This window comes from Palaemon carinicauda, chromosome 33, assembly GCF_036898095.1.
Source record: "Palaemon carinicauda isolate YSFRI2023 chromosome 33, ASM3689809v2, whole genome shotgun sequence".
In the NCBI taxonomy this organism is placed as follows: domain Eukaryota; kingdom Metazoa; phylum Arthropoda; class Malacostraca; order Decapoda; family Palaemonidae; genus Palaemon; species Palaemon carinicauda.
Genome location: NC_090757.1, coordinates 8,324,243 through 8,441,742, shown reverse-complemented (window position 1 = coordinate 8,441,742; position 117,500 = coordinate 8,324,243). Strand labels below are relative to the sequence as shown.

General features: G+C 43.6%; 1 long non-coding RNA gene across 1 annotated transcript; it reads right to left on the bottom strand.

The window, feature by feature from the left end:
- Window positions 1–1,113: 1,113 nt before the first annotated feature.
- On the bottom strand, window positions 1,114–67,603 carry LOC137626060 (uncharacterized). Its single transcript, XR_011040971.1, has 3 exons — window positions 66,847–67,603; window positions 11,450–11,516; window positions 1,114–2,607 (listed from the first exon to the last, which is right to left on the bottom strand). It is a non-coding gene; the product is annotated as an uncharacterized lncRNA (long non-coding RNA).
- Between the last annotated feature and the right edge of the window lie 49,897 nt (window positions 67,604–117,500).

The following is a 117,500-nucleotide window of genomic DNA, read 5'->3' as shown; positions in this document are numbered from 1 at the left end:
TTCAAAGGCCGGCCACTCATGAATGGCATAGGCAAGGGACAGTGAAAATGCTAATCAGCGCCCGAGCTCCTGCTACACTCAAGGTAGGACCAGGGAGGGTCAAGCAATGGCTGCTCATAGCTCTGCAAGTAGACCTATAGGCTCCCACAAACCCCCATCCTTAGCTTACATGGATCGTAAGGTTGGAGACACTACAAGAAACTATCGTGCTTGAGCGGGGCTTGCAAATAAAGTCTGGCAGATCGCCAGGCAAGGCGATGCAATATGCCGCCACGTGACAACTCTCTTTCATTACTTATTATGGCTTTTAAATTGCTTAATCTTGCAAAGATTAAATCATTTACAAAAAAAAAAAAAAAAAAAAAAAATTGCCAAAATGTCGGAAAACAAAATTGAAAAATTTGGCAAATATATACCAAACATGCTCACAAAGTTCATTAGCCTTAAGGAACAACATTTTACGGGAGAGGAAAATTCATGCACACCTATTCACGAAACCATTATGAGGATCATTCCTTCACCATGCATTGAAATCTCAGCTACCGTGCAGAGTTCTGGTAACATGAAAATGTATAATTTCTTCATACCCAGTTTTGTTAACATATAGGGAATAATCTATAAAATTTACCATAGAGTTAGGGTAGCATATTAAGAGTAAAATCTCCAATTTTATCTTAAAGTTCGTGTGATAGACTGGGGTAAAGCATTTAAGTTGACCAGACCTATTTAGTGATACATAATTAATCTATAAGATTCCTTTGATTACTTCTTGTGCTTTATTTGATCATGAAACTACCCTGAAATCGAAGAAATCGAATCTCTTAAAAGATATTATGAAGAGCAAAATTTCCTTATATACTTTTCCCTTTATAAACATTGCCAACGGTAAAATAACTATAACATAAAAAGAAGTTGCAAATTAGACAAGGTAATAGAACGTACCTAAATCTCATTTACTCAGAGATACCGCCGGGGTTAATTCAAAATTATTTTCTTTTTTTAACATTGAATTGTTATTAGGATCTTACTAACATTAATTTGAAAACATATATGGCTAACTGCTGTTGACAAAAACTTGACCAGACAAGAATTCAAAGTTTTAAACACGTAATTTTGTTGAATCGTGTGAATCGAACACACAAAACTGTCATTTTATAAAAAGTTTATAAACATTTAGAAAGCTGAAATTTCAATAAGATTAATAACTAACATTATATCTGAAAGAAAAATAGTTACGAAGTACTGGTTTGGAAAAGATAAACAGCTTTAAAAAATTAACAATTGTAAAAACCAGAACACAAGAAATAGTCTATAAAATTGGAGGCAGCAATATTATGAATGCACACTATCAATCAAAGGAGCCGAAAATGAGATCATTATTTTTATAATTAAATAGAGGGCCCATTGTCCAATAAGGAAACCCAGATTCTCCTGGGAAATAATCTACCATATGGGAAAATATTCTCATTTCTATAGGTAGAAATATACAGTACACTCAAAAAGTTGAAAACCCTAAGAGTATGTACTACATGATTTCAGGTAAGACCGAAAATCAAGTTTGTCTTGTTACCCATAAAGAGATGATTACTGATTGATTAACTGCTTACTGAAAACTATAGTTGCAACAACCATGGTCACCCACGATGAAAATAAATCATGTGGACCGAAAAAATATTCATATAGCAAACCATACAATTTACGTGACGCATCAATATAAGTGTAAATAAAAACAAAGTGGAAAAATTACTATGAAAAAGACAACGAAGGGGGTCTTGCAAGTAAAATGGTACCGTACAACAAACTACAGTACTGTATTATACTCTATTTGAAAATAAAATTCCGTGTAACTTCTACATGTCACCAAGAGGTAACTCTCAATATTATTATGATACAAAATTTTAACTAAAATGTAAATAACTAACTAGCTTGAAACAAGACGGTATAATGTCATTAATATTTTCATCATTCACAGACATTGCTAGCCCATACTGATGTACTGTAAGCTGTCGACTGCTTAATAAGACTTATCGCTAAAGCTCAGTGGAATAGCTATAATATAATAACTAAACTTCTATTATTACAGGCAAATCCTAATCACGATCTTTTAGAATAACTCTTCACCACTGAGGTAACACTTCTAATCGATACTGTTCACACATAACTATTAAATCATTGCCTCTATATAAAATTATTGCCTATGCAACCTACATCAAAACATGACTGAATCATGACCTTTATGAAAATTCTTCGATGCTAAGGTGATCTGTTTATCTATTTTCCCCATACCTAATCAAATTGTTGCCTATACAACCTACGTACATTAAAACTTCAATGAAAATTCTTCCCTGCTAAGATCTGGTTACCGATTCTTCCACACATATATAACAAAATTACTCCCTTTACAACCTACACCAAAACATCACTGAATCATAACCTTTATGAAAATTATTCCCTAATGTGATCTGTTTACCTATTCTTCCACACATATGTAATAAAATCCATTGCCAATAAAATATTCAACAAACACCAATGAACTTTTGACATGTACTTACCCCACAGGGGATCTGGATTTGGGCTTGGATCTCAGTTCCTTTATCCAAAACTTACCTGGAGAGAGAAAAAAAGAAATCTTAAGGCGAGATAAGTTACAATTCAGGTATAATTTTTTATGAAGTAAAAACTTAACATTTTTACCTTAATCCCTTCTCACTCGGACTGAAATAAATAAAGTACTGGGTTCTCGTATCGTCTTGTGAGATGGTAATACTAATACCTTAATTTAAGTGCGGAAATTATTAAGAACAGTCAATGTAAAGATATTAGGGTAAATCTAAACGGAAACTGGTATAATACGAACTGCAAGACATAGAAAATAAATGTTGCGACAACTGCAAGGTAATTGAAGATTTCAAACAATTCTGACAAAACATAAAGGCAAGAAAACTTGGGTTAATTTACGTATATGGCACTGTTCAATTCTTGGGTAAACGGTATCTGCTCTTACTGTCATTCAAGAATTTTCTTGATATTTCCATAGAAATCCCACAATAGTACATGGTGCTTGATTAGTATTGAAACATATTTTACAGATTTTGTATCGTTACTCTAACAACTAAAACCGGTGGGAAACTACAATAGGAAAACTGAATACTTATAAATATAATTTTCTAAAAGTAATAATTCCCATGCAAAACCTTTAGTGACAGCAAGCATATTAATAATTTTCGATAGCTTATAGGATATTCAGCGCATTATGTCATTACTTCCGATAAAAGTACTGTCCTAAGCCTTGTATAAAAAATATGTAGAAGTATGTGTTTTTATATAGTGAGATTAATTATCTTTTTAAGAGTACTATAAATGTCATAAATTGTTGTGCGCGATCACTGAACCCAGTTATAAGTGATGTGTGTTAAGCCTGATAGGTGACGTGTTGTAAGCCTAATGGTGAGAGTATATTTCCATCACAGTGAAGATTTTCACAAAACTAACAATTCACCGTATTGACAGAACAACAATGTATGATTTGCTCAGAAGGAGTGGTAGTACCAATCGAAAGATCACAAGAACAAGAAGGTACTCGTCTGAAGAGTATCGGGCTGTGTGAAGTGTATTCACGAATCTTTTTTATAATAAAGTGAAAAAAAAAAACCATGTTCCGATGTCTCATTATCCGTGGACATGTGACGGTAATGTTTAATGGTTTCTCTGATCTACCTTGCCTTGTTTATATGCTTTCTTGCTCATCATACCTAGAGATGAAATTCGAGAAAACGTTCGAAATTGCAACTAGAGTGGCACTCAGTAGAGCGCAAACCCCCGCCGCGACAGCTTATTTCTCGACCTTTTGTTCGACCTTGACCTTGACATGTATCTATTGGTGTGGATTTTCATACACTCAGTTATGAACCAAGTTTGAAGTCTGTGACAACAATGTCCAAACTTATGGCTCATTACTGCCTTCATTGCTTCATTTATTCTGTAAATTGCTACAACTCAAGTCAATAGACTATTTTACACAGCTGAATTAAGGGGATAAATGGGGGATATATCTGATTTAAAAGGGAAAAAAGAGGAGTATATCTGATTCAAAGGGGATAAAAGAGGAGCATACGTGATTTAAAGGGGTACAAAAGAGGACCATATCTGATTATTAGGGGGTTAAAAGAGGAGCATCTTTGATTTAAAGGGGATAAAAAGGAGCATATCTGATTTAAGGGGGATAAAAGAGGTGCAAATCTGATTTATATGGGATAAAAAAAGGAGCATATCTGGTTTAAAGGGGATAAAAGGAGCATATCAGATTTAAAGGAGATAAAATAGGCGCATATCTGATTTGAAGGGGATAAAAGAGAAGCATATCTCATTTAAAAGGCGTAAAAGAGGAGCATATCTGACTTACAGGGGATAAAAGAGGAGCATATCTTATTCATACAGAAAGGAAAAATTATTGAAAACTGAGAACGTTTAAGGGGGTGACAACTGGGGCTGTAAGGATGAGAGTCCAAGTGACTATAATCAAGTAGCAGATCATGGTATGACTGAGAGAATGCTTTCAAACAAATTGTTTTTTTTTTAATCATCATCATTATCTCCTACTGCGCATATTTACGCAGAGGGGCTCGGTTAGATTTCGCCAGTCGTCTCTATCTTGAGCTTTTAATTCAATACTTGTTTATTCATCATCTCCCACTTGTACCAACCGTGTGTCACACGATCGTACATAAATTATTTTGTATATATTATGCTTGTATCTGCGCTCTTCCCTCACACTAAAAAGAACCAGAATAGACATGTTGGCGTGTCGCCTATGTAACATTGTCATTTTCTCGAACATGTATTTTCCTGTTGCCTTGAGGTTTTGTATATAAAGGAGAGTGTTCAGTTGATTGCATCCTGCCTTTGAGTTCACAACCCTCTCTCGGCTCGTCACACACTTCTTGCTTCATGGTCCTGTCAAGTAGGTCTAGGTCTTCCAACTCTTCTAGTGCCTTGTGGAACACAGTGGAACGTTTGGCCAACTAATCTCTCTTGGGGAGTGCGAAGAGCATGCCCAAACCATCTCCATCTACCCCTCACCATGATCTCATCCACGTATGGCACTCGAGTAATCTCTCTTATAGTTTCATTTCTAACCCTGTCCGGCCATTTACCTAACAATATCCTTCTGAGGACTTTGTTCTCAAATCTACAAAAACTATTGGAGATTGTTTCATTGCCATACCATGACTCATGGAAGAATTTGTGAGGATAATTTTAGAATTATGGGGGATATAACATCACAAAGCACCACTGGAAAAGTGTACGGCTAGGATTTTGATTGAAAATGTAAGACAAGTCTCAGAAAGATTAATGGGGAAAGAGCAAAGTAGCTTTAGACTATGGAAACGATTTACATATGTTTTTCTATTATGAACAACAACTAAAGAATTTAGAGAAGAATCAGAAATCTCGTAATATACATGGAACTAAAAGGTTTATAATAAAACTGAGAGAAATATAATACAGATGATGCTGATTATGAATGAAGTTAATTTATTTGTGTTACTAGAAATTTCTAGTGTTAAAATATATTGATGGAAGTGACTAGTTTGGTATAAATGTACGTCTCAGAACTATATACATTTTACTTCCTTAAAAAAAAAAATTGAAGTTGCAGGATTGTTTAGACAAAGAAAAATTGTAGGTAATTGAATGTGGAATGGTTGATGTTTGCATATATTACAGTATCACAGAGTGATAATGAGGGGAACCTGCAAAGACTGGTAAAAAGGGTTAAAGGTAGCGATTCAGGGCTAAATTTTAGCAAGAAAACTAATGGGAGGATAAATGGTGGCCAAAAAGATTGAACAAAGTACAGCTGAAGAAACAAAGGAAGTTACCAATTCCTACAGGAATCAGTAAAGGATGTGGATGGGATGACAGGCGACCTGGCAAGACAGCAGGATCTTTAAAACTGTTTATTTTCTTTTAAGAAGAGGTGGTCAGACTCTATAGGGTTGTGGTAGCCTATGTGGTAACGTACTTGACTGGTGAACGCCAGATTGGGGTTCGAGTCCCGCTCAAACTCGTTAGTTCCTTAAGTCGCTGCAACCTCACCATCCTTGTGAGCTAAGGATTGGGGGGCGGGTTTGAGGGAGCCTATATGTCTATTTGCTGAGTCATCAGCAGTCATTGCCTGGCCCTCCTTGGTCCTAGCTTGTGTGGAGAGGGCCTTGGGCGCTGATCATAAGTATATATAGTCTGTCTCTAAGGCATTGTCCTGCTTGATGGGGCAATGTCACTGTCCCTTGCAATCTTTAAGCCTTTAATATCAGGTTTGTATGAAGACTAGAGGTAATTGTCTTTCAAGTATTTGTGAAATATATTTTAAGGGTAAATTTATTGGAAGCGAGTTGCAAAATGAGGCGACAAGGCTAACATCCATGGAAAAATTAAATCTGATTTTGATGTTTGATTTCGACGATTCGATTAAAGGAATTGCCTGAATAATAAGGACTATAGTAAGATATGCTGAAAAGACCGAGAAAGGACTAACTAGATAAGTTTACAAGGAAAGACCTTACCCACAAACCAAGAGAATAGATTTAAAATGATATCAATACGTGAATACACCTAGAGGCCAACAAATTTTGAATAAGCTTTTTTTTTGGGTGTATAAAACAGCTGAATATATGGAAATTTTACGATTTTGGATTATTAGTAAATGAACAAAAGTGGAAATAACTGCAGTCTTGTCTTACTCTGGAATCTACACCCACCACTTTAATCATGAATGCCAAGGGGTCAACCAATTGCTTATAGGTTTCTTGTGAGTGTACAAAGCACCTGAAGAAGTTTTAAAAGTTTTATAAGCCGCTCATGAATGGCAGAGGCAAGGGACAGTGGCATTTCTTTATCAAGCAGAACGATGCCCTAGAGACTGACCATATATACATATGATTAGCGCCCAAGCTCCCTCCCCAACCAAGCTAGGGCAGAGAAGGGCCACGCAATGGCTGCTGATGACTCACCAGATAAACCTATAGGGTCCCCAAAAGCCCCCATCTAAAGCTCACAAGGATGATGAGGTTCCAGCAACCGAAGGAACTAACGAGTTTGAGCGGGACTCGATCCACAGTCTAACGATCACCATGGATGGATGTTACCAACAGCCCACCACAAGCCAAACTATGTGAAAGCCTATTTGGGTTCATCAGCAAATGAATAGAAGTAGCAGCGACTGTTGTCTTGTCTTTCTCTAGATCCACCTCTATAATCATGAATTAACAAATAAAGGAAAAACGTAGCCGGTCAGTTATACCTTCTGGAACGATTACTTATCAATGAATACACACACACACACACACACACACACACACACACACACACACACACACACACACACACACACACACACACACACACATATATATATATATATATATATATATATATATATATATATATATATATATATACATACAGTATATATAGAGTATATGCCATAAAACTGTTAGCATAAACTAGTGAATATGCACACAAATATGTGTGTATATGTATACATATATATATATATATATATATATATATATATATATATATATATATATATATATATATATATATATATATATATATATATATACTGTATAGTACATATCACAAAATCTCAATAGCACGATACAAAAATAGTGGTGCAATAGCTGACTTAGTCCTGGGTTTGTTTGACCGAACAAAAAACTTTGTTGTTGACCACCCGTGCGTCCATGATTTCGGTCTCGCTATGAAAGCCATCCACGGAACGCATTTCTAGCTTCCGTTCATGTATTTATTGTATCGGGCGTATGCGTACGCAATACACAAAAACGTAAATGAACGAATGCGTATATGCAACAAATAGCATGACAGGTAACACGTACAGATTATATACCATGTGTATGGTTATTTTGCAATCTTTGATCCAAACCATTTTTAATAATAAAATAAAACTAGAGAAACTAAATCCATGTGTTATATATATATATATATATATATATATATATATATATATATATATATATATATATATATATATATATATATATATATGGATATATATATACACACACACACACACACACACACATATATATATATATATATATATATATATATATATATATATATATATATATATATATATATATGGGTGGACGAGGTAAACGAAGCATAAAACAGAACCAGAAAGGAAGCAGAGTTATAATTAACAAATTACAATTGTTTTTAAACACATTTAGAAATGACTGAAGGGAGTTATGAGCGCAGAATAAAAAGAATACACAATTAGTTGGTAGGATAACAAGTAATTTGATATACACTACATTGGTGATAGTGGTTAGCAAGGTCTTTTAGGGAAGTGTGGATGCATGAATGGCCTCGAAAGAATACATGAGGAGAATGATTGTTCTATTGCAGAACGGAATGTGATAACGACGACTGCAAGATATATAGGAATATTACTTATGTCACAAAACTGCACGTAACAAATACTTAAGTGTAAAATCCACAGGAAACAGGAAAGTGAAAGACCAGGTACCAAGCGCTTTCATGTATTACGTACACAAAGGAGCGTGGTACCAGGAAATTCACTTTCCTGTTTCCTGTGGATTTTACATTTATGTATAGGAATATATTATTACTTAGTATAGTATAATAGGAAAGTAAAACAAATGAAGGACTGATAACAGGAGAAAATGGTGGGCTTAGATAACAAAGAGCAAGCATTCATCAATTGCTTGTAATGAGAAATTCGGGAGAGAAGTCTGACAGTAAAGGAAAAAAATCTATAAGTGGCATATATGGTTATCATTTTTACCCAAGCTACAATCCTAGCTGGAAAAGCAGAATTTTATAATACCTAGGGCTCCAACAAGAATAAATAGCATAGTGAGTAAATGAAATAAGGAAACAAATAAATTACATAAAAAGCAACAACTAATGAATATATAACATCTTGAGATCCATAACATCGTTAAAATAGATGTCATATATAAACTATGAAGAGAGACGTATACCAGCCTCTTCAACATATAAACATTCGCGGCAAGTTTGAACTTCTGACGTTTGCTATGAAACATGTGTACTTCGAAAGAGGAAATAAAGGGATATGTGGCATACATGGACTTACATAAAGCCTCAAATAGAATAAACAGAGAGTCAATGAAGAGGCTATTGCGAATGCATGATACGTAAGATCAGTTGATGAAAGATTTTATGAAGAAAGTAAAGCTTGTGTTAACCGGTAGGAGGGTGCCTAGTTTCATGTGATAGTTGAATAAGAAAATGAACGGTAAATGGGGTGATAAAAGGTTGATATTTATAGAAGATACTTTAATTGGGGTCAGTGAAAGGTTTAGAAATGTTTGCAAAAGGAGAATTTTGAGAACACATGTAGGAAAGAGTAAGGTAATGGTAAATGGAAAATTGAAAGATGGAGTAACGTATGTCAGTATAGAAGAAGGAAAAGTGGAAGTGGTTGATTCATATGGACATATAGGAGTTAATATACTATGGGTGACGACACTATGAAAACAGAAGTGAGTCACCGAAAATAAACAAGAAAGGAGCAGGGTATGTGCAATGATATAGAGAAGAGATTTAAAGAGTTAACTGGAGATACAAGGTGGAAAGTATAAAGATTGTTGTAATACGTCTCCTTTCTAGAAGTACAATATTGATGTTAAATGTCTATAAAGTAATATACATATATACATATATATATATATATATATATATATATATATATATATATATATATATATATATATATATATATATATATATATTCTATTACGTGTATCCAACACGTATATTTAATTTGTTACTTTATAATAAAATAAATTCAACTCAAACTTAACTTGTTTTGACCTGAATTATTGTACTTCCTGAAATAACTATACAGTTCATCAGTTCAACTGTTTCTTCAACAGTTCTGCTGCCCAATACTTAGTTATAAATTATAAGTATATGCAAGGTATTTCACATTTTCCCTGAGGTTGATCGTCTATTTGAGGAACGATCTCTCATATTATAAAAAAAAATTAAGTGGATATCTTGGTTATATTTAATCTTGAGAGATCGTTCCTCAAACATCACGATTCAAAATGCAATGATGTTACCGGACTACTTTGCTATTTTTCTAAACCGGTGACTTCATAGAGTTTAGCGGCATATCAAAGTGGCCCTGAATGTCCCTTTCTGAATATTGTTTCATCAAACCTGTCATTTGTACTTGGAGTCGTCAACAGTTACTTAATTTCAGATATCTTCAACTATTTCCAAACGTTCTACTCTTCCAACCACTTTAAAGGAAAAGTTTTCGAAATGATAATCAGGTTGAATTTGATCTCTAACATGAAAACAAATTCACAATATTCAGGTTGAATTTGAGCTCAAATTGCTAAACCAATTTATGAAAAAGTTGAATTCAAGCTCAAATTGGAAAACAGATTTACGAGGATCAAGTTAAATTTTACCTCAAATTGGAAAACAGATTTACGTTGAGTTCAATTTTACCTCAAATTGGAACACAAAATTATAATAATCTGGTTGAATCTTTACATAAAATTGGAAAGCAAATTTATGATAATCAGGTTAGATTTGACCTTAAATTCAATTTTTTTTATGATAGTCAGGTTAAATTAGACCTCAAATTGGAAAAAGAATTATGATAATCAGGTTAAATTTGACCTCAAACTAGATAACAAATTTATGATAATCAGGTTAAATTTGACCTCAAATTGGAAAACAAATTTATGATAAGGTTAAATTTGACCTCAAATTGAAAAGCAAAGATATGATAATCAGGTTGAATTTGGCCTCAAATTTGGAAAACAAATTTATGACAAACAGGTTAAATTTGCCCTCAAATTGGAAGCAAATTTATGATAATCCGATTGAATTTGACCTCAAATTGAAAAAAAAAAAATTAAGAGAATCAAGTTGAATTTTACCTCAAACTGGAAAACAAATTTTTTGATAATCAGGTTGAATTTGACCCCAAAAAGGGAAAAAAATTATGATAATCAGGTTGAATTTGAGCTCAATTTGGAAAACAAATTTATGATAATCTGGTTGAATTTAAACTCAAATTGGAAAACAAACTTATAATAAAGTTGAATTTGACCTTAAATTGCGAAAAAAGAATGATTATAATCAGGGTGAATTTGACCTCAAATTGGAAAACAAATGCATAATAATCAGGTTGCATTTAGCAATTTTTTTTTATGAAATTTATGACAACTATAATTATTTCAAATAAAAATCTATTGCGATTGTATATTTTACTCAATAAACAAACAGCTGGTTCTATACTTCATGGACATGAACCAGGTACTAACTCATCTTTACTCATTTCAAAGGACGTCTGTTGCTATACCATGTTTATCCTCATTAATGAATTAAGCAAAGTAGTTGATAACTTACCTACCTTAATTTGATTGTTCATTGTCACAGAAGGATTTGAGAAATGCCCGGATTCATAAAACCATCAGCGCCTGGAAGTATAAAAAATGATAACAACAACAACAACAACACCAATAATAATAACAATAATTCTAAATCCCACAAAAAAGCAGGGCGTTAAAGATTGGGAAGCAAATTAATATGTATACATTTCTCCATAAACATTAAGGTAGAATTACTTCCCCATAATAACATAAAATAATGGAAATAATCATAATTTAACCTGAGAATCAAGATCATACGACCACAACTCCTACTTCAATAAAATAAATTCCTGATACACAATTACAGCGATCATACAAATTAGGAAATTTTCCTACCCTCATTATTGTACGCTATTTAGGAATGTAAATATAGTAAATAAATTAGCTTAGTTCAAAAGGCATATCCATGTTCTGAGAAGATTTGGTCACCTGGAGAAGGTTAAGTCAGATGTGGAAATGGTGCAAGATTTGGGGGTTTTGGGAAGAAAGTAGGGAGGGCAAATGAGAGGGTACTTCAGTTGAATAAGGTGAGAAAAGAGAAAGGTAAGATGAGTAAGTACTTGTTCTATGAGATAAGGAGGAGAAGGGAGACGTAAGATGAGCAAGAACTTGTTCTTTGAAATAAGGGAAGAAAGGGAAGCGGTAAGATGAGAAAGTATCTATAAAATATGGGAAAAAGAAGAGAGAAGTAAAATGAGTAAGTACTTGTTCTATGAGATAAGGGGGAAAAGGGAGACGTAAGATGAGCAAGAACTAGATCTATGAGATAAGGAAAGAAAGGAGAGAAGTAAGAAAACTAAGTATTTGTTCTATGAGATAGGGAGGAAAATGTAGACCTAAGAAGAGCAAGAGTTAGATCTACGACATATGGAAAGATTGGAAAGAAGTAAGATAAGTAAGCACTTGCTCTATGAGATAAGGGGGAGAAGGGAGACGTAAGCTGAGCAAGAACTAGCTCTATGAGATAAGGAAAGAAAAAAGAAAAATAAGATGAGTAAGTACTTGCTCTATGAGAGAAAGGGGAGAAGAGAGCATAAGATGAGCAAGAACTAGATCTATAGGATAAGGAAAGAAAGGAGATACGTAAGATAAGTAAGTACATACTCTATGAGATAAGGAGGAGAAAAGAAACATAAGGTGAACAAGATCTTGCTTTATGAGATAAGGCAAGAAATGAGAAAAGTAAGATGGGTAAGCACCTGTTCTATGAGAGAAGGGGGAGAGAGGAGCATAAGATGAGCAAGAACTAGCTCTTTGAGATAAGGAAAAAAAGAAAGAATTAATATGAGTATGTACATGTTCTATGAGATAAGTGGGAGAAGGGGGACGTAAAATGAGCAAGACCTAGCTCTATGAGGTAAGGAAAGAAAGAAGAGAAGTAAAATAAGTAAGAACTTGCTCTATGAGATAAGGAGGAGAAGGGAGACTTAAGATGAGCAAGAACTTGCTCTTTGAAATACGAGGAGAAAAGATAAATAAATATTTGCTCTATGAGATAAGGGGGAGAAGGGAGAAGTAAGATGAGAGAGAACTTGATCTATGAGATAAGGAAAGAAAGGGGAAAAGTAAAATGTGTAAGTACTTGCTCTATGAGATAAGGGGGAGAAGAGAGACGTAGGATGAGCAAGAATTTGCCCTATGAAATAAGGGAAGAAAGGAGAGAAGTAAGATAAGTAAGTACTTGCTCTATGAGATAAGGAGAAGGGAGACGTAATATGGGCAAGAACTAGCTCTATGAGATAAGGAGAGAAGTAAGATAAGTATTTGTTCTATGAGATAAGGGGAGATGTAAGATGAGCAGGAACTTGCTCTTTGAAATAAGACAAGAAAGTAGAAAAGTAAGATAAGTAAGTATTTTCTCTATGAGATAAGGAGAACAAGGGAGACGTAAGATGAGCAAGAACTACCTCATTAAGATAAGGAAGGAAAGGAGAAAAGTAGGATGAGTAATTACCTGCTCTATGAGATAAGGGGGAGAAGAGAGACGTAAGATGAGCAAAAAATTGCTCTATGAAATAAGGGAAGAAAGGAGAGAAGTTAAGATAAGTAAGTACTTGCTATATGAGATAAGGAGGAGTAGGGAGACTTGAGATTAGCAAGAACTAGCTCTAAGAGATAAGGAAAGAAAGGAAAGAAGTAACATGAGTGAGTACTTGTTTTATGAGATAAGGGGGAGGAGGGAGACGTAAGATGAACAAGAACTTAATCTAAGAAATAAGGGAAGAAAGGAGAAAATTAAGATGAGAAAGTACTTGCTCTATGAGATAAGGGGGAGAAGGGAGACGTAAGGTGAGCAAGAACTAGCTCTATGTGATAAGGAAAGAAAGGAGAAAAAGAAAATGAGTAAGTACTTACTCAATGAGATAAGGAGGAGTAGGGAGACGTAAGATGAGCTAGAATTTGCTCTTTCAAAAAAGGGAAGAAAGGAGAGCTATAAGATGAGTAATTACTTATTCTATGAGATAAGGAGGAGAAGGGATATGTAAGATGAGCAAAAAAGTACTCTATGAGATAAGAAAAGAAAGGAGAAAAGTAAGATGAGTAAGTACTTGTTCTATGAGATAAAGAGAAGGGAGACGTAAGATGTGGGAGAACTAGATCTATGAGATATGGAAAGAAATGAGAGGAGTACTTGTTCTATGATGTAATGAGGAAAAGGGAGTGTGAGATGAATAAAAAAAAGCTCTATGAGATAAGAAAAGTAAGGAGAGAAGTAAGATGAGTAACTACTTGTTCTATGAGATAAGGAAAAGGGACACTTAAGATGAGCAAAAACTAGCTCTGGGAGATAAGAAAAGAAAGATGAGAAAATAGGTAAGTACTTACTTTATGAGATAAGGGGGAAAGGGAGACGTACGATGAGCAGGAACTAGCTCTCTGAGATAAGGGAAAAAGAGAGAAGTAGGATGAGTAAGTACTTGCTCTGTGAGATAAGGGGGAGAAGGCAGATGTAAGATGAGCATGAACTAGCTCTATGAGATAAGAAAAAAAGGAAAAGTAAGATGAGAAAGTACTTGCTCTGTGAGATAAGGGGGAGAAGGCAGACGTAAGATGAGCAGGAGCAAGCTCTAAGAGATAAGGAAACAAAGGAGAAAAGTAAGATAAGTAAGTACTCTCTAGGAGATAAGGGGGAGAATGGTCACGTAAGATAAGCAAGATCTAGCTCTATGAGATTAGGAAAGAAATGAGAGAAGATGAGTAAATACTTGCTCTATGAGATAAGGGGGAGAAGGGAGACATAACATAAGCAGGAACTAACTCTATGAGATGAGGAAACAAAGGAAAGAAGTGAGATAAGTAAGTATTTACTCTATGAGGTAAGGGGGAAAGGGACACGTAAGATAAGCAAGAACTAGCTCTATGAGATTAGCAAGGAAGGGAGAGAAGATGAATAAGTAATTGCTCTATAAGATAACGGGAAGAAGGGAGACATAAGATGAACAAGAACTAGCTCTATGAGATAATGAGAGAAGTAAGATAAGTAAGTATTTGCTCTATGATATAAGAAGGAAAAGGGAGACGTAAGATGAGCAACAACTAGCTCTATGAGATAAGGAAAAAAGGAAAGAAGTAAGAAGAGTAAGTACTTGTTCTATGAGATATGGAGGAGAATGGACACGTAAGAAGAGCAAGAACTTGCTCTATGAAATAAGGGAAGAAACGGGAGAGGTAAGATGAGAAAGTAATTGCTCTATGAGATAAGGGGGAAAGGGAGACATTAGATGAGAAAGAACTAGCTCTATGAGATAAGAAAAGAAAGGAAAAAGTAAGATAAGAAAGTACTTGCTCTATGAGATAAGGGTAGAAGGGACACGTAAGGTGAGCAAGAACTTGCTCTATGAAATGAGCGAAGAAAAGAGAGAAGTAAGGAGAGTAAGTACTTGCTCTATGAGATAAGGAGGAGAAGGGATACGTAAGATGAGCAAGATCTATCTCTACGAGGTAAGGAAAGAAAGGAGAAAATTAAGATGAGTAAGTACTTGTTCTATGAGATAAGGAGAAGAGAGACGTAAGATGAGCAAGAACTTGCTCTATGAGATAAGGAAAGAAAGGAGAAAATTAAGATGAGTAAGTACTTGTTCTATGAGATTAGGAGAAGGGAGACGTAAGATAAGCAAGAACTTGCTCTATGAGATAAGGAAAGAAAGGAGAAAAGTAAAATGAGTAAGTACTTGTTTTATGAGATAAGGAGGAGAAGGGAAAAGTAAGATGAGCAAGATCTATCTCTACGAGATGAGGAAAGAAAGGAGAAAATTAAGATGAGTAAGTACTTGTTCTATGAGATCAGGAGAAGAGAGACGTAAGATGAGCTAAACCTAGCTCTACGAGATAAGAAAAGAAAGGAGAGAAGTAAGATAAGTACTAGCTCTATGAGATAAGGGGGAGAAGGGAGACGTAAGATGAGCAAGATCTACCTCTATGAGATAAGGAAAGAAAGGAAAAAAGTAAAACGAGTAAGTACTTGCTTTATGAGATAAGGAGGAGAAGGGACACGTAAGATGAGCAAGATCTAGCTCTATGAGATTAGGAAAGAAGGTAGAGAAGATAAGTAAGTACTTGCTCTATGAAATAAGGGGGAGAAGGGAGACATAAGATGAGCAGGAACTAGCTCTATGAGACAAGGAAAGAAAAGAAAGAAGTAAGATAAGTAAATATTTGCTCAATGAGATAAGGGTGAGAAGGGAGATGTAAGATAAGCAAGAACTAGCTCTAAGAGACAAGGAAAGAAAGGACTGAAATAAGATAAGTATTTGTTCTATAAGATAAAGGGAGAAGGGACACGTAAGATGAGCAAGATCTAGCTCTATGAGATTAGGGAAGAAAAGAGAGAAGATAAGTAAGTACTTGCTCTATGAGATAAGGGGGAGAAGGGAGACATAAGATGAACAAGAACTAGTTCTATGAGATAAGGAAAGGAAGGAAAGTAAGATAAGTAAGTATTTACTCTTAGGCTATAAGGGGGAGAAGGGAGACGTAAGATGAGCTAGAACTAGATCTAGGAGATAAGGAATAGAAAAAAGTAAGATAAGTAAGTACTTGTTCTATGAGATATGGAGGAGAAGGGACATATAAGATAAGCAAGAACTTGCTCTATGAAATGAGCGAAGAAAAGAGAGAAGTAAGGAGAGTAAGTACTCGCTCTATGAGATAAGGAGGAGAAGGGAGACGTAAGATGAGCAAGAACAGGATCTTTGAAATAAAGGAAGAAAGGAGAGAGGTAAGATAAGAAAGAATCTCTATTGAATAAGGGAAAAAAGGAGAGAAGTAACATGATAAAGTCATTGTTCTATGAGATAAGGGGGAGAACAGAGACGTAAAATGAGCAAGTAAGATGAGCAAGAACTAGGTCTATGATATAAGGAAAAAAAGAGAAGTAACATAAGTAAGTACTTATTCTATGAGATAAGGGGGAGGAGAGGGATGTAAGATGAGCAAGAACTAGCTCTATGAAATAAGCGAAGAAAGGAGAGAAGTAAGATAAGTAAGTACTCGTTCATTCAGATAAGGGGGAGGAGGGGGAGATGTAAGATGAGCAAAAACTAGCTCTATGAAATAAGGAAAGGAGAAAAGATGGGTAAGTACTCGCTCGATGAGATAAGGGGGAGAAGGGACACTTAAGATGAGCAAGAACTAGCTCTATGAGATAAGGAGAAGGGATACGTAAGATGAGCAAGAACTAGCTCTATGAGATAAGGAAAGAAATGAGAAAAGTAAGATAAGTAAGTACTTGCTATATGAGATAAGGGAGATAAGTAAGTACTTGCTCTAAGAGATAAAGGGGAGAAGGGAGACGTAAGATGAGAAAGAACTTGCTCAGGTCAGGTAAGAAAGGACAGAGGTAAGATGAGAAAGTATTTGCTCTATGAAATAAGAAAAGTAAAGGGATAGTTATGATGAGAAAAAAAAAATTTATCCATGAAATAATGGAAAAATGAAAGACGTAAGCTGAGAAAGTATTTGCTCTATAGAATCAACGTCCAAAAAAAGGTAGATGATAAAGTACTTGCTCTATGAAACAAAGGGAAAAGGGAGAAAGGAAAGGGGAGAAAGTACTTACTCTATGGATTAAAAGATATAGCAAAAGGGCAGGGTAGAACAACACAAAAATGAGTAGCATAGTGAGAACAAGAAGGGTCGACAAGCTAATGACAATCTCCCTCTGGAGGTTTTGAGCCTTTGGAAGTTTTCTGTAAGTTTCGCTCATGTTTGGTTCACAAGTTCAAGTGTGAAAAGGACGGACGAGGCAAGAACTTTTTATTTCTATTAAAAATAATATATATATATATATATATATATATATATATATATATATATATATATATATATATATATATATATATATATATATATATGTATGTGTATATATATTAACACACACACACACATATATATATATATATATATATATATATATATATATATATATATATATATATATATATATATAGGCCTATATACACATCTATAAATATATATATATATATATATATATATATATATATATATATATATATACTTATATATACAGTATAATATATATATATATATATATATATATATACACTGTATATATGCTTGTATGAATATACAGTATATGTATATATATGTATATATGTGTATGTATATATATATATACATATATATATATATATATATATATATATATATATATATATATATATATATATATATATATATATATATATGTATATATGTGTATGTATATATATATATATATATATATATATATATATATATAGGCCTATATACACATCTATAAATATATATATATATATATATATATATATATATATATATATATATATATATATATATATATATATATATATAGTATATATATATATATATATATATATATATATATATATATATATATATATATATATATATCTATATAAGCAAAATCACTATTAACACCCCCAAAAGACATTTGAAGCTCTTTATGTTACCGCAACTCTTAAAACAAGCGGTAAACAGGTCGGGCGAGTAATCAAGATTTAATTCGAGGTCGTAACTACCAGGGACAATGGAAAAGACGAGAAGAGCTGCAAGAACTTTTCGGTCTAAAAATCTGATCTCTATTGTACTTCTTCATTTCATAAAGAGAGAAAAACGGAGGGGGAATAGATTCCTTTGGGTATTGGTGTCGATCGTAAAGCTTTGATAATGTGAACTAACTTTTTTAAACCATAAAGTATGTATAAAGAGTTTACGCCTTTACTCCCCAACGGGAAAAAGAAAATGTCCTGAAGAGCTCAGTAGCCTCTACATCAATATATTTGCTAATTTATTTTGGGGATTATACTGAGATGTAACTTTTAAAAATAAGTAAAAACCCTGATTATATTCAGCCTATAGAACTTCATTATATGGACAAAAAATAAATTCTAGTGATTTTCACGTAGTTATGCCCATAAAACCTGAGGTGGTATGAATAAGTTCAAGATATGAAACTTTCAATGAGGCTTTTTGTGGCTTTTTTTGGTGGCAATTGCCAACCACATCTGCGCACATATATACACAAGCAAACAGTACATTATATACACACACTTATATGTGTATGTATATATATATATATATATATATATATATATATATATATATATATATATATATATATATATATATATATATATATACTGTATGTATATATATATATATATATATATATATATATATATATATATATATATATATATATATATAAATTGTATAAATACAAAATACATATACTATATAAAGTTTCTTATATATATATATATACTAGCTAAACCACTACCCTAGTTGGAAAAGCAGGATGCTATGGGCACAAGGGCTCCAACAAAGAAAAATAGCCCAGTGAAGAAAGGAAATAAGAAAATATACAAATAAATAGGGAGGCCACCTTTATCCATACAAATCCCGTCCTTTAACAAACCTATGATACTGCATTATTTAGAAAACTTTGAATAAAACATCACTGTATTGCACAATATTGCATGTTATGTAATGTAAATAAATCTCAAATTCTTGAATTAATTTTCTTTTTTTTCTAGCTATATAAACCTGAGTCCTTAAATTAGGGCATGATTTCATCAAAGCCTGAAACGACAGTTAAAATTAAATAAAGAGTTGGTGGTAGTAACTGGCAAGTGGTGGTCACTCTACTTTAATTTTGACGGCTGTTTTTCTGGTCCTATAGAGTAGGGGAACCCTACTCTCTACAGGTCCTCCACTTTCATTTTATTTTGTTCGTTCAGAGAATTCACCATTTCATATCACGTATTGCTCATTTATTGTTAAATCGTCACTGTCAAAGGACTCACAGAATAAGAAAGTCTTCAGTTTCCTCTTGAAAGCCATAATATCTTCAATCATTCAGATGTCTCGTGGGAGCTTATTGTATAGTTCGGGGCCGCATATTGAAAGGCTCTAGAGTCTAGAGCCTACATTATGACTGTTGTATCTCAAGAAAGGAGAAAGAAAAAAGGAAAAGGCCAGACATTATTACCTATCCTAAACTTAGGTCACAACTGCAACCTTTAGCGAGATGCCTTACATCACGTGAGAGAGATAGGGTTACTACAAAACCTACTGAACAGAAACCAATGAACTAACGGTAAAGTTATCCGCAGACCTGTGGTCAATGTTATACTCTTGAAAATAGTGGGCAGTAAAGGTCGTCTGGCATTACCAAATAGTGGGGAGTGAAGGTCGTCTGGCATTACCAAACTTTGCCTTCAAAACTTGTATCACTGACAAATTCCTCCTGAAGACTAGGATAGATCCAAATCCATCAAAATAAGTGAGCACAAGCTTGTGAAGTTCCTTCTGCTCCGCCGCTGGTTGCAAGGTATGCCCGTCTGATGGTTTCCCAAAGCAAGAAAGAAGCTATTCCTGGATATCTTCTTTACCCTGCCAGTGTTGAGAGAGAGTTTCTGATGTTGCCATCTGAGCCCCTGAGTGCTCTTCAGGTAGTGCTGTAATACCCTCATGGGGGAGAGAAATAAGTTGCCCTGATCTCAGATCGCTTCCTTTTGGAAGGAGATAGAGAAGGACTTGAGCTAGGGTTGTAAATGGCTGGATTCTGATTTTCTTGCTAAAAACTCTGTAACAAGAGACCTTCCATTACTCTGAGTGATAAGTGACATAAGCAATGCCTTGCAGATCGCCTTTACACTTCACCAAGACCAAGGCCAAGGCTAGAAGAAAGATAGTTTTGAATGTCAGGTCCTTATTTGACACCTGTCACATAAGTTTGTAAGACGCCCTCTGACATCCCGCACTGGTGGTTTGAGTTCTTTGGGATGAAAGACTGTCCACAATCATAGACAATTCCCACAAAGAGGAAATTATGCCCTAAAATCTGAAGACGTGGAATAAGTCTGAGCAATAGCTTTTCACCATGAGACTTATCTCAATGAAAGTCGACGAGGAAGTCAGCAATCAATTGCAGAGGCTATGACTGGAAAAGAATCTCTTCTACAATGACATTCACAGAAGATGGCCCACTTTACAGGGTAGAGAGCTGAAGAGGATCTTTGCATATATCCAGATAACTCATGCAGAATGCCTCGTGAAAAGAATTTTGTTTGGAGGATATGTCGGATAGTCACCAACCATGAAGTAACAGATATGCCACAGAATGGTTGTACCTCTACAGATGGGGCTGACACAGGAAGTTGATCATTAAGGTAGTTCTCTCTATACATCAACTAGGACCATGAACAGATATGGATACCATTCAGCATGTGGCTACTTTGGAGACACCAGGGAGTATCGTGAGATTCGGTACGGTCAACAACTTGGTGATCACTAGCCAATTCAGGCTGAAAGAAGGAAATGGTGTTGGTAGGTGCTTTCTAGCACCACAGGCAGATCTGAAACTGGGGAGCAGAATTCTGGGAGCTTTTTGTTCAGCTGTGTGGTGAACAGATCTATTGCCGATGAATCTTAGGAGCAAGAAGCCTTTCTACTGACTAGAGGATGCAGGGACCATTGCAATCCTACTACAGTACATGTTTCTGGTAACTGAGCATGTCTGCTAATATATTCCTCTTGCCTGGAATGAACCTCACCGACAGACCTACAGCATTATAGAATGCTCAAGTGTGCACTTGCTTCACCAACACACAATAACAGAAGCAGTGCCTCCTATCTTGTTGATGCAGACCACTACGGTAGTGTTGTCACTCATTAACTGTTGGAAAGCTAGAAATGCTGCTTGAATTTCCAGCATGGCAATATGCAGGCACTTTTCTTCTACTGACCAGTTTTCCAAGGCAATCCGATTCCACAGGTGCATCCCTCCTTGGATGCATCTGTGAACAGCAACATTTCAAAAGGTTTGAAGTAAAGTGGAGCTCCCCTGGTGGATGTCTCATCATCCAACTACCAGTCCAGGTCATCCTGTACCTCTTGTTCCAGAAGTACTAGATGGTGAAGGGAATTACTGGTTGCTGACCAGTGATGCTTGTGCCACTGAAGTAATTCCTGGTGTGGTCACCTGTGAGGCAAACGTTTCTCAAACAACAAGAGATGTCCTAGAAGACATTTCCATGGTTGAGCCGGTAGTACTGGTTCATGAAAAAATGGTTGCAAGAGAAAACATCTCGCTGCTGCCGTGTCTATCAGCATACCAAAGTACTCCATCCTCTGGTTGGCCGTAAGACTGGACTTTTCCTGGTTGACCAGACACCCAGATTGTGGCAAATGGAAAGAAGTCTGTCTCAATACTGGAAATAAGTAACAGTCTCCTAAAATAGGACAGAATCAACCAAACATTTATACATCTCAGTATACGAATCCTGTTTGCATGCACCCAAGACAAGATGACAAGATGCTGAGATCAGTGTGAACACTCGCATGAATACTTGGGGAGTGGTCAGACAACCTGATGCACAGCAACTTGCACTGGTATACTGTATTGATACCCCAAAGAAGAAAAGGGGGTACAGTACTTTTAAAGGAACGGTGGATGGGGATCTGAAAGTGTGTATCGTTCAGATCTACATGAAACATGAAGTCTCCTTTCCTAATGGTAGCTTCTAGTGCTTCTCATCTTCATCTTGAAAGGAGTTTGAAAAACCAACTTTTACAGAGGCGAAAGATCAATGACCAGCCTCCAGTTAATTTATATACCAGGATAGGATGACTGTAAAAAGCAGAACTATCAAGTAAATCTTGTAGCACATTCTTCTTTCCATCATATTTATCTCTGCCTCTGGACCAGGGTTTATGGCGATCATGGATGATAGCTTGTGAGTATCATTGGCTTCTGAGTGAGGGAAGGACAATAACTGGTGAACGGTAGGAGACATCATTCCTGGAGAACCCTCCGCCACCCAGTTCTCTGATCTGTACTCCTACCACATTGCCCAACAACTTGACAGGTATTCCTGAATCACAGAAGCTGTAGGAGGAGACTTATAATTTCAGCATCCCCTTCACCTCTTCCTTCCTCTACCCCTTTTCCTGGACTGACCAGGACAGAGGTGAGAGTAGAGCATTGACTATACATTTCTTAGAAGAGAAGGTCCCACGATTCTTCTTCAGGGCAGACTTCTGACTGCATGTAGTCCTTGAAGATAAATGTTCTTGCTGCAGTTGCTTTTGAAGGGACATAGCCCTTAAAGATAACTGCTCGATAGCTGAGGGAGTCCTGGATCGTCTTCCTCCAATTCATCATGAAGTCTACCTCTTTCTAAGAGAACAGGACTCAAGTCTCCAGCACAGATGTTTTCCATGAAACTAAGTGCATCTTCCTGATCAACTTTCCTAGCAAAGTGGGAGGCTACAGTATTTCTTTCCTTGAGTACCAAGTTTTCCTCATCTCATGGGTTTTCAAGTCCTGGGTCATGGAAAATTATGCTACAGCACCTGAGCAGTGGTTGATCCGTGATGTTGCCCTTGTTCTTGAGTCTATCAATTGAGGTCCCTGGTGTCAGAGTATTCACTGCAGGGTATATTGGTATAGAATAAGGGTCTGCATCTTCCAGTACGTAAAATAGCAGTACAACTGTAGTTGCAAGAGCAAACGAGACAGGATTTTATTCAATCAGCTCATGCGTAGTGAATTCCTCGAACCCGAGATCTGGGAATAGACTCTATCCAAAGCCATGAAAGCAAGATCTAACCATGGCACCTCAAGGGCAAGTTAGGATCCTTAAAGGGTGCCGAAATCCCTATCAATGGACGTCATTCCTCTCTTTATGGATATCTCTGTTGCCTTCCCAAGATCTTTATACAGTACTCAGAAATGAGTGCCAACACCTTGACAAACATTGACACGGACTTGGAATTCTCTGCTTATGTTGGGTCTGTAAGGAGAGATCTTGACACATACCTCAATTGAATCATTCATCTTCAAGAATCAGTGTACTGGACTGACACTCTAAAGAAAAAAGGGACAATAGCAACTGAGGTGCTACTACCCCTCATGAACTCAAACGAGGTTGGCTAACAGATAACTTTTTCTTGTTGTAAAAACATTCAAGAGTAGTCCTGTGATGTCACCTGCTTCAACTCATTGCTTGGATGCATTGGAATGTCTCGACAAGAGTAGGAAGATCTCACAAAAAGGACAGGTCTCAGCACTAAGGGAGATCTCAATGCATGGAAGGAACCTCAATACATTGCCCTAGAGTGATAAAAAGAAGCTGGTGATAGACTCCCTATGATTCATCTTCCAATCATCAGAAAAGTAGGCACAAAAAGTACAGTCGCTTAGAGCATGGTGTCACAACGTACTTTGTTGTAGCACAAGAAGATTGATTACACAGCAATGGTGTGTGTGGAAACCTGGTGCATGGAGACTGTGCGCTTGTTAAGATGTCTTGGTAACGAGACTGTCTACCTACATCCTCTCACCCCTCACATGATGAAAGAGCTTGCTGGTCATACAATTCACCAAGATCATTATTGCAAGCAGTGATCTTTCCTGTACAAGATTGAGCACTAGTAGTAGGAGGGTGAACACCTGTACCTAGCACTGAACCACCTACCTGGGCTGTGTTAGTGGCCAGTACCCCCATATCTCTAACATACAGTAAGTGAGGTCGGTCAAAGTCTCAGGAGACTTTGGTAAAACCATCTTTGCTGGTGGCTGATGCTTCTTCTTCAGTGCTGCAGGAGTTGGACCCAATGGTTCCGCAGTAGGAGGAGATGTCCATCCCCTGAATGTAGATCTGGGGTTGGTGAATCCCTTAATAGAGATTTAGCTAAAATCATTGCATGGTGCAAATTATGGAGTATGAAGTTGAATCCTAATAAAACTCAAAGCATGATTGTAAGGAGGTCAAGGATGGCGGCTCCTCAACATCCAGATCTCAGTATTGATAATGTTTCTTTAAATCTGTATGACTTAAAATTTTAGGCGTGATTCTAGACAGCAAATTTACTTTTGAGAAACACATTAGGTCTGTGTCTTCTTCAATTGCACAAAAAAATTGGCTTATTGAGAAAGTCTTTCAAGATTTTTGGTGATCAATCTATTCTGAAGAAGTGTTTTAATTCTTTCATTCTACCTTGTTTTGAGTACTGTTCTCCTGTCTGGTGTTCAGCTGCTGATTCTCATCTTAATTTGTTGGACAGAAACTTACGGTCTATTAAATTTCTTATTCCTGATCTAGATATTAATCTATGGCACCGTCGTTCAATTAGTTCATTATGCATGTTGCATGAGATTTTTCATAACTGACCATCCTTTACATTCAGATCTCCCTGGAGAATTCTATCCTGTTCTTAATACTAGGCAGGCAGTTAATTCTAATAGCCAGGCCTTCTCCATCATGAGGCTCAATAATACACAGTAATCTAGAAGTTTTATTCCAGCTGTTACCAAGTTGTGGAATGATCTTCCTAATCAGGTAGTTGAATCAGTAGAACTTCAAAAGTTCAAAGTTGGAGCAAATGTTTTTATGTTGACCAGGCTGACATGAGTCTTTTTATAGTTTATATATGACATTTCTGTTTTTGACGTTGTTAATAGTTTATATAGGACATATCTGTTTTGACGGTGTTCCTGTTTTTAGAATGATTTATTGTTAATTTACTCTCATCATTTATCTATTTCCTTATTTCCTTTCCTCACTGGGCTATTTTTCCCTATTGGGGCCCTTGGGCTTATAGCATCTTGCCTTTCCAAGTAGGGTTGTAGCTTGGCTAATAATAATAATAATAATAATAATCTTTTCTTCTCCCTTACCAGAAATTAAAGTTGTTGAAGATTCCTGGGCAGTCAACAATGGTGCTGCAGCAGGATGGTACAGGACCTTCCCAAACAATAGGCAAGGACTCATCAATGATTTTCACATCAAGTACCTCTTAACATATGAAAGAGGAGATGAAAAAGGTAAAGCAAGGGAAGTTCTAGGGGTCCTTGCACATTCAGAAGCTGCATCACCTCTAATGGAAAGCTAAATCCTCCTCTGGTCCAAATCTTTGTACATCATCATCAACATCAATCAGTACATGGAGGAGGCAGAGGAGTATTACCTTCACTGAAGGACGGTAATACTTTTACCTTTCCCGATGTCAGTCCAAAGCGCAAGCCCGGGTCTCCTCCCACCTTCAACATTCTGTAAAGAGGACCCAGTCCTAGAGAAACCTGAAGAAGGCACAGAAAGTAGAACTGGAAGGTGAGGAGCAGCTAAAGACCTTCTTCGGCAACAGCTTGGGCGTTGCTGCATCCGGCATAGAATCTCTCATAGTATTAGTTTTCTTTTCAAAATAGACCCATTGCAATGATGTACATACACGACTTGCACTCATCACAGGAGGATGACTGTGAAGTTATGCCCCTTACAAAAGTATAGTACAAAAATGGGCTTATATCCGCCAACCGCAAGCTACTACCACCACCTCATTATAAATTTCAATGTTTTCCAACTTTTCTGAAATAATACTCCTAATAAAGGATGATAGTTTGTATTCACCTTTTAATAAATAACTGGAAAAAAATATCAAAGCAAGATTAGGCCTAGTATATATAGAATCTATATTCAAATTATGAAACTACTTTATACAAGAACTGGCCAAATTATTAGTATTGACAAATATGAAGTTTTCTATGGCAGTACTATTTCACTAACCAACATGAGTCATGGCATGACAATGAAACAATCTTCAATAGATATGTTATTTTCATTAGTAAAATAAATTTTTGAATATACTTACCCGATAATCATGTAGCTGTCAACTCCGTTGCCCGACAGAATTCTACGGGAGGGATACGCCAGCTATCACTATACTAGAAGGGGGTGTACTCACCAGCGCCACCTGTGGCCAGGTACTGCAGTACTTCTTGTTGACACCACCTCACTTTTTCCTCGGTCCACTGGTTCTCTATGGGGAGGAAGGGTGGGTCAATTAAATCATGATTATCGGGTAAGTATAATCAAAAATTTATTTTACTAATGAAAATAACATTTTTCAATATTAAACTTACCCGATATTCATGTAGCTGATTCACACCCAGGGGGGTGGGTGAAAACCAGTGTACATGACTAAAGGATAGCTAAGTATCCCGTATTTCATATAATCAATTATTTCAGAATAACAATGAAATAATAAGTACCTGGTAAGGAAGTCGACTTGAACCGTTACTCTGCCTTTATTAAGTTCGTCTTCCTTACTGAGCGCAGCGTTCCTCTTAGGAGGCTGAATCAACTCTAAGGTGCTAAAGTATACAGGGCTGCAACCCATACTAAAGGACCTCTACACAACCTCTAACCCAGGCGCTTCTCAAGAATGAATTGACCACCCGCCAAATCAAAAAGGATGCGGAAGGCTTCTTAGCCTACCGTAACAACCCAAAAAACAACAATAAAAGCATTCAAGAGAAAGGTTAAAAAAGGTTATGGGATTAAGGGAATGTAGTGGCTGAGCCCTCACCTACTACTGCACTCGCTGCTACGAATGGTCCCAGGGTGTAGCAGTTCTCGTAAAGAGACTGGACATCTTTAAGATAAAATGATGCAAACACTGACTTGCTCCTCCAATAAGTTGCATCCATAATGCTCTGCAGAGAACGGTTCTTATTAAAGGCCATCGAAGTGGCTACGGCTCTCACTTCGTGGGTCCTTACCTTCAGCAAAGCAAGGTCTTCATCCTTCATGTGAGAATGGGCTTCTCTAATCAGAAGCCTTATATAATACGAAACTCCGTTTTTGGACATGGGCATCGAAGGTTTCTTGATTGCACACCATAAGGCTTCTGACTGTCCTCGTATAGGTTTTGACCTATTAAGATAATATTTCAGAGCTCTGACAGGGCAAAGAACTCTTTCTAGCTCGTTACCTACCATGTTGGAAAGGCTAGGAATTTCAAACGATCTAGGCCAAGGACGTGAAGGAAGTTCATTCTTAGCTAAAAATCCGAGCTGTAAAGAACATGTTGCAGATTCGGATGTGAACCCAATGTTCTTGCTGAAGGCATGAACCTCACTGACTCTTTTAGCTGTTGCAAGGCAGACGAGGAAAAGAGTCTTGAGGGTAAGGTCCTTGAAGGAAGCTGACTGGAGAGGTTCGAACCTAGGAGACATAAGGAACCTTAAGACTACGTCTAGATTCCAGCCTGGAGTGGGTAAACGACGTTCTTTAGAAGTCTCAAAAGACTTAAGGATGTCTTGAAGGTCCTTGTTGGAAGAAAGGTCCAAACCTCTGTGGCGGAGAACTGAAGCCAACATACTTCTGTACCCTTTAATCGTAGGAGCCGAAAGGGATCTCTCATTCCTTAGATGTAATAGGAAGTCAGCTATTTGGGTTACAGAGGTATTGGTAGAGGAAACCGCATTGGCTCTACACCAGCTTCGGAAGACTTCCCACTTGGATTGGTAGACTCTACGAGTGGATACCCTCCTTGCTCTGGCAATCGCACTGGCTGCCTCCTTCGAAAAGCCTCTAGCTCTAGCGAATCTTTCGACAGTCTGAAGGCAGTCAGACGAAGAGCGTGGAGGTTTGGGTGCACCTTGTCTACGTGAGGTTGACGTAGAAGGTCCACTCTTAGAGGGAGAGTCCTGGGGACGTCGACCAGCCATTGTAGTACCTCTGTGAACCATTCTCTTGCAGGCCAAAGGGGAGCAACCAGCGTCAGCCGTGTCCCTTCGTACGAGACGAACTTCTGAATGACTCTGTTGATGATCTTGAACGGTGGGAATGCGTAAAGGTCGAGATGGGACCAATTCAGCAGAAAAGCATCCACATGAACTGCTGCTGGGTCTGGAACTGGGGAACAGTACAAAGGAAGCCTCTTGGTCATGGAGGTGGCAAACAGATCTATCGTAGGCTGACCCCATAAGGTCCAAAGTCTGTTGCACACGCTCTTGTGAAGGGTCCATTCCGTGGGGATGACTTGATCTTTTCTGCTTAGGCGATCTGCTGAGACGTTCATGTTGCCCTGAATGAACCTCGTTACTAGAGTGAGGTTTAGACTTCTTGACCAAATGAGGAGGTCCCTTGCTATCTCGTACAGGCTCCTCGAATGGGTCCCTCCCTGCTTGGAGATGTAAGCCAAGGCTGTGGTGTTGTCGGAGTTCACCTCCACCACCTTGCCTAGCAGGAGGGACTTGAAGTTCATTAGGGCCATATGAACTGCCAGTAGCTCCTTGCAGTTGATGTGGAGCGTTTCCTGTTCCCTGTTCCACGTTCCCGAGCATTCCTGTCCGTTCAAGGTCGCGCCCCAGCCCGAGTCTGATGCATCCGAGAAGAGATGAAGATTGGGGGTCTGAATCGCTAACGATAGGCCCTCCTTGAGAAGGAGGTTGGTCTTCCACCACAAGAGAGTGGTCTTCATCTCTTTGGTGACCGGGATAGAGACTGCTTCGAGCGTCAAATCCTTGTCCCAATGAGCTGCTAGATGGAATTGGAGAGGGCGGAGGTGGAGTCTCCCTAACTCGACGAACAGGGCTAATGATGACAGGGTCCCTGTGAGACTCATCCACTGTCTCATCGAGCAACTGTTCCTCTTCAGCATGCTCAGGATGCAATCTAGGGCTTGGCTTATCCTTGGGGCCGATGGAAAAGCCCGAAAATCCTGACTCCGAATCTCCATTCCCAGGTAAACTATGGATTGGGAGGGAATGAGCTGGGACTTTTCTAAGTTGACTAACAGACCCAGTTCCTTGATCAAGTCTAAAGTCCAATTGAGACTCTCCAGACAGCGACGACTCGTGGAGGCTCTCAACAGCCAGTCGTCTAAATAAAGGGAGGCTCTGATGTCCGATAGGTGGAGGAATTTTGCAATATTCCTCATCAGATGCGTAAACACCATAGGAGCTGTGCTTAGGCCAAAACACAGGGCTTGGAATTGGTACACAACCTTTCCAAAAACGAATCTCAGGAAAGGTTGGGAGTCTGGATGAATAGGAACGTGAAAGTATGCGTCTTTCAGATCCAACGATACCATCCAGTCCTCCTGCCTGACCGCTGCTAGGACCGACTTCGTCGTCTCCATAGTGAACGTCTGCTTGGTGATATAAGCATTGAGCGCGCTGACGTCCAGCACCGGTCTCCAACCTCCTGTCTTCTTGGCCACCAGAAAGAGACGGTTGTAGAAGCCCGGGGATTGATGGTCCCGGACTATAACCACTGCCTTCTTCTGTAACAGGAGCGACACCTCCTGGTGCAACGCTAGCCTCTTGTCCTTTTCCTTGTAGTTGGGAGAGAGGTTGATGGGAGAAGTGGTCAGAGGGGGTTTGCGGCAGAATGGTATCCTGTAACCCTCCCTTAGCCACCTGACAGACTGGGCGTCTGCACCTCTCCTTTCCCAAGCTTGCCAGAAGGTCTTGAGTCTGGCTCCTACTGCTGTCTGGAGAGGAGGAGAGTCAGTGTTTGCCTTTTGAAGTCTTAGGACCTTTCCTAGACTTGCTCCTGGAAGAATCTGGACGGGAGCTTCCTCGGCTGGGGGCTCTGCCACGAAAGGGCGGAATAAACCTTGTAGCAGGAGTATCAGCCACTGGGGTGCGGTAAGTCCTGGGAACTGAGGAAGCAACCTTAGTCTTACGAGCTGAAGAGGCCACAAGATCATGAGTGTCCTTCTGAATCAGGGCCGCAGACAAATCCTTGATAAGCTCTTCGGGAAACAAGAACTTAGAAAGCGGAGCAAAAAGGAGTTGAGACCTTTGACAAGGTGTGATGCTGGAAGAAAGAAAGGTGCAAAGTTGCTCCCTTTTCTTAAGAACTCCTGACACAAACATTGAAGCAAGCTCGCCAGACCCATCCCGAATTGCTTTATCCATGCAGGACATTAAAAGCATGGCCGAGTCCTTGTCCGCAGGGGAGGTCTTCTTGCTTAGGGCCCCCAGGCACCAGTCTAGAAAATTGAACATCTCAAAGGCACGAAATACACCCTTTAGGAAGTGGTCTAAATCGGAGAAGGTCCAGCAAACCTTAGAGCGCCTCATTGCTGATCTACGAGGAGAGTCGACCAAACTTGAGAAGTCAGCCTGGGCAAAGGCAGGGACTCCCAAGCCTGGTTCCTCTCCTGTGGCATACCATACGCCTGCCTTAGAAGTGAGCTTAGTAGGTGGGAACATAAAGGAAGTCTTCCCTAGTTGCTGTTTAGACTGCAACCACTCCCCTAATATTCTTAAAGCTCTCTTAGATGACCTAGCAAAGACGAGCTTAGTATAAGTTGACTTAACAGGTTGCATGCCCAGCGAAAACTCAGATGGAGGAGAGCGGGGGGTAGCAGAAACAAAATGGTCCGGGTATACCTCTCTGAAAAGAGCCAGGACCTTACGAAAGTCAATGGGTAGAGGAGAAGACTTGGGTTCTTCCACGTCTGATGAGGGATCCAGGTGCGCAGCTTCCTCCTCAGAAACCTCATCACCAGAGTGTAGCGAAGTGAGAGGTAATGTAACAGTGGTATGCTGAACAGCAGAATCTGAACAAGCGGGTGCATAAACGCTTGTGGTTTCATCCTCAAGTCTCTGTTGTTGAGGTAAAACCTGAGGTTCAGGCTGCAAAGACTGGTCCGGAAGAGTAGAGGAAGGTAGGCGCATGGGTTGAGGTGGCTGACTCCTAGCATGAGTCTCTTGTCTCAAGAGTTGCGCTTGCTGTAAGGGTAGCGGATGCGCAGTAGCAGATTCCTGAGGAACGAGTTGAGGTTCCTGAGGTGTGAGCTGCGAGAGTTGAGGTAGCGGCTGCGCAGAACGCAGTTCTTGTCTCGCGAGTTGAGGTTCCTGAGGTGCTAGCCTAAGGAGTTGAGGCTCTCGCCTTGAGGAGGGTTGAGGTCGCTGCAGCGAGTGCTGAGGTGGCTGCCTCATGGATGGAAGAGGTTGTCGTACCTCAAGAGATTGTTGCCTCGCTGGTGGAACCGCAGGCGGAAGCGGAGGAAGTAAGGCATAAGACTCCTGCTCCCATTGCTGAGGTTGCCTTAAGGAAGGCGGAGGTTGCTGCACACCGCTGGAAACTGGCAACTCAGTACGCGGTAAGGTATCCTGAGGAACCTCAACATCGTACGCCTGGCAGACTGGACTGCGGTGAGGCGGAGCGATCGCAGGAGGAGGTGTAACCTTCTCAGCCTGACACTCACGCATTAAGACCGCAAGCTGTGACTGCATGGACTGCAGCAAAGTCAACTTGGGGTCGACAGACACTAAGTTCTGCTGAGGCAAAGCCTTAACAGAAGATGAGGTCTGTTGCGGCATCACCTTACCTCTCTTAGGAGGTGTGCAGTCACCTGATGACTGCGGAGAGTCAGAGCTAATCCAATGACTGCAACCAGGTTGTAGAGCTCTTGAGGTCTGGACTTTGCGTTTGAGAGGTCTTGAGACCTGAGTCCAGCGTTTTCTCCCTGACATTTCTTCTGCAGACGAGTAAAAGACGGGCTCAATCGTCTGCGGGTGGGAGTGACGGTCTCTGTAAGACACGCCCGCAACCACCGAGGATACTTCTGTGCGCCGATCAAGGCCTGCCGAACCCTTTTGCCCTTCGACATTGCTTCTCCCCTGGGCTTGGGAGCTTGCAAGAGGTCCCGGACTGGGAGGACGACTGGCACGCACAGAAGTACCCTCACGCACCACACTGACACTGACACTAGCACTTGGCACTGCACTGACACTAGCACTTGGCACCGCACTGGCACTATCACCTCCCACTGCACTTTTGACCTTAAGTTCTTTGACTTCTGCCATAAGAGACTTATGGTCACTAACCACCGATTCCACTTTGTCACCTAAAGCCTGAATGGCACGCAAAACATCGGACATATCAGGTTGAGCACAAATAGAAGGTTCGGGGGTAGCCACTACAGGGGGAGGAAAAGGTTGAGGATCATGTGGTGAGGAAAAAAGTGAAGAGCGAGAAGAACTCCTCCTAACTCTCTCTCTCTCTAACTTGGTTGAATATTTCAGGAATCGAACAAATTCAAGTTCCGAAAGTCCGGCGCATTCCTCACATCGATCTTCCAACTGACAGGGTCTTTCCCTACAGTCAGAACAAGCGGTGTGAGGATCAACCGAGGCCTTCGGAACACGCCTATTACAAGACCTACATCGTCTATGGGGTGGGGCTTGTGAAAGGTCAGACATCTTGAATCAAAGAGTTAGTCAAGGGGGATTCCAAATCAAGCAAAAAGATCGTTACCATTAATCAAAACTAAATAAAAGCTATCTAAGCTAATTAGAAAAGTTTCCAGTATAGCGACAGCTGAAATCTTAGAGAAATACTTCACCAAAAACCGTGAACAGAACTCCAAAATCATAAGCGTATCCCAGAATGTCTTGCCGGAAGCACGACAGAGGAAAAAGTGAGGTGGTGTCAACAAGAAGTACTGCAGTACCTGGCCAGAGGTGGCGCTGGTGAGTACACCCCCTTCTAGTATAGTGATAGCTGGCGTATCCCTCCCGTAGAATTCTGTCGGGCAACGGAGTTGACAGCTACATGATTATCGGGTAAGTTTAATATTGAAAAATAGTAGATTTGAGAATAAAGCCCTAAGAAGGATATTGGGAGTTGAACGGTAGGACAGGATTAGAAATAAAACTATAAGAGAGATTACTCAAGTGCCATATGTGGATGAGTTCATGATGAGGGGTAAATGGAGATGGTTTGGGCAAGCTCTTTACACTCCCCAAGAGATATTAGTTGGCCAAACATTCAGCTGGGCTCCACAAGGCACTAGAAGAGTTTGAAGACCAAGGCCTACATAGCTGGGGACTGTGAAGCACAAAGTGGGAGATGATGAAAGGAGAATTATTGAATTAAAAGCTCAAGATAGAAGACTACCAAAATCTAACTGAGGCCCTTTGCATCAATAATGTAAAATCGCCCTTTAAAAAATAAAAAATGCCTTTAAAATAGAAGACACTTCAGCAGAACATGGAACAACCACTGAATCATTAATAAAGTAGATAGATACAGTTGAGTAATGATAAGACTCAGGTTTTAATAACTTGGAAAAATCACAAATTTTGTAGTCATTTGTATTTTTCCTAACCTTTATACAAACCTGAGACCTGTACAGTAATAGGAGTATAATGTTAGCCAAGTTGAAACAGCAGTTACACTTTTAACAAGCTAAATATTGCTGGTTATCAGGGGGCAGGGAAGCCACATCCACCTGACAAGTGGAGCAACCTTCACTTAGAACTCTGGCCTAGGTGGTTGAGGCAGGCCTAGTAACTTCAAGGTCTCAGGTCTGTACAGTATACAGTAGTTAGAAAAAAATACAAACTATTTTAAAATTTGTGATTTGTTCCTACATGTAATACAAACCATCAAACTTTAATAGTATTAGAGACTTGTCATATGGAGGGGAGAATTCACTAAAACCAAATCTGGATTGGTTAGTTGACAGGATATTTCAATGAACTTTGGTCCTAATGAGGAGCAAAGGCCATGACTATTGTTAACCCACTAACTTGCTGTGCATAGGGATGCAACAGGAGTCAGACTAGGCACTTACAATAAATGGTAAGTCAATGTCAATGGAGAATCTATATTCTACAGGATATGAAGTCCAGTGTATAAGCATTATATGACCAATGAATGTGTACCGTATACAACAGATCCATTGTCTGCCTTGCCCGGAGGATTGGGGAAATACTCCAAATACAAATCAAAATTGTAAAGAAATGTCCCTCTGTGCATAGCTTGTCTGCATTACCATCTAGTTCACCAACAAAGAAAGGACTACTGCACCCTTAGAGTGGAGAAGAAAGGAAAAATTGCCGGGCATTCTTACCTTTTCCTCTATACTAAAACACGATGCTACTTTAAATATGAGAGAGCTGGATTCACTACACCACTTGTTAAGCGGCAACGACCAACCCCAAGGAAAAAGTATCCAGGGACCTGTGGATATATAGTATTCCCGGAAGTAGTGGCAGTGAAGGTCATCTGGCATAGCCAAACTATTCCTGAAGGATAAGTAGAACTGATACTTGTGACTTCATGAGCCCTTGTCTTTGAAGATCTAGTCGATTGATTGGTTTTCATTACCTTACCAGCCCTTAGAAAGTCTTTGGAGCTCAGGTCTGAATCTTTGAGTTCTTATGAGGTAGTATAGCAATGCCCTCACAAGTCAAAAGTAGCAGGGCGTCTCAATCACTAGTCGCTTCTTTAACAGGGATATGGAGAATGTCTTGAACCTGGAATCCTGGGTGGATACATTATGCATTTTAGCAACGAATTGCACAACAAACTAAAGGGTGACTGCTTTTCAACCCTCAGCATGACCAACAGTATGTGAAACAAGAAAACAATACACAGGAACTTCTTGTTTAGGTGTACAGTATTGAAAATAAGTCGATCATTGGGGAACCCCAATGGGAAAGATGCCTTTCTGCTACAACTATCAAAAGAGACCACTCTATCCAGCCTACCTGCACACAGAGGCCCTTAAACTGGCACTGTACACTACTCCATCAAGAATAAAGTATAAGAACTTTCTATAAGAATGATAAATGGGTATATGAAAACACCTTACGGTCCACAGAAAGCATGGAGTCTTCCTATCTTATGGCAGACAACACAGTACTGCCATTTCCAAGTCAAATGGAGTTTGAAAAACAAACTGGTTCCATGAGGAGGAGGAAGAAAGATTTCCAGTCCCTAGTCAGCTTCTCCACCAGGCAAAGTCAACTGTAGAAACCTGGAGAATCATCTTGAATGAATTAGAGCACATTCCACTCCTCCAAAGTTTTCCCCTCATCAGCTAAAGACAGAGGTATAAACTATTTGTGAGGAATACTCACATCATTGGAGAATAAGTACAGGGAGCATGAAGATCTTCAAAGGGCAGATGGTACCTATCATGAAGAACTTCTACTCTCCCTGGTCTGCTTCAAGTTGTTGGCATGTTGTCCGGAGCATTCTTCAAAACAGATCCCGAAGGTGTGGCCGAGACCCCTGGTCTCTCCACAACTGCCTTCGAAGGACCTGGACCCTCGAAGGTTACTGCATGATTGATAAGGGAGTTACCACTAACAACTCCCATCTTCTCAATTATTTCCTCTACACCATTCTGGGGAATGAGGATAATAGCCTTCTGCTCAAGGACATTCCTCAATAACAGCATCACCTCTTGTCCAACTAGCCTGGAAACAATGACATCCAATTGACTCTTTAGTTTGCAGACCCATATCCTGAGTAGTGGCGAGATATGTGACTACACTGAATGACTGGTTGATACAAGAAGCTACAGTACCTGGCGACTAGCCACTGAAGAGGATTCCATGACAGCAAACTCAAGAAGTGAGATGACTCTACTCCCAGTCATGAGTCTCTCTACAGGCAAACCCATCATCTACTCAAAGAATGTTAGAACAACAGGAAGAGGAGACTGGCCTTTACCCCCGAGCACGTAGCATCTCCTCTGCCAAGAGTGAGGGAGACAGGATCTTGCTAAACTGGCTGGACAGCAGAGAATTCTCAGGCCTGGGGATCTGAGAATTCACTCTGCCTAAGGCTATGGTAACAAGTTCTGCCCAAGGTAACTCAAGTAAGGTCTTAGTCGTTGAGGTGCTGAAATGATAATTAATGGCCATCAACCACAAAATCACAGGAGTCTCAGTAGCCTCTCCAGGGTTATTGTAGTCACGGATGAGTGCAAGAGAGTCGACATGTGGACACTCAGTCTCAGAATACCCAGTGCTGGACCAGAGTGAGGTGCCGATGGGGCATTGAAAACTAAAGACTTTTCCTCCCTTGAAAGGGAAGAGGTTTTAATAAGCCTCTCTAGAGCATTCATTTTTCCACAGAGTATGCAGTATCCAATACAAGAATGAAATTGGGTCTGCACCCTGATAAGGTTTATGGGGGATCTGATCAATGAGGAGCAGAAATGCCTTTGGCCCTCACACCCACCAGAGACATGAAGTACAGTACAGTGTATTTTAACTTCTGTGAGGCACAAAAGTGAGCACGGTATCCAGCACTGTGCAGGTACATATAAAGTGTACTACTTGGTGGTGAAAAACCTATTGCCAATCATACACAAGCAATGACGAATGTGTGTGCTCGTAAGAGCGCTGAGAGCAGTCCTGGATGGTCACTTCCTCTTGTTCCAGGTCATGTGAGTGCATGGGAATTTCCCAATGTGTTTACTGGTCAAGTGGAGAAGTGACAGGTGATTTTCTTTGCATATATACAACACCTGAGAATGTTACAGGTAGCCTGGAGGTCACCAGAACAATCGATCTCGAGGAGAAAGATCATATTCAGGATCATGCTCATGTGAGGGAATGTTTCATATAAAAGTGAAGACTGATTTCTGGCTCCCCTCACCCTACCACGAGCCAATATCTTTCCCTTGGAACTATAGCATTCTTAGGGAAAGAGACTGATGTGTACTGTACCTCGACTGTCCATGCAAAGGAAAGGGAGAAGGTGGGCCCCTTTCATACCAACCGACAGGGAATAATATCATGTTAGATTCGGTACAAGACCACGCAACGATGCCAAGAGAGTAAGACCCTGAACTGTACAAATTATGAAGACACATTATACTGCCTCTCTTTTTCTCTCATAAGAGGAGGATTTAAAGAGAGATCAGTTGATATTTCATGAAAAGGGGAAGAGTGATGGCGCTTTTCATTCAGGCTGACAGTGTGTGCAGGTTCAGTACAAGACTGAGCTCCAATAGCAGGAGTGTAAGCCCCTGTATACAGTATTGTACCAAACCGAAATACCTTCCTGGCCTGGATTGGTTCTCAGTACCACACCGTTTCTCTCACAAGTAAGTGGGGAGATAACAGTCGCAGTCTTAAAAGACTCCTGTCAATCTGTCTTCCTAGACTTTTCCGAGATCTACATTTTCTTGAAAATAGCAGCATCTGTAGATTCTAATAAAGACCAAGCAGAGAAGAACGTTGAAATGGATAAGGATGAGAACCCACAATTCTTGCTTGTCTCCTTCAGGGTCGTTGAAACCAGCAACGACGTTCCTCTGGGGAGACCACAGGGTATTCTTCACAGCAGCCAAGACAACACTAGCATGTGTCATGTCCTTCAGCCCCTCCAGGGGAGAAGTAGGATTCTGGAAGATAGCTCAGGGTCAGCCTTTGAAATCCTTTCAGTAACAAAAAAGCACCAGTAACGTCCAAAGAAGACCAACTTCCTTTGGTTCAGTTGTTGCTGTTGTCATAGTCACACATAGTAAAGGGATGACTACGAACAGTCATGTACCCTGCAACAGAAACAAGGGTGATGAGAGTAAAGGCCAGTTTGCACAAAACCTGTCACACAATAGCGGCTTCATCCGGAAATTACTGCACATCCTTGTATTCTTCCTATAATTTATTCCCCAAACACAACAGCCTGTTGGTCACACTTATCCATTTATTCTAGAAAGAGAAATCAATAAATTCAAACAGCCTAAATAAGATAGACGACTTATCCTTAAGAGTGAGGAAGTTCCTTTAACCAAACTGGCTGGTTTAAATCCTAGGATGTTGTTAAGGTACTTGGACCTGTGAAACTCCGGAGCTGGCCATAGAGATGTCATAGGTGTTAGGCTGGGTTCCTACCAAGTAATGGGTAGATGGTCATGGAAGAACCTAAACGGTGTACTTCTATACAAAACTGTAGAGAATAGTTGCTTGATTGTGGGGCTTACCTACATCTAGTCAGATCCAACAAATAATAGCACAACCCTTGCATCACAAGAGAGGGGGAAGAGAAAAGGAAAAAGGCCGACAATTCTCCCCTCTCATCATAGACTCATGTCATGACCCGTCCAAAGCAGGGTTTACACAGTTGAACGGTTCGTCGGATGCGGTCTGAAAAACAAGTGTTTGAAGTGATGTTCAAATGTGTGAACGGGGTATTTGGTTGTCAAACACGTTCGTAAAACGGCTCAAAGAAAGTCTGTTCTCGCCTAACGTTTGTGGGCGGGGCTTCATTGTCCACAAACCTTATGCATCTGTGGCTGACTCCACCTCTTCAAGACATTTGTGACAAGCAGGTTTGACAACCGGGTTCGACAAACCCTTCGACCATGTAAACCTTGCTTTAGACGAGTTGCTTCTCATCCTGCGAGGGAGAAATGTTTGCTACACAAACTATTCAGCAGCTACCTCTTGATGAGGGGTACATCTATCAGTATTCCATCCTCTGCTTGGGTATCTGATTGAATTTTTCCCCACTGACCAAGCTCCCCTGATTGTGGCAAAAAGAAAGAAATCTTTCTTGATCCTGAATCAATTATCTCCTAGAGGAAGACAGAATCAGCCAATCGTTGAGATACCTCAGCAGACAAATCCCCTTTAAGAAGGCAGACCCTGGCCTGTAAACATCATTGCCGAGAAAGAGTAGGAGAAAAGACTATGGTTTAGGGATTCTGTGGATCAAAGGTCTGGAAAGACCTAGCCAAAGTTTGCCTAAGCAACCTCCAACCAGGGCAACTCAAGGGCGTACTTCGACACTTAAGGCACTGTTGAGCTGATCAATGGATGTCATCCCTCCCTTAAAATGAATCATGGCAACTCCCCAAGGTCATTGTACTCACAAACAATGACACAGGCCTTCACAAACATAGACTCAATTTCTGCTTCCAGTGACTGGAATCAGGAGCCAGTGGGTCGACAATGACATGGGACTCTTCCTCCCCTCAAGAGAGTTTCTTGACATGTACTGTACCTCAATACAATCCTTATCTCCTTTTGGAGTTTTCATACCAGACCTAGCAAGGAACTGGAATGATATCCTGACGAGGAAAAAGGATGACAGTTTAAAGACTGGACTCCTCTTCAGAGGTCAAAGTACCTTCTCTCATGTTCTCAAAGGTTGCTTAGTCTCTAAAGATTGAGAGGGAGTGTGGCACCAAGCGTAGCATATGAACGTGAATGCCTATCACTTGGTAGAGACTAGCATTGCCGACGATCAAGCAAACACAATGAGGCATCTCGGTGTTTGTACATGCGTCCAACAAGCAAACACAATGAGGCATCTCGGTGCTTGTACAAGCATCCAAAACAGTCCTAGTAAGTCACCAGTATTGATTCCCTACCACATGGAAATGTTGGAAGGTCTCAGGGATTGGGGGAAGATCTCAGCTCATGAGAAGAATTCATTGGGCTGACCAGTCTTGACACAGATACAGATTAGGAGATCTCTATCATTATAACATCTCAGTCATAGACCGAAGCACTAAGATGAAGCAGGTGACAGGGAATCTATAACCTTGAAAGTCACTGTAAAGAGTAGGGTCCCACTGCTGTATGGGACCAGAATAGCAGTCCTTAAAGTAATGTACGAGCTCGTGGAAGATCATTCACGCTGTGACAGAACGCATAGAAAGAGCGCTTGGAGCCCCGGGATGTGACCCAGTCACACAGAGAATTGTGACAAAGTGATCAATGTCGAGAATATCTTGTATTATTATTATTATTATTATTACTTGCTAAGCTACAACCCTAGTTGGAAAAGCAGGATGCTATAGGCCCAGAGGCCCCAACAGGGAAAGTAGCTCAGTGAGGAAAGGAAACAAGGAAAATAAAATATTTCAGGAAGAGTAACAACATTGAAATAAATATTTCCAGTATAAACTATAAAAACTTTAACAAAACAATAGGAAAAGAAATAAGATGGAAGAGTGTGCTTGAGTGTACCCTCAAGCAAGAGAACTCTAAACCAAGGCAGTGGAAGACCATGGTACAGAGGTTATGGCACTACCCAAGACTAGAGAACAATGGTTTGATTTTGGAGTGTCCTTCTCCTAGAAGAGCTGCTTACCATAGCTAAAGAGTCTCTTCTACCCTTACCAAGAGAAAAGTGGCCACTGAACAATTACAGTGCAGTAACCCCTTGAGTGAAGAAGAATTATTTGGTAATCTGTGTTGTCAGGTGTATGAGGACAGAGGAGAATATGTAAAGAATAGGCCAGACTATTCAGTGTGTATGTAGGCAAAAGGGAAAATGAACCGTAACCAGAGAGAAGGATCCAATGTAGTACTGTCTGGCCAGTCAAAAGACCCCATGACTCTCTAGCGGTAGTATCTCAACGGGTGGCTGGTGCCTTGGCCAACCTACTACCTACTCATACTCCTTGAATGGGAATAATTCTTTGATAGAATGGGTGAGAAGTTATATTTAGGTTCCATTTCCACCATGCTTGACTTTCTTCAGGGTTGTAATCTTCTTATGGGAGATTCAGAAGCTTTTCTCACACGTACAGGAGAAGTTAGGCGGAAAAGGGCTACGCCCTTCATTCCGACAGACAGCGAGCGTCACTGGTCTTGTACAGGACTGAGCGAAATTACAGGCACGTGAGCACCTGTGTCACATACTGATTCACTTTATTGGGGATAAATATGTTCTTGGTCCATACAAATCTCAGTTCTAGTACATACATACTGCATGGAGGGAGAGATCAAACACACACACATTAACTCCGGCTGATTAGTCTTCTTGGACTCCAATGTCGATGTTGTCTTCTACTGTACTTTGGGTCTGAAGTACTGTACTACTTGGGGTCAGACATAGTAGCGTTCGCAGGTTTGGTCAAGGGCACCACATTTGGTACCGGATTGAGTTGTGCGTGTCGATACTTCTTTCCAGTGTTGGGTTGTTTCTAGAATGCACCGCTTTTCTCTCTCTCTACCATATGAGAGATCAGTCCAACCTCCAGGAAAAGGGAAAGAGTGGTGGTGTCCTTCGTACCAAACCAATGGTGTGCATCATCAGTCATATATAAAACTGAGCACTGTTAGCAGATACATCAGCCCCAGTACTGCGTACCGAGACTCCCCAGGAAGGATTGGATTCCAGTACCATACCGCTCCTCACACGTATACGTGGGAGAAATCGGACGGAGTTACGTGTACAAAACTCCTATCAGTCGGTCTTGGTCTTCCTGGACTTCTTTGATAACGTCTTCTAAATATTTCTTCTTCTTCTAGTAGATGCAGCAGGAAATTAACCTAACAAAGATAACGCTGAGGAGGAAGAACTCAAAGTTCGCTTCCTACTGGGTCGTGCAGGCCAATGATAAAACCTTCAACGGAGGAAAAGACCACAGGGGACTCTTTGAAATGGCACCACTACCAAGTTATATGCCCTTAGAGCCTTTCCAGGGTTGGGAAGACACTGCAGGGAAAAAAGGAGTGCGGCACCATCCCCCTAAACACTTGTCCGCAGCAAAGTCTTCCTCCAACAGAGCATTAACAATGTTTGAGGAATGCCAACTTCCCTCGGTTTACGTTTTCGTCATTGTAAGGTTACTATACTCAATTATTTTAACGAGACGCATTTGCACCGACTCGCAAGGGTGCCCATTTAGCTCAGAAAAGTTCCCTACAAGCTGATTGTTTGCAAGTATTTTGACTGAATAGCACCATTGTTTTCAAATACAGAAATTACTGTACCAAGTAAAGTGAACTGAAACTTATTTACTAACCAAACTTTCTCCCTCAATATATATGTTTTGTCAATAAATAATGTCGAAGAATAAAAACAAAGTATTGCGATGGCAATTCTAAATTTAATAACAGCACCCACCGAAGGCAATGATAAGAGTTTGTTTTCAGATGTACACTGCATAATTTTGTAACTTTTCACTTATTCTAATACAAGTTAGAATCAATTACACTAAGCATATGAAAAAAATGTTATTATGAACTTTCTTTTAACACCAGAATCTACAAAAAACATTGAATTAATAAAACTCACTATGGGTATTGGGGAAAACTTACGGGGAAGTAAAATTAACAGCCTGTGGCAGCCTGGTCGTTGTAACTCTGTGAAATTATGAAGTCGTTTAATTGCGATTTTTATACAAATTATGAAACACTGAAGTATCCTTAAACATATCATCTTTTATAAGCTTTTGTGCTGAAACCTTTTATTATACTATTATGATAAATATGAGGATAAATATGAAGAGGCTATTTTTTTATTTTACATAATGATAATGTACTTCCCTTATTATGGCTTTACTTCTTGCACAACATTTCAAGCTAGGCTACCCTATGCCTATGTGTCTTACATCATATTTTACAATTACAATAAATTTTGCTCAACTCTTTGACTTGAGGATTAACAGTAAACAGTAGCTGATCCTTGATGTAAATTAGGCTGGGTGTATGTAGGCCTATGATGTAAGTAGGTATAGAAAGGATTTGCATTAGTAATTTTGTTGTAAGTATAGATTCTATTAATAGCACTATTTTCTGTTTAAGAATACTGTAATGCTTCATAAGTTGTATAAAAGTCCCAAATAAATAAATTCATAATTTTACCCCCCAAAGTTACAACCGCGACACCCCTCCCTTTCCCTTTCATCGCCACCTCGGTATTTGATAGGAGACTGTTCATTTTACCTGCCTGCAAGTTTTCACCAATAGCAAGTTGTTCCATAACCGAAATACAAACCACGCTATATGCATAGGGTTTACTTTCGGCGTAGCTGAAATTGACGAGCCATTAGATTTTAACGAGGGTTTACTACCCCCCCCGCTAATTAGCAGGGGTAGGGGGAGGGGTAGCTTGCTACCCCTACCTCCCTCACACACCGGTGAAATTTCTCACTTCACTTTTGGCTCGGACGATGTACGGTCATGCCTGTCTTCGTCCTCACTTGGCAGCCATTTTTTGTTTTGTCTTTACTTAATCACTTACTTTTCTTATACTCAATATATATGTAAACATATTTTCGTGTTTATGTATATATTTGAGTATAGAAATCAGTAAGTTTCATTTTCAGAGTTAGTGCTTGTGTGTGTAGTGTACGATATCTCCATGGAGCCCTCGGCAGTTAGGCCACCACGGTGTAATTTCATGGGTCGCGTTCGAGTTTGACTACGGTCTCTCTCTCCCTCTCTCTTGAGGTCGTTCACCCTTTACTACGTTTTACCTTTACTAGGTCTGAGTAGCTTCCTTCCCGTGTGGGTGGGGTTGCTACGCCGTACATTTTGTCTCAATTAGTTTATGAATCTAATTGTATTTGTTGACTTTTCAGCTTTTGTAGAACGATTCCTTTCGGGGTTTTCGTTCTTTATTTAGTGAACATTCCCATTTTAATTACATAATTTTAATTGTTATAATTCTGTGTTTGTTACAGCTCTCCTTCCGTGAGTGTAAGTGGTTTTGAGGGCACGTGCCTGTCGTGTAATTCTTGTGTTCTTTTCCCTCGGGATTCCTCTTCGGAGCCTTCCCGGGGGAATGAATGTTAACTAATGATTTTTGTTTTTTATTTTTCACAGTTAACGATCTAGTTTCGTTTCTGTAATGTGACAACGGAGCGAGCTGTCTTGTTGGGGCCTGGGGAATCTGCTGTTGCTGCCTCCCCTATAGATCTTCGTCAGGGGCGTGTCTCCTTCTCCTGGAAGTGCTCCCGTGACGACTGACAGCTCTCCAGTTCATTTTAGAACACTCAGGAGGTGGGTAACTTCTCTTCTGAGGGAAGTTTTCCCGTCCAGGCTTGAGTTTTTCCCTTCGGGGGGAACTCCTCTTGCCTTTATTTCGTGCGACTATGCTCTTGGTGCTGAGCGGTCCCACCTGCAGTTACGCTCAAGGGGCTGAGCAACTGCAGGAGCCCCTCTTCGGAGGATTGCTCTTTTTAGGTCACTGGCTGACCCGTCTCTTCTACGAAGTGTTCCTCTTTCGTTCGCGAGGGAGGACACTCATAGAGACTCCTCTTCGGAGGACTCTTCTGCTGTTGTTGCTGATGTTGCTGAAGGCTCAGTTCCCTTCGGAGGGCTTCCGAGCCCTTCGGTCTCTCCTGCGAGTGCTTCTTCCCCGGGGGGGAGTTCACCACAGAGACTCCTCTTCAGAGGACTCCGTCTGCTGTTGTTGCTGAAGTCTCAATCCCCTTCTGGGGGCAGCTGAGCCCTACGGTCTCTCCCGCGAGTGCTTCTCCCCCGAGGGAAAGTGCACCACAGAGACACCTCTTCGGAGGCCTCTGTCTGCTGTTGTTGCTGAAGCCTCTGTCCCCTTCGGAGGGCAGTTGAGCCTACGGTCTCTCCTGCGAGTGCTTCTCCCCTAGGGGGGAGTTCACCACAGAGACTCCTCTTCGGAGGACGACTCCTGCTGTTGTTGCTGTGGGCTCAGTTTCCCTTTGGGGACAGCTGATGCCTACGGTCTCTCCTGCAAGTGACTCTTCCCCTCGGGGGAGGTCACGTTCAGAGACTCCTCTTCGGAGGTCGAAGGGTGTTGCACCTGTCCGAGGTCGTCTTCATCTTTGTTCGACGTTCTCCGCAGAGGACCCTCCTCGACGAGTACCAACCGTTGCTGTTGCTTCGCCTGCCAGACCTTCTAGTCTTCACCCCCATTCCTGGAAGCAGATGCGCAGTGGGCGCCAACACACCCCGTTTACAATGGGCACCGGTACCTTCGGGTCTAAGGGGCTTATTCCACAGTGTGGGTAAGTCCCTTAAGTGCCAGGTTTTTTCCTGCGCGCCCACGATCTCCTGCGCGCCCGTGCACAGTAGCGCTCAAGCGCTCGCCTGCTGTGGACCACGATCTCCGGTAGCTGAGTCTCGCCGTAGATCTTCTTCCTGCTCGCCAGCGCTCACCTGTACTTCTGTCCTTCTGTGCGCCAGCTCTCTTCAGTTCGCCAGCGCACATCTGCGCGCCCTTTCCTGCTACACGCCAATGGGTGCCAACAGTTTTCCTGAACGCCCAGGATCGCCTGCTTGACAGCTCGCATCAGCGCTCTCCTTCCTGGTGCACCCGCGCGCCTTCTAACGTTCGCCCTCTCGCCCAACATCTATCAGACCTGGGCGCAGGCAAGAAGTTTTCCTGTCGCCTTCTCGCCGTCAACCTTCTCTAGTCTCTTACGCGTCAGCGATCTCCTACGCGCCCGCGTGATTCTTCGCCTGCGCACTAACGTTTTTAACGCACCATCGCTTGCCAACGCGCCATCGCTTGCCAACGCGCCATCGCTTGCCAACGCGCCATCGCTTGCCAACGAGCCATCGCTTGCCAACGCGCCTTCACTCGCCTACAGGCCATCGCTCGCCAAGACGCGCCATCGCTCGCCAAGACGCGCCATCACTCGTCAACGCGCCATCGCCCGCCTACGCGCCATTGGTCTCCCGGCCGCCTGCGCTCGCCCTCGCGATCGCACACATGCGCACCCATGTTCACCCGCACACAAACCAACGGTGGTACATCGCGCGAGCGCCAGCGTGATTCCTGCCAGTAAGCCGTCGCTCGACAACGCGCCGTCGCTCGACAACGCGCCGTCGTTCGCCAACGTGTCATCACTCGCCTGCGCACTATCGGATTCCGACCGCCAGCTCTCGCCCTTCCAACCACGCTTGCCCCCCTTCTGCGCTCCCTCGCGCACTTTCGTCTGTGCACCCACGCGCCTGCGTGCCCGCGCACGGGCGCTTCCATGTTCGCCCACGCGCGAACCATTGATTTACCATCGCGCGAGCACCAGGGCGATTGCGACCGTGATTCCCGTCAGGGTTTCGCAACACGGCCAACCTGGCGAGTCTTCTGGAGCGCGTATTTCCAGAACACGGTCTTCACCCCGTAAACGCAGAGCATGGCACGTGCAAGAGCAGAAAGAATCTTCAGGGAGGTCTGAGCAACATTCTTCTTTCCAGAACCTGGGTTAGCCCTTACTCCTCGCCATTCCCTGGAAGGGTCTTGCCAGGGAGTTTTCCTTTCGAGATTTCTCCGTCGGGCAGGGGGTGACTGGTTTAGCCCTTCCTCTTCACCATTTCGTGGAAGGGGCTTACCAGGCCTTTCCCTCCCCGGTTGCTACCCGAGGTTTTGTACAAAGAAGCTCCAGGAAGATCATGGGTATTTTCCTTCTCTCGGGCTCAAGCACTTTGCGTTCTGTCGCCAAGTTTCAAAATTGCGGGCAAACTCGATGTTGGAGCATCTAGACGCAGTGACCGAGGGCTTCCTCTCGGGAGTCCCATCCGTGAATGTCGATACGCTTAGACACTCTTCCATCCTTGGGAAGAGCTTGTTTGAGCCCAAGGACAGAGACATGGACAGCTGTTGTGCGGAGGAAGTCAAATCCTGTTTTCACTCCTCCAAGGCGCTTACTTCCAGACCCTGCAAGCCTCCGACACCTCTTCATTCAGCCTCGTCAGCCTAGGTTATCGGAACCGGCTACGGCACCTAAGACAAGGTGTACAATAGCAGTCCCCTCCTGTCAGGGACAGATAGGACGGGAGGTTCTCCCGGGGAGGTATAATCCTAGAGGGAGCGGCAGAGTTCACAAACTCTAGGGTTGGCAACCCCCCTTGCAGATCTCACGCTGGGGGGATGCCTAAGGTTACTCGTCCGGATAACAGCTTCCCGATGCCGATTCCTGCACGATCTCCGTGATCAGCCAAGGATATTGCGCATCGCTCTTAACATCTCTCCTTCACTGTCAGCGAATCCAGTGTCACTGAGCCTCTATGCCATGGGGTCGGCAAGAGGTTTGCCCGTTGGGCAGAAGGAGCCATGCTTTAGGAGAAGGTCCTCCATAGGGTCATCGACGGCTTCCCCCCCGGCTTCTTCAGTCGATCCTTTCTTGTAGGAAAGCATCTGAGACGGGAGTTCCGTCGTCGACCTCTCAGCTCTGATCAAGTTTGTCGAACAAACTTCGTCCAGCGTGGAACAGCAGTCGATCAGACTGGTAACAAGACCGCAAGACTCCTTATGCCCTGGATCGGAAGGACGGGTACTTCCAGGTTCCATTCCATCCATCTTCCAGGATGCACTTGGAATTCAGCCTAGACTAGAGATGTTCCTGCTTATGATGCGGTGTGGCGATCCCGCCGCGGCATCGCAGGTTTTTCACCAGAGAACTCTCCCTGCTTTCCTCATGGAAACTCAGGAGCAGGTTTCTGCCTCCTTCGCTTTTTGGAGGTCTGGCCAACTCCAGTGGTTTCGGGTTCGACCTTCTTCAACACCGGGACAAGCTTCCAGGACTTTACCAAGAGTGAGGGATTATGGTAATTCGCTAAAAGCCTTCTCTCCTTCTGCCTCAACATCTGGAGTATCTAGCCATGATATTGACTCCTTCTTCGAGCCTTACCTTCAGTTGACTGTGGCAAGGCTGAGGAGAGTCGCAGTACCTTTTCTCAGTCAAGGAGAGCTTTCAGCCCTATCTTAGAACGTTTCCTGGGTCTCTTTTCCTCATTGACCCGTCTAAGTCCCGAACGGTCGCCTCAGGATAAGTTCCCTGTTAGGCGGCCCAAGTTCCGGTGGAATCAAAGCAACGATTAACCGGACTTTCTGGCCCCTATGGGACCAGCGGAACGATTAGACCTGCAATGGGTGTTGACCTATGGAACCTCTTGCATGGGAGTGGATATTCTCGTCCTTTCCCCGCATTTGATGCTGTTCTCGAACTCGTCAAAGAAAATGAGGGGGGGGCCATGTTCCGGTTCAGGCCTATGGTCAGGACCTGAAGGGTACCTCCTCATCATTCAGGTAGGCTTAGAGGCCGTAGTCCGGCCCTTCTACAGATCCTACAGATCCTGCCGAGTCGCTCCGTGCGTGACAACTCCATGGTACTGGCGTATTCCAACCAGCAGGGAGGTGCATTTTCATACTTTCGCATCTTGCAGTAGAGATACTGAGATGATCCGAAGTCCTCTCAATACCACTATCGGCTCGCTCATTCCGGGCAGAGGAATGTTCTCTCCGACAATCTGAGCAGAGCCCCACAGATAGAGAGTACCTGGGGGTCTTTGGCCTCTAGTAACCAGCAAGTCCTGGCCTGGGGGGCTTGATCACGACAGCCTGGAACTTCAAGCTTCCTCTGTTCTTCCACCCAGTCTCAGACCCCAAGACTCTTTGGCAAAATGCTTTCCGGTGACGGTGGGACAACATCGACGCCTATGTCTTCCCACCATTGTTGTCTGTTGAGAAGGGGTCTCAACAAGACCAGGTTGTCTGTCAACCTTTCGATGGCCCTGAGAGCTCCGCTGCGACTATACGCAAAACGGTTTCCGGACCTTCTGCATCCCCTGACGGAACTCCCGGGAGAGCTTCTTCCACGACCCAGGCTACTCAAACAACCACACTACACCATCTTTCACGAGCCGTAGCATTGCTTCGGCTTCACGCCTGGAGACACTACGCCGCCTCCTCACGAAGAGACAACCCACAACAGTCGCGGAGCGGAGGTCGCGTCACCTACGATAGTCATCCGCAGGGGTCTACCAGGCGAAGTGGAGAGTCTTCTGTGGTTGGTGTCGTGGGAGAGGTACCTCTTCCCTTGAGGCCTCTACTCCAGCAATAACGGAGTTATTGCTTATAGGCGTGAGGTAATTCGTTTCCACTCTCGGCAGTGAAGCCTATCGCTCAGCCTTTCCCTGGCCTTCAGGCTGAAAGGAATAGACTTTTTCCTTCCCGCTGGATCTTTCTTCGCTCATGCGAAGCTACGAACGTACCTGCCCCCAGTCGAAGTGAGACCTCCTCCATGGAGCATGGTTCGGACTCTTAAGTCCCTTAAGAGATCTTCTTACGAACCATTACGTCAGGCCTCTGATCGTCGTCCGTCTTGGAGGACGGTGTTCCTGCTCGCTCTGGCCTCAGCCAGTGTGTAAGCAATATTCATGGTCTCGTACGACTCCGCCCTATCAAGAGAATAGGGGGAGGTAACATTCAGGTTCGCTCCTGAGTTGTTTTCTAGACTCAGAATCTTGGAGTCCCGGACCTTCAGTTCGACTCCTTCAAGATTTCGAGTCTCCGTTATGTATCAGATGACCCAGACCTTCTCCTTCTTACCAGTAAAGGAACCGAGGGGTTATCTTTGAGAACAGCTGCAGTTTGTCCTCACGTGCAAGGCCGGCTTGGGAGCACAGGAAGGACACAGGGGAGAGTCACCAGTATGCCTTTTCAGCTCGGACTCAAGGGCATTCATCTCGACCTGAATCCAGACCCTCCCCCGTCACATCGCCCTACAGCACGATGTCGGATACATCGCAACGTCCCTCGCCTTCAAGAAGAACTACTCTATGACGCAGGTGCTACAAGCTGGAGTCTGGAAGCATCTAGTGACCTTCGCAGCCCACTTCCTGCAGGACGTGACCCACAGGAGCCTCGATACCTTTTCTATCGCTCTGTGGTGGCTACACAACAGCTGGTCTAACCTCAGACTCCTTTTTGGACAGGTAGCAGAAGGTTGAGGGCATTGTTATCAGGTTTTAGACTGCATGAACGGAAAAAGTATGTCTGGCCCTTACTTCTTTCTTCATCCTCCCCTCTACTGGGGAAGCAGCATCCTGGTCTCTGCATAGCTGACCTCAAACCTCTGCAGGTAAACCATGCTTCCTTGTGTTCCAAGTATTGAGACAATACTGTCGCGTCCCCCATACCCTGACGAGGTGGTATTGGGAACGTCTTAACCCAGAGTTCCTTCTAGAACTCCAGGTCAACTGCCTAGGACGGGTCACGCTTTCTTCCTTCACAAACAAGCTTATGTAGGCCACACGTTTCCTTGCGAAGCAAGGAACTTGTGAGGTGCAGGGACTCCTTTTCTCGAGTGCGACTCACTCGGATTCTGAGTCCCCGGGTAAGCCAAAGCCAGTATGGCTGGGGACTTTCCGCCCTTCCTAAGGGGTAAGTCACCCTATGTAAATAGCGTGGTTTGTATTTCGGTTACGGAACAAATGACAAATTCGGAGATAATTTGTATTTTTCCTAACCATACAAACCTCTGTTATTTACACACATTTGCCCGCCAGCCCTGTCCAACCAAGTCAAGTCCTACCTCTAAGTGAAGTGAGACATTTCACCGGTGTGTGAGGGGGGTAGGGGTAGCAAGCTACCCCTCCCCCTACCCCTGCTAACTAGCGCGGGGTAGTAAACCCTCGTTAAAATCTAATGGCTCGTCAATTTCCGCTACGCCGAAAGTAAACCCTATGTAAATAGCTAAGGTTTGTATGGTTAGGAAAAATACAAATTATCTCCAAATTTGTCATTTTTAATTATTCCATGTATTTCGTAAATTCTGGTATTCAAAGAAAGTTTATAATAACACGCTATTCTTATGCTAAGTAATTCATCCCAATTTGCGTTAAAATATGCAAATTACAAAGTTATACAGCATGCATTAAAAAACAAGCTCCTATCATTGACTTCAGTGGGTATTGTTATTAAATTTAGACACCATCACAAAACTTTACATTTTTATTTCTTAATATGACAAATTCGGAGATAATTTGTATTTTTCCTAACCATACAAACCTTAGCTATTTACATTGGGTTTACTTTCGGCGTAGCTAAAATTGACGAGCCAATAGAATTTTAACGAGGGTTAACTACCCCCACGCTAGTTAGCAAGGGGGTAGGGGAAGGGGTAGCTTGCTACCCCTCCCCCCCACACACCGGTGAGTTGTCTCACTTCACTTAGAGGTAGGACTTGTCTTGGGGGACAGGGTTGGCGGGCAAATATGTGTAAATAGCTAAGGTTTGTATGGTTAGGAAAAATACAAATTATCTCCGAATTTGTCATTAGTTCCATAACCGAAATACAAACCACGCTATTTACATTGGGTGACTTACCCCTTAGGATGGGTGGAAAGTCCCCAGCCTTACTGGCTTTGGCTTTACCCGGGGACTCAGAATCCGAGTGAGTAGCACTCGAGAAAAGGAGTCCCTGCGCCTCACAAGTTCCTTGCTCCGCAAGGATTGTGTGGCCTACATAAGTTGTGGGTGGAGGAATAGTTTGTGACTCGTCCTAGAAAGTTGACCTGGAGTCCTTTAGATAGGAATCTAGGCTAGGCCATTCCCAATACCACCTCGTCAGGGTATGGGGGACGCGACAGTATTAAATTAATACTAGGAACACAAGGGAGCATGGTTTACCTGCAGAGGTTAAGGTCAGCTATGCAGAGACCAGGATGCTGCTTTCCCCAAGAGAGGGGAGAATGAAGAAAGAAGTAAGGGCCAGACATACTCTTTCATTCATGCAGACTAAAACCGGGTAACAACGCCCTCAACCTTCTGCTACTTGTCCATTAAGGAGCCTGAGGTTAGACCAGCTGTTGTGCAACCACCACAGGGCCGATAGAAAAGGTATCGAGGCTCTTGTGGGTCACGTCCTGCAGGTAGTGGGCTGTGAAGGTCGTTTGACGCTTCCAGAGCCCAGCTTCTAGCACCTGCGTCACAGAGAAGTTTCTCTTGAAGGCCAGGGACGTAGCGATGCCCCTGACGTCGTGTGCCCTAGGGCAACGTGACAGAGGAGGGTCTGGATTCAAGGCGTGGTGGATGACATTTCGAATCCAAGCTGAGATGGTGTTCTTGGTGACCCTCCTCTTCGTTCTGCCTGTGCTTACAAACAACGCTTGCACGCGGGGACGAACTGCAGTTGTCCTCTTCAAGTAACGCCTCAGACTCCTCACTGGGCATAATAGCAGATGGTCTGGGTCACTTGTTACAGAACGGAGACTCGTGACCCTGAAGGAGTCGAACCGTGGGTCCAGCACTCCAGGGTTCTGAGTCTTAGCAACAAACTCAGGGACGAACCTGAACGTTACCTCCCCCCATCTCCTTGAATGGGCGATGTCGTACGAATGAGTAGAGAGAGTTCTAGCGAGGAAGAAATGTCCACTCCTTCCAGCCTAAAAGCCAGGCTTAAGGCTGAGCGATAGCCTTTCACTGCCGAGACAGAAAGGCGCATTTCCTCTCGCAAATAAACGAGAAACTTCGCTGTTGCTGGAATAGTGGCATCAAGTGGAGAGATACCCCTCCCCCGACACCAACCACAGAAGACTCTCCACTTCGCCTGGTAGACTCCTGCAGAGGACTTTCGCAGGTGACGAGACATTCTCTCTGCAACCTGTTGCAAAAAGCCTCTCTCCGTGAGGAGACGCTGATTAGTCTACAGGCATGAAGCCAAAGTGAGGCTACGGCTTTGTGGAAGATGTTGCAATGTGGTTGTCTGAGTAGCTCGTGTCGTGGGGGAATTTCTCTCGGAAGCTCCGTCAGGAACTGCAGAAGGTCTGGGAACCATTCCTCGTGATGCCATAGCGGAGCTATCAGGGTCATAGACAGATTGACCGATAGTCTGGTCCTGTTGAGCACCCTTCTCATCAAACAGAACGGTGGGAAGGCGTACACGTCGATGTTGTCCCACCGTTGTTGGAAAGCATCTTGCCAGAGGGCCTTGGGGTCCGGGACTGGGGAGCAGTACAGAGGCAGCTTGAAATTCAAGGCTGTCGCGAACAGGTCCACCGTTGGGGAACCCCACAAAGTCAGGACTTTGTTGGCTATCTGAGGATCCAAAGACCACTCGGTACTCACTATCTGCGAAGCCCTGCTCAGACTGTCGGCGAGCACATTCCTCTTGCCAGGAATGAAGCGAGCTGATAGTGTTATCGAGTGGACTTCGGTCCACTTCAGAATCTCTACTGCAAGATGGGATAGCTGTTGTGAAAAAGTACCTCCCTGCTTGTTGATATAAGCCACTACCGTGGCGTTGTCGCTCATCACCACCACGGAGTGGCCCGCCAGGGGCTGTTGGAACTGTTGAAGAGCCAGATATACGGCCTTCATCTCTAGCAGGTTGATGTGCAGGTACTTTTCTGATTCTGACCAAAGGCCTGAGATCCTCTGGTTCAGATGTGGGGCCCCCACCCTTCTTTTGACGCATCCGAAAACAGCGTCAAATCGGGGGGAAGGACGAGAAGATCCACTCCCTTTCGTAGGTTCTCGTCGATCAGCTACCACCGCAGGTCCGCCTGTTCCGTGGGTCCTATCGGGACCAGAAAGTCCGGGGAATCGGAGCCTTGACTCCACCGGGAATTGAGCAGCCATTGCAGGGATCTCATCCTGAGACGGCCGTTCGGGACCAGACGGGCCAGGGAGGCTAGGTGACCTAAAAGACACAACCATGATTGGGCTGGAAGCTCTTCCCGCCTGAGGAAGGGTTCTGCCACCCTCCTCAGCCTTGCTATCCTGTCGTCTGATGGAAAGGCTTTGGGGAGATTGGTGTCTAATAACATGCCTAGATAAACCAGTCACTGGGACAGCTGCAGAGAGGACTTCTCGAGATTTACCATGATCCCTAGATCTTGGCAAAGTCCCAGAAGCCTGTCTCGGTGCTGAAGAAGGGTCGACTCCGAGTCTGCCAGGATCAGCCAGTTGTCCAGATATCTGGTGAATACCTGAGGTGCTGTGGAGAGTACCTTGTCTAGGCTGAATCGCAAGTACTTCCTGGAAGACGGATGGATTGGGATCTGGAAGTACACGACCTTCAGATCCAGTGTACACATGAAGTCTTGTGGTCTCACTGCAAGTCTGACCGTGTCCGCTGTCTCCAAGCAGAACGGAGTTTGCTTGACAAACTTGTTCAGAGCCGAGAGGTCGATGACGGGTCTCCAGCCTCCAGACGCCTTCTTTACAAGAAAGAGTCGACTGAAGAAGCCTGGGGAGCCGTCGACGATCTCCTGGAGAGCATCCTTCTTGAGCATGGTCTCGACTTCTGCCCGAAGGGCTAGCCCCTTTGCCGATCCCATGGCATAAGAGCTCAACGACACTGGATTCGCTGTCAGGGGAGGTTGAGATGTCGTGAATGGGACGCAATAACCTTGGCCGATCATGGAGACTGTCCAAGAATCGGCCCATGTTGCTGCCACCTGTGCACGCAACTTTGTAGGCATCCCCCCACAGGTGGACACGCGGGGGGACTGCCACTCCTAGCGTTTACGGCCACGGCCGCTCCCTCTAGGAATTTTGCCTCTCCTGGAGGATTTACCGCCCCTCTTGTCCTTGACAGGAAAGGGCTGAGGCTTAGACACCTTTGTTTTAGCTGCCGGAGCCTGCTTCGGTGTCTTGCGAGGCTGCTGTTGATGTTGCTGCGGAGCTGGAGGCTTGTAGGGCCGAGATGCGAGGGCCCTCTGGAGGAGCGAGTTTTGGCTAGACTTCCTCCACCTCTCAGCTGTGCGTTCCATGTCCTTGGGCTCGAACAAGCTTCCTCCAAGGATGGAGGAGTCTCCGAGCCTGCAGACATCCACGGCGGGGACCTTCGGGTGGAACTTCTCGGTCACCGCATCACGACGCTTCAACAACGAGTTGGCCCACAGGTTGGTAACCTGGTGGGCCAGGAACTCGATAGAGCGAGTGCCCGAGAGGAGGAAGGTCTCCAGGGCCTTCCTATTGCTCTCCTTAGACAAGTCCTTGGAGCCCAATAGGATGTCCAGAGAACCCAGCCAGACATCCAGCCACAAAGTGGCCTCCATGGCACACTTCGCGACCTTCTCCTGGCTCAGGATCTCCGACACTGAGAATGTCACCTGCCGGGTGGAGAGCTTTTCAAGCGGAACTCCCCTTGTAAGCTCTTCCACCGAGTGGTGGAGGGGAAGAGCTAGGCTGAACTCCCCCATGATCTCAAAATACCTCCTCTGCTGTAAATGAGGTGGGAGGAGTCTGTTCCCGGCAGAGGAACGGCTGGAGGAGGCGAGGTCTGAGAGCTGAGAGTCGACTTTGTCTCTGGCACCCTTCACCCCCTGGGACCAGGACAAAGCCGCGCTGGCCTTCGGGGGCTTCTGAGTACCATAGACCTGATCCAGGACCGTGTCCTTGCCTTTGCGAGGGGCGATCTCCGGGTCCTTGAACCTGTTGAGCAGCCTAATCAGATTCAAGACCTACCACAAGGCGTGCTCAGACTCATGCTGCTCTCCTCCCTGCGGACTGGCAACTAAGTCTCCCGTCCTCAGAGGCTCTTCTTGGGGAGACACGTGGATGTTCTCCCGGGGTTTGGTTGGCTCCTGACGTATCCGCAAAGACGACTTCGGAATTGTCTTTGAGTCCTTAGGTTCCCTCCTGGGTGGGATACAGGACTCCAGCAAGGAGGTCTGGAAGGTACCTTCCACGCGAGTTGCTTCTCCTCCTCGAGAAGGGGTCTCTCCCCTTGGTGCCGAGGGAGAGGTCCCCGCCTCGCTGGGATCTCCTGAGGACGGAAAGGCCTCGTCCACAGGAGAAGGAGAAAACGACTGCGAAGGGGATGGAGCCTTCCTGACGGACCTCTTAAGCGCCAACTTCTCCCTGGGAGAAGTCACCACGAAGTCCACTCCTCTCCTCTTCAGCGGAGGCGAGTCTGTCCTTGGCTTGAGTCCCAGATCGGCGAGGGATGGCTTCATAGCCTGCACCACCGTTCTCATCAAAGGACCAAACCAAGACTGACAAGATACGGACGCAGTGTCTGTAATTCCTGCTGGAGGGAAGGGGATCGCCTGACCCTTCGGAGTGGACACAACGGGGCCTACCTGCAAAGAAGAAAGGGAAGAATGTTGCTTAGATCTCTCCGACGACTCTTCCTGGTCCTGAGAGAGAGACCTGCGCTTGCGCGGTGGTGATCTTGACGGCGATCTGGAAGCACGCGTCCCTGCCGCAGGCACGAGCTGCGGAACCCGGCGAGAACGGGGGTCGGGCTGGCGCTCGCGTGCGGGAGGCTGTTGGAGTGGGGGCGTGTAGTCACGTGGGGATAAACACGCACGGGCCCGTTCGCGTGTAGGTGAGTGGGCGTGCGGGAGAGCGGGCGCGTTGGCAAGGGGACGCGTTGGCGCGTAGGTGAAGGAATGCGCGGAGTGCAGGTGAAAAAGCGCGTGAGGGAAGCAGGGATCGCTGTGGTTCAGGAGAACGGCAAGGCGCAGGAGATCGATGGCATCCTGGAGATCTGTGGCGTGTGGGCGAGCGATGGCGAGGCGGCGAACGCTGGCACGTTGGCGAGTGATGGCGTGTTGGCGAGCGATGGCGCGTAGTACGCGCAGGCGAACGACCACGCACAGGCGATTTGGCGAGTGTGCGTGTAGGAGTCTTATGGCGATCTAGGTCAAGGTGGCGCTGGCGCAGAGGAGAGCGCTTGAACGCAGGCGATGGATCGCGCGGGCGCTCAGGAGATCGCTGACGTGCAGGAGAACGCTGGCGCGCAGGAGATTGCTGACGCGCAGGAGATCGACGCGTAGACTGCTGGGGCGCAGGATCAGGTGGCGCGGCGACGCGCAAAGGCGACCGCGCGCGGACGGGCTCAGGATAAGAAGGCGCGCGGGCGCGCAGGAACTCTTGAAGTGCGCGCTGGAGAGCGTGTGAAGATGGACGAACAGGAACGCGTGGGCGAGGAGGAGTCAGGTACTTGCCCGCGTCCAGATGCGAAGATCTAGGGCGCGTGGGCGAGCTTTGGCGTGCAGGGCACGTGTCAGGAACAAGGTGCGCAGGTGCGTGCTGACGAGCAGGAGATTGTGTGCGCTCAGGAGACCGCTGGCGCGCTGGGCGCGCAACAGGAACAGGAGGGTGTTGACTGCTAACAGGAGAGCGCTGCCGAGCAGGAGAGAGCTGATGGTCAGAAGAGCGCTGGCGAGCAGGCGAACGTTGACGAGCAGGTGAACGCTGGCACGGCGAATCAGGTGGAGAGCGCTTACGTGCTACTGCACATGAACGTGCAGGGGAACCCTGACGCACAAGGGAAGCCCCCACACCGTGGGAGACATCCCTTTGCCCCGAAGGGACCGTTGCCCGTCGGATGACGAGATCAGGAGGCGCCTGCTGCGCATCTGCGCCGGAAGTGGAAGGTCTGGTAGGCGTAGAAGATCACAAGCGATCACCAGAGAGGTCCAAGGACGTGGCTGCTATGGTCTGCTCCCGGCGAGGAGAATCCTCATCAGAGGAAGGAGGAGATGTCGACTCGAAGAGGCGCCTCTTGACTCCCTTATAAGGAAACGGGAGGCCCCTGCGGCAAAGAGGACGACGAGCCTTACGGCGAAGGCGGCCACGAGGGAGGTCATCAGGATCGTCGGTCCTCTGAAGAGGAGTCTCTATCAGTCCACTCCCCCAAGAGGGAGGCGTACCCGCAGGAGAGACCGTGGGACCCACCTTCCCCTTCGAAGGATGTTTGGAAGGGGGAGGAGGGCCTTCAGCAATGTCCGCAATATCAGCCACAGCAGAGGTTTGACCAGAACCGTCGGAAGCCTCTGCCACAACCACGTCGACAATAGACAGAGGGTCTACCTCTGCTACCACCGGCGACTGTTTGACAGCAGCCTCCAACTGGATAAGGTCAAACAGGGCTTACTTGGAGGGCAAGCCCTTAAGCTCCAAGGAAGCCCAAAGCTGAAAGAGATCATCATTAGACACGGCATTAGGGTCATCAACATGAGAATCAAAATCCTTCCCCAGGAGGAGGAAGGGGAGCCGCCCCGCTATGGGAGGCGACGCCCTCTCCCGCCCCCCGAGAACGGGAAACAAAACAAGGGTCTACGCTACCGCTCGGCGGTCTCTCACGAGAGGCCGATCGAGCGGGAGCTTCGGAGGAGGTTTAGGCGGCAGAAGAAGAGTCCCTGGAGCCTTCCTCTTTCAAGGCAACCCTTGAAGGAGAAAGGTCTCTCTTGGACTTCTTCTTGCGACGGCGGACAAACCTCTCCCACTGGGAGGTAGACCACTCCCTGCACTCACTACAAGTTGATTCCTTATCACAACGTTGACCTCGACACTGCGGGCAAAGGGTGTGGGGATCCGTTTCGACCGCTGACATGAAGGTACCACAGGGGTGGCCGGAGAGTCCAGGGCACTTGTACATGATAGTGATAAAAGGGCGAGGCCAACTTCCAAACACACAAGTCTGAGGAAAAGCAAAAAAAAGATTAAGGCTGTCAAAAGCGAGGACAAGAGACAGACACGTCTGCACATTGTCCGAGCCAAAAGTGAAGTGAGACAACTCACCGGTGTGTGGGGGGGGAGGGGTAGCAAGCTACCCCTTCCCCTACCCCCTTGCTAAATAGCGCGGGGGTAGTTAACCCTCCATAAAATTCTATTGGCTCGTCAATTTCAGCTACGCCGAAAGTAAACCCAATGTAAATAGCGTGGTTTTTATTTAAGTTACGGAACAGATTATTTTTGGGCTCAAGCCAGGTCATCCTGATGGAAGGTCCCTCCGGCAGCTTCCTACTGTATCCCGGGGTTCTAACCCCCGGAACGACTATCGTAAGATATCGTGTATGATTAGGGACGTATACACAGATAACCATAGATATCTGCACCCCTAACAGACTTAACCCAGTCTAGGAATCTAAGGAGGATGGGTGGGGAGCTGTTACATATACTCTCCCCTCATGGTACTATTTGTCTCTGATGAAGCCATTCCTTTGTTCGCAGCGTTCCTACAACCAATCAGTTTGTAGGAAACTTTTCCAAGCTAAAAGGACGCCCCTTCAAGTCAATGCAAAGGCATCTCAAAAAAAGATTGAGTTCTGTTTAGTAAGTGAATGAATAACATCAGACAACACCCAACATGATCAAGTACAGTACAGTACAGTCAGCCCTCACTTTTCAAGGGTTCATTCTTCGCGATTTCGCTCATTCGCATGACAGAGACCCGTATAACCTAATAAATAAAAAATCACATATTCACAGGTTCGCAATGTCACAGAGCAACGATTTAAAAAAGCCCATGCTCCTTTGCACGACTTACCTTTCCGCCCAGTACAACATTCCATTTCACGCTGACTCGGCCTCAGTTTTGCATTCTCTCTTCTCACGTGTACATCTCCCGCTACAATCCTTTTTGAGCAGAATCCTGTTTTCATGTAAAAATAAAGTGATGTATTTGTATACAATGGAACATACATCTACAGTGCATTACCCAGTAAATACAAACACTATATAGGAATGCGATTCCCTTTAGTACTGCGCAGGAGATGATGTATCAGGAGTTGCGTCGTGCTTCAAGACTGCGGCATAGAACTTCGTACAAAAAATGGTTAGTGGTCTGTATAAAATATGCACACTTAGTTAATCTTAAATTCAGTACTGTATCATAGTAGGCTATACATCTAGTACAGTACAGTATACAGTACTGTAATGTATAATACAGTATTGTTTATTCACTATACTGTACAGTACTGTATCATTGTAGGCTATATACTGTACAGTACAATATACAGTACTGCAATATACAGCACAGTATTGTTTATTCACTATACTGTACAGTAGTGTATGAAAATTACTTTATGTACTGTACTCTACAATATATAAATGTAGGCTATGCATGCAGTGAGTTGTCAAATAGTCCAAATTGTCCAAACGAAAACAGCAAACACTTACAGTACAGTTAAGGTGTACTGTAGTGATAGTACTGTACATATATTACAGTAATATACACAACAGTATCAGCGAGTTTTATATTAGATAGGAACAACAATGTTTTGTTGGTAGAAGTGTCTCGATGGCTACTGTAATGTTACATACTGTACTGTACTGTATCTTACCGTAGCCTTATCAAGTTCAGTACGTAATGTACATGTATGTACATGAGCTATGCACATGCTGAAAAGTTTTCATTAAATTAGAAATACTTATACAGTGATGCCTCAGGATACGAAAGTAATCCGTTCAGGATACACTTTCGTATCCTGATTTTTTCGTATCCTGAGTCGCGTTTTACATGTAAATAGCCTCATCCGTTCCAAGCCTTACGAAAAGACACCTTTTCTTTCATAAACACACTAAACTGTAGTAATAAACATGCAATGCAGCCATTTCTATCATTCAATAATTAACCCAACCGTTAAAAAAAAGCCTAATCCATTCCAGAAACCACCATGAGATTATTCAATAGTGTAGTTATAGCCTAGTTATCCCCTCCAAGCCCTAAGAAAACGGTCCGTTTTCTTTACTACTGTATAAAAGTTACGGTACTGTAGGCTATGTAAAGCATTTGGATCAGTGAAGGTGTATTGTTACCTGTACGTACACCTAAATTAAGGATTGATACCCTGAAAAAAAGGTTACAGTTAATTAGTGTAACAAAAAAGTTGAAACTTACCTTTTGATTGAGACAATGTCCGATAGCGAAGTCGCGGCAGAGGAGGATGGCATAAGGCAGAAAACATAACAAGTGACAGACTACGTACAGTAATTTACACATTAACACTTAAACTTTACAAAATAAAAAAATGGCAGAAATAATTAACACTTTACATTACGTATGGAAAACTATAAAATGAAAGAAAAAATTACTTTACCACTTAACGGTAACATAAAACTTAAAATTGAATTTTTTTTTTTCCTTTTTTATAACTTTACGCTTTTCATATTTTCTAAATTTCTTCTAATTCTTCATCACTTCCTCTTTTCTGTTTCTTTTCTTCACTTTCACCTTCGTCTTGGCCTACTAATACCGCTGGCCTCTTTAAAAAGAAACTATCCATTGAAGCTTGTTTCTGCCTACTTTTCAACACATTTCTAAAATGCGTTAGGCAAAAGTCATTGCAGTGTTGAAGCGCACAATTGGTATAAACTTTTACTGGATGTTCCTTTTCGACGTAGTCTGCCATTTTATGGAAGCATGCGAGAATTTCCTTAATGTCTGCCGTTTTCCAAAGTGTAACATCCTCCTCATCACCACTAGAGAACTGCTCTTGAACAACACTCATTTGCATCGTCTCCAACTCCTTCAGGTCTAACGTCGTCAACTCCTCGTGGTGCTCCTCGATAAGTTCATCTATATCCTCGGCGCTAACTTCCAGCCCCATGGACGTACCAAGACGTACGATGTCAGCCACCTCAGACTGCTGAATGTGTTTAGGATCGTCAACGATCTCGGCTTCGCCTCCAGGCTTCCCGAACCCCTCGAAGTCTCGTGCAGAGACAGCATCAGGCATAGCTTCCTCCAAGATGAGTTCAGGGTACCCCTCGAAACTTCCTGCCAAGCGAGATCGATGAGTTTGAGGCATATCACGATATTAAAGTGATCTTTCCAGAATTCACACAGAGTGAGGTTTGTACTCTCTGTGACTTGGAAACATCTCTGGAAGAGATGCTTCGTGTACTATTTTTTAAAATTTGAAATAACTTGCTGGTCCATGGGTTGGAGGAGAGGGGTGGTGTTAGGCGGTAGATATAGGACCTTATGAAGGAATACTCGGCCAGAAGATATTCCTCGAGGCCAGGAGGGTGAGCTGGAGCATTGTCCAACACCAGCAGACATTTCATAGGGAGGCGCTTTTCTTCCAAATATTTTCGGACAGTCGGACCGAAGCAGACATTCACCCAATCAATGAAAAGTTGCCTCGTTACCCAGGCTTTAGCATTCGCCCTCCACATCACGGGAAGGTTCTCCTTGATGACTTTGTGGGCTTTGAAGGCTCGGAGATTTTCTGAATGGTACACCAGCAGGGGCTTTATCTTGCAGTCCCCACTGGCGTTTGCGCAAAATGCAAGGGTAAGCCTGTCCTTCATAGGCTAATGTCCGGGTAGCCTCTTCTCCGCCATGATGAACGTCCGACAAGGCATTTTCTTCCAGAAAAGCCCAGTTTCGTAGCAATTGAAAACTTGCTGCGAACTGTAGCCTTTCTGCAGAGTCAACTCGTCGAACGTTTTAACAAAGGCTTCAGCGGCCTTCGTGTCCGAGCTGGCTGCCTCCCCATGCCGTACCACTGAATGAATGCCAGTCATTTTCTTGAATTTCTCGAACCACCCCCGAGAAGCCTTGAACTCTGGGGGTTCCTGCTGGGATGTTCCTTCTCCTGCCCGTTCTTCGGCCTGAGAACGGACGAGATCACCGAAAATGGCGGAGGCCTTCTGGCAAATTGTAGTCTCAGTGATGGTGTCTCCTGAGATCTCTTTGTCTTTGATCCACACAGGAAGCAGCCTCTCCATCTCGTCATGCACGTGGGTTCTCTTGTTGGAGAAAATAGTGACGCCCTTAGAAGGTGCCGCTGCTTTGATGGCCGCCTTCTGCTTCAGGATGGTGCCTATCGTAGATGGATTCCGGCCATACTCCTTGGCGATCGCACTTAAACACATGCCAGACTCGTACTTTTTTACGATTTCAAGTTTCATCTCCATCGAGAGTATCGTCGTCTTCTTCTTTCCTTCGGCAACATTCTTGGGACCCATGGCTACAATAATACGTACAGTAATATAATACACTACGTACGTTATATACAGTACTATGTATAGTAAACACTAATACAGTACAGTGCACAGTATCGTATGTTTAATAACGATAACACGTGGCGTACGAATGTACAGTACTGTATATTAACACTACGTCAAACAAGCGAAAGCACACATTGTCTGTTAACGATACCGCGGTCGGAACGAAAAGAGAGAGACAGAGATGAACGCCCGTGCGTAAGCAAGCTGGGATAGTTGCTGACCAATAGGAAAGCAGGATCTTATGGCGTCAGCTAGCATCTGAGTTGGGAGATAACCAATGGGTGAGCGGGAGGCTGTAAGTGAGTCTACCCAAGTTCAAAGTCTGGCGGCGGGCGCTTTTTAAAATTACTCTCGGCGAAGAGTTGGGATCTCGTAAGGTTTTCGTATCCTGAAATTTTATTCGTACACTGGGGCATAAAAATCTTCGAATCGCTTTTCGTATCCTGAATTTTTCGTAAGCAGAAACTTTCGTATCCAGAGGTATCACTGTACTGTGATAAAACCCAAGTAAAAACTATATTAGGCAGTACTTAGTGTGTTAATCGACAGCACGGAAGCAATGGACAGTGAGTTGGTATGGTTAGGGGTTATCCCACCCTGGGGCAGCAAGTATTTGCAAATTCTCATTCTTCGCGCCTGACGCTGTTACCTAAACCCCGAGAAAACGAGGGCCGCCTTATGCTGTAAATAATTTCATGTACGGAAAACTGTCATACAGTAGGTTGCAAGGAAAGCTGTCACACAACAGGTTGCAAGGAAGCTGTCAAACATCAGGTGGCAAGGAAAGCTGTCACACAGCAGGTTGCAAGGAAACCTGTCAAACAGAAGATTGCAAGGAAAGCTGTCACACATCTAGTTTATCCAATCGAACATGACTATCTGCAACCACATTCATTTAATCTACAGTGTAAGAAAAATCAAAATATCAAAACAATCAGCAGAAAACTATGTGTGAATTGCGCCGCGGCTAAAATCGAAGCGATTGTTCAGTTGCCTTTAGGATGGGTGGGGCCTACCATCACCTGGCCAGCAACTACTACCACCGCATTAAATACAAAAACTCCATAGCCTCAACCAATCAGCGACTTCTTATATAGCCAAGCTTCGTTATCATATTGCCTCGTGCACAATTTCTCATCAGTTTTAGGGCTACCTTGATTACCCCTTTTGCAGGGTGTTGGTGAATACTGCAACAACATAAGGATATCCAACATTGATTGTAAAAGTACAGGAAGTCACAGGCCCTTATAATTCAGATAAATCCACAGTGTTTCGATGTAATACAGAGATGTTGAATGTTCTCGTCAGACAGCTGATATTTCTAGTGATTCTATTGAAGATGAATGTGAAAATACCCCATATGAATATTCTGAAGATGAACATGTTGATGATCCAAGTTCAGATGTTAGTAGAAGTGGCTGATGTTGCTAATATTGGCAAAGGCCAAGATGTTGAAGGAGAAGCTGATGGTGCAGGGGCAGCTGCTATTTCTAGGAAAGGAAGAAAGAGGGTTCGTATTCCTTCAAACAGGTCTCAAAACATTGTAAAGTGCAATATGGGTGAGGAATATGGTATTCATATTCTATTGCAGGTGGGCTAAAAGGAAAACTCAAAATCTAGACCTATTATTCATATAAAAAAACTCCAGGAAATCTAATCACAGTTTTGCCACTTGACTGATTACGTAGATTGCTCATTAATGTAAATTCAATAATAATTAATGCTTTTATAACATTCCTGCGTTACAATAGTGTTATTTTTCAGCAATGTTACAAAAATTATCGATGTCTTCAATATCAACTTTACTAAAAGAACTTATATTACAGAAAAATTAATGTATAAAAATACATTAATTTCTCTTGCAAATATTGTAGGTAAAAATTTTAAATTTCTTGTAATTTTTTTTCACTAAACTATATCTGATTCTCTATAAAATAAGATAATAATCATTTAAATATTTAAAAAACAAATGACATGGTCTGTTGAAATTGTAATACTTTGAATAGATTTTCTGGCTATTTTAACTTTCAGCACTATTTACCCTCATGGAAATATACAGCTCATATATACTGTATTTACATAAAATTTACTAGTGTGCATATTAATTTTATATAAAACAATAAGTAGGCCTATAAAGCGCAATCAGCGACTTCATACCGCTGTCAATGAAGATTGTCAACATTTTACTAAAGTCTGCAGACCAAGCTTTCCTTTTCTTATACAGTATGTTAACTGTGAAAGAATCTATCCTACTGTATAATAACAATAATAACCAAAAATCCCTAGCTTGATCCAGATCACCTTCAATATTTAATGGGTTCTTCCAGAGTGTAATTCCTATCCGTGGTTAAAATTAGGTAACAATCAGTCACAAATTTTTGACGTAATCCTGCTAACAGATATATATAAAAAATACACCCAGGTGATTTTATAACCTTCTTGACAGAGGCAGTGAAATAAAAATAATTAAGCTTCAGATCTCCAATTGGTCTAGAATATACTATCCCACTGTGAAAATATATACTTTTCTTATTCTCTCATTAGGTTAGTGCAATGTAGGCTATATTGTGGGGTATGACTCAAGTCTCCAAGAGCCATCGCTTGGAGAAATGCTCCTGGAAATCTAAGAACAAATGAAAAAGCCATGCATATGGATTCCTGCTGCTTGCTTACAGTAGCCTATACATAATATATATATATATATATATATATATATATATATATATATATATATATATATATATATATATATATATATATATATACACACACATATATTTCATAACTTCAAAAAAATTCATTACCCTGTATAAACCAATTGGCGGCTGAGTTTTTGAGGTATTGTAATGGAATTAATTCACTTTAGATTTTAAACTTTTTTAAGGTTTCAAAAGATATAAACAGCAGCAGTAGCTTTTATTATGCCCAACCTCATTTATTACTGTTTTAATCTATTGAAAGGAAATTAGCTGTTTAGAACATCATAGACACAGAAGCATCATCAACAGATTACTGAAATGAACCCTACAAATATACTGTGCCATTCACCTGCAATTGACCAATATGGCACAGTATAGCATAGATGGTCAAAATGTTCTAACCTTAAAAACACTGAAATAAAATTCCATTACAGTACTGTACCTCTAAAATTCAGTAGCCCATCAGTATATGCAGGGCAATGAAGCATTTTGTAGTTTAAAAATATTCAGATAGAGATTTGCCTTAATATAAATGAAAAATATGAAGGATTAGAAGAACAGCATTTGCTCAATCAACAGTTGAACTTTAACATTTTGGTACCACAAAGTGAGGATTAAATCCATTATTGAAAGACAGGCTTCATAGTCCCATAACCTAACCTAAAGCAGGAAGAAAAGTGCTTAAACAGTACAGTAATAACATTACAGTTGGGAAAATGCATAAATCTTATACACTGCTGAAAACTTTTCCCCTACTTTTATGGGAGCCACTTTTATTAACCAAAATTTCACAAAATACTCGTCTCCTTTTACAAAATGGGTCAAAATGCCTCTCCATAAGAAAAATGCAAAATTATTTACTGCGTATGATGTAGTTTGCTTAGTGCTTGTTGACTAAAGCAGAAACAACCAGATAGCCTGCCATAACTAATATGTTTAGTTGATACAGAAATACATGCAAAATCAGCTTGGTTAGTTTAATGCCACTACGGTAAACACCAACCACCTACAAAATTCCACAGACAGCAACATTGCTGGCCTAACCCCAGTGGATCCTGGCCTTACCTATAATGCATACGGCAGATAGGTAAAGTTTTACTGTATTAGGCTATTCTTGTCGCGATAGCCATGCTTCACACCAACTAGTCTTACTGATCATAGCCTACAGTTCATGAAACAAAATAATAAACACACAAGACAAAACTTTTCTATCTTAAGATTTCTTTCTGCAGGCTTGCCGTGGATCAACTAAACTCTATGCCGTCTTGTGAATAATTAGTGAACCACAATTTACATAGAAGTCTGTACCTTGATTTGATGTATCAAAAATATGTACATAGGTCTTAAAAGTACATATTGTTGAACTAGGACTAGGCCTAAAAGTAATTAAGTCTTGCTTACCCAATACATAGAGGAGGTTCCGGATACACCATCATGTTCCAAAACTGTGTAAGGTCTTAGAAAACTTGATGTAATTTCCAGAGCATACATTTATCACCATCATTACTAATTAAAAACGTAATAAAAAGAAGCTTCGCTGTGCTGCCCGCATATCAGCTGTGCGCTTAGACTCGGTAGTCATCACACGCTATCGTAACATAACTAAGATCGGTTTTACACTTTCTTTAACTATACAATGATTAAATGAAACCAGAGTTGTAGGGTGGCCAATAGCAGATACGATTTTCTTTCAATCACAAACATATGACCATTAAACTAACCAGTTATTAACTGCTAAAAGACTAAGCGTTTAAAACTTATCGTCTAAAAATGTTGCAACTACAATTGATCGTCTAAAATCATGCTTGTCTGATTATTATCATAAATTGAATATAAGGTAAACAGGAATGCAGTCTGATATGTTTATTCTATAAACATTTTTTTTAAGTACACTCAAAATGGTTGAGACATTTGTAAAATTAAGTTTAGTGTCCTCCACGATAGTTTTTATTTCGACTGTTGTTACTGCATCGGGCATCCATTCCTCTTCTGTAGGACCTCCTGTTACCGCTAGCGAACGTCCTGATTATTATGTGCTTGTGGTTATTAATTATCGATATATCCGCGTAGTTATTATCGTATGAGTGCTTTTATTACGGCAGTGCCATTTTAAAGTGCTCCGTTTCGATGGTGCCTTTGAATTGACTTCGCCAGCTCCACTACGTACAGGTAAAGTTATGTAATACTGTAACAACAATAAAGGTGGGCCTGGCAGTGGCAACTAACATTCTCTCTCTCTCTCTCTCTCTCTCTCTCTCTCTCTCTCTCTCTCTCTCTCTCTCTCTCTCTCTCTCTCTCTCTCTACGTAGGTTTGGTAACTATCATTTTCGAAGAGCGGAATTTTTCCCGTAGAAAAATGTAGTTTTTTTCCTTGGTTACATTGCCCTGTAATACAGTACAATAATACACAGAAATTGCATGCTACGACATTCACTGTACTATGTCATATGATTACAGTATTGTCAACGCATAGATCTAAATCTGTATATAGAAATAAAATGTAGGCTACATACTCGCAGTTCAAAATAGGCCCACATCTTAGTTTTTAAGGAACTTCGATAAATTTATAGAAAAACGCTGAGCAATATTTCTTAGAAATAAAAAAACTTTTCCTACAAGAAATTATGTGCTTTCAACGAATTTGACCTTTATTTACATTGCAAATAAGCCGTTTTACCGTTATGGACTGCCCCCCTTCCCAATTGTTACAGGTGGGAACCTGTGATTTTGAGTTTGCAAAAACAGGAAAAAAACACGATTATTTAACACTTTTGAGATTGTCTAAGGGTATGGAACCTAAGAAACCTAACTAACCTAACCTAGTAGTTCCCAGGTCACAGCCCCTTGTGGGGGGCTTGCCTTCCAGACCCCCCTTCCAAAGTCACAAAATATTATTTAACACTTATGGTTTGTAAAAGGGTATAGAACCTAACAAACCCACCTAACCTAACCTAGTAGATCCCAAGTCACAGCCCCTAGCTGCAGACTTGCCTTTCCAGGTAACAAACCTTCCCAAGTCACAACCCCTAGCAGGTGGACAAGCGCCCCGGACCCCCCTTCCCAGGTCACTGACCTTCCCAGGTCACAAATAATATTAAATCACAATGAGTATGAAAAGTAAAGGTAACTAACAATTAATTGCTTACATTATCATTGAGACGTGGAAGGTTGGGGGTCACGGGGATCCTCTGCCTCCTGGTGTTGTTGTGGAGGATAGAGGCGACTGGCGGTGATGAAGAATTGGTTCATTAATGAGGCCTTTGGGTTGTGTGGAGAATGAAAAAAACCTGGCAAAATACTGACAGAAATATTCCAATTTATTAATAGATTTTTCGATACTCTCCTTCACTTCCCTCCACGGCCATTTGGTATTCTGAGCATGGGTGCCTGGGTCTGAGGGGTCGACAAAGTGTTCAGAGTGATTAATAGTCCTGTGCTCATAGCCCAGCTCACTAAACAAACTACAGTATATGCACCCCACTTGTCACTCATAATGATGCTACCTACCTTAATATATTTTTGTATTATGGGAATAAGGGTAGCAGCATCCCTTTTCTGAGGTAAAGGCTCAAGTAAAGGAATCAAAATAAATTTCTTGGACACTCGTTTGATTCCCCCAGACACCCATATCGAACTCAAATGCCTGCCACAGTTTTTCTTGGCCTTACCGAAGTGATATTCGTCAATCTCCACTACTAATGCATCACCACCAATAGCCTCTTGATTATAAAAAAAATTCTGTTACTTCAGAACAGAAACTCCACCAGTCAACACTCGTATTGGGTGAAATATGGAGGCATTCGATGACAGTTCCAGTGGTTTACGAAGAGAATAAGTTTCCACGGCTCAACATGGGCCTTGTCAAGGAACGTTCCTTTAAAAGCACTTACACTGTAGGCTACCCACGCCTACATCTCCTCTTTGCCTTTGCAATCTTCACAGAAGCGTTGCAGTAAAAAATGTGCTGGTCTTGCCTAAACACCATGTGAGAATCACACTTAATGCATTTTAAATTTTGCGTGATAACACAATGCGCTATTAAAAATTCAAACTGCACCAGAAACATCACGATATCTTCCATTAAACTTGGGTATAGCCTCAAGATAGTCAAAAGAACAGCCATTACACTTTGCTTCGTTGGACTCTATACCTAACATCCAACATGTAACATAACTACAAAGGGACTAAATACCAGCTTCCCTTCATTCTTTGAAGTACAGTACTGTATTCAGTCAAACACGGATACTCAAACAGGATACCAGTGGAATTTAAGCGGTAACTGTATTAGTCTGCTGGAACCCTTGTAAATCTTGGTTTTTGACTGAAGTCGTTCGTAATTGGTTATGAAACCATTATGTCATGATGATGTCACATCTCTCAGCCAATAAACGGATTTTGAACGAAACGAAAAATGTATTTTTGGGTGAGATAACCATGACGTCCTGATGGAAGGTTCCTTTAGCAGCTTCCTAGGGTATATTTGACTACAGTAGATATTCCCAGAGAATTAAACTAAAGGTTTCACAGAATTCTAACTTCTGGCGCGAGTATCCATAAGGTTTCCATTTAGGATATCGTATACTAACAGGGGATGTATGCTTGACACGCCACATAGCTATCTGCACCCCACATACGTTTACGCTTCGAGGGGGTAGAGTGGCAATTATGGGAGGAGCCGTTCCAAAACTTCTCCTCCTACGCTACTGTTATGGTACCTAGCGATGTAAACAAACGGCCGCCATATTGGCCGACGTCACATCCGTCCGCGCCAAATCCATTCCACCCGGCGTATCCGCCAGCCTCCAAAGATACAATAAGAAAGGGAGGGGCTTGGCAGGTCAGAATACTGTAGAGCAGTGGTTCCCAAACTGGGGGGCGCACCCCACTAGGGGGGCGTGAGGACGATACAAGGGAGGCGTGAAGTCATCTGCTCGAAATTACTTGTTGAATAATAAAATCATTAAAAAAACAAATATCTGTCATTACATACATGCATCCATCTCACTAAATTTGACCAGAAATTGTGCCTTAATCCCATAAGTATTTCCAAATATTATATGCCATGTTTTCAAATTATCTATTCTTAAAATTGCAACTCACTTTTGCCAATTTGCTAATGTTCAAACCTTTTTTTCATTCACTTTGAACCAAATGTTTCGTTTTTAGTTACTGGAATGTACTATTATTTGTTTGAGTGGCTTTCATTATTAAAATGTACAGTAATACAAACAGAAATCTGTTTTCCTGTACAATGCTAAGAAATAAATGTAAGAATCATTTCAATTAAAAAAAAAGAGAGGAGTGGGGGCGTACGGGTCTACTGGAAGCAAAAAGGGGTCGTCAGGTAAGATAGTTTGGGAACCACTGCTGTAGAGAGTTTCGGGCGGGTCCATCAGGACGTCATGGCTATCTCACCCAAAAATAGATTTTTCGCTTCACTCAAAATCAGTTTTTTGGGCTTAAGCCATGATGTGCTGATGGAAGTGTACCAGAGAATTAGTGTATCGTGGATTTTTTCCCAAATTCAATAGTGCCTTTGACTTCCAAACAATATTCCTTCGGTCTAATGACCATAGAGACCGTAACATCTCCGTTACATGTCACTCCCAATGACATAAGCTATGACATGGCTTCCTGCCCCTCTAGCAGGGAAGACCTAATTGGACGTAGGAAGATTTTGAAGTCACCTGGGGAAGAAGACTCAGCCTTGGACGTGGGACTTGTTGGTCTTATAGACATGTCCTGAGAGATAAGTACTTTTTGTAGGAACAAAAATATCACATTTCTTAGGTGAGTATCTCCACCAGGAGCAGTATAATAAGATGAATTATAATGCTGATAAAATTAGGATAATTAAAACACTAAAACAGTAGTATATTTGGTTATAGTAGGGCGAAATAAGACGCATTTGATAGCGAAATTTCAATTTATTTGGTGGAATTTCGCAATAAAATGGAATAAGATAACTTATTTAACATAAAAATATTTGGATACAGACATAGGCTGGAGATTGTCGAAGACGAAGGTGTGAAATCTGAAACGAAGATCTTGCCACAACACACGTAAGTTCTGATGGAACTGGATAGTCTTTGAAATCTGAAATACACTTGATGTCCAATGAACATGTGGCACACATGTACGAGTCTATGTCAATTCACCTTAAGGAGGAACAGTCTCTAGTGACACTGAGTTGCACTTAAAACACTACGTATCGCACAAGGGTCAACACAGGCACCCTTTGAGTTAGTGTCCCGAATAACTCGCTGTCCTTCGCAGTGTTAAGCAGCAGGTTTTAGTACACTACCTGCAGCTACCACAAAATGCTTGAGTTCTTGCACCTGCTTCGCATAGTGTTTGAGGAACACTTTCGAGGATTTCCAGCCTGTTAAGGGTCGGAGGCTCTCGAAATCCATACTTTGGAAAAAGTTAAGGGAAGAGGCGACTTTTCTAGGATCATGACCAGCGGGTGTACTGTCAGGATCCGCTCTGTTAATAAAATAGGTGATCTTCGCCCGTAATTGTTTGAGTGACAAATCACTTCCCGATGTTTCGCCTTTAAAAAGTTGTCCTCCGCCAAGGTCTATAGTTCTACGAAGATAGACCTTAAGACTCTCTACTGGGCATAGAGAGACATCTTCTTCCAGAGGGCAGATTCTCCAAGGGCCCCACCTCTTGGTTGGGAGCTCATTCTTTGCCAGAAACATTGGGTTAGGGAAGAGGGTAAGTTTCACTGTCTCGGCGAACTGTATCTGGCCCTCCTCTCTAGATAAGGCCACTATTTCGCTGACCCGCACTCCCGAAGCAAGCGCGAAAAGAAAAATCACTTTTTGGGTCAGGTCTTTCAGAGGGCAAGATTCATTGTCCAGGCTAGAGGCAAAATGAAGCACCTTGTCGAGAGACCAGGAGATAGGTCTCGGTGGAGGTGCAGGATGGAGTCTAGCACATGCTTTTGGAATTTTGTTAAATATGTCATTGGACAGATCAACCTAGAAGGCATAGAGTATTGGTCTTGTCAAGGCCGATTTACAAGTGGAAATAATGTTGGCTGCTAGGCCTTGTCCATGAAAGTGAATGAAGAAGGACATACAAAAATCCATAGAGATTTCCGAAGGATTCTTTTCCTTGACAAAGGACACCCACTTCTTCCAGGAAGATTCGTATTGCCTTCTGGTAGACTTTGTTTTGTATTCCTCTAGGAAGTCTAAGCCCTTCTTCGATATTCCAAATCTTTTCTTCACAGCTAGTGAGAGAAAATCATGAGATGAAGGTCTCGGGTTTTCCTTAATGAAGCGCAGACAGTCGACTTCTGGACCTGCTGGGAGAGAACTGGGTCCAGCAGGGGGATTAGCTTGGGCTTCAGTTCCAGGATGAGAGGGAACCAATTGCTCCTCAGCCATTTGGGAGCCACTAGGGCTGCCGTTCCCTTGAAGGTTCTCAGCTTGGTGAGGACTTTTAGCAGAAGGTTGGTTGGAGGGAACAGGTAAATCTTGGTCCACCTGTTCCAGTCCAGGGACATGGCGTCCACCGGTTCCGCCTTGGGGTCCTCGTATGGGGCCACATAAAGAGGAAGTTGGTTGTTGTTGCTCGTCGCGAAGAGGTCGATTTGCAGTTCCGGGACCTGATGGGAGATGAAGGAGAATGATCTTGTGTCTAGGGACCATTCCGACTTTATCGGCTTGTCTGTGATAGAGCGTCCGCCGTCACGTTGCGGAATCCTTGTAAGTGAACTGCCGAGAGGTGCCATTTTTTCCTGTCTGCAAGGCGGAAGATGGGTAATAGCACCCGGTTGAGATGGGGCGATTGTGAGCCCTGACGGTTGAGACATCTGACCACCACAGCGCTGTCCAGGGTGAGGCGGATGCAGATCGAGGGATGAGGGGACAGTTTCTTCAAGGTAAGAAGAACCGCCATGGCCTCCAAGATGTTGATGTGAAACTTCTTGAATAGGGGAGACCATGTTCCTTGAACCTGTCGTTGGTGGGAGTGACCCCCCCACCCTTCCAGCGAGGCATCCGTGTGGATGGTGATCGACAGGGGTGGTGGTTGGATAAGAATAATTCTTCTTAGGTTCTTTGTCTCCGACCAGGGTTTTAAGAGTGAACAAAGCGTGGTTGGTAGGGGTCTCTTGAGATCTCTTCAAGCGATGGATGCGTTTCGTCTCCAGACTCCCAATGCATCCTTTAGTTGTGCTTTTAGCACTGGGTCTGTCACTTAGGCAAACTGCAGGGAGCCGAGTACTCGTTCCTGTTGTCTTGAGATCCATTTGGATTTTAGAAGTCTCTTGACAGATCCCGCTATTTCCTTCCTTTTCTTCAGAGCGAGGGAAAGACAGTGTGACTGAAGATCCCAGTGGATTCCCAACCACTAAAACTTCTGAGCTGGAGACAGTCGAGACTTTTTGGTGTTGATTTTGAAACCCAGATGTTCCAGGAACTGGGTCACCTTTTTGCAGGTGATGTCGCCCAGATCAGCCAATCGTCCAGGTAGGCCATCACCTGGACGTCTTAAAGACGTAGCTGTTGGACGATCGTGTCTGCGAGCTTCGTGAAGATTCTTGGGGCCACGTTGAGGCCGAAGGGCACGGCCCTTAAGGCGTATTGTCTTCTTTGAAGCCTGAATCCTAGGTAGGAGGAAGCTTGATGATTCATTGGAACGTGCCAGCAGGCATCCACCAGGTCTATGGAGACTGTGTAAGCCTTGTGAGGCAGTATGGCCCTTATATGTTGAAGGGTCAGCCTCTTGAACTTGTTCACAATGAACTTGTTGAGGGGGGATAAGTCCAGAATGACTGTGAGTTTGTATGAGTTTTTCTTGGGAATGCAGAATAGCCTTCCCTGGAACCTGATGGACTTTACCCTCTTGATCACCTTCTTGTTCAAGAGTTCTCGAACATATTCTTCCAGAATGGGGGTTGATCCTTGGAAGAAATGATGAGGGACTGGTGGAGGTGATATCCAGCTCCAGCCCAGTCCTTTCTTGACGATGCTGTGGGCCCAAGGATCGAAGGTCCAGCGATCCTGAAAGTGGCGGAGTCTTCCTCCCACCGGAAGCACTTCATTGCTTCTGGTTTCCCGAGGGCTTACCACCTCGGCTGCCTGCTCCTCTTCCTCCTCTTCCTCTGGAAGGACGTCGAGAGGAGTCTCTGCCGGAGCCTCTACCCTTGGGGCGAAAGGTAGTGGTCTGCCTGTCTTAGGCTGGGATGAAAACTGGTGATTGGGACACCACCGGCTGAGGGACCAATTGAAAGGTCTGTTGTGGCTGAGCCACTAATTTAGGAGTAGCGGGAGCCGGAAACTGGCGTTTAGCCTGACGCTGTTGGGGGCGTGACTTGTCGGGTTTCTTCTTAGGCTGGGGGCCCTCATCCTGAGAAGACTTCCTTTTGTGCGACAAGCCCCACTTATTGAGAAGGTTCCTATTCTCGGTGGAGGCTCTGTCCACAGTCTCTTTCACCAGATCCACGGGAAAGAGATATTTGCCCCAAATGTTCGAGGAGATCAGTTTCCGGGGTTCGTGTCTAATGGTTGTGTCCGCAAACACGAACTCTCTACATGCCCTCCGAGCCTTGATGAGGCTATATAGGTCCTTCAACAAGGTGGCGAGGTGGGTTTTCGCGAGGACCATGTAGACAGTAGGGACCCGAGTATCGGAGGACATTGTCTCAAGGACCACCTGAAGAGACAGAGAGGCAGCCAGCCTCTCTTTGGTGTCCAATTCCCGACGGAGGAGGTAATCCGTGAGCTTGGGAAGGTCCTCGTTGAACTGACGTCCGGCGACGTCAGGTTCCAGCTTCCCAACCGAGAAAGTTAGCTGGATGTCCTTCCAGCTCTTACCGTCCAGGGGTAAGGCGAGGGAGAGAGGCCTACATTCCTCCAATGTAGGGCAGGGTTTGTTCTCCTCCACCGCCTTTAACACACCGGTCAAGGCCTTTTCAGCCAAGGGGAAGACCATGGTGGGGGAAGCAAGAAATAACGGGTGCTTCTTGCTTAGGGCTGGCACCTTTGAATTGGTGTAGCCCCTGCTTTTGAGGCAGTTGGCCAGCAGAGCCTGAGCCTTGGAGTGCTCTAGCACGATTACCTCCTTCGGCTCGGTCTCCTCCTTGGAGGATGGCTCAGACTTCAGACGGACGAAGCAGTCCGGATAGGCCTCAAAGCTAGGGTAGAATTCCACCTCTTCAAGGGGAACAGCACCTAGCTTAGCGTTAATCACGATATGTCCAGTGGTGATAGGCATATATTTCACATGCCACCAGGGGTTCGTCACCGAGCACTCCGGGAGATCCTTGACGGAAATCTCCTTGGGCGCCTTTTTCAAGCCCAGTATCTCCTTCTTGATGTCCGCCTGCCCCTGACGGAGCTTTTCATCCAGGAATGCCATCAAGACCTGAAGGGTATCCTGGGAACTTGCTGGGGCGGGTACTGGGGTGGCCGATGTGGAAGGAATTGGCTCTGAGGTCGCAACCGAAGCCACAGAGGGTGTACGGGCAATCTCGCCCTCAGAATCCGGGGACTCCACGAGGTCCTCTTCTTCCTCCTGACCCCCTTCCATGAGGGTCCACTTGGTGTCATCGGAGACCTCCGACATCCTCTCCACCTCGTCGAGGTGACACTGACTAAGGGCGGCCGAGTCATCCGGCTCGACCGTTAGTTGGGCGCACGGGATCTCCTCTTTGGGGATGACGGCATCCGCAGATGCTTTTGGGAAGAGCATGGCTCTCATCCTCTCGCTTGGGAGATAGGGCCCCGTGGCGTTCTTTTGAAACCCACGCACCCACTTGCGCAGGGTCTCTCGGGCCTTGTCCCTAACCTCCTTAGACGGAGGGTTGTCAAATGCCTCATCCAGCAGTTTCTTGCACACGGTGCAGACCTGCGGGTCCCAATAGCGAAGGTCCCCTTTCAAGGTGGAACAGCCGGCATGGGATCGGCATGCCCTGTGACCATAAAAGTCCTGGCGACGAACGCTGCAGAAGCCGCTCTCACACTTCACATACTCCTCTTGTAAAAGAAAGAGGCTATGAGTACTTGAAAGTCAATATGAAAGTTACTTAATTTAATCTTAGATTAGAACTAAGTTTAATTATTTATAATATACAGTAAGATTCCATGTATAAGCTTAGGATAGTTAAGCTAGAAAGGAAGGTAGGGAAGACACATACTCGTGCATCCTGCCCAGTCCATTGCCGTGACCTCTCAACGTAACTAATTCCAGAGGGCTAAGTATGCCCTGGGAGGAAGAGGAACACCCGTGGGGGATGAGCCAAGCTTAGTCTTCCTACAGAGAATTAGGAATGATGGGAGGGAAAAACTGAGTTCATTCAGTTAATTGAGAAGGAGGGGTATCCGAAACTCTCTTCTATAGGATAGGTCCCGGCAAAAGACTGCACATAGATGCACAGAATATGCTGGAAGATTATTTACTGTACAACTATACACAATAGTTTTCAGTTTAGGGTATCACAATACCATAAGAGTACTGGCTATCATCCATAGCTGCACAATAATCCCTGCCGGCACCAGGCCGGCAGGAGTAAGAAGTGACTGTCCACTATAATGTACCTGAGTGTTGCCGGCAGCCCGGCGGCATGGCGGGGGCCCGACCAGCGCCGGCGGATCTCCATTAGGGAGGAACCCTTCTAAGCCAGCAGTCTAAGTGGCAAGGAGAAAGGGTGACGCTATAAGGTGATGGCAGATCGCCGGCATGCCGACGGTTCCGACAGCCGGCAGGCAACCGGCAGCGGTATACCAACAGGATACTGACATGACAAAGGTACTGGTAGTAGATGGGCGCCGGCGAGCCGGTGGCCCTCCCCCCCCCTCGGCGGCAAGTCGGCAGTGATATACCGACACTGTCTGCATTCAATGAGACAGGTAGGAAGTCGGAGTTACCGCTGGCAGGCGCCGGGAGAGAGGGAGCGGCAGTGGATCAGCACTGACAGAGAGAGAGAAAGTTTAGGAGGGGAAGGGGGGAAAGGGTAACTCAGTACCCAAACTCTTTCACCTCCGGAAGGAGTGTTCAAATGAAAGGAGGGGTGAAGCCTTTCATCCGGCGGCAAGGGGCTGCCGGCGGCTAGGTTGCCGGTGGCGGCCCAAGGGAGGGCCGCGGAGCACTCAAGAGGGGGAGGTCCTCCGCCGGCAGACCGACCAGCAATGGCAACCCTATAGATCGACTATTAAGAGGGAAGCATAGCAGAACGGACTAGCCGATGAGGGGACCGAGCCGGACCTACAGGTCGCCGGCACACGGCGGGAATGTAGGCCAGCGGACAGGGGTGTGATGGCAGGCCAACACAAAGGGATAGAGTGGGGAGGGGGAGAGGGTCCCAAGAGGAAGGGGGTGCAGGAGGGGCCAAAGTCCCCTACTGCATACCCCATAGAAGGGGATTTTGTTCAGGGCTAGCCTGTCTAGGCTGGAAGAGTACATTCTCCAGCCTAGGGTAGGATAGCCCAGAGTAGGTACAGCACTAGTGTCCTGTCCTGAAGTATAATGAAGCAGAATCCCCATGGCTGCCTAACCTAGGTTAGGAGAACCAGTCTCCCAGGCTAGGTAAGGCATGGGAAGGACAAGTCGCTAGGCCACAGGGAGGAGGGGTTGTAACCCAACCAAGTGTGGACTAGGGGGCAGGGCTAAGCCCTCCCCCTTCATTCTCCAAAGGACCAGAAGGGGAGTACATTCCCCTAAAGGAGGGATGGAGGCGAACGACTGATACTCTGAGGGCTGTCCCAAACTCAAAGCGCACATCTATGGCCAGGAGAAGGGGCAGAAGGGTCCTAGCATAACCTATACGACAGTATCGAGGATAAGGAGGCTAGGGTGTAGCCTAGGCTACCCCAGAGGGAGGAAATTACCTAGATAGGTAACCGGGGGGGGGGGAATGAGGAAGCATATAAGAGCTCTAGCATAGGGTAGGTGCCAGGGAGACGACTACCAAAATCGAAACCCCTATATACTTCCCCGAAGGTGAATAATTATGTATGCAATCACTGAATCTTGTATGTATAATGCCTGAATCTTCATTTGTTCCATAACCGAAATACAAACCACGCTATTTACAAAGGGGTTTACTTTTAGCGCAGCTGAAATGACGAGCCAATAGTTTTAACGAGGGTTAATTATCCCCGCGCTAGTTAGCGGGGGGTGGGGAAGGGTAGCTTGCTACCCCTCCCCCCTCCACACACCGGTGACTTGCTTCACTTCACTTTTTGGCTCGGCGGTGATCAGACGTGTCTGCTCATCGCCTTCGTGACAGCCTTTAATTTTCTGCTTTTTCTTTTCAGCGTGTGTGTTGGTTGGAAGTTGACCTTCAGTTATTTTCTCTACAATGCGTACATGCCCTGGAGTTTCCGGCCGTCCTTGTGGGACTTTCATGTCGGACGTTAATACGGATCCACACACCCTCTGCCCTCAATGTCGGGGCCGACGGTGTGACCAGGAGAACATGTGCTGTGAGTGCAGGGAGTGGTCTGCCTCCCAGTGGGAGAGGTTTGGCCGTTTGCGTAAGAAGAAGTCCAAGAGAGACTGTTCTCCTCCGGGGTTAGCCTTGAAGGAGGAAGGTTCTCGGGACTCTTCTTCCGCCGCCCAAACCTCCTCCGAAGCTCCCCCTCGTCCGCCTCCTAAGGAGAGTCGGCCGAGTGGGAGCGCAGGCCCTTGTTCTGTTTCCCGACCTTCGGTGGGGGGAGAGGGCGTCGCCTCCCATAGCGAGGCGGTTCCCCCTCCTCCTCCGGGGAAGGTTATTGATAATGCCTTATCCAGTGATGATCTTTTACAGATTTGGTCGTCCCTGGGGCTTAAGGGCTTGCCCTCCAGGGTCGCTCTTATTGACCTTGTCTCGTTGGGGGCCGCTGTTAAGCAGTCGTCGGTGGTAGCAGAGGTAGACCCTCTGTCTATTGTCGACGTCGTGGTGACAGAGGCCTCCGACGTGGCTGGGCCTTCCGCCGCAGGTGCTGTTGCGGGTGATGGTGCTAAAGGCTCTCCTCCTCCTTCCGTACATCTTTCGAAGGGGGAAGTGAGTCCTTCGGTCTTGACTGCTGCTCAGCTTCCTTCTGAGGGAAGTGCTTTAACGGAGACTCCCCTTCGGAGGACCGATGGTCCCGACGATCTCCCCCGAGGCCGCCTCCGCCGTAAGGCTCACCGTCCTCTACGCCACAAGGGCCTCCCTTCCCCTTACATGGGGACTAAGAGGCGCCTTTTTGGGTCTTCATCCTCCAGGGGGGACTCTCCTCGTCAGCCTCAACCTACAGCTCCGCCCTCCTTGAACCTCTCTGCAGACCGCTCACCATCTCCTGCCAGATCTTCGCCTTCTGGAGAACTCGTCACCCGACGGGCAACGGTCCCTTCGGGGCTAAGGGATCCTTCCCTTACGCGAGCAGTGCTAGCGCACAAGCGCTCTCCTGCTCGCCAGCGCTCTCCTGCTCGTCGACGATCTCCTGCTCCCCAAGACTCCTGCTCGTCGGCTCTCTCCTGATGTTCGCCCCCCTCGCCAGCGCTCTCCTGCTCGTCAGCTCTCTTCCGAGCGTCAGCGCTCATTTGAGGACCTTCGCCCTGCGGTCTCTGACCACCCTTTAGTTCCTGCTGAACTCCCTGCTCACCATCTGCCTGGTCCTGTGGCTACGCAACATCGTGCTGCGCGTTTGTCAGAAACACATGTTCGCCAACGCGCCAGCGATCTCCCAGTTCCTGCTCGTGAACGCGCCGCGCCACCTGTCCTTTCACATGACACGCGTCGACCTTCTGCTCGCCAGCGATCTCCAGCTCGCCAGCGATCACCTACGCGCCAGCGATTACCTCCTCGCCAGCGTTCACCTGCTTACCAGCGCGCACAGGCGATCTTAGTATCGCCTATTCAACAGCGACAGCTAGCGCGCCGACGTTCTCCAACGCTCCTGAAGGAACATGGTTCGCCAGCTTCTAGCTCGCCATCGCGCGATCGCCCGCCTGCGCATGCTGCTCGCCATCGCTCGCCATTGCACGATTGCCCTCCTGCGCATGCTGCTCGCCATCGCTCGACCCTGCACGATCGCCCTCTTGCGCATGCTGATCACCATCGCACCCCATCACGAGATCGGCCACCTGCGCATGCTGCTCGCCATCGCTCGTCCCTGCACGATCGCCCTCCTGCGCATGCTGCTCCTCATCGCTCCCCCCTGAACGATCGCCCTCCTGTGGATGCTGATCACCATCGCACCCCATCACGCGATCATTCACCTGCGCATGCTGCTCGCCATCGCTTACCATTACGCGGTCATTCACCTGCGCATGCTGCTCACCATCGCACACCAGTGCGTCGACATACCACATCGCGCCATCGCCAACTTGAGCGACTGCACTCACCAGCTCGTCATCGATCGCCTGTGGATCTACATCGCCAGCGATCTTCCTCACTTACGCGGCAGCGCGTTCCCTCGCCGTCGCGCCAACGCTTGCGTTCATCGCCTCGGACACGCGTTCATTTACCTGCCCACCCTCGCGCCCACTCGCCTGCGCGCCCGCACGACCGCTCGCCTGTGCGCCCGCGCGATCATCCACCTGCGCGCCCGCGTGATCGCTCGCCCGCGTTCCCGCGCCACCATTCGCCTTCGCGCGACCATTCGCCCTCGCGCGACCATCGTTCGCGGCGAATTCCACAGCCGGTGGTAGCAGCAGGAAAGCATGCTCCTAGACGGCACTCGGGATCACCTCCATCCAAGCACAGGTTGGTAGTGCAGGATGAAGAGAGGTTAGTACAGCATTCTTCCCCACCTTCTTTTCAGGCAGGTACCGTCGTGTCCACTCCAAAGGATCGCCCGATCCCTTTCCCTTTAGCGAGGATTTCGGACTCTGTGTCCTTGGAGCAGCAGACTTGGTTTGGTCCGCTGGCACGGGCGTTAGTTAGGGTTATGAAACCAGCACTCGCCGGCCAGGGTAACAAACCATCAGCTGTCTCTCCTACGCTGAAGAGAAAGAGAGGAGTGGACTTCGTGGTGACTTCCCCCAGGGCGAAGTTGGCTCCCAACAGGTCGGTCGCGAAGATCCCTTCTCCTGCACGAGTACTCTCTCCTTCTCCTGCGGACGAAGCCTTTCCGTTCTCAGGTGAGTCCAGTGGGGCGGTAGTCTTCCCCTCGGCACCAGGGGGGGAGACTTCGCTTCAGGCAGGAGAATCGTCTCGTGAGGAAGGGGCCCCTCGAACCTTGTTGTTGGGATCCTGTATCCCTCCCAGGAGGGAATCCAAGGATTCCAAGACCGTCCCTAAATCCTCTGCAAGGATTCGTCAGGAACCCACGACTACCCAGGGGAATGTCCACGTATCACCCCAGGAAGAGATTCCTGGGGCAGGAGACTTAGCTGCCAGACCGCAGGGAGGAGAACAGCAAGAGTCCGAACATGCCTTCTGGCAGGTCCTAAGCCTGATAAGGCAACTTAACAGACTTACGGATCCAGTCATCGCCCCCCGTGAAGGCAAAGACACGATTCTGGATGAAGTGTTTGACGTTCGGAAGGCCCCTAAGACCAGTGCAGCTCTGCCCTGGTCTCGGGGGCTGAAGAGTGCCAGGGCTAGGGCCAACGCTCAGCTCGCACTTCTTGCTTCCTCCAGTCGTTCCACTGCCGGGAACAAGCTCATCCCTCCTCCTCGCCTTCAGCAGAGGAGGTATTTCGAGATCCTGGGTGAGCACAACCTCGCTCTTCCTCTCCATCACTCTGTGGAGGAGCTGGCGAAGGGAGTTCCCTTGGAGAAACTCTCTGCCCGGCAGGTGTCGTTCTCGGCGGCAGAGATCCTTAACCACGAGAAGGTCGCTAAGTGTGCCATGCAGGCCACTTCGTGGCTGGACTTCTGGCTAGGATCTCTGGGCATCCTATTGCGATCGGAGGATTTGTCCAAGGAGACCAATAGGAAGGCCCTAGAGACCTTCTTGCTCCCGGGCACCCGCTCCATCGAGTTTTTGGCGCACCAGGTTACCACCCTGTGGGCCAACTCGGTGTTGAAGCGTCGCGATGCTGTGTCCGAGAGATTCCATCCGAAGGTCCCCGCCGTAGATGTGTGTAGGCTCCGACATGCTTCCCTTCTGGGGGAGAGCCTGTTTGAGCCTCAAGACATGGTGCGAAAAGCTGAGAAGTGGAGGAAATCCAGCACGGACTCCCTCCTCAACAGGGCCCTTACAACTCGGCCCTATAAGCCTCCAGCCCCGCCACAACAGCAGCAACAGCCTCGTAAGGCTCCCAAACAGGCACCGGCAGCTAAGAGAGTGGTGCCTAAGCCCCAGCCCTTTCCAGCCAAGGTCAAGAGGGGCGGTAAGTCCTCCAGGGGAGGCAAGACTCCTAGGGGTGGCGGCCGCGGCCGCAAGCCCTAGGGGTGGCAGTCCCCCTGCATGTCCACCTGTGGGGGGATGCCTTCAGCGTTGCGTCCGCAGGTGGCAGCAACACGGGGCCGATGCTTGGACGGTCTCAGTGATCGGCCAAGGTTATCGCGTCCCGTTCACGACATCTCAACCTTCCCTGACAGCGAATCCAGTGTCGTTGAGCTCCTATGCCACGGGATCGGCAAAGGGGCTGGCCCTTCAGGCCGAAGTCGAGACCATGCTCGAGAAGGGTGCTCTCCAGGAGGTCGTGGACGGCTCCCCAGGCTTCTTCAGTCGACTCTTTCTTGTAAAGAAGGCTACTGGAGGCTGGAGACCCGTCACTGATCTCTCAGCTCTGAACAGGTTTGTCAAACAAACCCGGTTCAGCATGGAGACAGCAGACACGGTCAGACTTGCGGTGAGACCACAAGACTTCATGTGTACACTGGATCTAAAGGACGCGTACTTCCAGATCCCAATCCATCCGTCTTCCAGGAAGTACCTGAGATTCTGCCTAGACAACAAGATCTACCAGTTCAAGGTGCTGTGTTTCGGTCTCTCCACAGCTCCTCAGGTGTTCACCAGAGTGTTCACCCTGATTTCATCTTGGGCGCACAGGAACGGCATTCGTCTCCTTCGTTACCTGGACGATTGGCTGATCTTAGCAGACTCGGAGTCGACCCTTCTTCGGCACCGAGACAGGCTTCTGGATCTTTGCCAGGATCTGGGGATCGTGGTAAACCTCGAGAAGTCCTCTCTGCAGCCGTCCCAACGACTGGTTTATCTAGGCATGCTAATAGACACCAATCTCCACAAAGCCTTTCCATCAGACGACCGGATAGCCAGGCTGAGGAGGGTGGCGGAACCTTTCCTCAGGCGAAAAGAACTCCCCGCCCAATCGTGGTTGCGTCTCTTAGGCCACCTATCCTCCCTGGCCCGTCTGGTTCCAAACAGCCGCCTCAGGATGAGATCCCTTCAATGGCGGCTCAAGTCCCGGTGGAATCAAGGATCCGATTCCCCGGAGATTCTGATCCCAATGGGGTCTCTGGAACAGACGGACTTGCGGTGGTGGCTGGCCGACGAGAACCTGCGGAAGGGAGTGAGTCTTCTCGTCCTCCCCCCGGAATTGACTCTGTTTTCGAATGCGTCAAAAGAAGGGTGGGGGGGGGGGGGCACGTTCTGAACCAGAGGACCTCAGGCCTTTGGTCAGAATCAGAAAAGTGCCTACACATCAACCTGCTAGAATTGAAGGCCGTCTTTCTGGCTCTTCAGCAGTTCCAACGGTCCCTGGTGGGTCACTCCGTGGTGGTGATGAGCGACAACACCACGGTAGTGGCTTATATCAACAAGCAGGGAGGCACTTTTTCGCAACAGCTATCCCATCTTACAGTAGAGACTCTGAGGTGGACCGAAACCCACTCGATAACACTTATCAGCTCGCTTCATTCCTGGCAAGAGGAATGTGCTCGCCGACAGTCTGAGCAGGGCTTTGCAGATAGTGATTACCGAGTGGTCTTTGGATCCTCAGATAGCCAACAAAGTCCTGACTTTGTGGGGTTCCCCGACTGTGGACTTGTTCGCGACAGCCTTGAACTTCAAGCTGCCCCTGTACTGCTCACCAGTCCCGGACCCTAAGGCACTCTGGCAAGATGATTTCCAGCAACGGTGGGACAACATCGACGTGTATGCCTTCCCACCATTCTGTCTGATGAGAAGGGTGCTCAACAGGACCAGACTATCGGTCAACTGTTCCATGACTCTAGTAGCTCCGCTATGGCATCACGCGGAATGGTTTCCGGACCTTCTGCAACTCCTGACAGAACTCCCAAGGGAGCTTCCTCCACAACACGAGCTTCTCAGACAACCCCACTCCGGCGTCCCTCACAGGGCCGTGGCCTCGCTTCGGCTTCACGCCTGGAGACTATCCAGCATATCCTCGCGGAGAGAGGCTTTTCGCAACAGGTTGCGGAGAGAATGTCTCGGCACCTGCGAATGTCCTCTGAGGGAGTCTACCAAGCAAAGTGGAGAGTCTTTTGTGGTTGGTGTCGTGGAAGGGGTATCTCTCCACTCGATGCCACTATTCCAGCAATAGCGGACTTCCTCGTGTATCTGCGAGAAGAAATGCGCCTTTCTGTCTCGGCAGTGAAAGGCTATCGCTCAGCCTTAAGTTTGGCCTTCAGATTGATGGGCGTGGATATTTCTTCATCGCTAGAACTCTCTTTACTCATACGTAGCTATGAGCTTACCTGCCCCCAGTCGGAAGTAAGACCCCCTCCTTGGAACGTGGTTCGAGTCCTCAGGTCTCTTAAGAGACCTCCCTTCGAGCCATTACGCCAGGCCTCCGATCGCCACCTGTCTTGGAAGACGGCTTTCCTACTCGCCTTGGCCTCGGCCAAGCGAGTTAGTGAACTTCATGGTCTCTCGTACGAAATCGCCCATTTAAGCGGATGGGGGGAGGTAACGTTCAGGTTCGTCCCTGAGTTTGTGGCCAAGACTCAGAATCCTGGAGTGCCGGATCCTCGGTTCGACTCTTTCAGGATCGCGAGTCTCCTTTCTGTAACAAACGACCCAGACCAGCTGCTACTATGTCCAGTGAGGTGTCTGAGGCACTACTTGAAGAGAACGGCTGCAGTCCGTCCTCATGTGTGAGCTTTGTTTGTGAGCACAGGCAGGACAAAGAGGAGGGTCACCAGGAACACCATCTCAGCTTGGATTCGAAAGGTTATCTACCATGCCCTGAATCCTGACCCTCCTCCGTCACGTCGCCCTCGGGCCCACGATGTCAGGGGTATTGCTACATCCCTGGCCTTCAAGAGAAACTTCTCTGTGACGCAGGTACTTCAAGCTGGGGTCTGGAAGCGTCAAACGACCTTCACAGCCCACTACCTGCAAGACGTGACCCACAGGAGCCTCGATACGTTTTCTATCGGCCCTGTGGTGGCTGCACAACAGCTGGTCTAACCTCAGGCTCCTTTTTGGACAAGTAGCAGTAGGTTGAGGGCGTTGTTACCCGGTCTTACTCTGCGTGAATGAAAGAGTATGTCTGACCCTTACTTCTTTCTTTCATTCTCCCCTCTCTTGGGGAAGCAGCATACTGGTCCTCGTATAGCTGACCTCGACCTCTGCAGGTAACCCATGCTTCTTTGTGCTCCTAGTATTAAGCTTAATACTGTTGCGTCTCCCATACCCTGACGAGGTGGTATGGGGAACGTCCTATCCTAGAATTCCTATCTGAAGGTCTCAAGGTCAACTTCATAGGACGAGTCACACTCTCCTCCTCACACTGCTTATGTAGGCCACTCGTTCCTAGCGATGCTAGGAACTTGTGAGGTACAGGGGCTCCCTCTCTCTAGTGCTGCTTACTGAGGGATCGAGCCCCCGGGCAAGCCGAAGTCAGTAAGGCTGGGGACTTTCCACCCTTCCTAAGGGGTAAGTCACCCATTGTAAATAGCGTGGTTTGTATTTCGGTTACGGAACAAATGACAAATTCGAAGATAATTTGTATTTTTCCTAATCATACAAACCTTAGCTATTTACACATATGTGCCCGCCATCCCTGACCCCCAAGTCAAGTCCTACCTCTAAGTGAAGTGAAGCAAGTCACCGGTGTGTGGAGGGGGGAGGGGTAGCAAGCTACCCTTCCCCACCCCCCGCTAACTAGCGCGGGGGTAATTAACCCTCGTTAAAACTATTGGCTCGTCATTTCAGCTGCGCTAAAAGTAAACCCCTTTGTAAATAGCTAAGGTTTGTATGGTTAGGAAAATTACAAATTATCTTCGAATTTGTCATTTCACTCATAACGCTAGGAACACTATCATATCATGCAAAAAGTAAACATGAACACTTAGGCATCTTGCCTAGGGGCTAGGCCAGCAGGCTAGCTTAGGGTTCGGCTAACATGATCGCCGAAGGCAAATACTAACAGCATAATATAACTAATTCCTAGCAATGAAGACTAACTAATATAATCATTAGTTAAGGGACCGGGAACGTTGCTCTGGCTAACTAAATAAAGCATGCTAGGCGAGCTACAGCGTCTCAACATGACGCCTCCGGTGAAGGCACAGCTCCGCCACAAAACACAAGATTTAAGGAAAAGTAATCGTTACTTTACGGCTGGAGCTTATTTAAACAATACAAGAATATGGTACTCAACTTTCCATAAGAAGGCGAGGCCGAAGATTGCGACATGATGCAGAAAATAAGCAAAAACTGGGAAAACACAACTCCTAGGATGCGCTACAGAAGTGGAATGGATTTGGCGCGGATGGATGTGACGTCAGCCAATATGGCAGCCGTTTGTTTACATCGCTAGGTACCATAACAGTAGCGTAGAAGGAGAAGTTGCGTGTCAAGCATACATCCCCTGTTAGTATACGATATCCTAAAGGGAAACCTTATGGGTACCTGCGCCAGAAGTTAAAATTCTGTGAAACCTTTAGTTTAATTTTCTGGGAATATCTTCTGTAGTCAAATATACCCCAGGAAGCTGCTGAAGGAACCTTCCATCAGCACGTCATGGCTTGAGCCCAAAAAACTAATTAGAACTGATTGTGCATGTGTAAGAAAGTGAGTTAAAGGGGTCAGTAAAAGTAAACATTACTGTTGAGGAAACGTCTCTCCTGTCTTAGAAAAAAATTAGAGGTAAGAACTTGCCAACCCCATTTAATTCCACCTTGTTCAATCTCTCATAAAAACTATAGTACTTTATATAGTTATTCACCCGCTTTTTCAATGCAGGTAATTATTTCTTTTAATATCGAGTGCGTCATGCTTCTGAAGTTTTACCTAGGATCATACTATTTTGAGCAAATTTTCTGGGATTTATTATGCGTCCAAGAGAATAATGTGTAGAAGAGAAAAAGTTAGTTTTACCATTATTTACCGATTCGCTAGTTAATTTTCCCCACCCAAAACGCGTGGTTCCCACTGGAGGCCGCCATTACCGTAGGATATATTAAGGTAAATCTTATTAACTCTTTATATGCGACGGAAATAAAGGGCGTTTTCGAAGAAATCACAAGTTTTTCTATATATACCCCATTTTTTTTATGAGAAAAGTTTACCCTGTGTTTTAATATAATAAGAACTTCCTGTAGCCAGTTCCAGTCCGTAAATTATTATAAATCTTGCATGTGCTATCATAGTATCAAAGGGAGGTATTCTGTTCATGTGTAAAACTTCTATTTCCATTGGAAATTGTTTAGTTTTGAGGTGAACCCAAATTAATTTAAAGTTAGATTACTGGATTTTCACTAGTGCTTGCCTAAGTATTATCTGTTCCCTGTCTGTAACGAATAGGCTATATGGTTGTTATGGAAGGCAAACATACAATCCCACAGTAGGCCACTCGTCAGCCTAACCTAACAAGTCTTAATTGATCACTTACATTTTTGGGCTCAAGCCATATCGTCCTGATGGAAGGTTCCTAATAGTAGCTTCCAATGGATATATAAACTACAGTGATATTCCCAGAGAATTTACCTTTAGGTCTCCAGAATTCTAACGCCTGGCGCGAATTTCCATAACATTCTCTTAAGGATATCGCATAAATCAGGGGACGTATATTTTGATATGACACTTAGCGACCTTCACCTCGAATAGCATTTTTGCTTCGAGGGGGAAGAGTGGCTATTTTGGAAGGGGAGCCGTTATCAAGGTTACCCTATTTCCCATATGACTATTGAGTATCAAGATGGCGGTCATTCCTAATTTTGTAGTGAATTCGCACGGTGGTGTTCCCTGTTGATCTAACTTTTTCGATCGATTCTGCAAGGATTATTATGCAATCTCCAGCTTCTTTCGCCTCTGGAAAGTTGAGTATTGATTCTTCACAATATAGTTTACCTCCTGTTTCACAGTGAAATTAGAGTAATTTATTGTGTTTAGGGAGCTAGGCCTGTTACCGGGGGCGCCATGGGCGCTGTCGTTCGTTAGGCATGTGTTATTTAGTTAGTAGCACGACTTTCCCGGTTGAAATAGCATTAATTAATTATGAAAGCTATTTAGGCATAATTATACTTTTAAAGATATTTATGGTATGCATAATTTTCCTCTTTCTATGTCGATCGTATACGTTAGAGTTTCGGTGATTTAGGTTACCGAGATCTCGTCTTGCCTAGGTAACCTAACCTAGGCGATGTAGTATATTTTCAGACATTTCCCCGTTTACCCTCGTGTATCGTTTTATCAATTCAGGCGTAGATAGATATCTCCTAGAATTATTATATACTGTAAACCGATACTCGTCTCCAGTGGAGATTTAAGGGTAATCCCTCCTTCCCTCTGAGTGTAGCCTTAGGTTACAACCCTAGTTAGTCTTGCCTTCAAGTAGACACTCAGGCTTGACTGGACTAGTGTTGTCTGTCTCTTCCTATGGCTGGCAGATAGCATGCTTTGGGTTTCGGTCAGAACCTCAGAGTATATGGTCTTTGCTGGCAGCCGGCCGGCAGGGTGAATAGTCATTCCCCTGCTGGACCAGGCTGCCGGCATAGGAGGCTAGACCTCCCTAGGCCGCACTTGAAGTGGTTGTATGATGCCGCCACCTTCTCCCTGCGGTCTAGAAGTCTAGTCCTGTGCTCGCAGATCCTAGGCTGAAGAATAGACATTCTTCTGCCGCCTAGGATGGTACCGGCACTAGGAACTCTGTTTCTCCCTGGTTGAGAGGAGGCGGCACTGCCGCTGTCCCCTTAACTGTATTGGCAGACCCTAGGCTGGAGAATAGATATTCTCCTGCCACCTAGGATGGTGTCGATACTGAAACAGAGTTTCTTAAGGGTGTGGTAGGACTTGCAACCCTGCCGGCTCTTTCCACACCTCATACAGGACCCTTCTCCCTCCCCCTTCTGTCCTTTAGTGATGGCCTAGCCATCGCAACTCTTTGGGCCGTCGTCCTGCAATCTCACCGATTGCCGGCGGGTTGCGGGGCCGGCTGGGCTCCTACATAACAGCTGTTTACTGGCTGCCGGTGGCTATGCCAGCTGCCGGTGGCCATGACGACTGCCAGTGGCCATGACGGCTGCCGGCGGCTGTTGGAGGGAAGTCTCTTCTATCACCAAGGTTCTTCAGTCCTCCCTTGGACTGCAGGCCACAAGTCCTGTTGCTGGGGTACTAGCCTGGCTGGGCTGGCGCCGACAGGTACCGACTCATCCGGCGGCATGCCGACTGTACCAATGCTGTCGGGTGCTAGCCTGCCGGCCATGTGCCGGCCGGACTATGCCGGCGATGGTACTTGTGGTTGGATGGAAGCCTGAATGATGCATTCTCCCATTCCATTTGAACCTTCTTTCTGGTGAAGGCAGTAAATTATATATTTACATCTTTATTTAGTGTTTACATACACAGTAATAAGGCAGTCCTTCACTCCATGCTTTCTCTCGCACTAAGTAAGAGACACCCTACCTTTCTTGCTCCTGCTTCAATAGCATTCCCCTTTATGTGGAAGGCATTTAAATCTGTTGCCAAGGCAGTGGAGGCAGGCAAACTATGTCCTGCATTTGAGGAGTGCAAGCCTCTGTCACTAGCCTTACCCATGCAGGAGAAGGATTGGAAGGAAGTCCACTTAACCTTTTCAGCAGGGAAACTAGACGCGGACATCGCTGGACGACAGTTTAGCGAGAATCTCCCTAAACTTTCTGAGTTTCTTTTGTGCAAGGAACAAGAGACAAAGGAGAGACTTGCGGCCTCCTTATCCCTACAAAACTGCATAGAGATGTGTTCAACCCATCAAAGTACCCCAGAAATGCTCATGGTCTTGGCCAAAATGCATATGGCCACTTTAGTAAAAGACCTATATGCCTTTATGAAGGCTAGGAGAGCCTGTAGGGAGTTTGTGTTCGCTGCCGCAACAGTGAAACATGAACCCAGGACGCTATCTTCCAACATCTGGGGTAAAGACCTCTTTCCAAACGAGGTAGTCTAAGAGGTAATCGAGAAAGCCACCACGGAGAATAGGAACCTTCTCCAGAAGTGGGGCATCTCTGTAAAGAGGAAGTCTTCCACGGATGTGGGTCCCCAACCTAAAAGGAAGACGAAAAAGTCTAGCCTTTTTTCTTGGTCTATTCAACAACATCCCACAGTTTCTATGACCTCGGTGCCCCAGGCAGGCGGTCGAGCAGGTAAACCTTCTGATCAGTCGAAGCAAAGAGACGCTTCTGGTGGGAGGTTCCAACAGGATCGTTGGACCTTCGATCCTTGGGGCCAAGGCCTAATCAAGATTGGACTAGGATGGAAAATAGACATGCCTCCACCATCATTTCCTCAACTCTTTCAACACTCCAACCCAGTTTTAGAAGAGTATACCCTATAGCTCTAGAACATGCAGGTGATAAGGAAAGTAAAGTCCATCGAATTCCAGGGAAAGCTGTTTTGTGTTCCCAAGAAGGACTCAAGAAAACTCAGAGTCATTCTGGACTTGTTGCCACTCAACAAGTTCAAAAGAAACAGGAAGTTCAGGATGTTAATCCTTCTACACATAAGGACCCTATGACTAAGTCACAGTCTTGATAGATCTGACGGGTGCCTATTGGCAGCTTCTAGTCAGTCGCCCCCTCTCCTCCTACCTAGGATTCAAGTTCCAGAAGATAGTGTATGTCCTAAGAGCCATACTCTTCGGACTAAACACAGTCCTAAGTATCTTCCCGAAATTGGCGGACGCAGTCATGCAATAACCATGCCTAGAAACGGTTCAGGTAACAAAGTACCTGGACGAAAGGCTGGTACGGGCAGCACCCGAAGCGGCTGGTCTGCGAGCATCCAAAGAAGTAATCCAGTTCCTGGAACATCGGGGATGCAAAATCAGCTTCAAGTAGTCTCGATTCTCTCCAGCTCAAAGGTTTCAATGGCTAAAAAACCATCGTAACCTGAGGTCACACTGGCTCTCCTTTCTCTTAGGGATAGAGGAGATCGCAGGGTCGGTCAAGAGACTACAGTAATCCGTCTGGATTTCAAGATGCTAATAGGAAAGAGTACTGAACTCTCCCCAGTTTGCAGCAGTGACAGACCCAGTGCTAAGAGTACAGCTGAAAGATGCGTTAAGAGTCTGAAGAAGATACGCATCAAACGCTCGAAGAGATCTAAAATGACCGATATCGGTCTTACCTTGATCGCTTCTTAACCCATGGTCGAAGGCCAAAAGTCTATTGAGGACCGTGCCCTTGCAACTACTTCAACTATCGAAGATCATCCGCATGGATGCCTCGACGGAAGAATGGGGAGTTCACTCCCATCAGAGGAAGGCCCAAGGGACTTGGTCATCTCTACTCAAGGCCATTCTCATCTACCTTTTGGAAGCCATGGCAGTCCTGTTGAGGTGGGGGAAAATCTCTCCACATAGATCATGCCTCCTCAGGCTGATCTGGGACAACAAAGTGATAGTGGGATGTCTGAACCGGCAAGGCTCGAGATTGTCCCATATAGTCTAGATGATGTTAGCCATCCCTTACCTAAAGAGATGGCTCCTATCAGCAGTTCACGCACAAATGATCCGCAATGTAACAGCGGATGTCCTACTCAGGCTCAAGCCGATAGAGTCAGAATGGTCCACAGAAGCAGACCCATTCTCTCCCAGATGGGAACAAGCCCCCGAACTGCGGATCGACGTCTTCGTGACGAGCGTCATCAAGAAACTACCTCGATATGTAGCCCCATACGAGGATCCTCTAGAGGAGATAACGGACACCATGTCTCTAGTATGGAACGGATGGACCCGGAAATTCCTGTTCCTTCCATCCAATCTCCTGCTGAAGGTCATCAACATGCTGAGATCCTTCCAAGGAAAGGCAGCTCTAGTGGCTCCGAAATATTCCAAGAGCAACTGGTTTCCTCTAGTGAGGGAACTGAGGCTGAGGCTAGCCCTTGTACTGAACCCAGCACTATCTCAGAGGGTTCAGAAGTTAATTGTCTTCGATTCATCACAGAGCCCAAACCCTTCATTTCATGATTTTCTTGCCCTAGCGGTTAAGAAAAGATTTGGGATCTCGGAAGGCAATATAGAATTCCTAGAAAAATACAAGTCTTAAGTCAACTAGAAGACAATATGAGTCATCTTTGAAAAAGTGGGTTGCTTTTGTTAAAGCAAAAGGACCGAAAGAAGTTTCAATAAACTTCTGTCTGTCCTTCTTTATCCACCTTCATAATCAAGGTCTGGCAGCTAACACGATAACTACGTGTAAAAGTCAGCCTTGACTAGACCTCTTCTATATGCCTTTCAAGTGGATCTGGCAAATGAAATCTTTTATAATATCCCGAAGGCATGTGCTAGGCATAGGCCTGCAGCACCTCCGAAGCCCATTTCATGGTCTTTGGACAAGGTCCTACATTATGCCTCATCTGTGAACAATGAAGATTGTTCTCTCAAGCATCTAACCCAGAAGGTTATTTTCCTGTTTGCTATAGCCTCAGGGGCTAGAGTTAGTGAAATAGTAGCCCTATCAAGAAATGAGGGCCACATTCAGTTCACAGAAGTGGGAGAACTGAAACTCTTTCCGATCCAACCTTTCTCGCCAAGAACGAGCTACCCACTAAAAGATGGGGTCCCTGGAGAATCTGCCCTCTGAAGGAAGATATCTCTCTATGTCCAGTAGAGTGTCTAAAGGTCTATCTTCATAGAACTTCAGACTTCAAGGGAGGACAGCTCTTCAAAGGAGAAACCTTTGGATCAAACTTATCTCTAAAACAACTGAGAGCGAAGCTCACCTACTTCATTCGCAGAGCAGATCCTGACAGTACACCCGCAGGTCATGATGCGAGGAAAATTGCTTCATCACTGGACTTTTTCAGTATATGGACTTTGAGTGCCTTCGCTCATATACTGGATGGAAATCATCCAGAGTGTTCTACAAACACTATGCTAAGCAAGTCCATGAACTGAAGCATTATGTGGTAGCGGCAGGTAGTGTATTAAAATCTGTCATCTAGTACTGCGATGAGCAGTCAATTGATTGGGACTATAAATTAGGGTGAAAAGGTGTTGACACTTCCGGTGTGATATCTTTTAAGTGAGTGTCACCATGGTGACACTGTCTGTTCAAAATCTCAGGTGTGGAATTATACAGATAACACTTGTGCCGTGTGTACGTACATAGTATACACTGTTGATAGTATACAACATTTACAGAAATTATAAAGGAAAATTATTAAAATTTTTCAGTTTTAGAGTGGCACTCATCATTTCTTCACTTTCAAGGAAGGAAAAATAATTTCTGTTTACGTTGGATGTATTATTTCTTTAACATGTTACGTTCGTTTCACTCGTTATTCCATTTAGTCATTTATTAGAAATAAATGTTTATTAGAATGTAATTGCGTCCTTTCTGGCTCTGCAGTTTGCACATTAAAGTTGCCAGAGTTCTTTTTCTTAGTTATTTAAGTAAACCTCATATCATTGTATGCTTACAAACAATGGATATAGTTGACACTGATATTGTTCCGACAATATATACAAACCGTGAGACCGTTTGTATATCTGGTGGTTACTTGTGTTTGTTCATACAATATATGCTTACCTTGAGGCCCCTTTTCTACTGTCTAGTATGACTCTTCCCTGTAGGGGGCAAGAAGCATTAACATTGTCTATGATTAGTGGTAATGACGGATAACGGTAACATCATTTGTCTCGATGGTCCAGATGACCATAGAAAAATTGTCCCAAGGTTAAGGCACCGAGGAAAATCCACAGATACAGTACTTTCTAGTAATTCTCTTGTAAACTTCCATCAGGACGACATGGCTTGAGCCCAAAAAACGGATTTTGAGCGAAGCGAAAAATCTATTTATGGGTGAGATAGCCATGTCGTCCTGATGAACCCACCCTCTTTTTCTATAGAAAAGGCCTTCGCAGAATCCCTCCCGAAACTACTATATCTGTAGCAACATGCTCAATGCTACAAGGAATGACTGCCATCTTGATACTCAATGTTAGTATGGGAAATAGAGTAACCTTGATAACGGCTCCCCTTCCAAAATTGCCACTCTTCCCCCTCGAAGCAAAAACGCTATTCGGGGTGAAGATCGCGATGTGTCGTATCAAGATATACGTCCCCTGATTTATGCTATATCCTTAAGAGAATGTTAAGGATATTCACGCCAGGAGTTAGAATTCTGGAGACCTGAAGATAAATTCTCTAGGAATATCACTGTAGTTCATATATCCCTTGGAAGCTACTATTAGGAACCTTCCATCATGACGACATGGCTATCTCACCCAAAAATAGATTTTTCACTTCGCTCAAAATCTGTTTATTTTCCCAAGAAATATTGATCCTTTTGCGCCAAAAGAAGCTTAAAACCCACAATTGTACGAGCAAGGTACGAAAAAATCCTTACCAATTCATGTCCTTTATTAGAAAACTGGTCCTTTTTGATGCAAAAAAAAAAAAAACAATAATAATCCACAATAATTGTATAGGTTAAATATACCCAAGTACTGAAAAATAATTACTAATTCATATCTGTCATTGATATCATGGCGTGGCCTTTATTAATCTGTGAGACAGGATGAAGATCCACCCTGGTTCACTATGTCCGGCCTGATGCCCAAAAGGCCATGGATATTATTATTATTATTATTATTATTATTATTATTATTATTATTATTATTATTACTTGCTAAGCTACAACCCTAGTTGGAAAAGCAGAATGCTATAAGTCCAGGGGCCCCAACGGGGAAAATAGCCCAGTGAGGAAATGAAACAAGGAAAAATAAAATTTGTTCCGTAACTGACATACAAACCGCGCCATTTAATAGGGGTTATTACTTTCGGCGTAGCTGAAATGACGAGCCATTAGAATTTTAACGAGGGTTTACTACCCCACCACTAGTTTGTGGGGTGTAGGGAGGGTAGCTTGCTACCCCCCCCCCCCCTCACACACACCTGTGCTTAAGCTCACTTTGCTCTCGGCTCGGGGGGTAGTCGGACGTGTCCGCTCTCACCCTCGCCTCTTTGACAGCCATTAATGCCTTTTGCTTTTTCTTCCACAGGTGTGTTTGAAGTTGGCCTCTGCTATCATGCGCAAGTCGACCGCCCTTGTGGTATGTTTATGTCGGCGGTCTATATGGACCCTCACACCTTATGTCCTTATTGTAGGGGCCAACGGTGTGATTGAACTAATAAGTGTGGTGAGTGTAGGGAGTGGTCTACCTCCCAGTGGGAGAGGTTTTCTTGGCGACGGAAGAAGAAGTCCAAGCGGGATATTTCTCCTTCGAAGGTTTCATTGAAAGGAGAAAATCCCAAACCTCCTCCTCCGAAGCTCCCGCTCGATCGGTTTCTTCCGAGAAACTGTCGAGTGGTAGCGTAGGCTATAGTTCTGTTGCCCGAACTCTGGGTTTGGGAGAGGGAGTTGCCTCCCATAGCGAAGCAGCTCCTCCTCCTCCTCCCCCGGGGGAGGATTTAAATATTAATTTGTGTACTAATGATTTGTTTCAGCTTTGATCTTCCTTGGGGCTTGAAGGTTCGTCCCCCAAGGAAGCCTTGTTTGACATGATCCAGTTGGGTGCCGCTGTCAAACAATCGCCAACTTTGGCAGAGGTTGATCCTCTGTCTATCGTCGTCGTTGTGGTGACAGAGGCTTCCGATGCAGTATCTCCGACCTCAGCACCTGATCAACCTGCTGTAGCTGAAGGCTTAGTTTCTTCCTCTACTCAACCTTCAAGGGAGGAACTAAGTCCAACAGTCTCTCCTGCCGGTATTCTCCCCCTCGGGGGAGTTCACTCACAGAAACTCCTCTACGGAGGACTGCTGACGGTCAGCTCACTGACCCTACGGCCCCCAGAGGGCGCATACAGCGTAAAGCTCGCCTGCCTCTTCGCCGGAGAGACCTTCCTTCATCTCACAAGGGTGTGAGGAGGTGCCTCTTCAGTTCATCGTCTCCGCCGCAGTCCGCCGCAGAGGAGCCTCATCATCGTTCTCAGACTGTCCCAGCTACAACCCTGGACCTCTCTGCGGATCGTTCGCGATCCCCTTTAGTGGAAGGTAGTCCTTACGAAGGACACGTCGACCTTCCACCCGTCAGACCTGCTGACCTGCCGTCGCCATTCCTGGCTGCTGATGCGCTGTGGGCGCCGACACCTGTTGTTGTGAGAAATGCAACGGTCCCTTCGGGGCAACAAGAGCGTATGCACAAGTTGGCGCATATGTCCCTTACTCGTCAGCGCTCATCTACTGCCAACGATGCTCCTGATAAAGTGCGCCAGTGGTCACTTGCGCGCTAGCGCTCACCTGCGCGCCAGCACTCTCCTGATTGCCAGCGCGCTACTGAGCACCTTTAGCCTTCTGCGCGGCATCGTTCTCCTGCGTGCCAGCGCTCGCCAACGCGCCAGCGCTCTCCGCGCCAACAATCTCCTGCGCTCCCACGATCTTCTGATCTGGGCGCAGTAGGGAAGTTGAATACTTCCCCTGCTCGTCAGCGCTCGCCAACGCGCCGTTGATCTCCACCTGCACGTCATCCCTTGCCAGCACGCATTCGCACGCAGTCTCCCACTCGCGCCCACGAGGATGCCCACGCACGCCCTGTGCGCCCACGCCCATCTCCCCAGCCTGATGTGTGCACACATGCACTAGAGAGATCGCGCGCCAGAGATATCTCTCCTGTGCGCGCACCCAACGGTATCATCACCCGCACGGGCTCTTCATCCTGACCCTGCGTGCCTGCGCGCACGCGAACATTCACCCTCGCGTGCAATCTTCCTTCTGCGCACTCTCTGCTGTCTCCGGCGCGCGCTCCTACGCGCCATCGCTTGCCCGCGCGCACCCTCGCCCGCGCGCACCCTCGCTCGCGCGCACCCTCGCCCGTGCGCACCCTCGCCCGCGCGCACCCTCGCCCGCGCGCACCCTCGCCATTGCCCTCGCGCACGCGCGCAAAATTCACCTGCTCACGACCCAGGGAATTACCCATCACGTGAGCGCCAGCGTGCTCCCCAGAGCAATCGCCAAAACCCCTCCAACCGCGAGACTGCAGGACAACGTGCGGCAAGGTCGTCATCTCCCCCCCCCCCCCCCCCCGTAAGCGCAGAACAGCACGCTCGCCGGCAGGGGGGAAGGTTCCAGAAAGGTCCAGGGACATTTTTTCTCCATCATCCTCTTCTTTTCAGGCAAACCCCCCTTTGGTAACTCCTCCCAGGGATCGGTCGATTCCTTTCCCTCCAGAGGGAGTATCTGACAGCGCAGCCGTCAGCCAGCAGCCTCGGTTTGGGACACTGGTCAGAGCGGTCGTGCAGGCATTTAAGCCTGTTCTCTCTGACCTGGGCCACAAATCCTTGGCAGCTTCTACTCTCCTGAAGAGGAAAAGAAGAGTTTCAAACGTGGTAACTTCTCCGAGGGCAAAGCTGACTCCTCGTAAGTCCTTGAGGTAGGCCTCCTCACCCCCCCAGACTTTTTCTCCCTCCCCTTCGGACGAAGACTTCCCGTCCTCAGGGGAGTCACGTAAGGTGAGGCGTTCCCCCATCGCACCAATGAGGGAAACCCCACCTCGCACTGGAAAGTCTTCTCGGGTAGGGGTGGAGAAGAGCCTGCCCCTGTCGTTGTTGGAGTCTCGTATTTCTCCCAGGAGGGAGTCGAAGGACTCCAAGACTGTACCAGTCTTCATCAAGACTTAGATTGGAGCCAGCCAGTCACTCGGAGAACGTCCGCGAGTCCCCTCAAGAAGAGCCTTTGGGGACAGGAGACTTCACTGCTAGTCTTTCAGGAGTAGAGCTGCAGGAGTCAGAACACACATTCTGGCAGGTTCTGACCCTTATGAGGAATCTCGGTGGGTTTGCTGACCCAGAGATTCCTCTTCGTGAGGGCAAAGACATGGTCTTGGACCGAGTCTTTAGGACTCAAAAACCCTCGAAGGCCAGTGCGGCTTTGCCCTGGTCTCAAGGGGTCAAGAGTGCCAGAGACAAGATCGAAGTCCAGCTCTCCGAGCTTGCCTCCTCCAGCCGATCCAGCGCCGGCAACAAGCTCCTCCCACCTCCTCGTGTCCAACAGAGGAGGTGCTTCAACATTGTAGAGGAGACCTGTTTGGCTCTTCCCCTTCACCATTCGTTGGAAGAGCTTACCAGGGGAGTCCCTCTTGAGAGACACTCCAACCGGCAGGTCCCGTTCTCGGCAACGGAAATCCTTAGCCAGGAGAAGGTGGCGAAGTGTGCCATGCAGGCCACTTCGTGGCTGGATATCTGGCTAGGGACCTTAGGTATCCTAATACGTTTGGAGGATTTATCCAAAGAAATTACCAGGAAGGCTATGGAGACCTTTTTACTCTCGGGCACTCGCACGATCGAGTTTCTACCCCACCAAGTCTCGAACTTGTGGCCTAACACCATATTGAAACGTCGAGATGCGGTGTCAGAGGTTTCATCAAAAGGTCCCTAATACCGAGATCAGCAGGCTCAGACATTCTTCCGTTATGGGAAAGAACTTGTTTGAGCCTAGTGACGTGGAGCAGGCCGCTGAGAGGCGGAGGAAGTCCAACCAGGACTCTCTCGTACATAGGGCTCTGACATCGAAGCCCTATAAACCTCCAGCACCTCAGCAGCCACGCCCTACCAAGATCACGAAACCGGCAGCAGCAGCGAAGACGGTGGTGTCTAAGCCCTTTCCTGTCAAGGACAAGAAAGGAAAAAAGTCCTCCAGGGGAGGAAAGAATCCTAGAGGGAGCGGCCGAGGCGGCAAACGCTAGGATTGGCAGTCCCCCTGCATGTCCTCCAGCGGGGGGATGCCTACAAAGTTGCGCGAACAGGTGGCAGCAACTTGGGGCCCATTCCTGGACAATTTCCATAATCAGTCAGGGATATTGCGTCCCGTTCACAACATCTCTACCTTCCCTGACAGCGAATCCAGTGTCATTGAGCTCCCTTACCATGGGATCGGTAAGGGGGCAAGCCCTCCGGGCAGAAGTCGAGACCATGTTGAAGAAGGGCGCTCTCCAAGAGGTCCTCGACGGGTCTCCAGGTTTCTTCAGTCGACTCTTTCTTGTAAAGAAGGCGTCTGGAGGCTGGAGACCAGTCATCGACCTCTCGGCTCTGAACAAGTTTGTCAAGCAAACTCCGTTCGGCATGGAGACCGCAGACGGTCAGACTTGCAGTGGAATGAGACCGCAAGACTTCATGTGTACACTGGAGCTGAAGGATGCGTACTTCCAGATCCCAGTCCATCCGTCTTCAAGGAAGTACTTAAGATTCAGCCTAGACAACAAGGTTTACCAGTTCAAGGTGCTGTGTTTCAGTCTCTCCACAGCACCACAGGTTTTCACCAGAGGGTTCACCCTAATATCGTCGTGGGCACACAGGATCGTCATCCGTCTCCTCCGTTATCTGGACGACTGGCTGATCCTAGCAGACTCGGAGTCATCCCTTCTTCGACACCGAGACAAACTTCTGGGACTTTGCCAAGATCTGGGGATCATGGTAAATCTCGAGCAGTTCTCTCTGCTTCCCACTCAAAGACTGGTATACCTAGGCATGATCATAGACACCAATCTCCACAAAGCCTTCCCATCAGACGACAGGATAGCAAGGCTAAGGAGGGTCGCAAGCCCTTTCCTCAGACGAGAAGAACTTCCAGCCCAATCGTGGTTACATCTCCTCGGTCACCTCTCATCTTTGGCTCGTCTAGTTCCCATCGGTCGCCTCAGGATGAGATCCCTCCAGTGGCGACTCAAGTCTCGGTGGAATCAGGGTTACGATTCCCCTAATGTCATGATCCCTATGGGACCTGCGGAACGGATGGACCTCCAGTGGTGGGTGACAGACGAGAACCTACGAAGACGAGTGGATCTTCTCGTCCTCCTTCCGGATTTGATGCTGTTTTCGGACGCCTCAAAGAAAGGGTGGGGACCCACGTTCTGCACCACAGGACCTCAGGCCTGTGGTCAGAATCAGAAAAGTGCCTCCATATAAATCTGCTAGAGATGAAGGCCGTATTCCTGGCCCTTCAGCAGTTCCAACAATACCTGGCGGGTCACTCTGTGGTGGTGAAGAGCGACATCACCACAGTAGTGGCTTATATCAACAAGTAAGGAGGTACCTTTTCAAAGCAACTCTCCCATCTCGCAGTAGAGATACTAAGATGGACCGAAGTCCACTCGATTCCACTATCGGCATGTTTCATTCCAGGCAAGAGGAATGTGCTCGCCGACAGTCTGAGCAGAGCGTCTCAGATTGTGAGTACCGAGTGGTATTTGGATCATCTAGTAGCCAACAAAGTCCTGACTTTGTGGGGTTCCCCGACTGTGGATCTGTTCGCAACAGCGTTGAACTTCAAGCTTCCGCTGTACTGCTCCCCAGTCCCGGATCCCAAGGCACTCTGGCAAGATGCCTTCCAACAACGGTGGGACAACATCGACGTGTACGCCTTTCCCCCGTTCTGTCTGATGAGGAGGGTACTCAACAAGACCAGAATATCGGTCAATCTTTCAATGACCCTTATAGCTCCTCTATGGCATCACGCGGAATGGTTTCCGGACCTTCTGCAACTCCTAACGGAACTTCCGAGAGAACTCCCTCCGCGACACAAGCTACTCAGACAACCACATGCCAACATCTTCCTCAAAGCCGTAGCTTCGCTACAACTTCACGCCTGGAGACTATCCAGCATCTCCTCGCTGAGAGAGGATTTTCGCAACAAGTTGCGATTAGGATGTCTGGACGTCTGCGAAAGTCATGTGCATCTGTCTACCAGGCAAAGTGGAAAGTCTTCTGTGGCTGGTGTCGTGGAAGGGGTATCTCTCCACTCGATGCCACTATTCCAGCAATAGCGGAGTTCCTCGTGTATTTGCGGGAAGAAATGCGCCTTTCAGTCTCAGCGGTGAAAAGCTATCGCTCAGCCCTAAGTCTAGTCTTCAGGCTCAAATGAGTGGACATTTCTTCCTCGCTGGAACTTTCCCTACTCATACGAAGTTATGAACTTACCTGCTCTCAGTCGGAAGTGAGACCTCTCAGGTCTCTTAAGAGACCTCCCTACGAACCATTACGCCAGGCTTCAGATCGCCACCTAACTTGGAAGACGGTGTTACTACTAGCTTTGGCCTTGGCCAAGCGAGTCGGTGAACTTCATGGTCTCTCATATGACATCGCCCATTCAAGGGGATGGGGGGAGGTAACGTTCAAATTCGTCCCTGAGTTTATTGCTAAGACTCAGAATCCGGGGGTGCTGGACCCTCGGTTCGACTCCTTCCAGATTTTGAGTCTTCGTTCTGTAACAGATGACCGAGACCATCTCCTACTGTGCCCAGTAAGGAGTCTGAGGCTATATCTCAAAAGAATGGCTGCAGTCCATCCCCAGGTGCAGGCATTGTTTGTGAGCAATGGGAGGACTAAGAGGAGGGTCACCAAGAACACCATCTCGGCATGGATTCGTAGGGTGATTCATCTGTCCCTGAATCCAGACACTCCTCCGTCACGTCGCCCTAGAGCACATGATGTCAGGGGCGTAGCTACGTCCCTGGCCTTCAAGAAAAATTTCTCAGTGACGCAGGTGCTTCAAGCTGGGGTTTGGAAGCATCAGACGACCTTCACAGTCCACTACCTGCAAGACGTGACCCACAGGAGGCTCGATACGTTTTCTATCGGCCCTGTGGTGGCTGCACAATAGCTGGTTTCAAACCTCAGGCTCCTTAATGGACAAGTAGCAGTAGGTTGAGGGCATTGTTGCCCGGTCTTAGTCTGCATGAATGAAAAGGTATGTCTGGCCCTTATTCTTTTCTTCATCCTCCCCTCTCTTGGGGAAAGCAGCATCCTGGGTTCTCTGCACAGCTGACCTCAAACCACTACAGGTAAACCATGTTTCCTTGTGTTCCTAGTATCAAGCTAATACTGTCACGTCCCCATACCCTGACGAGGTGGTATTGGGAGAGTCCTAGCCTAAATTTTCCATCTAAAGGACTACAGGTCAACTTCCTAGGACGTGTCACACTTTATACCTCCACACACAGCTTACGTAGGCCGCAGCCCTTGCGTAGCAAGGTTCTAGCGAGGTGCAGGGACTCCCTATTGTTGAGTGCTGACACACTCAGATACCGAGTCCCCGGGCAAAGCCAAAAGTCAGTACTGGCTGGGACTTTCCACCCTTCCTAATGGGTGAGTCACCCCTATTAAATATCGTGATTTGTATATCAGTTACGGAACAAATGACAAATTCGTAGATAATTTGTATTTCTCCTAACTACAAACCTTAGCTATTTAATCAAACTTGCCCGCCACCCCTATCCCCCTTGAAGTCCTACCTCTAAGCAAAGTGAGCTCAAGCACAGGTGTGTGTGTGTGTGAGGGGGGGGGGGGGTTAGCAAGCTACCCTCCCTACTCCCCCGCTAACTAGCGGTGGGGTAGTAAACCCTCGTTAAAATTGTAATGGCCCGTCTACGAATTTATCATATTTTAAGAACAGTAACAACATAAGATTAAATATTTCCTATATAGACTATAAAAATTTTAACAAAATAAGAAAACAGAAATTAGATAGATGCTCTAGTGTACCCTCAATCAAGAGCACTCTACCCCAAGACAGTGTAAGACCACAATACAGAGGCAATGGCACTATCCAAGATTAGAGAGCAATGGTTTGATTTTGGAGTGTCCTTCTCCTAGAAGAAGTACTTACCATAGCTAAAGAGTCTCTTCTACCCTTACCAAGAGGATAATATTCGGTGAAAGTGTAGGCAAAGTGAAAGTGAACGGTAACCAGAGAGAAGGATCAATTGTATTACTGTCTGGCCAGTCAAAGGACCCCATAATTCTCTAGCGGTAGTATCTCAACGGATGGCTGGTGCCTTAGCCAACCATGTGCACCATTAGTGCCAGCATCCTGTCTCTTTTAAATTTTGATAATTTTAACCATTTATTATCAAGTCTAGTTATCACTGCCTTTTTGATTATTTTTTTTATGGTGCTGTCTTTGGAATTGGAGGTTTTATTTTGTAGTAGGCCTACTTATTTTTAGATAGACTTTTATCATATTTATTACCCAATTAGTAAATATGGCATAAACATTGTATAATTAGGGGTTATATAAAATGTATTTGGAATTTGATCGATACTTAAGATATGTTGCAAACTTACAAAATATTTGTTTAGACAAAAACTCTCACAGTGCTTCATGCTAATGGTTGATGTAGACCTATTATTAGGGAGCATGTCGTAGAATTTAATCATTTCCAAATTACTGTATTTATATTTTTCTTCCTCAAGGCTCACGGGGCAATTTTTCTCTGTTGGAGCCCTTTGGATTATAGCATCCTGCTTTTCCAACTAGGGTTGTGGCCTAGCTAGTAATAATAATATAGCCGTTAGCGTTACCATTTTTAACAAGGAGTTGGCAGATTATAGATTTGATTTTATAACATTGTTGTTCATTTGATTTAACTGATACTGGTAAAACAGGCTGAATGACGCAAGTAAATAACGGTTATCAAATGATCGTTGACGATGAAGCTAAACTCATTTCCCTATTTTAAAAGTAAGTTATCGCTTCATATTGTAAAACACTCCGTTCCTTTGCCATTATTAATGTGATCAGACTTAGAGACTAAAAATCTATTTTAAAGTAGGCCTATATTTCTGAACTCGTGCCCCCTTCTGATCCCCTTCATTAAACCATTACAAACAATATATAAAAAGTAAATTAAACAAGCACATTTTCAGACCAAAGGATAAAAAACCTCGTATGATAAACCGAAGTCAGTTACACCAACGCTGTTAAAACCTCGGTGACTCATTGAGATGACTATCAACATTTCCCCAATCTCTTCTTAAGGCCCTTACACACGATCAACTTTTTCGTCAATTAATTGATATCAATTTATTGACGACAATGAAATTGAGGAAATCACTGTGCCTACACACGGTCAATGATTTTACTTCAGTTTTCAGTTTGATTCATAACTTCGAGAAGAAAGCATCTGTGGCTCAAGGAATAGTGCTTGCTCTGGACGAAATTTTATTGAAGACCCATCCATAAATACCAAAGGATCTTTGATCTCTCAATGAATTGATTCAATGAAATAGTTTCAATTAAATTGATATCAATGTCCCCTACACACGGTCATTTCTCCATCAATTCATTGATGTCAATAAATTGATATCAATTAATTGACGAAAAAATTGATCGTGTGTAGGGCCCTTCACAGTTAGAAACTACATTGTCAATGCGTGGGATGTTTGAAGGAAGTTCTGTCTTCCGAGATTGTATTATTGTATTTAAATATATGAATGAGCTAATGTATGGATTATATTGTATTTTGTGTTAGGTTTTTACTAGCTAATGCCGTATAAGATATTTTATATAGTTTATTCATTTCTTTATTTCCTTTCCTCACAGGGCTATTTTTCTGCTTTTCCAACTAGGGTTGTAGCTTAGATGACGATGATGATAATAGTAATAATAATAATAATAATAATAATAATAACTGCAACAACAACAAAGGACTATGCCTAAGAATTGTAATGGATTGTTTGGTTCTCTCTCTCTCTCTCTCTCTCTCTCTCTCTCTCTTTTCCGTTATCATTTTTTCTCCCATTAGACGAGCGAGAACATCCCTTGTCCAAGGATAACTATTCTCTCTCTCTCTCTCTCTCTCTCTCTCTCTCTCTCTCTTTTCCGTTATCATTTTTTCTCCCATTAGACGAGCAAGAACATCCCTTTTCCAAGGATAACTATTCTCTCTCTCTCTCTCTCTCTCTCTCTCTCTCTCTCTCTTTTCCGTTATCATTTTTTCTCCCATTAGACGAGCGAGAACATCCCTTGTCCAAGGATAACTATTCTCTCTCTCTCTCTCTCTCTCTCTCTCTCTCTCTCTCTCTCTTTTCCGTTATCATTTTTTCTCCCATTAGACGAGCAAGAACATCCCTTTTCCAAGGATAACTATTCTCTCTCTCTCTCTCTCTCTCTCTCTCTCTCTCTCTCCGTCATCAATTTTCTTCCCTTACACGAGCGAGAGCATCCCCTAGAAAGCTTAAATGATACCAATTCTTAAGTAAAGGAAACACCTTTGTGAACACAGACACCATACTATATATGGTATATACTTTTATTTCCTTATAAATGTTTAAAATCTGCTGCTGGAAATTCACGAATTTGATTGGTTTAAATAAAACTATGTTTTTTTTTTTTATCTAAAAACCAGATTCAAACAGATGTACTTTTACTTGTACCCACTGCACGCACTTGCATTTAGGATTTTGGAAAATGTACTTGCACTTTTATGGGCCCGAATTACTTGGGAACCAAGTAATTTAAGGCACATTATATATCTATCTATCTATCTATATATATATATATATATATATATTATATATATACATATATATATATATATATATATATATTTAGTATTTCTAAATATTTCTTTTCTACTTGCTTTAATTTAAATTTCATAACAACAATAAATTAGCTCAACTACTACCTAGTCTTATCCAGCGGCTCTAGTGGCACGAACTTGTTTACATTATACAACCTGTCACTTCAATACACTATAGTCATCTTTGTTTAGTCATCCATTTCAGCATTTCCTGTGGTGTCATAACATTTAGAATTAGTTCAGATTACCGCAGGATAATATTTGAACCCAGATTGCAAGTATAATATAATTCAGTATATCATGTTGCGTCAGACCTTGACAAATATAGTACCATGCTACTGCCTTGCTGGAACACCCTCTCCCACTTGAAGGCCCATTAGCCAACATTTATTCTTTAACATTCAAAAATTGCACCGAAATGAATTTGTACATTTTATTAAAAATGTTTTATGTATTACCATGTGTTCTCCCCCCCCCCCAAAAAAAAAAAATGAACATATCAATACAACCATATATCATAACCTTTAGAAATGTACGTGTACTTGTTGCACGGATAAATGCATGCACTGAGGCTTTAGTAATATACTCATTTTCATTAGTTTTAAGTTAACTCGAGTACTTTTATTTATGTACTGCCACCTGGATGTGAACCCTAATTCTGAGTATTATATATATTTTTTTTCTTTTCAGATCGTCTCCGCGATTTCGAAGAATAGACGCGTTCTTTAATCAAGATTTTGTAAGTAGAGTTTAAATTGATTATATACTGGTATTCTCATAAATGTACATTTCATATAGCAAGGTAAACTTTAAAGCCTATTTTGCAAAACGTCTGTTAGATAGGGTGTAAGGTCATTATGGGACATTAGAGAACTTTTATTGAAATTTGTCACCACCTCTTATCTGCATATAAATGAAGTTCGGATAAGGGCCTTGTTGTTAATAATCCGGTTGTTATATTTGAGTTGCTTTATAGATATATGAATATGATGATGTAGGCAATATTTCATAAGCATTAACGCTTTTGTTTTGATGTTAAGTTTTTATATGAGATGGTTTCCATATAAGACGTTTATTAGAAGTTGCCGTTTCCTGTTGTCGGCGCTAAAGCTTTTAATGGGAGTAAGCTTATCCAAGTGTGTATTTATATAGTTGATTTTCTTCAGTTTATCATGTTAGGTGTTTTTTTTCTTTTATTTATTTCTAATGTATAGATAAGACGTGTCATATAATCAGAAGTATTAAGGATATTAGTTTTAACCCCTGTTCCACCGTGATGCGTAAATCAGTCTTGAGAATTTTGCTTTATTTATGTGCGTCCAGATTCATGATTTTGACAGACTGGGGTCTCGCTCTAGCTTCTATCTTATTCATGTGACGATAAGTAGTAGTTGTTGTTGTTGTGGTGGTGTTGTTGTTCTTTCATGTTGCTTTTTATGTGCGCCCAGATTCATGATTTTGACAGACTGGGGTCTCGGTATGAATCTATCTTATTCATGTGGCGATAAGTTCTTCTTCATCTTCTTCTATGTACTGCGTCTCCCAAGACTTTGGCGATCATGGCAAAGCCCCTCAGGATTAAGAGCTTCAGAATTTCCTCATGAAAAGTTTATGAATGTTGAATAATATTCAGTCTGTTTATAGCTGTCGTTCGTAGATCCGCACTGAGGGTACTTTGTTGGAAATTGAAGTTCGAGATTTTTGTTTTTGGCCTTGTTGTGTAATATCGAGACCCGTGAGTTCTATTACGAGAAACTTGATTATATTACGTGGATACCCTTTTCAATATCGTAATGTTAGTTAAAAGCCCTGCAGTGGATTTTACTTAGTTGTTGATTTACAAGCACCCGATTAACACACACACACACACACATATATATATATATTATATATATATATATATATATATATACATACATACATACATATGTATATCATGTATACAAACATACACACATGTATATATATATATATATATATACATACATATATATATATATATATATATATACAGTACATATACTATATATGTATACATATATTTGTCTATTTATTTTTTTGTATGTAAGGCACAAGGTTTTAAAACGACAGTATTATACTTAGTCTTAGAATTTTGTTACAGTGGTATTATACCGAAGCTCTCAATTTTAAGTGTTATTTACATTGTAGTCTTAGAATTTTGTAACATAGTATTATACCGGAGTTCTCAATTTTAACAATATTATTACATTGAGGCGCAATTCGAAGATTTATTGATGAAAGTAATTAATTTTGGTCGTATTTGTATCAAACTGAAATTAGAAAAAGTTTGATGTTTGGTATTTAATATCCTTTTAATTGCCTTAATTAGCTTCATAATTAACACCGTCAGCAATGACCTCTCAATATCAATCTTACGTTCAGAACCTTTAATATTGGTATAGCTTTACTGTTTTGAATTATTTTGCACGTTTTCTCATATCCAGATATTTTGATTTTGTATTTTATTTTGGAACCAGGATTAGCGTAAGCACCGTTTTAAACAATTGTTCATTACTTCTCATGTAGATTATTTATTGTCTTACTTTCTTCACTGGGCTATTTTTCCATTTTGGAGCCCTTGGGTTTATAGTATGTTGCTTTTCCAACTGGGGTTATAGCAATGATATTAATAGAATAATCATAATAATGATAATAATAATAATAATAATAATAAAGTTTTAGCTATAACCCTAGAATAGTTGTTTTTCTTGTATGTTTTCTAAACGAACTTTATTAGTTTTAAATTATCAAATGAGATTAACTTCTGTGATATTACATTAGATGTTTGGAGCGGGTATCTTTTAGCATAAGCAATGTTTTTAACGTTCATTAATATGTAGTGTAGCTGTGATAGCAATAACACACCCCTTAAGCCAGTTGAGCTTTAAAAAGCTTATTTAGATTATTACTACTACTACTACTACTACTACTACTACTACTACTACTTGCTAAGCTACAACCCTAGTTGGAAAAGCAGAATGCCTTTAAGCCCAGTATCCCCCAACAGGGAAAATAGCCCAGTGATGAAAGGAAACAAGGAAAAATAAAATATTCTAAGAACAGTAACAACATTAAAATAAATATTGCCTATATAAACTATAAAAAAGTTTAACAAAACAAGAAGAAGATAAATTAGATAGAATAGTGTGCCCGAGTGTACCCTCAAGCAAGAGAACTCTAATACAAGACAGTGGAAGACCATGTTACACAGGCTTCCCCTTTTAAGGATATCAAACGGAAAAATGTTTATGCGCGGGTCTTTGGATGTGAAATTGGGGTGTCCAGTGATCGGGAAGATTTTATGTTTCCTCTAGTATGGAGTAGTGGAGGGAGAGTCACCATAGAATGCGGTATTTTCATGAATATCAGATTAGAAGGCCTTTCTTGAAGGCTTATGAATCTCTATAGATCGGTTAGTAAAAACTCACGGGGGCAGTTCGAGAAACGATAAGGTATTGGATAAGTTGTTTGATTGTAATAAATTTAAAATTATATTAACTCAAACTCATCTTTATACTTATTGATCGTGTATTGATTGCAATTATATGTGAATTATAATGAAAGGCGATTTTATTTTTATTAGGATTGGGGATCTATGATCAGCTATGATGAACATTACTTTTCTTCTTCTTCTTCTTCTTCGTATTATTATTATTATTATTATTATTATTATTATTATTATTATTATTATTATTATTATTATTATTATTATTATTATTATTAGCTAAGCTACAACTTTAGTTGTAAAAGCAGGATGCTATAAGCGTAAGTACTCCAACAGGAAAAAATAGCCCAGTGGAGAAAGTAAGTAAGGCGAAAAATAAACTACATAAGAAGGAATGAGCAATTAAAATAGAGTATTTTAGAACAGTTACAACCCCTACACTGCTGCAAGATCTGTTTGTCATATTCAATCTTAGAATTCACGAAGCGTATTCCGTATTTAATATGAAATTCACATTATCGAAGCACCAAGAAAATCTTCCTTTTCCCGAAAGCCTTAATATCTCAAGATTTTATCTTCGATGTTGAACTGTTTGATAATAAAAGTTTTGTTATTACATTATGACAACACCGTGAAATTCCCGTATACAAATATATTAAAGAGAGCGGTAGTCTGCGCATATAATTTAATTTGGGGTAGCAGAAATAATAACTATGCTCAAAGTTGTTCCGGTTGCAGTCTCGTTGTCTTTTATTGTTATTTCTTACTCTATAGGCGGACGGAAGTTTCTGCGGGAAATGTGTGTTATTTTCCAAAGGCTGTTGTGGTTGGCCTGTGACAGGGAGAGGAAGGAGAGCGCTCTCATTTTCAACTGAGAGGGAAGGAAATGTTTTTAGTTCGTTTCGGTCCGGTTATATCGTTGATAAATTTCATTTGATAAACATTTTTTTTTTCATCTTTTTCATGTATGAAGTGATTTGAATGAAAATTATTTCCATGTAAGAAGTTTGATTTTGTTTAATCCTAAGCTCGTACGAGTACGAGAGTAAGAGCCCGTATTGCCACATATACAATATAAATATATATATATATATATATATATGTGTGTGTGTGTGTGTGTGTGTGTGTACATACATATATGTGTAAGATTATATATATATATATATATATATATTTATATATAATCTTACATATTATATGTGTATATATAAATGTATATTTACACATATATATATTTACACACACACACACACACACACACACATATATATATATATATATATATAATCTTACACATATATGTATGTATACACATGTATATTATATATATACATATATATACATACTCTCATTTTATATATATATATATATATATACATACATACACATTCACACACACACACACACACATATATATATATATATATATATATGTGTGTGTGTGTGTGTGTGTGTATGTGTGTGTGTGTGTATAAGAGAGAAAAAAAAAGTTTATGGTTGTGTGTGTATGTAATTGCGGGACTCCATCCCGTTAAAAAATTTTAACACATTGTACTGCACGTTCAACCTCCACTAATAAATTTTGTTCGAAATATATCAGTTTAGGGCACTGCACTCAGCAATAATAATTCTCGTTTGAGTATTTTCTGATTTTCAACTGTGGCTCCATGGAAATATTGGACGGAAAAAAAGGCTTACGTTTACGTGGAAACAGACGCATTAAAAACCATGTGTATTTGATCCTTCAGTGTCGGTTTTGCATTTATTTCTCTTGCTATCTTTTTACAAAGGAAATTTAAATGGAGACAGTTTTTCTTGTTAGAGGGGACTAAAATTTAGGATTTTTTACTGCGTTATTGATAATGCCACCAAACGTCAATGAGTTTTTTTGTATTTTTAATGCGAGTGGTTAAAAAAAATCTGTGTTTTCAATGCGATCCGTTAAAAAATATGCTGTATTTTTAGTGCGACCAGTTTAAAAAAATCTGCAATTTTAATGCAATCTGTTAAAAAATCTGTTATTTTTAATGCGATGTTAAAAAATCTGTATTTTTAATGTGATACTAAAAAATCTCTTGTATTTTTAATACGATCCATTAAAAAATCTGTATTTTTAATGCGATATGTTAAAAAAATCTGCATTTTAATGCAATCTGTTGAAAATCTGTATTTTTGATGTGATCTGTTAAAAAATTTGTTTTTTATGCGATTTTTAAAAAGATCTGTATTTTTAATGAGATCTGTTTAAGATATTTTTTTTTTTTTTGTGATCTGTTAGAAAAATGTATTTTTGTTATGTGATATGTTAAATAAATCTGTATTTTTAATACGATCTGTTAAAAAATCTTAATGCGAATGTTTAAAAAGTCAGATTTTTTAATGCGATCGTTTAAAAAATCGGAATTTATAATGCGATCGATTAAAAAAAAAATAATTTTTTAATGCAATCAATTAAAAAAATCTGCATTTCTAATGCAATTGGTTAAAAAAATCTACATTTTAATGCGATTCGTTAAAAGATTGTTTTCAATATCTATTAAAAAATCTGTATTATTAATGTGATCTGTTAAAAAAAAACTATTTTTTAATGTGATCTGTTAAGAAAAATCTGTATTTTCAATGTGATCTGTTTAACAATCTGTAATTTTCAATGCGATCCGCTGAAATGTCTCCTGTTTCCAGTCTATATATTTCAGGAATTAAAAGATGAACACGATTCCTAAATGATTCCAACAATGAAACTTTTAATTTTCATATTTACTCAATGTTGGTCTCTTCTTGAAGATACTTAGATTTAGCCGCATGTTTTTGACTTGATTACATTATTGATTTGATTAGTCTACTTGTACATAAGAAATAACTTATATCAAGCTATATATGATTTTTTGAGAGAATTTTGCGGCATTCAAAATAGTATATATATATATATATATATATATATATATATACACACACACACACACACATATGGTATGTGTGTGTTAATGTATATTTTTTATTTCCTTCTATATTTATTTCTCACATTGTCTTATATTCCATGTAAGGAAAATGAGAAAATGAAAGGTGAGTTGGGTGAGTTAAGTAAATATTATTGACGCATAGTGTATGAATGAGTTTGATATCTTTTAAACAACGTGAAACGAACTTTTTACATTTTCAAGTCGCCTCTTCCATATTTTATGAGTGATTGATTTAATTATTGATAATGCCACCAAACGTCTTTGGACTTATGAATTATCTAAGGCCACAGGGTAAACAGAAAATGTTCTGGTCAAATTAATTGAAATCGAGCAAATTGATCGAGTACATCATCTAAGCATATAGTCATTGCCATATGGTAGGCAGTTTTGAAATAACAAAATGTTTAATAAATTAGTAATTCTTAAGAACGTTTTAATATAGGTAAAAATGTTGAATAAGTAATTCTTGTAAACGTTTTAATATAGGCCAATATTTTTTTTTTTTTTTTGCAGAACAACTCTATCTATACTTGAAAAAAAAAAATGGAAATAACTTTTAATTCCCTAGATGTAAATAGATTAATATTGCTATCTCCAATAACTATCCATTTAGAAAGGAGAAAGTTCACTGTTTTGATTCTGATATAGACGAAGAACAACTGGTGTTTAGATAAGAGTAGTTTCTGGTTAATAAGTTCACTTGGTAAGAGAGAGAGAGAGAGAGAGGAGAGAGAGAGAGAGAGAGAGAGAGAGAGAGAGGTATCGGGGCATGAGAAAATCACTGTGACAGGGGGTGCCTCGGAGGCGTCTCCTCAGCAGAAGGTAGGTGAAGCTCTTTCAGGTAGGATCTTAGGATTACTCACGTACCAGGAGAGGATTTATTCCTTGGGAGTATGGGATTAACACTTCGGGAGGTCAGGATTAACTTGTCTCTCAGCTGACTTTGCCTTTCCTCCCTCTTCTATGTTCTTAGCCATTTACTTCCTCGCTATATTATTCGTGATGCCAAGATCAGAACCACAAAGTTAGAAAAGAAAAACACTTGAATAATACGCTTAAATAAGAAGGGTTGCGAAAGAAAAGAACGCTTAAATAAGTGTTAAGAAAAGGGAGGAAGAGAATGGAAAGAAAAGGGAGGAAGAGAATGGAAGCAAGAGATAAAATGAGATGTAAGAAAAGAGAGCTTGTAATATATGCGAGTTATGTAGCACTTGATTTTGGCGCGCAAAAGGATTCTTTTTGCTCGGCTGAATACGATCGTTGATTTTAAACTGGCGAGCTTTCGCTTTCTGAGAAACTTTGCGCACTCCATTTAAAGATATCTGCCATAACTGAAGTAGCAAAGGCAATGTTTTGTGGTGGCTCCGAGAGCATTCCAACTCGAGAACCATTTACGTGGTTTTAATTCGATGTTTATCACAGATTATCGCGGAACTCTCGTGAATAGTAACTTGCCGTTGCACTGTCTGCAGTCCTCGGGCCGTATGATAGCTGTGGCAATGAAGACTGTGATGATAGGAACTGATATTAATCTCTTGATTTTATTTTAACTTAAATGTTCTCCATTATTATTATGATGGTTTTGGACATGCTCTTCGCTTTTCCCAAGAGAGATTACTATAGTTTACCAAACGTTCAGCTGGGCTCCACAAGGCACAAGAAGAGTTGGAAGATCCAGGCCTACATGGCTGAGGACTGAAGCACGAAGTAGGAGATGATAAATGGAGAAGTATTGAATTAAAGTCTCAAGATAGAGATGACTGGCTAAATCTAACCGAGGCCATTTGCGTCAATAGGCGTAGGAGGAGACGATGATGATGATGGTGATTGTGATGATTATTATTATGACTTTAGGAATGAGAATAAAATGACAGTAGCGCCTATCCACATAGTTCGAAAAGTGTTGTTGGTACAAAAAGGTGTCAATGAAGACCGATGATAAGCACTGTTATAAATCTTTTAACTGTTTGAACTTGAATATTTTTCATTATTATCATGACTTTAGAAATGAGAATGGTAATGACAGTAGTGCCTATCAAGGCCTTGCAGTTCGGAAAGTGTTGATGGTACAAAATTGTCGTTTTGTATGGACTCCCATCTTCATTTTTGTCTTTAACCTATTAAGAATCATCATATGGACTATATCAGAAATAAAAAAGGACAGTTTTAAAGATTAGTTGCAAACAGTGAAATAGAAAAGTGTTTTTCTTTAAAGAATTCATTGGATCTAGGTCACTGACTGTGAGTCTTAACCCAATTTATTTGAAATTAAGATCCAAACTCGAGGACTGGAACATGTGTCATAAGCAGTATCCGTTTTAACACTTCAGTTGCTTCATACTATTAAACACTTTCCAGTTGAATAATTTTCTTTTTTTCAAAGACAGAAACTTATTTGGTTTTTAAATGAATTGTTTTTATGGTTGGATATGAAGCTGCCTAATTTATGGTAAAATTACGATGATTGAATGCTGCATTCTAATGTCAAAAGGTAGCTGTTTGCCAATATGCTGGACTGGGGTTCGAGACCCGCTCAAGCTCTATAGTTTATTGTAGTGCCTGCAACCTCATCACCCTTGAGCTAACGATGGGTTTTGTTGGGAACCTATAGGTCTACCTGCCGAGTCATTAGTACCCATTGCCTAGCCCTCCCTGGTCCTAGTTTGGGTGAGAGGGCCCTTGAATATTGATCATATATACAGTATACATGATCAGTCTAAAGGGCGTTGCCACTATCTCTGACCCCTGCAATTCATGAGCGACCTTTAAACAGTTTCCCCTTTTAACATAGGGTGGATCCAAAAATAAATTACTAATTTCCATGTATTTTAACTGATAAATCAGAAATGAGTCCCCTGCATAACATTTCTCATATGTAGATTATGATATTAATGGAATTATTTATGTGCACACACATTCATATATATATATATATATATATATATTATACATACATATATATATATATATATATATATATATATATGCGCACGCACTTTGATGTTAGCTATTTTAAATGTTTCATTTTTTTTTTTAATGTGACAAGTCATACTCACCGAACAAATTGTCCTTTGAACTAGTGAAGAAAAGCGTATCACCAATTCTTGTGGTCCTATCGAGATATTCAGACATATTTAAACACGTGTAAGGTTGTAACGCCTTCGAGTACCAGACATATTTGTATCAGGTTGTCCATTGCGACCGAATATTCCTAAAGTTCCATTAATATAGGGCCTCATAAATCCAGAAACTCCCAACATCTTTTATTAATCTGGTTTATAACGTTTCTGATGTATATTATTGCCTGAAACTTTGCCAACTTTATTATTATTATTATTATTATTATTATTATTATTATTATTATTATTATCATTATGGTTATTATTGTTGTTATTATTATTATCATTATCACCATTGTTATTATTATTATATTATTATTATTATTTACTATTATTTATTGTTGTTATTTTCTATTATTATTATTATTTATTATTATTATTATTATTATAATTATTATTATTATTATTATTATCATTATTATTATTAACCAAGCCGTAGAGTCACAATGTTACAAATCTGGGGACCTCAATAGGGGAAAGCATCCCAGTCCGGAAAAGAAATGAGGAAGTAAATAATGAACTCTAACCAAGTGCAGATTCCAGAATCTTTGGACCTTATAAATATTTAGAACCTTTAAACCATCTTGAGTTTCATTGCAGTGGATTTGTTATTGATTTAATCCAAATTAAACTTATTGAAATTATGAATACCTTTCAGCTTCTGAAAAGCTTGCAATGCTCTATAATAAAATTTTTGAAGATACTGGCGTGTGCCTCTTGAAGTTGCCTACTCTTTACAGTCCTTACACTATTAAGGTTCCAGTTCACCCTCCTGTTACTCTTTCTGGTAGGTCGATGAAATTACCACAAAATGTTCATGGAGCATTTCATATACAGCTATTGCAGACATTGTTATCTTTAGTTATATCAGTAGTAAAATCAGTAGAAATATTAGTATGTCTAAAGGAAAGGGGCCACACATGTTAATGTGATGATAACAACAACAACAACAACAATAATAATTGATAATATCCCATCCCGCGTATAGCGTGTCGATAAAAGGAAAGAAAATCAGGGGGGATGACAGAGAGGTTTGAAAGAACTTGAGTTTTATCTGCTTGAAAAGTAGGAACTACAATGATGAAAAAACACGCTTCCTACAAGAGAACTGTGGCAACTACATGGGTAAAAATGGTTGACATTTTTATTCTAGAACGCAACCACAGTCGATATATCCGTTTTTCATTTACCTTTGACTTTTCACCCATTTTTTTTATACATGATTTTTTTCTTTGTAGTATGAGGATATTTTTTATATTTCTCAATGGCTACATAATATCTTTGGTATTTGTTAACAGAAGCACGCTCTCCATTTACTCCAAAATTATGCATTCCTGCAGCTCTCCTCTTTTTGTATAGGGATTAGAAGGTTTTTTAAATACTGGGAAAGCAAAAAATAGCAAGATATGTTGTGCGGGTGGGGGGGGGGGGGGTGGTGTTGGTTGGTTGTGAAGGTACTAAACGACCTGGAACCGACATCGTCAACGTAGTCAACCAAAGAAAAGTTCGTGACGTCAACGTACATTTGGTATATATTCAAAATATATACTCAATTAAAAATGACCAATTACTCAAAAGTGTCACTATTTGTGAATTGTATATTTCATTTGGTAAATACTTGACAATAAATCTTATTTTTTAAAGAAACTTTTTACGAGAATGACTATTTTTGCGCAGTATGGCTATTTTCATTGGCGGAAAATGTGTAGACATCATTAGGCAGTGGTCAATTGATGGCGTTAGTGTAGCAAAACGTTGTCTGGGAAAACTAGTCACTCTCGAAATAGTTTCTTTAAAAAAAAAAACTCTAATAAGATTTATTAATAAATATTTACCAAATATAATATACACATTTCACAAATAGTGGCACTTTTGAGTAACTGATCTATTTTTAATTGAGTATATATTTTGAATATATACCAAATGTATGCTGACG